The 136,102-nt window shown below is 33.0% G+C and overlaps 10 protein-coding genes, 2 long non-coding RNA genes and 2 pseudogenes across 15 annotated transcripts; 7 read left to right on the plus strand and 7 right to left on the minus strand.

Moving 5' to 3' along the window:
- Positions 1-3,894: 3,894 nt before the first annotated feature.
- Positions 3,895-5,009, minus strand: LOC148579180 (protein MAINTENANCE OF MERISTEMS-like). Its single transcript, XM_088489124.1, has 5 exons — positions 4,678-5,009; positions 4,509-4,566; positions 4,362-4,466; positions 4,124-4,252; positions 3,895-4,020 (listed from the first exon to the last, which is right to left on the minus strand). Exons 1-5 carry the CDS (start codon positions 5,007-5,009, stop codon positions 3,895-3,897), a joined length of 750 nt encoding a protein of 249 aa, XP_088345250.1.
- A 6,458-nt stretch (positions 5,010-11,467) lies between these two features.
- LOC107621576 (arabinogalactan O-methyltransferase 1-like) lies at positions 11,468-12,957 on the plus strand. Its single transcript, XM_016323609.3, has one exon. The coding sequence runs from the start codon at positions 11,845-11,847 to the stop codon at positions 12,715-12,717; it is 873 nt and encodes a 290-aa protein (XP_016179095.1). The 5' UTR covers positions 11,468-11,844; the 3' UTR covers positions 12,718-12,957.
- Positions 12,958-24,750: 11,793 nt separating this feature from the next.
- On the minus strand, positions 24,751-26,403 carry LOC148579181 (uncharacterized). Its single transcript, XR_015905402.1, has 2 exons — positions 26,262-26,403; positions 24,751-25,802 (listed from the first exon to the last, which is right to left on the minus strand). It is a non-coding gene; the product is annotated as an uncharacterized LOC148579181 (long non-coding RNA).
- Positions 26,404-37,041: 10,638 nt separating this feature from the next.
- On the minus strand, positions 37,042-40,391 carry LOC107624182 (uncharacterized). Its single transcript, XM_016326662.3, has 5 exons — positions 40,080-40,391; positions 39,861-39,964; positions 39,497-39,610; positions 37,748-37,831; positions 37,042-37,326 (listed from the first exon to the last, which is right to left on the minus strand). The coding sequence occupies exons 1-5, from the start codon at positions 40,306-40,308 to the stop codon at positions 37,270-37,272; spliced, it is 588 nt and encodes a 195-aa protein (XP_016182148.1). The 5' UTR covers positions 40,309-40,391; the 3' UTR covers positions 37,042-37,269.
- A 165-nt stretch (positions 40,392-40,556) lies between these two features.
- LOC107624013 (oxidoreductase, 2OG-Fe(II) oxygenase family protein) lies at positions 40,557-43,406 on the plus strand. 2 transcript variants are annotated; one of them, XM_016326446.3, is made up of 7 exons: positions 40,557-40,754; positions 40,876-41,027; positions 41,452-41,798; positions 42,349-42,487; positions 42,605-42,671; positions 42,776-42,897; positions 43,128-43,406. In XM_016326446.3, exons 1-7 carry the CDS (start codon positions 40,648-40,650, stop codon positions 43,265-43,267), a joined length of 1,074 nt encoding a protein of 357 aa, XP_016181932.1. In that variant the 5' UTR covers positions 40,557-40,647; the 3' UTR covers positions 43,268-43,406. The 2 variants fall into 2 exon arrangements, with proteins under 2 accessions (XP_016181932.1, XP_020969982.1); XM_021114323.2 differs by having other exon boundaries at positions 40,583-40,754; positions 43,107-43,240.
- A 9,933-nt stretch (positions 43,407-53,339) lies between these two features.
- Positions 53,340-57,123, plus strand: LOC107621670 (uncharacterized). 2 transcript variants are annotated; one of them, XR_015905404.1, is made up of 4 exons: positions 53,345-54,045; positions 54,138-54,206; positions 54,322-54,526; positions 56,845-57,123. It is a non-coding gene; the product is annotated as an uncharacterized LOC107621670 (long non-coding RNA). The 2 variants fall into 2 exon arrangements; XR_015905403.1 differs by lacking the exon at positions 56,845-57,123 and having other exon boundaries at positions 53,340-54,045; positions 54,322-56,263.
- A 5,386-nt stretch (positions 57,124-62,509) lies between these two features.
- Positions 62,510-66,815, plus strand: LOC107623151 (uncharacterized; the record flags this gene model as incomplete). Its single annotated transcript, XM_021114937.2, has 6 exons — positions 62,510-62,652; positions 62,957-63,072; positions 63,153-63,244; positions 63,603-63,663; positions 64,721-65,016; positions 65,596-66,815. Coding segments are annotated over 6 exons (777 nt in total), but the record flags the coding sequence as incomplete, so codon positions are not given.
- Positions 65,611-66,536, minus strand: LOC107623150 (dirigent protein 16). The gene has a single exon (XM_016325308.3). The coding sequence runs from the start codon at positions 66,534-66,536 to the stop codon at positions 65,772-65,774; it is 765 nt and encodes a 254-aa protein (XP_016180794.1). The 3' UTR covers positions 65,611-65,771.
- An 11,855-nt stretch (positions 66,816-78,670) lies between the features above and the next one.
- Positions 78,671-79,724, minus strand: LOC107621952 (dirigent protein 16-like; annotated as a pseudogene).
- An 18,544-nt stretch (positions 79,725-98,268) lies between these two features.
- On the plus strand, positions 98,269-99,269 carry LOC110262744 (uncharacterized). The gene is made up of 4 exons (XM_088501245.1): positions 98,269-98,312; positions 98,396-98,491; positions 98,615-98,680; positions 98,771-99,269. The coding sequence occupies exons 1-4, from the start codon at positions 98,269-98,271 to the stop codon at positions 99,267-99,269; spliced, it is 705 nt and encodes a 234-aa protein (XP_088357371.1).
- A 277-nt stretch (positions 99,270-99,546) lies between these two features.
- LOC148579182 (uncharacterized) lies at positions 99,547-100,569 on the plus strand. The gene is made up of 5 exons (XM_088489127.1): positions 99,547-99,609; positions 99,764-99,898; positions 100,034-100,146; positions 100,217-100,310; positions 100,396-100,569. The coding sequence occupies exons 1-5, from the start codon at positions 99,547-99,549 to the stop codon at positions 100,567-100,569; spliced, it is 579 nt and encodes a 192-aa protein (XP_088345253.1).
- A 7,316-nt stretch (positions 100,570-107,885) lies between these two features.
- On the plus strand, positions 107,886-110,899 carry LOC107620144 (pentatricopeptide repeat-containing protein At1g74600, chloroplastic-like). Its single transcript, XM_088506151.1, has one exon. It carries the CDS (start codon positions 108,020-108,022, stop codon positions 110,744-110,746), a length of 2,727 nt encoding a protein of 908 aa, XP_088362277.1. The 5' UTR covers positions 107,886-108,019; the 3' UTR covers positions 110,747-110,899.
- Positions 110,900-121,547: 10,648 nt separating this feature from the next.
- LOC148579183 (protein FAR1-RELATED SEQUENCE 1-like) lies at positions 121,548-122,462 on the minus strand (annotated as a pseudogene).
- A 3,633-nt stretch (positions 122,463-126,095) lies between these two features.
- On the minus strand, positions 126,096-129,837 carry LOC148579184 (beta-glucuronosyltransferase GlcAT14B-like). 2 transcript variants are annotated; one of them, XM_088506158.1, is made up of 5 exons: positions 129,091-129,835; positions 128,891-128,966; positions 128,102-128,217; positions 126,779-126,961; positions 126,096-126,702 (listed from the first exon to the last, which is right to left on the minus strand). In XM_088506158.1, exons 1-5 carry the CDS (start codon positions 129,764-129,766, stop codon positions 126,650-126,652), a joined length of 1,104 nt encoding a protein of 367 aa, XP_088362284.1. In that variant the 5' UTR covers positions 129,767-129,835; the 3' UTR covers positions 126,096-126,649. The 2 variants fall into 2 exon arrangements, with proteins under 2 accessions (XP_088362284.1, XP_088362280.1); XM_088506154.1 differs by having other exon boundaries at positions 126,096-126,961; positions 129,091-129,837.
- Positions 129,838-136,102: the final 6,265 nt, after the last annotated feature.

The raw sequence follows: 136,102 nt of genomic DNA on the forward strand, positions 1-136,102 counted from the left end.
TAAAATATTGGTTGATAAAATGCAACCAATCAAATAGGCTCAAAATCTCACAAGGTTGTGTGTTCGAGCTCTAAACCATGTTCCAAATTACAATCTTCAAACAAATTTAACATAAATTTTCAATTTAAATTGGTGAAATGCTATAAAAAGGGTCTTTGAAAAAGAACTTATCACTCCAACCAAGTAGTGGTGGAAGAACATGCACAAAATCAAACAAACATGCAATCAAACATGCGAATGCAACAACTAATTTAACAAGGAAAATTAAACATTGGTGTTGAAATAGGAAATAACTAAAGCAAAAATTTGTTTGTCACTAAAACAAACCCAATAAAAATAAACCGAAATATTCAAACCTCGGGTCGTCTCTCAAGGAATTGCAGGGAGGTGTAGTTATTATTGGTTATGGAAAAGTATCTTTTTGGGTTTTGAATAAGGAATGTAAATGATAAAAAATAGACTAACAATTAAGAAAAGTCTTAACAAGTATTGAGAATTGGAATTCATATCCTCATTATCATCATCAATTATGATAGTAGTTGTCTTTTGCTCCCACTTAGTCAACCTCTAACTATGAAGGAAAGTCAAGTAGATAAATCAATTTGATTCCTCAAGTCCTAGTCAACTCTCAAGGAAAGACTAGAGTTAGTGGAATTCAAATCAACTAGCAAGCCTCAAATACCAATCAATAAAAGACCTTTGATAATTCAAGAGTCTCCAATTAAGCAATCCAAATTAAGAATAGGAAAATCTAACTTAAAATCCTCCCAAGCATTTTATCAAACACTTGGAAGGCACAACATAAAAGAATAGAAAAACAATAAGAGATAATAAAATCCAAACAACCAATTGCAAGCATCAATAACACAAATTAAAGAAAGCAATTATAAATATGAAATATCTCAAATTGCATTAAATAAGAAATTGAATCTAACATGAAGTTCATAAACCTGGGAAAATAAACAAATCAACAAGAGAAATAAGTAAACCAAAGTACTAGAACAATTAAAGACTTAAAGTAGAAGAAACCTAAATTGAAGCAAGGTAGAATTCTGAAATTAAGAAAAGCTAAACCTAAAATCCTAAAACCTGAAGAGAGGAGAGAGCCTCTCTCTCTAGAAAACTACATCTAAAACCTAAAATTATTTGAATGATAGTTGTGTGAATGAATGAATTTGATTCTCCCACTCTGCAGCTTCTAATATGTGTTTTTCGGGCCGAAAACTGGGTCCAAACTCAGCCCAAAATCTCCCCCAGTGTCTTCTGCAGTTTCTGCACGTGGTGCATGTCACGCGTACACATCAGTCACGCATACGCGTCGTTGGTCTTCTTCGCGTGTCACGCGTACGCGTCAGGTACACGCACGCGTCGCCATGCAAACTCGCTTTTCACGCGTACGCGTCAGGTACGCGCATGCGTCGTTCCTCACTGGTCAGCTCTTTAGTTTCTTGTGTTCCTTCTATTTTTGCAAGCTTCCTTTCCATCCTTTAAGTCATTCCTGCCCTATAAAGCCTGAAAACACTGAACACACAGATTACGGCATCGAATGGTATAAAGAGGAATTAAAATACACAATTTAAAGGCGTAGGAAGCAAGTTTTCAGTCATAGAACAAAATTGGGAATGAATTATAAAATCATGCAAATTATATGAATAAGTGTGCAAAAACTTGATAAAAACTACTCAATTGAGCACAAGATAAATCATAAAATAGTGGTCAATTGAGCACAAGATAAACCATAAAATAGTGGTCTATCACATCGCATGGACAGAATCCTCTCCCAAGTAAACGAAATGTCGAGCACCAGTATTTTGAACCTCTCGACGTTCGAAACCTGGTGGGCTTTGTTGATGTTCTCCCTCATTGGGATTGGGGGTGGTTTTAGTCTCATGTCCATGATCCTTATTTCGCTATTCTTTGAAAAGAGTATTTGGAATTATTTGGTGAATAGTAGAGTTTACTTCTCAATTAGCTATGGTATCAATTTAGTAGAATTCCCACAGATGCCGCCAAATATTCATCTCTGTTGCAGAGATTATGAGCTAAGGAGTTCCAGAAATCCTAATTTGAATCGTGTTGGAATCAGATTGGAAGAGTAACTTACAAAGACAATCCGATACTTATTAAGTCAATAGTGTTTTTAGATAAAAGTAAGAAATGAATTGCCTGCTAAGTTTTTTTTTTTTAATTATATCTTCTTGATGTAAGTGTTTATAGTATTTACTATCTTTAATATACTGCCTTAATGCCATGATTTGATAACGTTATGAGTTAGTGATTTAGTGATATATCTATTAAATTTTACTGAGTTAATAACATAATAAATTCGTTTCGTCGATATAATGGAACAATTGTTCTTGTCCAGAATAGGCAAGTTTCTTCTCGAATCAATTTGTGAGATTGAAGAATTAATTCGAGGGCAAACGGCAAAGAAGAGTTTTTGATGTCTTATTTTACAATATTTTAGTCAAGCTCAATAAAAAACAATTTATGGAAACAAATAAATCTATTGATGAATCATGTCAATGAACTATAATTTAAATGACATAATTTTTTTATACTTACTTAGAGATTGTAGGTTTAAATCTCATTCCTATCTTTAGCAAAACAAAAAAAAAATATTGTGTCATGACTAATAGGCTTTATTATAAATAATATAATTCTACTAATAATTTTTATTTTAGATAGTAGAATAAAAAATAAAATAAAAAATATTTTAGTATTAATTATAATTATAATTTAAAAATATTTTTATAACTTTAAGAGTATGATTATTTTAAGATAAAGATGATATATAGAATAAATTACATATAAATTTAATAGTCCAATTAAATAATTTTTAGACTTTTTTATTTAAATAAATTATTTGGCTTTCTATATTACATGATTCTCCTAAGTGGTTTTTTTGAACGTGAATCCCCTAAACCATATAATATATAAATTGTCCTAGGCTCGTGTGTTTTAATCAATATATAAATCATTGTACCCTGAGACGATTTATGCATGAATTGCATAGTTGAAGAAGGCATAAATCGTCCCAGCCCCTGTGTGTTAGAAGAAACAAGTAAATTGTCCTAGGCTAAGATGGTTAGTGCCTTTTAACCTAAAACCCTCTACTCTGGCACGATTTACGTGCTGCTTCCTAACCTTCTACCCCCTAGCACGATTTACGTTCCAATCCAATCCCCACAATACCCTAGCATGATTTACGTGCAACTTTTTATTCCTCAATATCCTAGGACGAGTCATGTGTTTCTAAGATAAGGCACGTTAGTCTGGAACGATTTACGTGCATAAATACAATACCCGATACCATGAAAAGATTTATGTGTTGGAAGAGCCTATAAATACAGGAAGACGATCTGTGTCGAGCCATATTTCAGCTGAAGGTTGCGGGAAGATGGCTGAGAGTGTGTTTTTGTTAGTTCATCATCGGGGAAAGATCGATAAAAACACAAGTGAGGGTGTAACGTTCAGTAGCAAAAAACAGGTTGAAGTGTTCATAAATCCATCAACGAATTTAGATGATTTACGAAATAGCATATTACAGAAGTTAGGTAAGTACGGTCACAGCGATATGACCCCGAACTGGAGCATCTGCGGGATCCCAGCCTGGTGAGGGTCAACTAAATCTTGATCATTCGACAGAAATCTATGGGCTACTCTGTACCACCAATCAAGATACTCAACCGAGGGTCGTGGATCTGGTACCAGCTGAAACGTAAGCACGCTCTGATGCCTTTGATCCCAATACTCATGCCATGTGGCAAAGACCTCAGAAAACCAGCGGATAGGTCCTCGACCATCCTTTAATAACAGAAAATTAATGTTGATGGCTGGTTCAGGTACGTGTTGAACTCCTCTAAGCTGAGATAGGATTCGGTCAACCCGGTGTCACTCGATGGAGGAAAAGTAAATCAACGCAGTTGTCGACTTCCATAAATGCGTATGCTCAGGTCTGAGGATATCAGGATGGACAACTTGAATAACCTCTAGTGCCGAGTATGGCATCCAAATAAACTGCAACATGTAGGATCGTTATGTCAAAAGTTCGTATGTGATGAATACACCTAAACAAGAAAAACGTGAAACATGAACAAAAGTCATGGGAGGTTATACTTACATCATCTACTCTCAACTTGTCCAATCTGTGTCGGGTAGCAATGACCCGAGGACCCTTCTCATCTGATGATGGCATGTATCTACCCCACCTACAAGATTCATCGTCGGAGCCATTATACATATGGTAAAACTGATTCAAGCATTAATAGTAAACGTTATGTTTGCAGTTAAAGTATATCAAGCTAAATAATAAGTATTATACTCACCTCGATGCAAGCGGCCAGGGAATGACATCAAACCTTCTCGGCCTGAATTTGGGGAACCTCCAAAATATCCAGGACTGCAGCAATGCTAGTGGCCCAGCTAAGTTCTTTACATTCCGATTGGCAACTCTGCAGAGACACCTATATAACCAAGACAACGTGGCCAAACCCAGCTATACTTACCGAGTCCGTCGAGATCTGCAACATACGAGAGCCAGCGTAAGTGAACTCTGGCACCAGACTTGTTGCCAAAAAGCATTGTGGACAACAACATCATGATGTAACCACGCACATAGACCTGTACCATCGGCTTTGTAGCATCAATTGGCATGACTCTGAACCTATTTGAAACCAGCCATACGACACGGTGAACTCATCGATACAGTCCTCAGGAGGAAGTTCACCGAACAACTCTTCAAACCACTGCCACACAGGCTTTCCACCCTCCATCAACTGCTTAAAGTCACTGAGACAACTACTAACTGGAAATTCATCAACAGGGAGGCCGATCTGATATGCCACATCCTGTAAAGTAACAGTGCACTCCCCAAATGGCATGTGGAAAGTGTGAGTCTCTGGACGCCATCGCTCAACAAAGGCACTAATCAGTGGCTCATCCAGCTTAAACCAATAATCATTCAGCCTAGCAACATGCAGCAATCCAGCGCTATCTAGGTAAGGCATAATACGGTCATGCAATATCATCTTTTGTTGCTTACGGATACTCCGTACACACCGGATTGGCTAATAACAGAATAACAAGCACAGTCACAACTCAAACATCGCATAACAACCAAAAACATGTATCAGAAATTAACCTCACCCCTAAACCAAACAAGAACCATACCAATCCTAAGCATGTTAAGCTTAAGGTTTTACAAATTTTTAACACAACAAGCTTTTTTTTTCCCAAAAAAATCAAATTATTATAACTAAACACATCGACGTCATTGACTATATCAGTTGTAAACCAGATTAACCATTAACCTCTTCGTCGATAAAATATGCCACGTGCGCGATGCCGTTCAATCGGTACATTTCACCTTCGTTCCTCGCCATCTTGCACCGCCCCCCAACACCACCAAACCAACCTTCAACTGCCGCCGACCGAACCTTCCATCGCCGCCCTTATCACCTCAATCCTCCGCTGTGGGCCACCGTCAATGCCCTGCACCGGAGGCGACCACTTCCGCCGCCTAACCAACCCTCCACCGCCGCCGACTTTTCTCTACTACACCCTTCCTTCACTTTTTGGCCATGGCTCTCCTCTACTCAAGTAAGCTCCTCGCCGCTAATAGGGTCTCACGAATGAGACATTACTCGTGGAAAGGTCACTAGGGTTGGGGGGTAATCCATGATTCGTCCTAGGCTGTTGAGGGGTGTATATTTGCACGTAAATTGTGCTGGGTTGGAGGGGATTAGGGTTGCACGTAAATCGTGCTAAGATATTGTGGGGATTGAATTCGCACGTAAATCGTGCTAGGGGGTAGAGGGTTAGGAAGCAGCACGTAAATTATGTTAGGGTAGAGGATTTTAGGTTAAAAGGCATTAATCATCTTAGCCTAGAACGATTTACTTGTTTCTTCTAACACACAGGGAGTTGGGACGATTTATGCCTTCTTCAGCTATGCAATTGATGCATAAATCGCCCCAGGGTACAATGATTTATATATTGATTAAAATACACGAACCTAAAATGATTTATATATTATATGATTTAGGAGATTCACAAAAACAATTTAAGAGAATCACGTAATATAAAAAACCAAATAATTTATTTAAATAAAAAACCTAATTTTTATTAGTTAATAGAATTTACTATAAATAAGAAAAGTGTTAATATAATCAATCATATAAAAAATTATTTATTGGCATAATTATGCATATGAAATTATTTGTTTTATTTCTCTTTAATGTAAATGATATCAACTAATTGATTTGATTAGATATTTAAGTATCATACAATTTAATATTATGTATATCAATTAATTGAATATAATTGTTAGAGTATAATTAAGATCAATTAGCATTATTCAACATATCTGAATATTTATTATAGGATATTACGTCTTTATTATTTCGATTCTCTTATCACCTATAAATACTCTTCTATATTGTATCATTCTACACAACTTGAATACTCACAAATCTTTTTTCTATTGCTCCCTCTTCCCTTTCTAACATGGTATAAGAGCCATGGTATCCTCCTTGAAGAGGATTAAGTTGATTTTTTTCTGGTGAAATCACCGTACTTTTCATACTTTTCTTCCATGTCATTTTTTTCTTTCACTTTTGTCAATGTCTTGATGTATTTCTTATCTCACCGATTAGCTCATCTACTACTTACTCATTTTCATGGAGAAACCATTTATTTTTCGTCACCTTATGATAATTTATCATCTCTTCACACTTTGTCACTTTTCAACAATTTTTCGATAATTCATCATCTTTTTAACAGTTTTTCAATAGTTAGCCATTTTTACAACAGTTCCGTGTACGTTCTCTTTAAAAAAATATTTTTTTAACGTTCCATTCTACAAATGATGGGAAAGGAGGAGGGGGGATGGGAACAAACTAATAAAATAACCAAGCAAGATAAATATTAAGAACATCAAATAAAACTAAGAACACAAACAGCATTGACAACATTCACATGTATAAAGAGAATTAAGAGACTTCACATACTTCACAAATAATTATGTTTTAATTATGTTGTAAAATATAAATTGGAGCTATTTAAAATTAGTTTTTTTATTATTAATATTAACTTAAATTATAATAAGGTAAAAAATAAAAATAGTATATAATAATTTAATTTAATTATTTATACTACTAAAATTATTCTTTATTATATCTCATTTAATTTTATTCAATAGTGATATTTAATTGTCTATTTTAAATGAAAATTTGAATTGATTGAATTGATTTTTTTTTCAATTAGTAATATAATTATTGTCATATTTGCTTTGCTCAGTAATATTTTTTTAATTTATTTAATATGATTAATCATCTCTTTCTTATTTTATGCTAATTTAACTAATTAAAGTTAATAAATTTCAGTTATTTTAATTCTTGCAATTTTTTATTCTAATAATGTATTTTAATTAATGCATTAATACAATTTTAATATTTATATGTCATTAATAATAATAATAATAGCCAATGAGTTATAGCTCAAATGGCATAATCTCCCCATACTCAATTAAGAAGTTGCGAGTTCGAGTCTCCTATCTTTAAAAAAAAAAAAAAATAATAATAATAATAATAATAATAATAATAATAATAATAATAATAATAATAATCTCATTTTAAAGTGACGTTTTATTCCCAATATATATATATATAATATGTCTAATTGTAAAAAATTTACTATTTCTTTATACGATTAGATTATAAATTTATATTCAATTTATTTGATTACTTAATTAGAATTAATTATATTAAAAAATTAGATTAAGATTATGGTAGACTAATTATATTGTTATTAATTAATTATATTAAAAGATTAAAATTATGATGGATTATTATTATTTTATTATTTTTTATTTTTTATATTAATTCAGATATTTAGTTTCTTTTTATTCTATGTGTTTATTCCCATAAATCTTGCTAAATTAAATAAGATATTGTATATCTTCTTTTTATTTCTCTTTTATATACACATAAAATTTATTAAATTATTTTTCTTCCATCTAATCATTTTTTTTCTCTTCTATTTATATTTCTTTTCTTCAATATTTTATTGGTTCTTATTTTTCTAAATTTTACTTTAATTTATGTATTTGTTCTTGTTACACCTAACTTTTTTATTTATGTATAATATACATTTTTATATATGTTATAGAAATATGATTTGATTCCATTAACTTGCCAATTTTTTTGAAAAATTTAAAGCTAAAGCACAAAAATATATTTATAGATATTTTACTTTTTTTTTAACTAAAAAATGTAATACTTTTTGCCATATTTTTCGAAATCCTAAGTTAAATATGAATATTGATTTTTGAAATAGAATAAATATATTTTAAATTTTTTGCATCTAAAAATAATATTCTATCAATGTTAAAATTATTTAGTTAGATAAGTAATAGTGAATATAGAATTATTTAAGATGGATAGAATTAAGTACATCTTTTTATTGAAAATACAAATTTAAAAATATTATATTCAATTCTCAATAGTCAACCCCTCATTGAACCATTGTATGTTAAAAATTTTTTTGAAAAATAAAATAATTTTAGATATATAATTTTTTGTAAAAATTTAATTAATTCAATATATTTATTGTTGTTGATTAAAAAGTAAATTGAAATGATAATTTAATATTTCTATACTCTTAAAATATTATTTATTTATTTTTCTAGCATTCTTTATCCTCCAATGATCACATTAATATAATTTAATTTAATAAAATTATTTATCATCATTTGATTGAATAAAAATTCTATTTTATCTGAAAATTTTAGGATTTCTCAACCTCAAGATCATTCATGTTAAATCATTAAGAAATATAACTGAGAGCGCAGAAGCGTCCCTTCATTCTAGAGCATGATTGAGATTAGAGAGCTTGGCTCTTGTGATTCTTTTATCTTCGTCAACCAAAACCTTCTGTATCCCTGATAGGGCTGAATCACAACTCTACTGTGGAAAAAGAGTTATAGAGGCGAGTTTGATGTGTTGGAGACCAAAAATTCTGAAGTCATTATTTATATTTAAGTGTGACACTCATTAAACCCAAAAATTCAAATAATATCTATGGTTTTAATCTCATTTATCCAAATCAAAAGTAATAATCACTTATTTAATTTAACATTTATGACAATAAATAAGATCACCGTTATATAAGTCATTTAATGTGAAATTACTTAATTTGCGATTATAATTAATATATGTATTACCCATAAATATATTAAGAAATAATAATTTCCTAACAATCTTCCACTTGGGCTATACATATATATTTTTTTGAGATAATCACATCTTATAAATTTTATGCGTATATCTGAATGTTATTTCCCTGATTATTACTTTAATAATCTGGTCTGTCTCATATATTCGTTATGAAATTACCACAACTTTTATCACATTAGTATCGCAACGAAACCACGATGATCGCCATAATAAAATATTCAACCACATGGATCAAATTTGGAGAGAAAATTTAGAAATCACATGCAAAAATGATTTCATGCATGTCTAGCTATTTTCAATTGGTCCAACTTGAATAAAAATTTTATTTTATTCGGTGACAGACTCAGATGAAACTGCAACGGCAATGCCCGGGCTCATAGCGACAGCGACTAAGTAATGAGTCTGTGGAAGAAGAAGAGAAGAACTTAACAGACTCACAATGAGAGAAAGAGAGAGAGAGAGGAATTTACCTAGAGAAAGGTGGCGACGGACTCAACAGCGACGATAACAGGATAAGCAGCGATGGCGACATGAGCTGTGAAGGGGTAGGCAGCGACGAGCTCAGTAACGACAATGATGGAGCTATGAGATTTTTTGTGAAGAAGCTGACAAGAAGAAGACTCTGAGTGAGAATGACTGGTTTCTCTTGCATGGATATAGAGTATGGATTGAAGTTGTGAATCACTGAATTTGTGATGTGATGCAAATCCTAATTCCTAAAAATGTGTTTATATGTATATATCTGGAGCGGGTACACCATAAACCCGATCATGCCCTTCCTGAACAAAATCTGCCCCGACTCGGGTCAAGTTATTACCCTCTCCAACCGGGTATAGACGGGTCGGGTACCCACGTATTCGGGTACTCTTGCCAAGCCTAACTACATATTGATACTCCATTTATTAAAGGTTTACCACTAGTCAATAGATTGCTACACACACAAGGCGAGATTCTAACTCCTAATAGTTGTTTAAGCGGACGAGTGAGATGATCACTCAACAAACTCAAATTGATTAAGACAAATATTAATTATTTTTAATATTTTAATATTAAAAATCTGAGTGTTTGATTTTAATTATAACTTTGTAAAATATTTATAATAATAATTACTATATATATTTTATTTAATTTTTTAATAAAATTTTTTATATAATTTTATGTAGGGATAGATCCAGAAATATTATCATAGGGGCCAATAACATATATAATATTAAAATATTATGCAAAAAATTATATAATGTAAGATGTATTATAAAAATATATCGATAGAGAATATATTTTAAAGTAAAAAAAATATGTGTGTACTTTTTACTAACGAAGTGGTCGATTCTCTATATTATAAAATTCATCGATAATAGAATTTGTGTCAAATTTTTTAGCAGTTTTCTTTTCAATATAATTAAACGACAATTAGCAAAAAATTCATCTTTCATTTTGTTTCTGAGTTATTTTTCACAATATTCATAGCTGAAAGAAATCTCTCAGTTGTATTAGCAGTTAAAACAGAAAAAATTAATACCAAATGAATCAAGAAAGACGGTCACAAGAAAAAAAGAATTCACTTTATGAAATTTAAAAAATTTTATTTAAGTAAAAAGTATTAGTAATAATATATTTTTAAAATTTTCTTAATATTATTACTTACTTTTTAGATATTAGAAATCATTAATATTTAGGTTGGACTTGACTTTTATTTATACTAGATTAAATACTAAATAAATTTTTTAAAAAATTAAATCATACTTAATAACTTATTACTATTAACTTTTTTTAAAAAAATTAGGGAGTTCGAGACCTCCAATCACTTCTGATATGTCTGTCACTAATTTTATGTATTATCCCGTACTGAGTACGGAAACATACACTAGTTTACTATAAATAAGAAAAGTGTTAATATAATCAATCATATAAAAAATTATTTATTGGCATAATTATGTATATGAAATTATTTGTTTTATTTCTCTTTAATTTAACTGATATTTTCCAGATTTTCTCCGATTCGATTTGGGTCTTCCGTATTCTATATTTTACCCCTTACACATTACATGACTAGGTGACACTCATCAATATATTATATATCCATATATTCAAAATGAATCCATAAAAATATCACAACTTTCTCATGTGCACTTTCATAATGCTTATAAGTTAAGACCATAACATGATCTAAATGTTGATTGTTATTTTCACTGTCAAATTAATATTATGTTTTAATAATTAATTAATTTTTTTATTTTTTATAATTATTTTTGTCATGGCATAAATCTTTTTAATAGAAGTTTTTTATTTTGTTTATGTCCAAAATACTCTCTTACAATCTTACATATCTTTTTGCGTTGCCAAGTCCCTCCTTTCCAATCCCATCTGAACATTTGAGTTTTGACAAAATCAAACCACCCTCCCCACCTTCCCTCACCAAATTATTCCTCCACTTCCTCTTCCTGAACACACTAATTAACCTCTTTCCTTCTTTGTTTCACACAAACACGCCTTTACCACTTTGCTCCCACTCTACATTATTCACATCTTAATACATATGTAACCTTGAGAGGGAGAAAGAGGAATATCTTTTTATATAAAAAAAAAAACAAAATTAAATCTAGAAAGGATGAGAAATAACAGGAATTCTCTACCAGAGAGAAGGTGGTTCCTAGGCCTGGCCATAGTGGGCCTGGTCGGAGCTGCAGTCTTCATAGTCGTAATGATCCTAACCTCCGACTCCTCCTTAATATGCCCGACGGAACCAATCTACGGTGAAATGCCCAAAGCCCAGGCCCGAGTCCAGGAAGACTACAACCCAACGACGATCCAGCTGAAGGCCATACTCCACTACGCCACGTCACGCATTGTCCCGCAACAATCTCTTGCAGAGATCAAGATCAGCTTCGACGTCCTCAAATCAATGGGCCGGCCATGCAACTTCCTGGTCTTCGGTCTGGGTCACGACTCCCTCATGTGGGCCTCCCTGAACCCGGGCGGAACAACTCTCTTCCTGGAAGAGGATCCTAAATGGGTTCAAACCGTACTCAAGGATGCCCCGTCCCTGCGGGCCCACACTGTCCGGTATCGCACGCGCCTAAGGGACGCGGACCAACTGCTCTTGTCTTACCGCTCCGAGCCCACCTGCGGCCCGGCGGGGGCCCACTTACGTGACAATGTTGAGTGCGAGCTGGCTCTTCACAACCTCCCCGATCAGGTGTATGAGACGGAGTGGGATCTGGTGATGATCGACGCGCCTCGCGGATACTTCCCGGACGCGCCGGGGAGGATGGCGGCGGTGTACTCTGTGGCGGTCATGGCGAGAGGGAGAAAAGGATCCGGTGTGACGCACGTGTTCCTTCACGATGTTGATCGGAGGGTGGAGAAGGTTTATGCTGAGGAGTTTCTTTGTAGGAAGTATCTGGTGAGAGGTGTTGGCAGGCTTTGGCATTTCCAGATACCGCCTTCAAATGACTCTCATACTTCTCAACGTTTCTGTTAAAAAGTAAGATTAAATTTGTAATTCTTCTTTTTTTTTTTTTATAATTTCTTTCAATGTTTGCTTCAGAAACCACACAGCAACAGTTTAATTGGATAGATATAATGTAAAAGATTCATGGATTTTCACCAATTTGTTACTGTTTGAATTAGTGGAAAAGTGAGGGGAAAGAAAAGAAAAAGTGCGTGTATAATGCAAAATTAGACAACATGGACTATAATGAAAAGCATTTTTTGTTTTTAACGGGAGCTGATAGGAACTGATTTCACTCTCTGTTCCTATGCTACTCTTCCAAAATAAGATGGAACTAAAAGAGTGGATTTCACTGTGTGTTCCTATGCTACTCTTCTCAAATAAGATGGAACTAAGAGTGTAATAATTAGAAGAGCTTTAATTTAATTTAGTTTTAAAATTTTTAAATTGGAAAGCACAAAAATTTGAGTTAAAAGCAGTTTCACTATTCATCATTTCATTCTAGTAAAACATTTAACCATCAAAAGAAAAAAAAAAAAAAGAAATTGAAGAATCGGTTCATCACTTTTTTATTTATCTACTAATGCGTGTTATGGTGCTTCATGCATGGGGCCATTTGTTAAAAACAAATCTATCAGGGGCATTTTGTGAAACAAATCCTCTGAAAACTTTTTTGTCAAAACTAAATGTCTAAATCTGCAGGGGACAAATCCTGCAATATTGCTAATAAAATAAAAGATAAAAAAATAGGATTCGCTCCAAAATTTTACCTTTAGAAAAAAAAAAGTATAATTCATGCTACTAAATTCATTTCTTTTTAAATTTAAAAATAAAATCGAATTCGTCTGTAGAAATCTTTGCTTGCCTGCAAATTACCATATTACCCATTTTGCTATACAAATTGTTTACCCTTAGTTCATTAGATTACCGTTTTCATTCTTACTTGAACAATTACAGCCAATTATTTGAGGTATTTGCTCACATACAGAGTAAAAATATATAGAGTTACGGAAAGAAAGAAAAAAAAAAGAAAAAAAAAAATAATACACGTGAGTCCTTCTTCTTTTTATTTATTTATTTATTTATTTATTTATATAGTTATAATATGTATGCGAGTCCCCTCCATTATTTGATGACCTAGTGGAGGCCTGGAGCGGCGTATATAGGCTTTCTCCCCCTTCTTCCAATTTTAAATATATGATATTTTATCTTAAGATATATATAATATTAAAAAATTTCTAAAAATTCATATTTAATTTATTGATCTACAAGTTAAAAACGAAAGTTAAAATGTAATCTAAAAAGCATTTTTCATATATTAGTTGCACATATCCACGTAAATATATGGTCAGTATTAATTTATGTTGCCCTTGATTTTTTTATATTATTGCATATCTTAATATTTATATAATTATAAAATTGTATTAAAATTAATATTTATTTTATATTATATATATTTATTTATAGTACCTGCTCTTTTTTAACTTTTTTACATGGGTCCTGATTACAGCGTAGGAGGGGTAAATAGAAAAACTCATTGTAATTACATAGGATTGTGTTGAACTGAATTAGTTAAATTCATCAGTATAATAAAATGATGATATTTATGCTAAAGATATTTTTGTTGGTTTGGTTTTGGTAAAGTGGGGACAGAAGGAATCACCAGATTATGGGATGGCAACTGAATCTGTTACCCACCCCTTTAGAGGAGTGCAAATAATATCTATTTGGTCTTTTCTTTTGAGTGAGTAACATGTTTGTCTGTTTTAGCTGGCTAGCGTTCGCACTTGTTCTTCATCTTCATCATTCAATATTCATTACCCATGTGCTCTTAGTGGGTGTGGGGCAGCGGGGCAGGGATAGAATCGTAATTATAGTTATTTGCTAAATATTTTAATTTGTCTCTTGTCCTCCCATTAAAAAAGTTATGAATGATAGTAGTAGGTAATAACGACAGCGATGTTAAGTTTTCCTGAAAGAGCAGGCATAATTGCATACCTAAGCCTCTTTTTGATTCTGAGAACATATTAATACAAAATATTAAAAATAAAATATAAGAGATAGAAATATAAAAGTTAATATTTTTATATTTTATTTAATAATAAACTAAAATAAATTATAAAAATTTAATTTATTTTTATTTTTAATAAAAAATTGATAAAAAATATAATTTCAAAAAATTAATGAGAATCATAATAAGAAAATATGTTATATTTTTTGTTAGTATTTTTGTAATTTTTTTTATTAAAAAAGACACAAAATATATTAATTTAATATTTTTAGATACTATGTTTTTGTTTTTGTCTTATATGTAAAATATAATTTTGTGTATTTATATTTTTATTTCAGTATCTCATGCTTATAAATAAATACAGCATAAAAAACAACGCAACGAGATTACGTGAACACTCCAAAAAAAAGTGAAAAGAAAACTAACCCGTTTTAATTTAATTAATGTATGGCTACTTTTGTTTTTGGTTATTAGGGTTGACAGTGGGCGGGTAGGCGTCGATTTTGCTCTACTTGATTGTATCTCGCCTTTCTTTCACTTCTCTACCACCTGTGGGGACTCGTCCCGCTCATATTCGCCCATATCCACCCCTCTAAAAATTAAATAACACTTTAACTTTTACATATTCATATATAAATTAAGATAAAAACTTGAAATTTATACATAAATTAAAATAAAAACTTGAAATTTATACATAAATTAAAATATAAATATAAAATTCATACAATGTCAAATAACTTGAAATTTAAACAAAAACTAATGTCTGATAATTATAAATTTAACACCATAATCAAGAAATTGCAACATGAGTTTTCAATCTTTATTCTTTATCACTTTTCAACTCTTCATCATCGTTAAAAGTCTGAAAGTCAATATTTAAACCTGGAAATCAAAAGGTATAGCAATTAACAAATTAATTAGTATTAACATGCCAACATCATAAAAGAAAACCAAAGTCGATAACAATTTAAAATGAAAAATACAAAACTGCAATCAGACTGTTAGTCAAGAAATATTTTCGAAAGGATAAGCTAATTCGAAATGTTGGAGAGATGTTAAGAAGGGAGCATAAATCGAAAGGATACACGTACTAGTGTTAAATGGAAGTTATCTGACGTGTTCTCGATTTTGATACCTTAGTGAATCGGGAAAAGGATTCGAATAGAGGATCGAATGACGCTTTCGAAATTGAGGATTGAACGGTTACACGAAGAATGAAGTTGAGGGTTTTTCTCTGAGTTGGGAATTTATTGGTAATGTTCATTAGCAGAAGAGCGGGAATGGTTACCAAGGAATGCGCATACAAGGCAGCATTGTGTAATTAAGGATCGGTTATAGATTTGTGTTATAAATATTAGTAAGTTTTAGGAAATAAAAGTTGGAACTTTTCTTCAGAAATACACTCAAGCACACTCACATCCCCAACGAATTTCTGAGTCTGCATTCGAGTTCGATTTCTATAGGTTCCTTCCATTGCCTTTAAATTTCCATTTACATTTTCTATAAAACTTTACTTTTTCCGTTCAATTTATCTTTCAAGCAATGCTTAATTTCTTTGTCCAATTTACATTTCAGCATTTTTAATTTTTATGTCAAAAGTCTTTTGATTCAGTCGAAAGCATTTTACCGCTTTGTTTAAATTCAATGCAAACCATTTTAATTTCGGTCAATTTATTTTTCGAATCTTTCTTTTATACTTCTTTTATCTTTTTGGTATTTTTCGAACTTATTTCTCGTTTTAATATTCGTCTAATTCGAGAACCTTTGATGCACTTATAGAACTGGTACCTGCAAAAGAGTAGATTTCGCTCCCAGACTATTAGAATCTAACCACCATCGATTTGCTAAAAATCGACAAAACACAGACATATATAAACTATAATCACAAAGTCTCTGATTCTCAATCAACATAACAACATGCCAACATCATGAAAAAAATGAAACCAATGCCGACAACGATTTAAAATAAAAAAAAAAAGCTGCAATCAAACATATATAAATTGCAATCACAAAGTCTTTGATTTTCAATCAACAAAGTCCTGATTCTCAATCAACATAACAACATGGCAACATCATGAAAAAAATGAAACCAAAGCTGATAACAATTTAAAATGAAAAATAAAAATTGCAATCAGACATATATAAACTGCAATCACAAAGTCTGTGATTCTCAATCAACATAGCAACCTGCCAACATCATGTAAACAAAAACTAAAGCCGATAACGATTTAAAATGATAAATAAAAAACTAAAATTGGACATATATAAATTGCAATCACAAAGTCTTTGATTCTCGATCAACAAAATTCTGATTCTCAATCAATATAGCAACATGCCAATATCATGAAAAAAAAACAACCAAAGCCAATAATGATTTAAAATAAAAAATAAAAAAACTGCAATTGGACATATATAAATTGTAATCACAAGGTCTCTGATTCTTAATCAACAAAGCCCTGATTCTCAATCAACGTAGCAACATGCCAACATCATGGAAAAAAAACAAAACTGATAATGATTTAAAACAAAAAATAAAAGACTGCAATTAGACATATATAAACTGCAATCACAAAGTTTTTTAATTCTCAATCAACATATATAAATTGCAATCAGACCCACTACAGTGCACATATATAAAGAAAATTGCAGCACAATTTCACAACAATCATGAACTGCAGATTCAGTCATGCATAATGAGAGAGAGAGAGAGAGAGAGAGAGAGAGAGAGAGAGAGAGAGAGAGAGAGAGAGAGAGAGAGAGAGACGCGATCAAAGGAAAAGGGCTGCGGTGACGGTCTCATAGGAAGCTGCAACGGCAATGCTCAGGCTCACAGCGATGACGACCAAGTGCAAAACTGTGGAAGAAGAAGAGAAGAACTTAAAACGACGAAGTGTAGACTCACAGCGACGCGGTTAGAGAACGGATGGCGATGCGGTGATGGATGAAGCAGTCACTACGAGAAAGTCGTCGGATTTAGCAGCGGAATAAATCTGATGGTATAAACTTCACCGGTAACTGTCTACTGGTGAATTGTTTCGTCCGCCGCTAATTACCGACGAATTAGCAGCAGATATAAACTTTTAATTATAAAATTCTGGAGCTTGTTACTGTCAGATTTTCTCTCGATAAATCTGATGGTAATATATGATTTATTATTAATAATTAAATTAATAGTTACCGGTGAATTTAACTGACGGTAAATTCGACGATAAACTTAAATTTTGATTTTTCTTTTAAATTTTTTTAAAAATTCACCATATAATTTTAAATATTTAAATTTAATAATTTATAACCTAAAAAAATTTAAAGTTTTAAAAATTTTTATAATATTTTCTATAATTTTTAGTTGAAAGTTCACAAACAAAAATCTTGAATATAGAAGATGAACTAAACAAGTTTTTTTTTTTTATCTCTTTTCTTCTACTTTGAAACTTCTTCATTCATGAATAGAATCTACCACTTACATTGGAGCTAAACAATGACAAATCAAAAAGCTAAAGATCCAAAAAGTAATTCCTATATGATTTGCAATTCTAATTCAACAAATCACAAGATCATCAAATTGAATAAACTCCTACACCCTAAACAAATCACAAAATCATGAGAAAGCTGAAAACAAAAAGTAACAAAGCATAAAAAAAGACATAACTGTTCATTTGTACAGGCAGTACACAATCAAATGTCATGAGAAGAGAAAAACCAATTACTTTTCTTATAAAACATGCACACACCGATAACATAAATAAAAACCATTACTATGTTTTTCTCCTTGTTCTCAGATTCTACATGTAACAAAATTGCAAAACCAAATTTAGTGAAGTAATTTAACGTAACTCAGTATCACATAATGTCATCAAATACCGTTTGATAATGAAGTAAATCACCATTAGGGAATAAAAGCACAAAAACAAAAGAAAAAAAAGAGAGAAAAAACCAAAGTAAAATAAAAGCAAAAACTGACTTGTATTATATCATTCTCCATGATGTCGTTTCCTGCCATTCTACTATCAGTAATTACTGGAAATCAAGTGGATGAGTTGCAACTTGAATTAAAGGATCGCAAAACACTATGGAAACTATGAAATATGTCATTTTTACCTACAAAAAGAGTGCACAAACAGAACCATAACTTAACCAGACACTATAAACACCGACAACAACCATAATAGTTAATAAACTACAATGATATAAAAATCGTGTATTTCAACTAACAAGAAACACAAGCTACTTATGAAATGGCAAACACCCTCTTTTCCCCAATGATATGAGCTACTATTTTTCATCAACAACATAACTTACTAAGAGAGAAGATTCTCAGCTACTAACAAATCTTACTCCATTTTATCTTCAACTCAAATGACTATCTCATCGAAAACATATATAAAGAAAGAAAACAAAATAAGAAAAGAGAAATCAAACCTCGAGTAAGCCTGCCTCTTGAAGAGAAAAACGGCAGTGAAAAAAGATGTTGTGGCACCAATTGCTTGGTTAAACGACACAGGAAGGTACCTCAACGACACGTTCCCAAACACAACGGAGAAACAAAAAAAAGGCTCAAAGCAGAGATCTTGAAGAACTGAACAATTATTAGCAAAAAATTTAACAAATCAACAAGAACAATGACAACAACAATAACAATTACTAACAAATCAACAAGAACCATAACAACAATAACTATGAGAACTGAATAATTATTAGCAAAAAATTTAAGTAATCAAGAACAATAATAACAAATAAATTCAATAACTACAAGAACTAAACATCTTTGTAACAACAATATAACAATTAACAAGAAGAATCAGCAACAAGAAGAACAACTAACAGAGGCTGAAAAAGAACAATCAGCGACGAGATGCTGTTTGGAAAAAAGGGGATTAGGGCAAAAAAAGGGTTAGGGTTTTTTTATTAAAAAAATGAAAACATTATGGAATAGGGAGAGGGATGAGAGCAACCTACCTGATGATGGAGGAGAGACACAGCTCCAACAACAGAGGAAGCGGCAGCAGCAGCTCTTCCAATGGTGGTGGAGGCAGATGGAGCAACTCTGTTTGAGGCAATGAAACATGATCCAGATAATTTGATGTAGACTTTGGAGGAGAATGGAGGTCGGCAGCACTGGCAGAGGGTGGTCGCAGGTGCTGCCGGAGGATGTTGCAGGGGAGAGAGAAGAGAGAAGAGAATGAGGCAGAGAGAAGGGTGTTATCAAAAGTAAGGGGAGAGGCCTACACATTTTGAATTTAGATCAAGTTTACCGTCGGATAAATCTGACGGTAATGCATTACATATGACCAAAATACAGCATTCCATTATTTGAGATTTACCGACGAATAAATCCGATGGTAAATCCCACGGTAATTTCGATGCCAATTTTTCATGTTTTCCCTCCAATTATTACCGGAGAATTTACCACTGGAATTTCAAATCCGACAGTAACCTTTTTATCCGACGAATTTATTGCCATATCCGCCGGTAAAGATGCCGTAAACCTGCCGCTAACGTCCGACGATATTCAATGTTTTTCTTGTAGTAAGTGAAGAAGAAGAAGACTTTGGGTCTGAGGGTGAGGGTCTCTGGCTCGGGCTCAGTAGTGACAGACGGCGATGCAGTGACATTTGAAGTAGTGGAGATTAGTGACGGTGAGGGTAAGGGTGAAGGTGTGAGGGTGAGGGTCTGAGGACAGAGGCAGTGATCATTGAGGGAGAGGCTGTGTAATACAAACCCTAATCTTAAATGTAGTTTATAGATTTTTAAAATTTTAAATTTATTATATATATATATATATTGATGGTTTATCAGTGGCTAAGAGAAGGGGGGTTGAATCTTAGTCCCTTTTCGCTTGATAACACTTGTTGTCCTTTCAGAACACTTGAGGAGATATTTCTTGTTTTTTGTCTTGTGTCTAGTTAAGAGACTTTTTCTTTTTGTCTCGTAACCAGCCAAGAGATATTTTTCAGTTTTGTCTCCTACGTAGCAGAAAACAGAAATGGAGTAGAAGAGAGAGAAAATCACACCAAGATGTATCCTGGTTCAGCTGCTAAGTGCAATGCAGCTTACATCGAGTCTCCATCACAACAATGATGGAATTTCACTATAATCATCATGATTACATACATCAATTCTCCCTAGGAACTACCCTTCCTATCCGGGACAAGTCCAGAATCTAATCCCCAATCCTGAACTTGACTTGGTCACTACCAAACTTTCAACGGCTAAGTGCTAACCCAACTTACAAGGGGATTCCCACAGAATCATGAAACACAACATAGATGTACAAAGGACCTCTAAGGACATCTATGGCTTTTTCTTTTAATTTTGTGCACTCTGCATTTTTCCACTCTATGGCTTTTTCTTACAAACTTCATTGTTTGCCTTTTTCCATGAGACTCAAGACAGACAAAACTAAATAGAAAATTACAAAATAGAAAACATTGAAGGAGAAGAACTTTTGTTAGCTTGGGTAGCTATAGGAACACTGTGCTTTCACTCTTTTCCTTACTTCAAGCCTTGGCTGTTCTCCCTTATTTTTAGAAGGGGAACCCTCCAAGGTTGAAGCTCTTGAACCAAGCCAACTTCTTCTTCTTTATGCAAACCAGTTCGGCCAGAGAGAGAGGAGAGGAAACCGAATGCTATAACCAACATGCAATTACCTCTGTGTCTTTCCTTTACACCAAGCTTCATCAATCCGGGCCTTCCATCTTGACTTGCACTCCAAGAAGGATTCCTAGCCCTTGATGAGTTCTTGATGATGACAGCTTCTTCTGCTCTAACTTCTGCCTCTTCCCCCACGTAGCTATAGTAGCTACCTCCTGTGGTGATTGATCAAAAGTTGAGACAAGCCATCCCTCCAAGGATCTTCTTCCTCTGACCGAAGTGGATCTCCACCATTTTTGGTTATGGAGAGCTTGAAATTACTTCACCACATCTTACCTTTTGTGGTAAAGATCTTAGCCACTCCATACCTTAGATTTTTTTTTTCTTACCGCCATCATCATCACGGCTTCATGCTTGCTTCTAGCTTCTTCTTTTTACTTCTGATAGCTTGTGATAGCTTCCATGTTTTCTCTGTGAAGTGACCGAAAGCAAGAAGAGAGATGAGAGAGAAGAGAGAAGAAAAACTTTGGAAGTAATGAGTGTTATCAATTATAATCAATTAAAAATCAACTTCCCATGCTTTTGCCTTGCAACGTGCAAAGCTTCATTAAATGCCATCAAATCAATTTCAGAGTTTTATTTACCAAGGCATTTAAAGATATTTCATAAAATTTGAATTCCATCAAAAGAGGGAGAGAGGTAACCGAACAAAGCATGCATATTTCGCTTCTTTCTTTTCAATTCGGGCCAATCCCTTGTTGGTCTAGTACAGAATTTTAATTTGGGCTTTGTTAACCAAAATCTGGCCCAACTAATGAAATAATAATTCAGCCACAATCTTTAAATCATTTTTGTAACCAAGACTGAATTTCTTCAATATATTGGGCTTGCTAATTTTTCTTTCTTTCGGCCCAATAATGAGATCTGCAAGTAACAAAATTATTAATTAGCAAATATGAATTAAAATTCAATTTAATAATTTTGTAACTAATTAAGTTAATAATGTTTGATCATCATCAATTTAATTTTGAGTTTTCCAAACTCATCAATCTCCCCCTTGATGACAAACATTATTAAAAATTGAAATGAAAAGAGTAGAGTTTAGAATACTCCCTTTTGAAGATTTAGAATCCTCCCTCTTTTCAAATGTTACATAGCTCCCCCTAAATATATGGCACTTTACCAAGGGATGCAATACTTGTAACATATTTTATCAAGCCTATAGCCACCATGTTTTCAACATATGGTATTTTGAGATGTTGAATGGATTGATTTATGAGCAGAAATAACATGATAAACACAACTTGACTTGTTATCATATAAATGATTTTCTGCTCAATATCAATAAAAAATGTTTTGAGTACAGAGTACATAAAAACAAAAGACACATTTGATAATTCCCAAGAATTTGCTGCCAAATCATTTGATTAAATAAACAACATTTTCCAGCCATCATATCAGAGCAAAATAATTATAAGTTTACAGCAAGAAAAACATTTTTAATCAAACATAATCATATCAAATCAAAAAAAAATTATCCATCATTCATTCACATTTCAGAACATAAAGGGATTATCAACAACTAAGTTCCAAATACAGCAACCATTTCAACAAAACAGATCATAATTATTGGAACAAATAGTTTGTGTACAGGGGTGATCATGAATCACAAAAGATTTCAGCCCCTGTTTCTTTCAACTTTTCAATTTTTCCAGCTTTCCTCCCCCTTTTGTCATCAAAGGGGAACCTGCAAAAAGTGACAATGGAACACACACAAATATAACCAAAACCAAAATATCCAAGAGTTTAACAAAACAGAGGTCTAGAGTATCCAAACAGCCTACAAAGTACCAAAATGAACCAAACAGAACCAGAATTCAAATAAGTCAATCATCAGAAATGTTTTACTCAAATCCAGATTCATCATCCTTATCGGCAACCCCATATCTTCTTCGAGATTCTGAAGCATCATACCCCCTCTTTCTTGGCACTTTGTCCAAGCTTTTTTATTTTCGTATGCTTGCTTTCGAGCGGCCTTGTAAGATTGCACCATCAGTTTGGACATGTTAGAAAACTCAGTGAGAAACTCCTGCCAACCCTATTGGTTATGATCCGGTAGTCATAAACCGGCCCATTTATGCCTATCAATCAGAATTCAAATATAATAATAAACATGATTTATCTTCAACTAGAGAGAATCTCGTCCTTAATAACCCACTCAAAAGCAGACGAAGGTTGGTTACCAAAAGACCAGAAAAAGATCTCAACCATTCTGAAGAGTAACACTTTATAAATATAAAACTCTAACTATTTAAAAGGTATTACTATTCACTCTAAATTACATTATACTCATTTTTTACTCTTACTAACTTGAGTGTCGGAGTGCCTTTGCAAGTGTCTGCCACTCCCGTTCCTCTTGAAGTCGACGTATACCTCATCTGTCTGAGGCGAAGGCAAGCCCAACCTTGGACAGAACGAGCTATATACCATTCAAGGTCTACCACGCAAGAATATTTGGCACCCACCGTGGGACTGAGTTTACTTAAGTCCACTATCATTTTTTCGATCTGATTATTTATCCTTTTTTGCAGGTTATAATCAATGGCGAAAAAGCAAAGCAATTCACCTTCTCCTCCTCCCACTACAACCGAACTATTAGTTATCAATGAATTGTTGAAAGCAAAAATTTAGAAGATAACTGAACTTTTGAACCAAAACAGATGAGATGATTAGCAGGGCCAGAAGAGTCCTAGTCATAGTTATCAGAACCGAACCAACAATCAACCCGGCCAAATTACTAGATCATTGGGTCGCTGGTTCAACCGGTGCATCACAGGTTAAACCGGTTGACCCGGTCATAATTAAATAATTGTATAAAATTTAATTTTCTATATTAAATTAACTTTTTTTCTAATTCATTAATCAATTAGTATCTATTACATTATTCAAATATATGTTAAAAAATATTAATACTAATAGATGTCATATAATTATCAATAACAAAAATATGTTATGATTAATGAAAAGTTTTTGCTTATCTTTTTTAATTTATAGATATTTAACAAAGTTTAATGTTTATTTTAATAATTATATATCATTAAAAAATAATTAATTTAAGAAAGAGTAAATATAAAATAAAACATAAATTAAATTAATATGAATGCTATTTATTAGAATAAAGAGATAAAAAATATCTTAAATTTGCATGACCAAAAGAGTTAATACATAAAGTTATTAATTAGAATATGTCTAATAGTTAGTAATATATTTATAAAAAAGACAATATATTACAAAGAACAAACTTGGTCTAGTCAAGGTTCTGAAAATCGGACCGGTCATCAAACCGCTCTAGTCACTGGTTCACTGGTTCATTGGTCAATCGGTTTAACCGGTGGTCCAACCAGAAAAATCGTTTTAAAATAAAATAATAAATAAATTATAAAGGACCAAAGATGAGGACATTCCAAGAACTCCTATTAGATGCAATAGCATTCAACATTATCACATATTCTCACACACACAAATACAAACACAAATACAAAGCCTTACATCAAAGAACAACCACAGCAAGTGATTTGGAAAGAAAATGTAAACACCGAACAATCACAAGCATACACAACATGTGAATATTATTATAGCAAACATAATAACAAAATAGCTCTTCTAATGCATCTCCTAAAATATCCCAAATAAAAAAGGTACATGATCTGATCCACTTGATTCAGAAAGTTACATCTATTAGAAAAATTAAGAATCAACTAAAAGAAAAAGAAGAGGAAAGCCTGGTTGATTCAATTCAATTCGCTGAGAGAGTTGGGATTTTGATTCAGAAATCATGCCGATGGTGGATTCATTTTCAGAGGACATGATACTTCCTCCCAATATAAGCTCACTGCGCATAAGCACATTGAAGTGTCTCAAGAAGCTAAACTACAGAGGTTCCAATATCTGAATGCTCTTCATACACTTGAAATTCATTGCTGTGATGTCCTTTATTCCTTGCCTGATGAAGAACTTCCTTCCACCCTTAATCAACTTTGTGTCCAAGAATGCCCTTTGCTGACTCCAAGACTTTTAAACCAAATAGTGGGAAGGAGTGGTACAAGGTGGCTCGAATTCCACACATACAAATTAATCACCAAATACTCTATTTAGGGAACCAGTTCCAAAGCTAGGCACTCAGGTTAGAGGACTAAAAACACTATGTACAGGCAACATGTTATGCATTCTGATGAGGACAAAAGGGGTGAGTAGGAGAGATTTTGTCACAAAATCTGAGCATAATTAAGTCACAAAATTACATAACACAACAACAATTTGTTCAATATTGCAATTGTTTTTTCTAGGCATGTTTGTGTACAAGTGTTTCAAGTAATTGGTTTTTTTCTATGTAATCTAAAACACAAAAAACACAAAACACACAACCCTGAGCTGAATAATCAAATAATCATCTACAAATTTTACAAAAACACAAAGCAGCAATAGCACAGTAGAGCCAGAACCCAAATTCAGCCTACAGTATTCAACAATATCGTAAAACAGAGTAAGTTTCCAGCATTAATAAAATAACAAAACACTAAAACAGAGTAACAGTTACATAACATAGTAAGTTTCCAGCATATTAGGTGTTCTGGACTAAAACAGAGTAACAGTTACAAAAATAGCAAAACACTAAAACAAATTTCCAGCATTAGCAATCCATATATACATACAAAAACAACAAAACACTAAAACAGAGTAACAGTTTCCACTTTCCAGCATTAGCAACCAATCCATACATACAAATTTCGGAATTTCCACAGTAATCAGAACCATACATACAAAGAAGACCAAAGAACGAGAACGAAGACGGAAGACCGAAGAAGAAGAATTAAAGAACCAAACTTCAAGCCAAGACCCTAGAAGAATTGAAGAAATATGGAACAAAAATTGAAGAAGAAATTCAAAGAAGATGAAGATGAGGAGCACTCACCTGGGTTCAAGGAAGAAGCGGCGGTGCTGAGGACGGCGGCGACGATGAGGGCTAGGGTTCGGGGTTCCTTTACTTCAGAGGGATAGGGTTCCTTCGCTTCAGATGAATGAATGGCTGAATGGGAGGGGGGGTTCTGGTCTCTGGATCGGGTTTTCTTTTTTTTTTTTTTAAACAAGTTAAAAAACGGCGTCGTTTTGGGGGAACCGGCCGGTTATCGGTCCGGCCCAACCGGCCGGTTCTTGGCTGATTCGAAAGTTTTTTGCCAGTTTTCTCTCGAGCGGTTATAGAAGGAGGACCGAACCGCTTGCATTGCCAGTTTCCAGTTGAACCGGTTTGACCGATCGGTCCGGTCTGGTTTTCAGAACCATGGGTCTAGTGGTTGCAGGGTCCTTTATAACTTCAAGGACTCAAGTTTGAACCCAGCGCTTAGCATATCCTCCAATTTTTTGAAATTTGAGTGATGCGCGTGCTGACATCAGCGGGCCAACCGGTCCGGTTCGATCCTAGGTTTAGGCCGGGTTTGATTATATTTTCCAAGTTTGACCGGTTCGTATGCTTGCCCGATTAAAATGTCAATCCGGACCGGTCTAAGGTCCAGTTCACCGGTTTTCCGATCGAACCGGTTGGTCCGGCCAGATTTGATAACTATGGTCCTGGTAATGGTGACAGCGATGACGATCACACCTCAAAAATAATGACCGCGGTAGTAGTTACTCCAAGGTTATCAACAAAGAGAACAAGTCCTTACAAATTCTCTAGTAACATCATCTTATGGTATACAATTTTAGTTGCATATAATGCATACCCGACTTCCATGTTTTCATTTGAAATTCTAAATTAGCATAATTATACAAGCGTTTGATGTAACATTCCGATTCTCCACAGAGTTATTTTCAGAAATTCTGTGATGAGAAGTTCGATAAATATCTGAGAATCATCTCATCATAAAATAATAAGGCGGATTTAGACTTGATAAGTGAAAAGAAAAGATATACCGTGAGAGATAAAAATGTGTCTTAAGCCAAAAACCGTATCGATAACGATGAATTTAACCGTCGAGTTAAATTCATCTATGGAATCTTTACTACTAGCTTATCTTGACCGAATTAGCTTAGTAAAACATTCTAAATTTTATTCAGAATAAGATACTCTCTGCTGATGATTTCTCAGTTGCCGGTTGTTTAAACCGATACAATTTGAAAATGATAATCTTACGGTTTAATTATTGAACCATTTTCTTTCCTCTCTTTGGAAATTTGGCTAAACCTTCAAGAAAGCTATCTTCAATCTAAATTCATGAAGCCACTAGAAAGATTATCTAGAAGAAAAATAAAGAACCAAAATACCTAGCTTAATTAAAATCTAACCGAACTTAAATCGAACCAATTTTTCTTTAACTAAATCACTCTCTCTAGATTAGCCACTTAACCACAATTAACCACACTCTCTCTTCTCTTCTTGCTGGCTGAACCTCCTCCACATATTAGCCAAGAATGATGAATCATTAGAAAGCAATTAATGAAGGAACACATGCAATTAGACAAGTGTGCCTTCCCTTGATTATTGTCACCGAACCACACCTCTTTTTGACCACCCAACCCTTTATCATCAGATCATTCTTCATATAAGCCATGCTATTATTAAGTGAGAACAAAAAAAGAAGAAAAAATGAGAAGGGAGATAGAGAAAGAGAGGAGTCTGAGAGTTAGAGTAAACCGAGAAAGAGAAGAGAGTTCTTCCAATCTTCACCACCACTTTCACATTATTCCTTAAGCCTCTAGCTAAACACCTTCATCACTTTGGAAGTTAACCGATTCACCGGTTAACCTAATAGAATCCTCTCAAAATAGAATATGCATAACTTTTATTTTGGAAATAAGAATGCTCTGAAACTTAAACCAAATGAAACTTAAGTTAGATACGAATATGTGGACATAAAGTTTTCATAAATCTGAGTCCGTTTGTTATATTAATTATTAAATAGACAAGTCATAAAAATGAGTAAGAATATAAGTTGTCCCTAGAAAGGTTTACAGTTAAAAGGTGATGCAGATGTATGTTTAGTAATATGGTGATGCGGATGTATGCTTAGTTATGTGGTGATGCGGAGGTATGTGTATTTATAAGGTGATGCAATGGCATGATGAAAGAAAGAAAATAAGAAACCAAGAATCAATGAGATAATTAAAAACGGATAATTATTTATAAGAATCAATTGTTTGATTGAACCTGTGTGCCAAATTACTAATGTAGAAGTGCCCGCCTGACTGATAGCCTAAGATTGCTAATGCGAGAATGTCCACCTAACTGATAGCCTGAATGAAAAAGATAATTGAGAATTATTTGTTTGACTAGGCCTTTGTGCAAACTGCTAATGCGGAAGTGCCCGCCTGACTGATAGTCTAAGGTTGTTAATGCGGAAATGTTCGCCTAACTGATAACCCGTTTCTTACTGTGATGCACATAGAAATGTGAGCAACATTATTGTGATTTGGCCTAACTGACATGGTAACCGTGATGCCAAGGTATCCTAACTGACATGGGTTCGCCCATGATGATATCAATGTGCCTGACTGACACAGTAAAGAAACCATATTCGGACAACCGACGCATGAGCTCATGGCCTGCACTAGGAATAGGCATGCATCATAAATTGTTTGCACATTTGATTGTGATTATTTACTGTTCATTCTTTCTGTTATGTGCTATCTATTTCTTGTTAATTTTCTATTTTCTGATTCTTGTCTGTATTTTTAAAATTATATGATTTAAAATTTCTCCAAAGCTTAGAATAAGATAGTAAAACTAGGAATAACAGTCATAGAGAATAGCATAAAGAGCGGCATTAACCCCAAAGGAAGATGCCAAGAAAGAGTTATGTTAGAGCCCGCGATACGAAAGTAGCCGAGAGACTTAGCAAGCGAGTTGTTACGATAGATCCAGAACTCTAGATTTCACAAGAGAGATGTGTTTTTACGATGTCACCTTATTGGGAACCATATAGGTTCTCATCCCTTCCTTTTCCCTTTTACCCATAAATGGAGGATTTCGACTTGAGCCGCCACTGGAGTTCTATTCAAAGAGGTACCAGAGGAGCATGTGTTTTCGGACCCTACAGGAGATGCTTGAGACTAGTCTTGAGACGATGTTTGCTGACTTATGCTCCGAAGGTAGAAAGAATGTAAGATAGATGGTCTTTGTTCCTTAGATGTTTCTTTCCCCCACCTTTGTAGCATTTTTTAGGGATAGGACTTGATATTTTCTTTTCTTTTGTTAATTTGGGTACCAGCTTAGGGGTTTTCTATATGAACCAGGTATTTGGGAAGTTTTCAATTGTATATACGTCTCTCTCTCTCTCTCTCTATATATATATATATATATAAGTATGTCAAGTTTGTGTGAACTAACTTGAGATGTATATATGCATGAGAGTTTTCTGTAATCTTATTGCTAATTTAATTTTGTTGTTAGTTTGGTATTTATTTTATATTGTATATCTCTGATGATTTTTTGGTTGCTGCTAACGGGTTTATTGAGAAAAGCATATGATAAAAATAAGCTAACATACACAATTCCGTTAGTACGAAAGGCTCATATATAGTAAATATTATCGAGTCTAGAGTTTTATAGGATTACTAGGAAGTGACACCTGATGACTGGCAGTGATCCAGACCTGTCAGAAATTGGGTCGTTACATTTGATCAAATAACGAAGTTGATTTTATTATTTTTGATATATAATCAAGAATAAAATTACATATGATCCAAACAATTTAAGTCAAGTTACAATGAATTCCTCTCGTTATTTACGTTGTTATTGCTTGTAATTACTATTTTGTTCTTCAACTGCATTTTGATTCCTCACTACTAGTTCATGCTATCCTATTTGTATTTTTTTTTTATTTTCTCTTGGAATAAGAGGGTCTAGCTTTTGGTTTAACAAACGAATTCAAAATACGTATTTACAATGCTCAATACAAAGAGGAAAATTTTAAATTAACTTGGAAGAAAAGTAAAAGGCAAATAACCTCAACATATCACATTAATAACTCATTTTTATCACGATAAAACAATATGTACGTGTAATCTAGCTTACTCATGTCAATCTTTTATTTCAAATTTCAATATATCATAGCTTCTAATAAGGTTGACCTTCTTTAAATGCATCTAATGTATTGTTTTCACTATACATTTCTGTGTCAAGTCTTCTATATAAGATAACACAGTTATAACAGTACATGCCGACTAGAGGAAGCTGGGTAGTGCTATAGCATACACTTTACGACAAACCCACCAAATCAACCTCAGCAACAGTACCGCCATGTAGACTATAACTCGAAAAGTTTCAACCTCCTAATAGAACTCAACTCTAAATTAGATACATAAGACTAACTTATACAGATGATGAAAATAAGTTCAAGGACATCCGAGATACATCACACGAGCTAAGAAAATAGCTATAGTATGGAACTACAACATAACATTCAAAGCTCATCAGACAAAATGCATACATTTTGCGATAGTACCCTAATGAGTACATGGAATATCTTTTCTTTAAAGATGTATCATAGCTAAGTTCATAAGTTGAAACATGGTGATGTGCTCTTTTTCATTAATGAAATATCTTTACTCTTTTACTTTCAGTTTTTTCTATTATTCTCATTCATCACTATCTCCAATTGATTTATAAATCATCCAATACACAATCAATCAAAATTAATCATTCCGTCCACGAATATTCAAGAACCACATACATGTAATTCAATCCACCATACCCTTTGTTGAGATATACTTCCTTATAAAACGCTCATGTTACTGAGTTATTCGTAACCGATTTTTCTTATACCAAAACAAACTTACAATTTGAATGGTCAAATCCCAAAAAATGAATAATCCGTCAATCGATTTTAAGTCAACTGCTTAGGCTTACCCAAGGGATATCCTAATCCATAATTCAAACTCAGTGTTCTTCACCGAATTGTAATTCAACTCTCAAGCAAACCGCAACTTTTACTAAACTAGTGCTTCTTTATTATCTGATTGGCAATTTCAAATACTATCCACAAACAAATATTCTCCACAATCCAAACAAATATCTAAAGACATCTACTAGTCCAGTGATCGATTAGAAACAATATTCAAATCACAACAAATGACTTAATTAACTAATCAAAACTGAACTATACTCCAGTTTTCAAACATTTAAAAGGCCAAGCTATCTATCACCTTCCATTATATCTAATAACTGACCATTAAAATCGGTTACTCAAACCCAAATACGACTAACGCAAGTGATACTTTGCTACAATTATTCAAATTCAAAATCACTAACCGATGTATAAGATGGTTATTATGCAAATCACAAATAGCACAAATTTCACTATCTCTGTTCATCAATCCTAACGTCACCCAAGACATAGCTCTTGGTCTCATCAATAAAACAATCCTCAATTCACAAATTACAATTCAGCGATATTTACTCAATTATCCATTTCACAATGTTCAATCATCATCCCTAACCGATCCTACCATGATCACATAAACATACACATATCAAATCAACACAAAAGCACAATATATAATTTAAACAAGTTCATTCTTTAAAGTTGAGTAGTCAGTTCATCATCAGCAAAACATGACCATACCACATTGTCCAAACAAAAAACATATAATTCTTAAAACAAATAAACTATTATAGAGTAGCCATATCCTCATCTCCACCCTCCTATTCTATATCATCATCTACAAGTCCTCCGTTCAGAAGAATTCTGCACGGGTCCATAATGACAAAATCTACAGCAGGAGCAATAAACTTAGTTTGCTCCGCAACCCTATCCAATCCAGCCAAGAACATTTCCAACCATGGTTCACCTTGCTATCCTCAGTTAGAGAAAATCTCGCCCTTAACAACCCACTCAGAAACAGACTAAGGTTGGTTACTGAAAGATCAAGAAAAGATCTCCACCAGTCTGAAGAGTAATGATAAACCATTATTTTATGGTTTATCTTATACTCAATTGAGTAGATTTTATCAACTATTTACCCACTTATTCATACTATTTGCATGGTTTTACATTTTCCTTCCTAATTATGTGCTTTGATTGAAAACATGCTTCTTTGGCCTTAAGTTCCATATGTTTAAATCCTCTCTTATTACCATTAGATGACTTGATATGTGTGTGAAGTGATTTCAGAGATTACAGGGCAGGAATGACTCAGAGGATAGAAAGGAAGCATGCAAAAGTGGAAGGAATACAAGAAATTGGAGAAATTGCTAAGCTGTCCAGCCTGACCTCTTCGCACTCAAACAGCTATAACTTTAGCTACAAAGGTCCAAATGACACGGTTCCAGTTGCGTTGGAAAGCTAACGTCCGGGGCTTCGATTTGATATATAATATACCATAGTTTCCCTGACGCTAGGTGACGCGACCGCGTGCTTCATGCGGCCGCGTCACAGTGACGAAAATCAGCGTGTTTGAATTCGCAACCAGCGAATTTTGCGCTGTTTCTGACCCAGTTTGCGGCCCAGAAAACACAGATTAGAGGCTATAAAGTGGGGGAATGCATCCATTCAAAAAAGAGGCTTTCACATTCACAATTTTAGGAGTAGATGTAGTTTTTAGAGAGAGGGGTTCTCTCATCTCTCTTAGGATTAGGATTTAGGACTTCTCTTAGTTTTAGGAGTGATTCTCAATCCCAGGTTCAATGTTCTTTTATTTCTTTTCTCAATTTTGTTTATGACTCTCTATGTTTAGATTGATTTTCTATTTAATATATTTTGAGGTATTTCAGACTTATGATTGCTTTCTTTTATTTATATAAATAATTTGGATTTTTCCCTTTTGGCTTTGGTTGAGTCATTGGTAACTCTTGAGTTGTCAAACTCATTGTTGATTGAAAATTGGAATTCTTCAAGAATTACTTCGAGATCCAATAACTCTAACTTTTCCCAAGAAAAGACTGGGACTTGAGGATTCGAATTAATTCGTCCACTTAACTTACCTTCATAGTTAGAGGTTAACAAAGTGGGAGAAAAATCCATTCTCATCACAATTGATAAGGATAACCAAGATAGGACTTCCAGTTCTTCTACCTTGCTAAGAGTTTATTTTACAGTTATTATTATTTTATTTTACTTGTCATTCAACATACTTTTTACCTTGATCCAAAACCCCAATTTACAACTCATAACCAATAATAAGAACACCTCCCTGCAATTCCTTGAGAAGACGACCCGAGGTTTGAATACTTCAGTTATCAATTTATTTAGGGGTTTGTTACTTGTGACAACCACAACGTTTGTACGAAGGGATTTCTGTTGGTTTAGAGACTATATCTACAACGCGACTGTTTTTATAAAATTCTTTACTGGCAAAAATCCCAATGTCAAGTAACATTCTATAAATACAAAATCTTAACTACGTAAAAGGTACGCTATTCACTCTAAATTGTATTATACTCATTTTCTATTCTTACTAACTTGAGCGTCGGAGTACCTTTACAGGTGCCCACCATCCTCTTGAAGTCGACGCATACCTCATCCGTATCAGGCGAAGGCAAGCCCAACCTTGGACAGGATGAGTTTATACACCATCTGAGGCCTATCACGCAGGAACATGTTACATCATACATTTTCGAGCTCGAGACTTCTTATGGAGTAATGAGTATTGTCTAAAATAATTGAAAGTTGGAAAATGACCATCATGATTAATCATAAATTCACTTCAATTCGCATATGTTTAATTCTTAGTTCAGGAAACTTCAAAACCATGATATGAATAATATTCATACATATACAACGTATTGGAGAGGAATTTAGGGACCGAAAAAAAATTCGCACCTGCAAATACCCGCCGGGATTATCTGCAATAGAAAGGCTAACGAGGAGCCACAAAATCTCCACGAGGACGAAGACCCGCCCCTCGAATAAATGGGGATGGAGGCATACTTGAAATAGATTGTGAGTGGATTGGGCTTGGAAAAGAAGTAGGAGATTAGGCAAAGTGGTTGGAATATGGCTTCGCGTGAACTCTGAATGACGGTGGGGGATACCTGTAAAGGACTATTATGTTTAAGTTAGCAAGAGTTTTAGGCAGGCTTACGTGAATTAGGATTAAGAGATAGTTGAGTTTGATGGGATATTCATACAGGGAGGTCATGATTTGGCCACCATTCTTATGTCTCTCTACTTACAGTATTGGACAAAATTTCCCCTAATTTTCAGAGAGTTCCCCCACATTATAGTTGTGGATGAGCTGTGGGTTTATATATAAAATGGTGTCTAATAAGGTCTTAGTTGTCATGCAAATCGGGTCGGACACGGATCATAGAACCCATGTCCTACGTAGTTCAGGTAAATCGATGCTCCTATCAGAACTCACATGGTTGGGCCTCCTTGATTCTAAAGAGATTGGGTTAACAATTTCAGACCATGGTATCATATTGGACCATGGCTTAAATTGTATTTTTATACATACATTTATAGAAGTGTTTTTTGCTGTATTGATAGAATTGTTCTACTTATTATGTTAAAAAAATTATTATTATTATAAGTTGATAAAAATAATTGAAAAAAAATCACTTGATAATTCTCAGTGAGATACGTTTTTAGACATAATAATAATAATAATAATAATAATAATAATAATAATAATAATAATAATAATAATAATAATAAATATGAGAAAAATACTTATTGTTGTTTGATGGTTGCTTTTATATATTTTTTTTATATTTTTATTCATATTATTTTTTTTGGTTTTTTATATTATATTTGTTTAAGTGAATTAGTGAGCTAGTCACTAGATCATTCCATGTAGTTATTTTATTTGGATTATAATTATAAATGTGAATCAAATTTGGTTATATTATTTATAAAATTTGATTATAAATTAATTGTTGAGAATATGAATCTATTACCATGTTCTTAGGGCTGGAAGTAAGTCGAATTGAGTCAAGCTAGACCAAGCTCAACCTCGACTAAATAAAATTGAGCTTGACTCACGACTTGACTTATTAACAATCGATCATATTTCTTAAATTCAAGTTCGACTCACCGAAAGCTCACGAGCTGACTCGAGCTTACGAGCTGGCTCAAATAATAGGAACATAATCTATAATTCTATATCAATAAATTATAACATATATTTTTAAAATATTTTAAAAGATTAATTTTATGTATTATCTATCTATCAATAAATTATATATTTTTTTATTTATATCCTACATCAAAATTATATATAAAAAATAAATATAAAATTTTAAATAATTAAGATCAATAATATATATAATTATATGTTACTATTTCATATGCATATATATTATATTAAAAGTATAAATTAAATACATACATACATACAACATAAAATTAAGTCAGCTCACGAACTAATGAGTTGAGCTTATTCACACTCAAGCTTGACTCATTTAATTTATGAGCTCAATTCCAAACTCAAGTTTGGCTCACCAGCTCACGAGTTCAACTTATCGAACTATTAACGAATCGAGTTTAAATTAGCTTATGAACTAACTTGACTCATTTCAAACCCTACATGTTCTTATACCATAAATGATTGATAACTGATTTCTATTATTTATATACCATTACTATTTACATGTTATAATTTGAAAAAGCGAAAACTAATAATATGATACAAAGGTAATTAAATAAAATAAAAATCTTAAATGTTCAACCCTTAAATATCTATGAATTTTGGACACTTGTAATTTGCTTATGTTAGTTTAATAAAATAAAAAAAAAATACTGACAAATGCCTTAAGAATGCATGTTAAAATTATTTTAGAAAATTTCAAAACTTTTTCTTCATTAAATATACAATAAATACATTAAAATCTCCAAATATTTAAATTTTCAATTAGGGCTGGAAGTGAGCTGAGCTGAGCCGAGCTAGACCAAGCTCAAGCTCGGCTCACGAAAATTGAGCTTGGCTCACGGCTCGACTCATTAACAATTGAGCTTATTTCTTAAGCTCAAGCTCGGCTCACCAAAAGCTCACGAGCTGGCTCGAGCTCACGAGCTGGCTCAAATAAGAGAAACATAGATACATAATCTATAATTTTATATCAATAAATTATAACTTATATATTTTTAAAAATATTTGAAAAGATCAATTTTATATATTGTTTATCTATCAATAAATTATAAATTTATTATTTATGTCCTATATTAAAATTATATGTAAAAAATAAATATAAATATTAAATAATTAAGATTGTTATATATATATAATCGAGCCAGCTCACGAGCTAATGAGTTAAACTTATCCAAGCTCAAGCTCGGCTCATTTAATTTATGAGCTCAATTTCAGGCTCAAGCTTGGCTCACCAGCTCACGAGCTTAGCTTATCGAGCTGTTAACGAGTCGAGCTCGAACTAGCTCATGAGCTCGGCTTGACTCACTTCCAGCCCTATTTCCAATACAAACTTTATTAAAAAAAAAAAAAAAAAAACTCTGAACAACACACTTATTAGCAAATTCCTAGATCTATTTAAGCCAAATAAAAGTAATTTTACAAATGTTAATTAGTTTTCAATTTACAGTAACGTTTCTACTAGTAGTAGCCACTGGTCACAGTAAAGATAGTAAGAACAATGCCGTCGGCGGCTCACACTACTAAAAGTAGACACTGACACCTCATTGAGTCTGAATTTTTTCATATATCACTGTCCCTTTCCAATTCTTTCTTGCACATTATGAGGTAAACAATTCATTAATAAAAAAACCCAACTAGTTTGCAAAGAAGCAGCAATCAAGACTAGAAAATGAAACAAATGTCATATAATATTTTTATCTTATGACTAATGGTTAACAAATCATCATATACTAAGTTACAGATCCAGAAAAATGCACAAGAGATCCAATTTTCATCATGATTTACATCTGATTACAATGATACCATGGATCTACTAACAAAATCAGCCATGTGGTAGGAAGCAGGCCAGGCGCCATACATCCCTTGAAAACATTGCATTATATACAGAATATGACAGCTTACAAAAAATATTTCATTCTGTCATCTCTCCTCATGGCATTATATACAGCTTGGACCTGAAAATGCAACAAACAGATCAAGGTTTTTCCCTCTCTTTTTTCATTTTTAAAAGGGATAGGGATTTGTTGGGCATTGTGCCGGGTATGTCTGCGAGTCAGGATCTTCAAGAGAAGGGAATGACTTGAAGAGTAAAATGGATTTCACTTGTCAATTCATTTTCTTCCATCCCTTTATTTCGAAGATCCCAACTCGCAACTGCAAACTCGGACGTCTGTGATAACGGGAATGGGAAAGTGGGTACTGGGATTGGGGTAGGTGGAAACCAATTGCGGCTTGAGTTTGATACCACTGGCTAAAGCCTCAGTGGGAATCAAAGATTTACTTGATTGTTAGTATGGAGAAACAATTAAGGAATCCTTGAGTTAAAATAATTTAGAAAGTTTAATTCAAAAAGACTTGTCTAAAAAGGGGATATACCTGTTCACTAGAAACAACTTGGATAGGCCCGATATTTACGGATACATATTTGCCCCTAGCAGATAACTTCTGCTTCACTCGTCCCTGTCACAAATATGTTGAAATTCTTGAGGTGAACCTCAACCACAAGTGAAATTGTGTATGTAATGCATTGATGACATTTCACAATTAAATCATGAAATCTTCTAGACTACTGATGTAGTGAAAGTCTTGAAGCAAATCCATTCAAATGCTTAAGGTATAATACGCTACACAATTATGCTGTAAACACCTCAAGAGTCAGTCCATTTTGCAGGAACTTAGGTTTATATAAAAAGCAAGCAAATTCATCGCAAGCACGCCACAAACCAGTGACACATATCACATTATCAACTTTATTTTTTCAAAGATCTAATTCTCAGAATATTACTGTATTACGTATTTTAAACATAGCAGGTCGCAAATAATCATCCATTGGTAATCTAGTCCCAATTAACTTGAAATACAAGTAAGCTGTAAAAGAATTCAAGGCTAGCCTATAAATTTGCTTATCTTGAGACAGCAGAACCTCGGACATTAATTTGGAAGATGGAAAATTAGAGAGTCAAAAAATGTGTGGATTATTATTAGGGTTGCTATGCCAATGTGTTTGATAAACCAGACAGAATACAATCCACAATGCAACCCAGGGGAATATTCAAAAGATCCTCCAAGTTTTCTGCAATTCTGAGGCACAACCAAATGACACATTCAACATTTTTTCTCTTGCTATCTATAGAACTCCTACACAACGAACTAACTTTCTCAACCTCAACTCAAGTAACAAACAGCTACATGTCTAACCTGGGCCAAAGCTATTCATCCAGCTATTCCTATTGATGCCTTTCCTTACAGAGACACGAAAAAATATACCCCTCTACCATTACTCCCTCCCACTCCCACAGCTTTCACCTTCTGCTCAAGGTGACAGTCTGGGAAATGTTGCAGCAGCATCACAACAGAAGGAAACCTTCCATTGCACCAACAATTCAGCAAGACCCTCCTTATCTATCTGGGAAGGAGCTACAGAATTATGAACAACCATATATATAGATAATGGGCAATCTTGCTTAACAAAACCAAGGTAGCCTAGTGGTTGAGGCTTCAATCCCATAGAAAGAGCACTACAGCACTATTGTTTGAATCCTTCTCTTCCCAAACGTAAGTATTTTCACAGATGTCCCCATAAAATAAAATTGTCTTATCTTGTTTGGTAAGTATAAATAGAAAGAGAGGAAAAAAATTATATAGGGTTAGAACCACTAGGGTTAGAACCACCACTATCAAACTATGCAAATCAAACATCATTCACTGGACTTCTAAATTTACTAGCAAACATGTTGATTGTCTACTAAGAAAGTGAAGGAATGTATTATATAGCATTAGTACAGCGCTAGCTAGCAAAATCTCACAGCATTGAACACAAGTAGGACCGACAATTTACTGCATTGTGGGCATTGTGATTTTTTTTTTTCAATTTTTTTCTTTTCGGGGAATTTATTTCTTTCAGCTGATGATCTAACAGAAGGTATCGTTCACCTTGTAATGATAATTTATAAGCAACGAAAATAAAACTATGTTCTCCACCAATAATACACAGTTCAAGAATACATCAAGTTACACAAGTAAATAAATTGAAGCAAAAGGTTTAAAAAATTGAAGATAGATTAATGAATAAAACTAGAAATTTTTTTTTAACCTCCAAATTTTGAGAAATACAGTGCTGCTTACCTCAGGAATGGGCTGTTGGATTACAGATTCCACGGCAACAACCATTGATTGCACGAAGTCCTCCCCTCCGGTTCCTATTGCAGTAAATCCTCGAACAGTTGGGTACGAGTTCACCTGCGCCGCAGCAAATCATCACCCACAACACAAACATTTTGAAACTCTAACAAGTTTAATCACGTTGAGTTACATAATTATTCAGTCTCAAACCATTAGTTATGGCACTGGAACAAAAAAAAAATCTCTTTTCGCTACTGCATCATACCACAATTTGCAAACTACAAACCCAACTGACACACGGTTTTTGCATGATGATGAACACAACAAGCTATAAAATACAAAAAAAAAAAAATCCATTTTTTTTTACCTTCTGGTCCAAAGTGAGCCACTCATTCGTAGAATCATCAGTCACAGTGCCTCCAATAACCATGTTCGTAGTTTGACCAACCCTCCCTTCTGTCTTCGACACCTCTACAACCAAAACCAAACACAAAAATTTAATTTCAACTTTTATTTTAAAACAATAAAATAAAATTTTAGAGAAATAGAAAATTAAAAGAAAAAAAAAAAGAAATAGAGAGATTACCTGAAATGGCTTTTAGAACAGCTTCTTGAGGCGGACCCTGATCGTCCTGAGACGAAGACGACGACGTTTCGTTGTGAGAGCAACAAAGAGTTCTTCCTCTGTGAAACCGTTGAGCCCTAACGGTTCTGAATCGCAAAGTTCCTCTGTTCTTGGAATTGAAACCACGAAGATGTTCCAATTGGTAAGGTTCCACAAGTAAAGCTGAACGAAGCATAAACCTGCACGCCATTTTCTCTTTCTGTTGTTATATCTGTTCCTTTGTTTCTTCCTTCAGTTCCAATTTATACTTGCCTATCTTTCTGTTTGCCTTGGAAAAAAAAAAAGGAGACCAGGATTTTTGTGATAACTGATAAGAACCAAATTGTATGGTCGAGAATGCCCTTGTCAAGTTCACCGGCACTATGGAATAATGGAAATTTTCAAGGGTATTATCGGCTTTTCACATCTAGTTAAATAACAGTAATTACCTTACTTTTTGTCTTTTTAATTTTTCTGTAAATTTCGCTTTACGTTCAGAACCCTAACACTAACAATTTCTCGCAATTAGGATCCTTTTTTTTTTCCGCCGATGTACGGATCCGAGAATAACAGGGAAGATTCGGAGCGGACCGCTTTCAGAAGAGCGGAGAAGAATTACAAGCTCTACTACGATACCAATGCTTCCAAGAACAAAAAGTAACTTAATTATCTTATTTTATTTTATTTTTCTTTTGTGTTAGTTGAACGCAATTAGTTAGTTGCAGTGTTGGTTACACTGTTGTGTTGATAACTGGAACGTTTTCCTCTCTTGGCGCAGGAAGAAAAAACCCAAACCGGTGGACTTGACGGAAGTTCTTGACTTCCGTTCAATTTTAGAATGCCACGATCGAAACGGCGAGCTTCCTCCGTTTGTTAATGTCATTCACGACAAGTTCAGCTCCCCTGTGTTCTCCTTGCAAAATCGCCCAGGTATTCATTCATCAATTTTGTTTTTTTTTTTTTTTTTTTTTGGTTGGTGATGCGTAACTAACTTGAAAACTTCTTGCATCAGAATTTGTTACTAACTTGGTGGCTCAAATAACTAACTAACTAACTAACCATCCAACCAACCAATCATCTCAGCATAATGTGTGTTCAATTGGAAAATTATAAATGCAGTAATCCAAGTAAACTACTCCTTCCGTATACATTAAAGAAAATCAATGTATAGATACAACTTGCATCTAAAGTTCTGAATACATTGATTATGGACGTATCAATCTGTGCAAAGAGATATGTATTTTGAAATGGAGGGAATAATCGTGGCGCATTTGTAACTAACTCGATGACTTGTGTAAGTAAGAACTAAGCAATGAGCTAAACAGAATGTGGTAGTGATTGTTGTGTTTTGTAGGTTTTTATTTTATTCCTGGGGCGTTGAGCATAGAGAAACAATGCAGTTTGATAAGGGAGAGTTTGATTGATTTCCCACAGCCACCTAATAGAACAAATCACAATGCGATCTATGGTCCTATACACAATCTATTTGATGAAGCAAAAGAAGGGAAGGTTCTGGTAGAAGAGTACTCTCCCGATGGTTCACCTAAGCTAGGTCCTGATTGCGATTATCAAGATGGTAAGAGGTGGAAGTTCGTAACAGAAAAGGAAGAGCTATTAAGGAAGGGAAAATCTGTTCCTGCTTCTGCTTTGCTGCGGAAGCTGAGATGGAGCACCCTTGGCCTACAATTCAATTGGTCCAGAGTACGTTTTGATTCACAAATTACCAATAAAACTTATACGACTATGTAAGTGTTTCACAGCTGCATGTCTCTCCAGAACAGCTAGATCCTTAGTTATGGGAATTGATGTGCTAACTTATTTTGGGCTTGGAATACTATATATTCATACCTAGTAAGTGTAATGTAATATTTTGATTTTGATTTTGAGAAATAGTTATATGATAAATGGCCATGGTTGATCTGCTTCTTAGCATACATAGGTTTTTAACTACCAAGGAATTGATTTTCTGGTTGTGAATGAGAAAAGATAATTGGTTGTGAAGACTAGCTTGCGAGTTACTGACAGTGCCTCAATTCTTTTTTGGTGAAAGTTTGCTTAGAATAATATTATATTTGAGTTGCCAGTAGAAGCTGTTCTAACGAGTTACTTAGTTGTCAAACTATGTAGGCTATGTTTCTTATGGCTGCATCACCTGAATTTGTAATGAGTCTTTTTTGGGAATTATAATTTCAACTTGTGCACATCACATCTTATGTCCAGGAAAATCATCCAGTGATTATTTTGTGTGCAGCGGAACTATGATGTATCTCTCCCACATAACAAAATCCCTGAAGCTCTGTGTGATCTGGCCAAAGAATTGGCTAAACCTGCAATGCCTGCTGGTGTTGAATTCCAGCCTGAAGGTGCAATAGTGAATTACTTTGGTTTAGGTATGCTTATAGCAAAACTTAATTTATATTAGATATCAATGTATGATAACTCCTCCGGCTGCGGGTAGTAAAGCTTTATAATAGATTTTAAAATAGTTGATACCATATTTACTTCAGGTGACACACTGGGTGGCCACCTTGATGACATGGAAGCAGACTGGAGCAAGCCTATAGTTAGCTTAAGGTATTATATACCTGCTTCTTTTTCAAATTTTAGCTTTAGAAAACCCAACAGCAGGATTGAAATTGTTCTTGGATCATAATTAGTTTATTATCTTGTTGCCATAGTTTGGGCTGCAAAGCTATATTTCTTTTGGGTGGAAAAACTAGAGAGGATCCTCCTTTGGCAATGTTTCTTAGAAGTGGTGATGTTGTACTCATGGCCGGAGAAGCAAGGGAATGCTTTCATGGTAAGTTTTATTGCAAAAACATACTTAAGAGTGTTTGCTTTGTGTAAAAATGTGGTGAAAATATTCTTGAGTAGAATTATACGGAAAGCGTATCCATGAGAATTTCCGCTTATTTTCACTTTCAAACCAAACATACCCTTAGAAAAAATAACGTGGAAGATGAATTTGTATGATCATTTGAAGTTCTGGACTCAGAAGTTGGAAATCAGTTTGATTTTGATGTGTTGCAGGTGTTCCACGGATATTCACAGATGAAAAAAATGCTGAAATAGACCATCTTCAGGCACAACTTTCACATGAAGATGATCTTTGTTTCTTAAAATACATTCAAACTTCAAGGATCAATATCAACATCAGACAAGTTTTTTGAGTAGTGTATTTCTTTTCTTCCAAAGTGAAATTTTGGTTGATTAGCTGATGAAAAATGAAATGATGTATCATTGTATAATTTATTTTGACTATGGCTTAATTTTCATCTTTATTCTGACAATTAAGTCTTGTCCAGAAAACCACCCAGTCTCTGGAATTCTTTGTCTTAACCAGTTTCCTTAGACGAAGAAAATTAGACCAGGTTAGCGGGTCCAACAAAAAAAATATAGTCAGTGAAAATAAGTTATTCTTTTTCTTATGCTTTAACACTATTATAATCTTTTAAAAACGTAGTATTAATTTGACAAATAATAACAAAAAGAACATTTTCTTTATACATAACAGACGCTCTTGTGCATTTTGCGAATGACTTCATAATTGGATCCAATCTTTTTGGAAACATTTAAATAATTATTTAGATAATTGTTCTCACCAATTCTTCTCATGGGAAATTCTTTTCCATCTAGCTTGTTAATGATTATGGAGAATCTTTCAAACATATCATATGTTTTCTTCTTCTTTTATGAAGAATAGCTCGTATTCTCCCGTAAACATGTTAGGTCTAGTTTCTCGGATTTGTTTGTTACTTTATGTATGGGTTGAAGCTTGTCCCACATTTTTCTGGCAGTTTTGCATCTCGAGACCTGGACCTTTTCAAAGTTTTTGGTGCAATGCATCATGTTGATTATTTTGGCATTTATCTCGACATTCTTTTCTTCAATTATCTTCTGAATCTTCCTCTGAAACTATTAGTATATTGAACAAAGAACCTTATTATCTCCTTTTAATATAAGTAGTTATTTCCATTGGACTATATTTGGGTTAGTGTATAGGAGACTATGTTGGCTATAGATTTTTACTCCAACATGTTAAGCTTGATTCCTTGAACGTGAGTTCTTGATATCAGTCAGTTAAACCATGAGAAGAGGGGTTGAATTAAAATAGCTTTAAGACTTTTTCCCCTTTTAACCTTTAACATAGAATTATGCAGGAGATTTTTCTGTTTCCTCGCATAATGTGCATAAGGCTAACAAAATAGAGGAAACATAAAGAAGATTACACAATCATATATCTTGGTTTAACGTCGAAAGATAATAAGGTCTGCATCCAGTCTTTATTAAAAAATTATAAATTATGGTAGAATTTTTTATTAAATCAAAACTGATTATATACACCAATTTCAATGAAATTATGCCCAAGTTCACCAGTAGAAAACTACCAAGACTCTATTCCCTAGTTCCTTTCTCCAAAACTATTTTAATCTTACTCCTTAGTTTCTAATGAATGCAAAATCCAAGTTATACCTAATTGACCGACAAAAGCTGCCATTACTCTCTGTCCTAGTTCATTTACCCTAAACTATAAGAATCTTCCTTCTGAGTTTGAGTTGAAAAAACAAGTGTAAGCTTCTACTCGAGCCTAGACCTATTCGACAGTATAAAGCCTTTCTCTAAGCTTGAACCCCCTAAATAAATTTGATTGTATGAGCTCAATTTCTATGCTCAAACTACCAAACAAATTACAAAGAAACATAAATTTATTATAGCCTTTTCAAATATATCTCTCTTGCCTTTATCCTTCCATGGCTTTTATTGGTTCCTCACTTGATATCAATATTTTCTCTTTTCTATTATAGAAAGAGATAGACAACAATAAAGTAAAAGCACTCTACAACTAGCTAAGAATATTAAGACTATCTTCCTCATCAAAGGAACATAATGAAAATTCTATGTAATCATGATATGAGAAAAAGAGGATGCTCCACTGATGGAAGAATGATGCTAAAAACCTCTCCTTTTCTAATTTGAATTCTAAATTTTGTATTATTTGATAAAGTGTCATTGCTTGAATTCAAACTATACTGCTTATCCTTTTTGGCTTTTTTGCCAGTTTTGGTGCCAAATACAATAACTATCCTTTCTTATAATAGCTTTATATATTTCAGTTTGAGTTTTAATGATTAATAAAAACACAAATTTAAAAATTGTTAGTTTTGATCTAACTATTTACTTAAATGTTTCAAAAATTACTAAATCTTTTCCTACGCTATATAAGCAAATTAGAATAAACTGATACATGAGAAGGACTGTATCACAAATGCATAATCTCATAAAGCATTTCTGAACTATTAGTGAAATTGGTAAAATTACACGAGAAAGGAAGATTAAATCGTGATTCTAAACTTTTCTAAATCTAAAACAAGAACTTAAAGCATTTTAAATCTTAAGACTCGTATGCAGCGAAAAAATATTAGAACATACATTCAAAAGCTTGGTATAGGTTTTTTAAAGTAAATTTGAGATACCTAGATTTAAAGACACACTTTCTGAGAGTTAGAGTGACTTCAGAAAGGTTTTGAAAGATTTTTTGAGATATCTTAAGCAAAGCTAAAACCCACAAAATAAACTAAAGCTTTAAAACAAAGAGATAAGAGTTCAAAAGGTGCACACGCGTAATGTATACTCATTCAACCTAAACTCCCCATGGCTAGTTCTCAAGTAACATGAGAGTTCTACTATATGAATGAGTGTGCAAAAGATATTCTTTTTTTCAAGTCTTCTCGGGCTAAAATTTGACTCTTATTCATAATAACCTAAGAACTTTAGATATTCTCTTGAACTTCTCATAAAAGATTTAAGTTGGATGCCTCTACTAACTTAAGAACGTTAGACGTTCTTTTCTCAAACATTCTCAGATTTAGAAAGTTACTCAAATTAACTTTTTACTAACCTAAAAATCTTAGATATTCTTTTTTCAAGCTTTCTCGTGACTAAGCAATGACTCATATTGAAATATCCCACCAACTTAAAAATTTTAGATATTCAATTGACATTCTCAAATAACACTCAAGTTGGATACTCTACCAATCTAATAGATTTACATATTCTTTTCTTAAATTTTTTTAGAACTAGAAATCACTACTAGGTTAATTTATAGAAAGATATATAAAGTTCAAAGACTCACAATGATTACATAGGAATGTTAAGAAGTTCAAAAAGTTAAGAACACAAACTATCCTTAGATTTATAAGTATATAAGATATGAAATGTTGCTATTTTACCATTTTACCTTCAAATTTTTGTTAAAATACTTTTTTACCCTTTATTAAGTTAATTAACCATTTTTATATTTTATTTTATGTCCAAAATCTACTTAATATATTAAAATTGGGTTTTCCCCCAACTAATGAAGGTGAGGTGTCGATCTCTCGTGACTCCGTTTTCCCTCCAAAATGAACTTTCTTATTCTCTATTCTAAATTATTTTATAAAAAATATCTTTATTATAGTTATATTATAATTAATATTTAATGAATAATACATAATTATATTAATTTAGAAACATATCTTTATTATAATTATATCAAATCAATATTTAATGCATTATTAAACTACTTATCAATTATCAATTAAAAATACTTTTAATCATTTTAATAATAATAATAATAATAATAATAATAATAATAATAATAATAATTACCTGTGATATCATTTATTGAAAAAAATATAACATAAAAAATTATTTATTTAAAATATCATTTATTGTATATAATTCATAAAAAAATATATTTCACTTTTATTATTGATTAGAAGATAACCTATTTATATTTTGATTATTATTATTATTATTATTATTATTATTAATTTACAGAAAGATAAATTAATAATCATACTATTATTTATCAATATATTAATATTGATAATGATTACATACAAATTATTTAATATTTAATATTTTTATATTATTTATTTTTTATATATTTTGATATATTTATAAATATTTTTATTATTTTTATATGCTATATGTTTACCTCCACTATTTAAAGTTTCTGGATCCGTCACTACTTTTGAGCGTGTTTCTTAATTTATTTTTTATAATTCATTGAATACAATTTATTACAGTAAATTAATTATATCAACTAATTGATTTGATTAGATATTTAAATATCACACGATTTATTATAATTCATATCAATCAAATAATTGTAATTTATTATCTCAATTATTTAAATTCATTAATTTATAAGGTACATAATAGCATACATGATTTGTTACTTATAATGATTAAATACAATAAATGCAAATTAATTTAGTTAAAAAAATCATTGTCTCATATGTTTTCCTATTATTTTTTAATTTATTAAATCCAATCAATTATAATAAATTAATTATATCAACTAATTAATTCAATCAATTATACTAATTATTTGTATCAACTAACTGATTTGATTAATTCTTAAAAATATTTTTATTTAATTTGTTTTATTTATTTAAATACATGAATTATAACTGATTAGTTATTTAATTTTATTACGATAAATATCAAATTCTATTCTGAATAGAAAAATATAAAATTTTATTCCTTCCATTTTTATTTTACCACTATAAAAGACCATATATGCTAAAAGAAAATATCATTCATTTACCAATTACTTTTTCATTATGTAGCTTTTACAACAATTTTTTTCTTCCTATGAGGCATCATCGCAAGAAGTCAACTATCGTTGACACAAACCACCACACACTCTTCAACTCCCGTGCTCATCATTCAGAGCAATATATGATATATTATCCGTGAAGCATTTATCGACCATGGTGTTATCATGTATGCATAAATAAAAAAAATTTTGTAATTAAACTTAAGTCATTTACCTGTTTGTGTGGTATTTTTTTTTTTTTTTTGGTGACTTAAAAGAAAATAAACAAAAACTAAGAAAGAAAAAAAAACAAGAAACTGCTTAAGAAAGGTAATCCCGCTGAATACTACTCTCAAACTCCTTCCAAGGCAATGGAAGCTACACTTGGGGAGAAATAGTCCTCATTGCAGTCTTTGCCATGATGTCTGCTACTGTATTTGCATCTCTCAAGATCAACCGAAGATCAGCACGCCATTTCCAAGACATGATATCTCAAATTTTTAACACCAAAGGATCAATAAACCTAGAGCAATCTTGTAAATTATTGACAATAGTAAAAGCCTCCACACAGTCTGTCTCACATATAATGTCTCTTTGTCCCGAGTCCCATGCTAAAAGAAAGCCTCTCCAAATAGCAAACAACTCTCCTTGCAAAATGCTACGACTCTCAATTGTTCCCAGACAGCCTCGTTGCCACCTTCCCTTCCAATCTCTGCTAACACAAGCAAAACCAACTCGAGCACCACTGCCAGGATAGCTAGCATCACAATTAATCTTAAAGGTAGCCACTGAGGGGGGAATCCAAGAGCCACTAATGGTTGAGGGGATAGATAGTCGTTGCAACTCAAAAATATTTCGGAGCTCCTTTTCTAAGGACAAAGCCATACCAATCACCTTGTCTGTGGTCCAATGCTCGTGAGGATGAAAGATCTCGTTATTTCTCGAACACCAAATCCACCAGAGATCAGAAAAGAATCTAAAGGGGCGATGTTTGCTATTATGTAAGAACCAACTCATCAAATCTACTGGTTGATCGGAGATCCCTAAAGCTTGCCAAACAAGTTGGGCTTTTGGACAATCCCGAATACAATGTAAAACCGACTCCTGACTTGAGAAACATCGTGGAAATTATATCAACTAATTAATTTAATCAATTATTTTCTAATTTATTTTTTTGAATTCAATAAATCAAATAAAATCAATTATACTAATTATTTGTATCAACTAACTGATTTGATTAATTCTTAAAAATATTTTTATTTAATTTATTTTATTTATTTAAATACAGGAATTATAACTGATTAGTTATTTAATTTTATTACGATAAATATCAAATTCTATTATGAATATAAAAATATAAAATTTTATTCCTTCTATTTTTATTTTACCACTACAAAAGACCATATATGCTAGAAGAAAATATCATTCATTTACCAATTACTCTTTCATTAGGTAGCTTTTACAACAATTTTTTTCTTCCTATGAGGCGTCGTCGCAAGAAGTCAACTATCGTGGACAAAAACCACCACACACTCTTCAAATCCCGTGCTCATCATTCAGAGCAATATATGATATGTTATCCATGAATCATTTATAGACCATGGTGTTATCATGTATGCATAAATAAAAAAAATTCGTAATTAAGCTTAAGTCATTTACCTATTTGTGTGGTATATTATATTGTGAAATTATTTTCAATTTGTGTTGTGCAATGATATCATGGTTTAATTTAAGCTTTTGTTGTAGAACTGTGTTATGATTTTATCTCATCATTTTTTCTTAGATATCAAATTGATGTATTTTTATTTATTATTATTGAAACAAATGTGATATAAAATTTGTAAAAAAAAAATAAAACTCTCACACTCAATTTATTTTATTATAGTCTTTTATCTCTTCTATTTCTTTTTATTTTCTTCTTATTCATTTTATTTTTCTTTAAATATCATATAATTTATTATAATTTATACCAATTAATTAATTATAATTCATTATATCAGTTAGTTTAATTCATTAATTTATAATATGCATAATAAAATAGATTATTTGTTACTTATACGTTTATTCTTCTAAAATTTAAATCTGAATAATTATATTTTTATTTTTAGTTATGAACAAAATATCTATTTAATATACTAAAACTGGATTTTCCCCCAACTAATGAAGATGAGGTGTCGATCTCTCGTGACTCCATTTTTCCTTCAAAATGAACTTTCTTATTCTCTATTCTAAATTATTTTTTAAAGAATATCTTTATTATAATTATATTATAATTAATATTTAATGAATAATACATAATTATAATAATTTAGAAATATATCTTTATTATAATTATATCAAATCAATATTTAATGCATTATTAAACTACTTATCAATTATCAATTAAAAATACTTTTAATTATTTTAATAATAATAATAGTAATAATAATAATAGTAATAATAATAATAATAATAATAATAATAATATATGATAATGATAATTACCCGTGATATCATTTATTGAAAAAAATATAACATAAAAAAATATCATTTATTTAAAATATCATTTATTGTATATAATTCTTAAAAAAATATATTTCACTTTTATTATTGATTAGAAGATAACCTATTTATATTTTGATTAATTTTATTTATTATTATTATTATTATTATTATTATTATTATTATAATATTTAATTTACAAAAAGATAAATTAATAACCATATTATAATTTATCAATATATTAATATTGATAATGATTACATAAAAATTATTTAATATTTAATATTTTTCTATTATTTATTTTTTATATATTTTGATATATTTATAAATATTTTTTATTATTTTTATATGCTATATGTTTACCTCCACTATTTAAAATTTCTGGATCCGTCACTACTTTTGAGCATGTTTCTTAATTTATTTTTTATAATTCATTGAATACAATTTATTACAGTAAATTAATTATATCAACTAATTGATTTGATTAGATATTTAAATATCACACGATTTATTATAATTCATATCAATCAAATAATTGTAATTTATTATATCAATTATTTTAATTCATTAATTTATAAGGTACATAATAGTATAGATGATTTGTTACTTATAATGATTAAATACAATAAATACAGATTAATTTAGTTAAAAAAATCATTATCTCATATGTTTTCCTATTTATTTTTTTAATTTATTAAATCCAATCAATTATAATAAATTAATTATATCAACTAATTAGTTTAATCAATTATTTTCTAATTTATTTTTTTGAATTCAATAAATCAAATAAAATCAATTATACTAATTATTTGTATCAACTAACTGATTTGATTAATTCTTAAAAATATTTTTATATAATTTATTTTATTTATTCAAATACATGAATTATAACTGATTAGTTATTTAATTTTATTACGATAAATATCAAATTCTATTATGAATATAAAAATATAAAATTTTATTCCTTCTATTTTTATTTTACCACTACAAAAGATCATATATGCTAGAAGAAAATATCATTCATTTACCAATTACTCTTTCATTAGGTAGCTTTTACAACAATTTTTTTCTTCCTATGAGGCGTCGTCGCAAGAAGTCAACTATCGTGGACACAAACCACCACACACTCTTCAACTCCCGTGCTCATCATTCAGAGCAATATATGATATGTTATCCATGAATCATTTATAGACCATGGTGTTATCATGTATGCATAAATAAAAAAAATTTGTAATTAAGCTTAAGTCATTTACCTGTTTGTGTGGTATATTATATTGTGAAATTATTTTCAATTTGTGTTGTGCAATGATATCATGGTTTAATTTAAGCTTTTGTTTTAGAACTGTGTTATGATTTTATCTCATCATTTTTTCTTAGATATCAAATTGATGTATTTTTATTTCTTATTATTGAAACGGATGTGATATAAAATTTGTAAAAAAAAAATAAAACTCCCACACTCAATTTATTTTATTGTAGTCTTTTATCTCTTATATTTCTTTTTATTTTCTTCTTATTCATTTTATTTTTCTTTAAATATCATATAATTTATTATAATTTATACCAATTAATTAATTATAATTCATTATATCAGTTAGTTTAATTCATTAATTTATAATTTGCATAATAAAATAGATTATTTGTTACTTATACGTTTATTCTTCTAAAATTTAAATCTGAATAATTATATTTTTAGTTTTAGTTATGAAAAAATATCTATTTAATATACTAAAACTGGATTTTCCCCCAACTAATGAAGGTGAGGTGTCGATCTCTCGTGACTCCATTTTTCCTTCAAAATGAGCTTTTCTATTCTCTATTCTAAATTATTTTTTAAAGAATATCTTTATTATAATTATATTATAATTAATATTTAATGAATAATACATAATTATAATAATTTAGAAATATATCTTTATTATAATTATATCAAATCAATATTTAATGCATTATTAAACTACTTATCAATTATCAATTAAAAATATTTTTAATTATTTTAATAATAATAATAATAATAATAATAATAATAATAATAATAATAATAATAATAATAATAATAATAATAATAATATATGATAATGATAATTACCCGTGATATCATTTATTAGAAAAAAATATAACATAAAAAATATCATTTATTTAAAATATCATTTATTGTATATAATTCATAAAAAAATATATTTCACTTTTATTATTGATTAGAAGATAACCTATTTATATTTTGATTAATTTTATTATTATTATTATTATTATTATTATTATTATTATTATTATATTTAATTTACAAAAAGATAAATTAATAACCATATTATAATTTATCAATATATTAATATTGATAATGATTACATAAAAATTATTTAATATTTAATATTTTTATATTATTTATTTTTTATATATTTTGATATATTTATAAATATTTTTTATTATTTTTATATGCTATATGTTTACCTCCACTATTTAAAGTTTCTGGATCCGTCACTACTTTTGAGCGTGTTTCTTAATTTATTTTTTATAATTCATTGAATATAATTTATTACAGTAAATTAATTATATCAACTAATTGATTTGGTTAGATATTTAAATATCACACGATTTATTTCATATCAATCAAATAATTATAATTTATTATATCAATTATTTTAATTCATTAATTTATAAGGTACATAATAGCATATGTAAGACCCAGAAGTTTTAAAAAATTTTATTATGAGCCAATTTCAAATTTATTTATTTATTAGACATTTTATTTTCATAAATTATTTCATTGAAAATAATTAAATTAGGTTTTGATAATAAAAATATAAATTTTACTCAATTTCATTATAAATGAATAATTTTTTATACTTAAATTATAAAATTTAACAGTTATAAAAGAATAGAAATTTTATATGATTTAGTTTTAAATAATTGAGATTTTAGAATTTAATACTTTAATTTTATAACAAAGAAAATTAATTATATTATTTCTAATTTTAAATTAGAATACCTAATTAAATGCCAATTAGCAAATTGATAATTAAAATAATATTTTTTAAAAAAAGTAATTTTAAAGAATTAAATTATATTTTAAATTTATACATTATACCCATAATTTTATTAAAATTAGTTAAACTACCCAAAAATTCTCAAATTGAACCCACTAGCCCTAACCTAACCTAGCCACCTCCTTACCCACCGCCACACCCTCCTTTCCCCAACAACACCCACACACAACAGAACCCACATACCTCAACAGAAAAAAAAAAGAGAAAAAAAAATAAAAGAAAGAAGAGGGAGCACGAGAGGAAGGGAGAGCTGAGAGGATGAGGGGGAAAGGAAGGGGGCGGCGTCGGCGGGGCTGGAAGCCTCCGTCGCTGTCGAGTCATTGAGAAAGAGAGAGAGGCCGCGACTGGAAGAGGAGAGAGGAGCTACCTTACATCTTACTGTCGTCGTCGCCCTCATCCCGAATCGCCATCATCGCCGGTGCAAGGAGAGGAGCCGTCGTGCCGCCGCCGCTGTTGGGTCGCTGTGCTATCGTCAGAGAGCAGAGTGCGTACGCGAGGAAGGAGAAGCCCTGCCTTCGTGTCCGCCGCTGCCGCCTCTGAGTCCGTCACCGTCAAGCAGAGCCACAGGCAGAGGGGAGAGATCCGCGAGGAGGGAGGACCGCGAACCGTCCAGCCGCCGCGCACAGTCACCGCTGATGTCGCCGGCGCCATCCTCGTCAGATCCGCCACCTCCGAAGCTTCTGGCCGCGCCTTTGCTCCCGGAGAACGCCGCTGCCGCCCAAAAACTGCCACTGAAGCCTAGGTCTGCTTGTCACCGCGAGTTTCTCTGTGGTGCGCCGCCGTCGGACGCCGCCGTGACCACCACTGAACTCTACGCTGGCGTTAGTCACTGATAGAGGTATACATGCTACCTATACTTTGCTTTAGGTCCTTCGCCTCCTTAAACTCGTTCTACTTCTCTACTTTTACTCTATTTTCTGCTACAATTAGGTTGAATATTGATGCTAGTGTTGTCGCGGGACTGTTGAAGCTGTTACTAGTTCTGATTTTGTTATCCTGGTACTGGTCTGATCTTTCCCTTAGGTTTGGTCCATCTGTATGTTCTGTTTTATCACTGCTGTGGTTTTCATATTCTGATTTTAATTATAGTCCTTTCCTTGTCTTGAATCCCCAGGGTTGTAATTGCTATTAATTCCTATCCAATCTGAATCTTTTATTTTGCTGCAACCATGGCCACTGCGGTGAAGATTAACATTACCGCTATCGCTGTTTTGGTTGCTGCCATTGCCGTTCTAATTGCGTGAGAGTCGCATCTGCTGCCATGAACTAAAAAGAGAGAGAATTATCACGATAAATTTGTGCAAACTCGGTTAATCGAGGTAGGGTTTTTCTTAAAATCTAATTTATATTATAGAGTTGTGATAAATAGATATTAATGTGAGAGAACATATACCTGTGATTATAATTGTCTTCTAAATGTGGTTGTTTGCTGGACTGAATGACTGATTGCTTGACTGCTTGAGTAGTTTGTGATTGCTGAAAAGAAATTAGTTTGAAAGGTAATTTAGTTGATTATTATGAAAAATGGCTTTTCTTGGTTTTGAAGCTATTTTTGATGATGTAAAGGAATTGGCTTTGGAAATGGTTTAATTTTGAGTTAGTGACTTTATAAATGATTTAGTATTTGAGCTGGTTTGATTTTAAAAGAAATTTATTATGGACGCTGATTCACTTTGAAAATTATTTGATATTGGAACTAGCCGAATCTTGGAAAATGATTGAGGTTTTGGAAAGGTTTGAGAAATGTTTGGATGGGACCCGAAAAAGGTGGCAGAATCCGAATTTTAGAGGAGATGCTGGCGAAATTTTATAAAATTAGAAGTTTCATTTGAAGTAGTTATTTTAAAAGGTTTAATTTTAAGCATTATATGATTTAAAAATACTTCATTTATCAAAGAAAAAGTTATGTTTTAGATTGAGAATTGTTAGTGAACGAAACGGAAAGAAGGATGATGAAGATTGATTTGAAATATGATTTTTGAATGAATTTGGAAATGGATATGGATTGACGAATGATGATGATATTGAGAATGGCTTAGATATTGATAAATGATGAATGAATTATTTATATGGCTTATGAATTTGAAATATCTGGGAAACGAGGTTCCCTGGATTAAGTGCCGTGGCTTGCCACCACGTGTACCAGGTTGAAAACTCGATACTCTGTTGACTCTACGACGTAAGTGTGACCGGGCACTATATAAATTCCCGGGAATGTTACCCCCATTGAGCAATATTGATTATTTGAGAAAAAGCTATGCATAGACTCTTGGGGATGCACGTCGGGGGACAGTCTAAGGACAATTCAGACTTGTCGGGTTGGCTGGATAACCGACAGATGAGCCTCATCAGCCATAGGACAGGCATGCATCATATGCATTTGTATGTTTTGCTTGGGTTTGAACTTGTTTTGGTTTGCCTAATTGCTAAACTGTTCTTAACTGCTACTTGAACTATTTGCTGTAACTGCTACCTACCTGTGCTTTCCTTGTCTGTCTTGCCTGTGTTTGTCCTGGCGTGCTACATTTGAGAATGAACTTGGATGCTGAATTAATGATTGTGTTGTTTGATTGCGTGGTTGATTTCTGATTGAGATTTTTCTTATAAGAAAGGAAAGATTTCGGATTTCTGAAAGATTAAACATTGTTTCTTTAAAAAGGGTTTTGAACGATTTCCTATTGGTTTTAAAAGATTCATAAGGCAAAGATAATCACTAAGCTTGAAAACAGTTTTCTTATTGAATATCTTCTTATGACAACTTTGAAACTCCGTGGTGAGACCGTGTGGTTAGGTTCTCACCCCCTACAGCTTTACCTTTTCAAGAACCGGATGAAGAAGTGTTAAGAAGAGTTATACTGCGTTTAGTTGATATGTTGTATTAATTAGATTATTTTCTTCCCTCGTCTTTGTTATTACAAGTTTGTAAGAGGGATAGGAATTGTATGTTTTATATGTATATTATATTATGAGTTATTATGTAAGGAGTCTTGTATATGAATCTATGCCTGTTTGTATTTTTCTTAAGATAAAGTGTTTATTTCTGGTTTTCAAGGAAATCAGTGATACAGTGTCGAGTCACAGGCTCCTATTTTAGTATTTAGTATGTAAAGTAGTCGTAATACTCCTTGCTATCAGAGTAGCGCAGCCGGAAGCGTGACTTCTGATAGTGAGGGTGTTACAGCATAGATGATTTGTTACTTATAATGATTAAATACAATAAATACAGATTAATTTAGTTAAAAAAATTATTGTCTCATATGTTTTCCTATTTATTTTTTTAATTTATTAAATCCAATCAATTATAATAAATTAATTATATCAACTAATTAATTTAATTAATTATTTTCTAATTTAATTTTTTGAATTCAATAAATCAAATAAAATCAATTATACTAATTATTTGTATCAACTAACTGATTTAATTAATTCTTAAAAATATTTTTATTTAATTTATTTTATTTTTTTAAATACATGAATTATAACTGATTAGTTATTTAATTTTATTACGATAAATATCAAATTCTATTATGAATATAAAAATATAAAATTTTATTTCTTCTATTTTTATTTTACTAGTATAAAAGACCATATATGCTAGAAGAAAATATCATTCATTTACCAATTACTTTTTCATTAGGTAACTTTTACAACAATTTTTTTCTTCCTATGAGGCGTCGTCGCAAGAAGTCAACTATCGTGGACAAAAACCACCACACACTCTTCAACTCTCGTGCTCATCATTCAGAGCAATATATGATATGTTATCCATGAATCATTTATAGACCATGGTGTTATCATGTATGCATAAATAAAAAAAAAAATTCGTAATTAAGTTTAAGTCATTTACCTGTTTGTGTGGTATATTATATTGTGAAATTATTTTCAATTTGTGTTGTGCAATGATATCATGGTTTGATTTAAGCTTTTGTTTTAGAACTGTGTTATGATTTTATCTCATCATTTTTTCTTAGATATCAAATTGATGTATTTTTATTTATTATTATTGAAACGGATGTGATATAAAATTTGTAAAAAAAAAAAATAAAACTCTCACACTCAATTTATTTTATTGTAGTCTTTTATCTCTTCTATTTCTTTTTATTTTTTTCTTATTCATTTTATTTTTCTTTAAATATCATATAATTTATTATAATTTATACCAATTAATTAATTATAATTCATTATATCAGTTAGTTTAATTCATTAATTTATAATATGCATGATAAAATAGATTATTTGTTACTTATACGTTTATTTTTCTAAAATCTAAGTCTGAATAATTATATTTTTAGTTTTAGTTATGAACAAAATATTATTAATAATAAATGATAATTAACCACTCATACTTTTAATCAAAGTGTTTAGATGATTTTTATATTTATTAATATTAATTGTTGATTATTTTTTGTTAATAAATTGTATTATAATTTTATGTTAGTTCATAATTGATTAATGATTAATATTCATGAAGCTATGTTATTCTAAATTTTATATTTTATAAATATTTTATTTAAATGTATTTTAAACATAAAAATGTATTATTTTTAATAATATCATACTTTTACTTTTTTAATTATTCTAAATGAATATTTTATCAAATACTAATTAAAGTCATCCTTCCATTTGCTTTTACTAATTTATTATCTAACTATTATATAAAATTAAAATCGTATTAATGAATTTAATATTAAAGTTAATTTGGTTTTTTATTTAAAGTATTTTTTGATTTTTTTAGTCTAATCAACCAAAAATATTCAATTATAAATAGTCACTTCTATCTTATTTTATATTATTAACTAATTAAAATTACTAAAATTTAATAATACAATTCTGTTTTATATTTTTATATTTAGTTCAATTCATCTAAGCTATATAATAATCATTTTAATTTTTATATTTTATAATGTAATACTACATACATTAATAGTAAAATAACATAGTAAATTTTTATGTTTTAATATTAAATATAAAATTAATACGTACAAAAATTTTTAAACTTTTAAATCAATACAAATCATTGTAAATAATACTTATTTATTGCATAAACAAAGAAATACAGAATCTTAAGTTTAGCATATAAAAATTTAAGAACATGTTATATGTACAAATGTAATTGCATAGTATATATTATTTTTTTTTAATGGTGTAGACCAACAACTTTAATTTTATTTCACGGTCAAATTTAAAAAAAAAGTCGTAATTTTAAAGGTAGTCAGAAAAAATAAAAAAATTAATAAAAAAAATAGTTAACTTATATTATTCTATTAATTTATTTAATATATTAAATTATTTTTATTTATATTAAGATTAATTTTAAATATTTTAAAATAGAAAGTATAATTAATTATAATTTGCATCTTAAATTATGTTGAGTACATGATATTCTATTGAGCTGCTAAAAGTAAAAATGAGATAACAAATATAATTTTATCTCTTAATTCAGTATATTTATTTATATTTTATACTTTTTTTACGATTAATTTTGTACGGTGCTGGTATATTAAATAAAAATACCTGTTATAATAACAAAAAATAAAATAAAATTTCAATAATTTTATATTCTTTACTTTTTCTTAATTTTATTTTGGATTTTAATTTATTACTAAAAGGTAGTGAAATTCTATTAATACTAAAATAAAGTTGCAAAAAGGTCCATAGGGTAGAATAAGTAAAATAATGTGATACCCACATTACAACATCCAAATGAAACAACCTAAGATCTAAAATGTTTATCTTTCTCTTTCTCGCCGTCTATTATATTATCGATTCTATTATATAAAAATCAATTTTTTACATTTAATGATAGAGTCAACGTAGCATGTTTCTGAGAGTGTTTCTTAATTTATTTTGTTTAACTCATTAAATACAATTCATTATGATGCATTAATTATATCAACTAATTGATTTGATTAGATATTTAAGTATCACACAATTTAAAATTATGTATATTGATTTGATTTTTATGATATATAAATTTAAGGAATAAATTAAAATAATATAACTTATTACTTATTTAATTTGAATACAACAAATACAAAATTAATTTAGTCAAAAGTTTATTATTTTCTAATCTTCTATACATAAAAATGATAAAACAAAATTGTAAAAATAATCTTTTTATCGTTTTTGCTATTTTAATTTTATTTTCTTTGCTTTTTTTATGTGTAATTTTATTTTACATTAACTTTGTGTATTTAATAACAAAATATACTCATATTAATTCTATCATATAATAATATATTTTTCTCCTTTGTTAATCAAAGAATTTCAATAGTTATCAACTACATCTAATAGAATGACTGAGAAGTGAGAACCACGACAAGTTAAACCCAAATTCAAAATGCTGAAACGAAGGAAAGAAAACAGTGGATATATGATTAGAGAAAAATATATAATAACGAGAAATATACTAAAACTGGACTTTTCCTCCAACTAATAAAAGTGAGGTGTCAATTTCTCATGAATTCATTTTTCCTCTAAAATGAAATCACTATTTTCTCTTCTAAATTTATTTTAGAAAAATATCTTTATTATAATTATATTACAATTAACATTTAACGAATAATGTATGATTATACTAATTTAGAAAAATATCTTTATTATAATTATATAAAATCAATATTTAATACATTATCAACTAATAAAAGTGAAGTGTCAATTTCTCATGAATTCATTTTCCCTCCAAAATGAAAGCACTATTCTCTCTTCTAAATTTATTTTAGAAAAATATCTTTATTATAATTATATTACAATATTACAATTATATTACAAGTAGCATTTAATGAATAATGCATAATTATAGTAATTTAGAAAAATAAAATAAAGTCCAGTAATTTATCTTTCGACTGCACACATATGTAGAATAACTTTTAAGAAAGAGTCACGTATAGTAAATACGGTCGATGATTGTCAATCGATTGGTCATAGTATTTCAATCGATTGGATGATGAATAACATGTGGATTTTTAATTCAATCGATTGTTTATATCTTCCAATCTATTGAATGCTTCAAAATAACTTGAGGTTCACAATTCAATCGATTGAATGCGAAAACCATGCTGCCTTATAATTTTCAATCGATTGTTTTGTGATAAATTGTAATCCAATCGATTGGTTTTCAAGAAAACACGATTTCACGGCCCTGGGCGAATGTCACGGGTCAACTATAAATTTTTAATCCATTGGAATGGCCAAAAACTTTATTACGATCAATAAAAGATCTAATTTGTTATTGTTTTTGTTTTTTATTGTTAATAAACATAATAGTTGATTCATAAAATAATAATTTATAAAAGAAAAAATAGTTTTTATAATTAAATTAAATAAAATATACTGGGTTAATTTGTAATTAAAATTAGAAAATGACTGTTTAGTAATTATTAAAAAACTTAAAAAAACATGTTTTGTTATGAGACCATTTAATGGTCCAAACGTTCTGAGACCATCGAATCCTAAGCCTGGTCACATTGAGTATATATGTTTGATTTATTGAAAAAAGTAAATTACTAAAACTAATTAATAACTATTTTAGAGTTAATACATTTAATACTAAATTTAGAAAAAATAAACAACATTTTTATTAATCAAATTATTATAATTCAAATTAATCTTAACAAAAGAATTTAAAATTATAATTTCAATCTTATCACGTGCATGACTCGTGCTATTACATTTGTTATCATTTACCATTAAGTATTCTAAGGTTTTACTTTAGCCTTATTTAATGTCAAAACTTTACTAAATTAATCCTAAAATTTATTTTATGACCAAATTATCTGTAATACTTTTAATTAATACCAATTTACCCCTAGAGACCTAAAAAACTATTTTACCCTTGATTAATTTTCTTACTTGTTTAGTTACTATATTTTATACTTTTATTAATGCTTTTATTTAGGTCTAAAATTTTATTCTAATTATAATTTTGACTCAACTAATTTATATAATTACAATTTTACTTCTAAAACCTCTAAGATCATAATTTTAACCATAACACCCTTTTTACTTTACCACACTAGTTTCATAGGATTAAAATTATTTTTCTAACCTCTTTTTAAATTTTTTACACATTACTTTTCATGTTTTTAGTGACTAAAATTTTGAGAGGTGCAATTTTGTAATTTTATCCACTTTTAGTGATATTTAAGGCTCAAAATTTTAACCCCCAAGTGTTCTAAAATTTTTGATTGTTTCATACAAAATTCAAAGGCAAATAAACTTTATATTTTACTTAAACAACAAGCCAAATAGAGTTACATGATATAGTTTCTAAAATTACAAAACAAGCACAAATTCACTAGAAAATAGCTCTTATGAATACCAAATCAAGCACAAACATATTCTAACTAATCCTAACCCTTACCTCTTGTTTAATTCAACCCTTAAACACTTTAAACTTTATAAATTACTCAAACAAATGGAGGAAGACAATTAATAAATTTTTAGTGCTTTTTGGCCGAAATAGTGTCACAAAAAATTATGAACTTCAATCACTTTGAGCTTAAATTTTCTTGACTCCTTAGGTGTTTTTTATATGTGCTTCGAGAGGAATTTTTTAGACATGGAAGAGAGCAATAATTCACCTTAAAATTAGTTGAAAAAACCAAAAAGAAGAAGTGAAGAACAAGGACTTATCTTGCTAGAATTTTGGTGAAAGTACAAGAATTAGCAAAGAATGAACAAGAAATTGTGCTTAAATGGCTTGGATTCTTGAAGAACACTTGAAGAACAAGTGAAGAACAACTTGAATGTGGGTTGAGGATGTGGGCTGGAAGTGCAGAGAAAAAATGCAGAAAATTCTCTCTTTCTCTTTCTAAAACACAGTTATCTCTCTCTTTTTGCTTAATATTTTGTCAAATTTTTATTTAATAATCTATAAATAAAATGCTGAAGTTTGACTTAATTTAATGTGGTAAAAGGCTGGAAAATCAGAAGAGAATAGAGAACTTTCCGGTAGGTTTGAAGAAAACGTTGTCGTTTTGGGCAAATTTGGGCATTTGGCTTACTGAGCCTAATGTCTCTCACTCTCACTCTCACTCCTCTCGGCCTCCACCAGAAGTGCAGGACTCTAAATCCCCCTTCTCCAACCCTAGCCTCTCTTCGAGCCACTGCCGCCGCCTGTCCATCGAGCGACTGCCACCGTCCGTCTGTGTAAACCACTGCTCTCTCAAGCAGCAGAACTTTGAACCATATCATTCCCCCTTCTCTAACCGTAGCTGCTGCCACCACCGGTCCGTCGATCCACTGTCACCATCCATCCGTCGAGCTCGGTCACCGTTTGTCCATGTAGCCACTGCCCTTAAGCCTCCAACCCCTGCTCTCTTCTTCCGCGAGCTCTCGGTGCATCCCCTGCTCTCTTCATCTTCTCGCCGTCATCTTCATCTTCTCGCTATCGTCAGGTCGGCATCTTCCGTCAATCAAGGGTCTGTCGGCGTCATCTTCGAAGGTCAGTGAATGTCTTGATCACTTGTTCTTCACTTGTTCAGTTCTTCTTCATTTTTTTTACTTTTTTGTGCTCTGTTTCTGTGATTAGTTATGGTTTTGTGTGTTGTGATTTTATTGATTAATGAATGTCTTGTGATTAGCTCTAGTTCTTTACTGATTAATGATTAGCTCTGGTTCTTTACTGATTTTGTGTGTTATGTTTTACTGTTTTGTTTTGTAATTTAATTGTACCTAGATTGTGACTATGTTGATTATTTGATGGCAATTGTTGCACTTTTTTTTACTGAGTACTTGCTTGATCTTAGATTTAGTGAAACACCTTTTAGGAGAAGCCTTAAATCACCTTTAGTGAGGCTCATTTTATCTGTGATTCATGCGTACCTGTCAAGCCCTACAAGAAGAAGGGAAAAATCCCTGACAAGTAAGTTGATATCATCTCTTTTGTTGACCTATATCTAGCTATTCCTCAATTAATATTATTCATATTGATGTATCTGGGAGACAGCAGCAACAACAATCAGAGAGGGGTGGGGGACTTTTCACCATGTTTAAGTCCTAGATTTGACTCCAAAGAACATTATGATTTCATCTTGGTAATTAAGTTTCCCTACTTGGCATTTCTATTCCACTATGTTTAGTGGAAGGATCATTTATTCTTAGAAAGCTAATGTGTATGCATTTGCTTGTGTTAAGAGCCTCATCATGCTGTTTCTATTTTCTTTTCCACTGCATCTATTCTATGCAAGAGCAAGAATGTTATATAATCCGCATGATATCTTGCCTGTCTTTACCTGCTGTGCCTTTTTTTATCTTCCCATACGTGATTCTGTGATTTTAGGGTTTATGTTTTGTAATTTTTGACGCTGATTTCGATGTAACTTGGCTGATTGTAGGTTTAGTTTGACTGTTATAACACTGATTTGGCTGGTACTTGACTAATATCCCTTTCAGCAGAAGTTCTGTTGCAAAGTTATTTTGGTTGGAGCTTTTGTTCTGAGATATAGTCTAAATTGTGAGTTCCTTTATACATCGACGATTTTTCCTTTTTTTTTTCAATAGATAATACTCTTAGAATTATCAATGGTTTGCATTACGATAACTCTCAAATGACTATATCGAACCATTAACCACAGTCCAGTATATATTACTTGATGTTCTTTAAACAAATCTTCCATTAATCATATGTGATTATACATATAAATCAAGATACTAATTGTTACTATCAACAATCTTATCTCAGCTGTAATCTCAGAAAAGCAGGTGTCCATCACAGTTTCAGCCACCCCCGTTTCAATGTGGACACAAAAAGTAAATTGAGATGTCAACGTACTATAGACAAATCAATTACCAAATAGTTCTTTATGCACTATCATCTGTTAGCAGAGTTAGACAATCAATGAAATTAAAATGCTCAAATTTGAATTTAATGACTTCATGATTTTGTGGTTAAAATGAATGGTTTTTGTAGAAGGTTTCAAAGCTCTTGTTTAAACATCAAGATAGGCAAAGTTACCTGACCAATGCTTAATATCACCCAAATCTGAGTAGTTAATTATAATATTTTGTTAAAACTATTAATCAATTTGTATAAATGGGTTTGAACAGGTAGAAAATTAGACGGTAATGCATGCCTGAGAACTGTGCCTATGTTTCAGACAGCAGCTGGACTCTAAAATGTTTTGTAGCACAGGTAACATAAACAGGGTATTTAAAATAGGGTGCTGTCATAAGAGTAATTGTGTCATAGACTCATAGGTCAAATGGTTCTCCCCTTAATTGTTCCTTATTAATAACCTCCTATCCTTCTATATCCATTTGTTGACAGACTAACTCAGGCCATATATTTTAAGAGATTGCTAACACCCCATCCTTATTCATGGAACAACAAACCCAACCCAACCCAGCCACCAACATCAACCCGAAAGCCACCAACAACCACAATCAACCATCATCATGGGCCAAAAAGGCATGGCGCCTCCTCTCTGATGTTCGAGTTCAGTCCCCACTGATCCAGTGCATCACCAACTTTGTCTCTATGGATCTCATGGCCAACACCCTCTTGTCTGCAGGTGCGTCCCCTGCCATGCTTCACTCCCTCGAGGAGCTCAATGACTTCACACCTTGCTGCCAGGCACTCTGCATCAATGTTGGCACGCTCACGCCTTCCTGGCTTCCCTCCATGAAGTCTGCTGCACAACTCTGCTCCCAACTGGACATACCGTGGGTGCTCGACCCTGTTGCCATCTCCGCCTCTGGTTTTCGTTTGAAGGCTTGCATGGAGCTTGTGGAGTTGAAACCTGCTGTCATAAGAGGGAATGGTTCTGAGATCATTGCTCTCTCCATGGCTTTCACTCAACCCTCCAAGGTAAGAAATGGTCTACTCTTTTTCGTTCCAATTAGAAGTGAAAACTGAAAAGGTTTCTTGGTTGTTAAGCATAATTGTCTCTCTTAATTGTTTCCTTTTTTAATAACATAATTTAATTTAGTTCAATTCAATGATGTTATGTGTAGACCACAATATCAGTCAATATCATCTACTTGCTATAATGCTATTAGAATACAAACTGACTCCATAGTCCCATTAATACCGAGTGAAAAAGGAGTACCCTATGTATTTGAGTAGAGGTGGTAGTGTTCATGGAGTATGTGATAATTTCCTCAAAAGAATATCCTGATGTTAATTGTATCACTGAGGATATAAGGCAGTGAAAGTAAAGTAACCTTTGTGAGAATACACTGAATTACGGGGAACCTTTTTGAATAAAGTAGGAAATAGTGCCTCTGTTTTCAGGGTATAAGAAAGGGTAAAGAAAATGATTCCACATGGTTTTATGTTTTAAATTGCTATCTGCAACCACAGTTTAAATTGCCTCTGTTTTGTTTTGTAATTTAATTGTACCTAGATTGTGATTATGTTGATTATTGTGACTATGTTCTTTCCAAGTCAGAGGTTGCCAAATTGAAAAAGAAGAAAAGAAAACAAATCACCATATGGTTCTTGGGGTTACAATGAAGATTTCTGATACATTCTGCAACAAACTGACAAAATACAAGACCAATCTTACAGTCATCTACAATCAAACAGCACCCAGTTGTTCTTATATTCTTGACATCATAGTTTTAGTAGTTCAAATGGACAGTGATCCTTAGCAATGTCTCTGCTCCATCAGTGGAAACCTGTCCTGGGGGGATAAGAGCTCTGAGCTCTGCAAAACCGCTTGCATTCTTGAACTTCCCTGTGCCCCCGATCACTGATAACTGCGACATGGCGCTCCCTATCTTGTACAGGCCATAGAAGTTAAGGCTGTCTCCATACTCCCCTCCTTCGAACAAGGCGGTAAATGTCATCATTTGTCTACTCCCATCTGCCGAACTCGCCACGTACACTCCTTGAGCTTTCCCAACTATTTGTGACCCCAGCTCTGGTTGAGCCGTTAAAACATCATCAATTACAGTGATTGTGCCGAAACCAAGTCCCAAACCATCAGGTCCTAACTGCAACTGGGCATTATTCTGGTTGTTATTGTTGCCTGAGTCTCCTGCAAAGCTCGTACCAGCCAAGCCGGTTCCAAGTGGGATCCCGAATACTCCGTTGACAGTTGGAAGAGCACCATTGGCATTGGGGACAGCAGTCTGACCTTGCGGGATGTTGAATCCTATTGGCATCGCAAAAGGCACTTGCCCGCTGTAAATGTTGCCCAGCAAGCCGGTAACCGGCCTAGCTGTTGGGCTGCTTCCTCCTTGAATGTCATGCATGTACAACTCAATCATTGCTTCTTTTCCTGTGGCTGCAATCGGGTCAATTGCGGATACACCAATCACTTCCCATTGAGCAACGGTCATTAACATTGCCATTGAAGCTGTAAATAATGATCTTATCAACATCTTGTTTCCAAGTATTTCAGATGTAGATTTTGCTACTTCTTCTATTTAGTAGAGAGTCCTTTTTTGTTGAGTGCAATTGAATACAAAACCTTGGTATTATATAGTAGAGAATGCATGGGTGAGTTTTGGAGTGGTTGTGAGAAAGGGGATTTCATGAAGTGGTTGAATTTAGTAAGAACGTTGATTAGTTGAAATGAGCCACATCCTTATCTAGTGGCATTTTTGAGGTGTTTATGAAAGAATATTTGTGATGAAATGAAATCAGGTTCTTCGTGAAAATGCATAGCGAAAAAAAAGTAATTTGATTTAACCACTCAATCCCTTAATGTTTTTCTATTTCTAGATGTTCTACGATTCAGAAAATGGATTTAGATGGTGAGGTACAACTAAACCAAAGTCTAGAGTGACACTATCATCGTTGAAAATCTAAAGAGAAAAGTACGATAATGGTATTTTCAATTAAGAGCAATATCACATTATTAATAAAATTTATTATTTTTTGTTAATACTTGATCAATAACCAAGAGATATTTTTGTACTAATTCAAAATTTTAAATCTTAAAGCATAAATTTTAATAATATAAAAATAAAATATCTAAAATATTAACTAATATTAATAAAAAGTATTTACTTTCTGACATCTCTCTTTCAATTATTGAAATTACAATATTAGTATAGTATTTTCATGTGAACGGTTAATGTTTCCAAATTATATTAAATTTTATTTTATTTAAATTTTCTTTGAATTACTCAAAACTTGTTATTCTTTTGAAATAATCCTATTTACTAAGGATATAATTAAAAATAATGTAATTATGTTTTTGTAATAAAAATTTAATTTGGCCTCTCAAATTCCATATTTGTCTCCATTAAAATCTTCAAATTTTAATTGACTTAAAATGGTACTTAGAACTTAACTCTATAATAATTCATTTTGGTCATTTAGTTTGGAATAAACACCCAATTCGGTCTCTATCTTTTTTTTTTATAGATATTGCGACCTTTGTCCAAAAAAAAAAAAGGACAAATCGGTCCCTGTCCCATACTTTCGTGAGACGTCGCGGTCTTTCCGTCATCTGTCCCGACCAAAACAGGCAAAAATTCTACGTGTCAGTTAACGTTGTTGATGTGGAGGTTAACACTTTGTTAAGTTTCACGTTGGCCATTAGAAAATGGATAAAGATCGATCTGTCCCACTTTAGAAACCTAAAACTATGTCTTTTTTAGGTTTCACTCCACGTTCCATTAGGGAATGGACAGGGGTCGATCTGTCCCGCTTTAGAAACCAAAAACTACATTGTTTTTGGTCTTCACTGAAATAGAATAGTTTGAAAGTGATTTCATGCAGCTAATCTCTCACTCTTCTCCCAACCCAAATACAAACCCTAGGAGACCATGATTGGTAGTGGAGAGCGTTGTTCATCATCAAATCGACGAAGTGGAGACAATTCAGGCTGGAGCTTGAATTCTAGTGGGAGTGTTGGAGCTCCGAGGAAGAAAAAATAGGTTGCCCCAATTTGTTATTGTGGTTCTCATGCAATTTTGTTCATGTCAGGGACGGTGAAGAATCCAGACAGATTATTCTTTCGCTGCCCATACTTCAAGGTAGTTGTTTAGGATTTAGCTAATTTTTTGTTTTCAATTTCTATTCCATAGATGCTAACAACTGTTAAACATTTTTGTAGACTGAAAAAATGGCATTGCAACTTCTTTGCATGATTAGATGATTATGTTTCTTTATGTGGTGAGGATGCTAACAAGGCAGTCTCAGTTGGGGCATCAAAGCAGAAGCATAATCGATTGGAAGGCCATGGTTATGTGGTGGATAACAAAGTTAATGAGTTGGAGGAAAGATTAATTAGTTTGAAAGATCAGTTAGATAAGTGTAGATTGAAAATGGGTAAAAGTAAATGTATTAGGTATGGGTTTAATTTGTTAGCATTTTTTGGTGGGGTTGTAATTGCAAGCTTGTTCAGAGCAAGTGTGTAGGATTTTGATAGCTGAATTTTGTTATTTTCTAGAGTTGAATTTTGAACAACACTTTTGATGATGAATGAAATAAGAATTATTGTGGTGAATTTGTAAAATTTGAACTATGACGATGAATATGTTAAATTTCATCCTTGTATTGATAAATAATAGCATATATGTCATGAAATAAACTTAACAAATATGCATGCTAGCTAAGCAATAGATGTGTAGCAGTAAGTATCTAAACTCAAAGAAAGATGCATGTTCATATATTGATAATAAAGGAGCAATCCAGTTGTTGAAATAACTTAACACATAATATGTCCATTCAAAATATGGGCAGCAACATGGCCTTGAGTCAGATAACCAAAATATAGGGATCTCAACCAAAAGCTCTAAACCTAAAATCAGTAGTATTAAGTAGCAAAATATAGTAGTTTTTGAACCAAAACATGTGTCCTAAAGGCTTGTAGCCAAGATACAAATTAGCAACGAAAGATAGTCCAATTTCATGTCTTCTTAGGTGGCCTAAGTCCTGGGCGCCTGAAGCCGGAAGTGGGCACAAATTTGAAATGCCTTGAAGCAGTTCCCGAGCTTGCAGCAACTGTTGTTTCTGCTGATATTGCACCATCTCCACTTGTTGGATTTGTTGGAGGAGATATTGGGCCATGAGTAGAATTTGCCGAAGTATGGGACCTCAGAGCTGGACCTTGTCCTGGTTGAGATTTGAACCATAGTGTTAGCCTTGGTGCTAGTGGGGGTGTGGGCATGAAACTTGGCATGTTGGCAGTTGGGTTAGATTGATCTGTTGTAGGTGCTTGACTCAATTGCACATACTAGGTTGGTGGAGGTGGGGGCCTGACAATAGGGTTCTTTAACTTTCGGGTTGGATTGGATTGAGTTGTGAATGCTACATCAGATGGACCTTCTTGAATGTTGCTGGAATTTGTAGCATGCTGGACCTACAAAGAATTTTTTATGATGTCTTAGAAAATTTATGAAGTTAAAGTAACTAGCTTTAAAGTTATATAGGATAACTTTACCTCCTCTGATTGTGGGGCATTCTGTGACAAAGGAATCTCTTGTGGTTGACTTTCTAGACCTACACCAAAAACCAAAATAATGCTTAGATTTTTAGAAAATTATTATCCCACAGTCACATTGTTTATTATTTCTCTTCTTCTTGGACCACACACACAATGTACATGCCAAAGCATATTAGAATTATTGAAAATGACAACACATATTTGAAAAGATAAGGGAAGGATCACACTAACCTGGCACGTCGCAAACTCCGTGCAATCTCCGTCCAAGCTGCAACCAAGCTCTGTCAACCATACTATCCAACCACCATCAACAATAATATGTGGAGGTCAGTCAGCAACCTTGTCAGCAATAATGTCAACACGTTGCTCCAACTTCGAGAGGTCAACGATCACTTCAAGGGGAGGACTCTTGCTCTAATAGGGTTTTCTAGTAATTACCGGAGCAACACTGGGGGCTTATATGGAAACCCCAATCGAAACACATCTTAGACCCAAAAAATGACATAGTTTTAGGTTTCTAAAGTGGGACAGATCGACCCCTGTCCATTTCCTAATGGCCAACGTGGAACTTAATAGAGTGTTAACCTTCACATCAGCAACATTAATTGACGCGTAAGCAATTTTCATCTGTTTTGGTCAGGAGAGATGACGGAAGGACCGCGACGTCTCACGAAAGTATGGGACAGGGACCGATTTGTCCCTTTTTTTTGGACAAAGGTCGCGATGTCCATCGAAAAAAAGGACAAGGACCGGTTGGGTGTTCACTCTTTAGTTTTCAATTGACATAATCTAGTTTCTAATTCTGGAACTCAATTTAGTGCTTTGGTCCCTATAACATAAATGACCAAATAATGTGGTGTGAATAAAACCAAAAATATTATTTCTTTCCTTTTTCTCCTCATTTTTATCCCTCCTCCTACACCCTCGACTCTCCTTAATTGTTCTTAGACCTTCCACGACATGACTATATATATACAAATCAGAAATATTTGGTAACTAAAAAAAATCAGACAAAAACAACCATAAATTGCCTTATTTAGCATGCATTAATTGTTGCGATAATTAATGAATGCTAAATAAGGCAAATTTTGACTTTTTTTTTGTCTCCCTAACATTACCGTATACAAATATTCTCCATATACAAGTGATTTGTCCATACAAATCCATACAAGTTATTTTAACTTAATTCAGCTCATGCGCCTCTTAATATAACTAATTTTTCAATTTACGCGCGAATATATAACTTCTTTTTTCGAAAGGATTTCGTTTCCTTTTCGAAATTTCGTCAGCGTTTTTTGCGTTCTCTACATTTTTTCTTCCTTCATTTTTGTGCATTCTCTCTGTGTTCTCTTTCGTCATTTTCGTGCATTCTCTCTGCATTCTCCTTCTTTGTTTTTCTCAATTTTGTTTGTTATCTGCCTTCGTTTTTTAAATCAAGCTCTGAAATTATTTTAAAGATAATGAATGATTCAAGCTCAGATTGTCAACTGAGCCAGCGCAAAGTGGATTATTATTTTGAATCCAATGAAGTGCCTGAGGTGTGGTTCAATTCCCGTTAATGTTTTCCTTAGTAGTTTATGATTATGTAGGTGAATAATGTTGTGAACCTTAGTTGTGAAAATTTCTGTTCATTGTTGATTGTTGAATTGAATGTAATGTAGTAGTTCTGATGAATCTGTTCCATTTTAAATAAGATTTTTCGGCGTAAATCAGAAATATTTTGGTGTATTAGGGTAACTTTTCAGTGTATCTACAGATTCTGACTTTTTCAATTGAACGAGGGTGAATTGTATTGTTGTTTTGAATCGAATCAAGTAGTGAGGTGTGGTTTGAATCTAGATAATATAGTTTGTTTGTAGTTTATGATTCTATAGTTTTTGTTTGATGATGAGTTCTGAATTTGATTTTATTATTCTTGATGATGCACTTTGGTGTAGGATAGCTTTTAACACGGTGTATTGTGTGCTATTTTCAGTGTATTTTGTAGCTTTTCTGTTATATTGATGAGCAGCTTGTTTCGAAGGTTGGGATGACTTTTAACAAGCTTGAAGACGCTATAAATTCGAGAAAGATTATTCAAAAGTTGCTGGTTTTTCTACAAGAATTCAGAGCACAAACAAGAAGGAAAATGAAATTAAGAACCAATTGATTACATGTAGTAGAGAGAAAAAATAAAAATCGAAAATATCTCCAACCGAGAAGAAAAATCCTTCAGCCGGATTAAATTGTCCTGCAAGAAGTTATATACACATACTGAAGGACATTGGTGTTTGGATAATTTCGAAGGCCGTGTTGCATCATTCACATCCCTGCTGTCCAAATCAAGCAGAGATGCTTAAACAGCACAGGATGGTGGCCTTGTCCCACTTGTCCGTGGTTGTGGTGTGATGTGGGGATGATGGTTCGTTTCGCCCACAGTGAGGACGGTGGCTTATTTCCACTCACAGAGTAACGAAATTGATTATTCAATAAAGGAATGGGGTTAGGATTGGTTAAGATTATGATTTTCATAAATTTGGTGATGATAGCGAGTTTGTGATTGATAATGATTATTGATTGGCAAGGTTATGGGTTTTGTCCCACTTGCGTTATTAATATTGTGGGGATGGTGATTTGTCCACCCACGGTGAGGAGAGTGGCTTTGCCCACTCACGAATAGACAAGTTGAGGATAAAAAATTCTCTCTCTTGTTGTGGTGTGGATGTGAGGAAGGTAGAAAGACACTCTCTTTCGTATTGTTTTTCTACATTTTTCTCTGGTTGCAAGGTGAAAATGCACACTCCTTCAAATGTGAAAAGACACACTCCTTCCTAATTCCTCGCGGAGAAGGTAGAAAGACACTCTCCTTCGTTTATATTCCTCCTGGGGATGCTCAATAATGAGACAATGTCTGGGTTAGCTATCGGATGTGTCAGATTTTAACATTTTTAACCGACAAGTGGGCTCATGGCCAGTAGGACAGGTATGCATCATGTGCATTTGTTTGCTATTATTTAAGTATAAATATTTGTTTTGATTTGTCTAACTGTATATTCCTATTTAATTGCTAATTGAAATACTTGCCATACTTGCTCTTTACTTGTGTTTGTCTTGTATTGCTATCTTTGTAATTGAAATTACTGAATTGAATATGATTAAGACTAGAGGCAATTATGGAGCTGAGACTTAGTGACTTAACCCTATTAGGATTAGTTAAACCCTAGGCTGGAACTTTTGTGAAGTTGGGGATTAGGATTGCTTAGTGGGTTCATGCTTCTTTATATAGTGTTTATTTGGAACTATTATCCTACTGAAAACTTTTGAGTTCTCACTTGTCGTGGATTTTTTTTTTCAGATGCAGGGTGTGATGCATCTCGCTGAGTGTGCAGGATTCCGTTGGCACAACGAAGGAGACTCTTTTGAAGTTTATTTTAGTTTATTTAAAACTTTCTCAACTTTTGAAAATTTTATTGTATTTTTCTCTTAGAGGTTTTTATTTGGAGAAACGGGATTTTTATTTTGTATACTTTTTGGTTTTATAATATTCTAGCTAGTCTTTTCTTCATGGGTCGAGACTAGTAACTTTTATGTATCCTATTCCAGAACTTGTGTGTTGCTCCTGTCTACAACACATCTTACGTTAACATATCGTATTTGAATAATGGCTATTGATTTTGTTTAATTTTTTTTTACAGGATCTTAGTTATATTATTATTCTTCAGATATTAGTATATTATGTATCTATTTTTTTTAGCTGTCGTAATACCTCATCACCTTTGATTTACGACTTAAGAGTAAATCTCTGTGAAATAGGGTGTTACGGTTAATATTTTGTTTTCTTTTTCAGATGTATTTTTGTCAAGAGGAAGTATAGGGAGCTAATGGAGTATCTGTACAATGTGTACAATGGGGTTTAGGGATGTTCGATTCAGTAGGATATCAGATGTTTATTATCCCTGGTACCTGGATGGTTATTCTGGATAGTATGGGTGTATTGTGTTTGAAAAATTAGTAGTATTTTACCCTGGATGTTCATTTTTTAACTCATATTAGGTCAAATAAATAGTCCATTGTACACATTGTACAAATATTCCATTAACTCTCTAGCGGGATTCTTTTATCAATTGTGTCGATTTCTACAATGTTATGTATGATTTATAAAATATTTTATTGGATAGATGAAAAGGAAGTAGGAGTAGATGAGTTGTTAATGGAGATTAACAATGATGTTGGAATTTTTTATTTGAAGTAATTGGTGAAATACAGATGAAAATGAGATAGGAGAATTTGAGTTGTGTGAAAGCTTTTTTATTTAATGTAATTGATAGACAGAAGAAGTTTTTTTTAACAATAAATCCCTCTCATTGAGGATAGTATTATAACTTAAATTTGGACATAAAACTCTATTACTTGACATTATATATTGTTATAAATCATCATTATTATTATTATTATTATTATTATTATTATTATTATTATTATTATTATTATTATTATAAATGATATTTTAAAATTTAAGTAATTTATTAAATACTTAATATTTATTATACCATATATTTAATAATTTATTAAAAAAATATTAATATAATAAATAAAAATTAATTTAAAAAAATATTAAATCAAAATTTTTTAGGAGAAATTAGTCCCTTAATAAATAGTCTTCTGACTAATTTAACGTTAAAATAACATTGTTTTGTTTGAGTGAATAGAGATAAATATGTCCTCATTAATTTGAATTTAAAGATAAATAAGTCTTTATCTTTTTTAATAATTTACGTTCAAATTTAACTTCCAACTCTCCAAATAAAGATACCAAATCAACAACTACTATTAAGATAAAATTCACAAAAAAATTGCATTGTCTCACAAAAATTAAGAACAGAAACTAAAATAATTTTTTGTTTTTCCATTAGGGATCACATTATTTTTCGAGAATAAAAACAGGGCCGAGTTGGTAATTTATTACTCACTTATGATGCAACGAACTCTGTCTATACCAACACAAATCAAAAGAATGTAATTCAAGCGGCACGGTTTCACTAATTTGGTAGTGTCACCTTTTGCCAAAAAAATTCAAATCATAGTGACCAATTTATGGATGATAATATCTTCACGATTGTTAGAGAATTTATTAGTTGAGATTTTATAAAATCTAGATACATAGAATTCAACCAGGATTATCGGGAAAAAAATAGTATCTATTACACTGTCTAGTAAATTATGTGTTTGTTATAAAATTTTAAACCTCGACATACTATAAAGGGTTATAGATTGAGTAGAAAAACACTAGGAAAAAATTGTCTAAATGATGAACATTTGGGAGAGATCTAATTGTTAAAAAAAGTATTTAATACCAAAACTATTGAAGAGAATTAATTTTGTTTAGTTTAAGAAGAACGACAAATCTTTTTTAAAAAACATAAATATATTTTAAAATTATTTTTTTATTTATTTCTTTTTATAAATATATTTTTTAATTATCTATTATATTCAAATTTTTATTAATATATTTTTATCTATAATAAAAAGCTATTACTATAAACCACCAATTCACCGTTAGTAAATAATTCCTTTGTTTTATTGCACTCGCAAAATCCAACATAGCAAAAACATAAGAATATAATAATAATAATAATAATAATAATAAGAAAAACTATATTTTTTATTTTTATTATTTTTTTTAAACTGAAAACACACTTGTAAACTATAACTCACTTTATTATGAACATAAAATATATTATTATTATTATTATTATTATTATTATTATTATTATTATTATTATTATTATTATTATTTTGCTGTTATAATTATTTATATATATTTTTAAGTTGATTTTGTCGTTTCTTTTTTTAAGAAGTTAATTATGTTATTAGATAGTGTGAATTTTATCTTCATTATTAGCTTTGTAAAATTAAATTTTATTATAGGATTTAACAATGACAATCGGTATAAAAACCTTACAGAATCGATACATTATATATAATTGAATTGAGTTCTTTTCATAGTTTTTAAAAAATAATGCAAATAAAAATAAAAAATATATATTCTCTCTTTCTTCCTCTCTTAGTTCTTATTTTGCTATTATTGTGTTGGGCTTGGGAGAGTGAATAGTGAAGGTATAAAGTAAAATGACAAAGTTAGAAAATAAAGTAAGACTTAAAAATTGATTTGATGGAGAAAAACATAGTTCATTAGAAAAGAAAGAAGAAGAAAAAAGATGAAAGAAATCAAATAAAGAAAAATGTCTTTAGGAGAGAAATAAATGAAAAAATAAAAAAAATGTCTTTAATAAAAAAAAGAGAAATGTATGTTATATAATTATCATAATTTATTGTTTTTGTCATCATTTTTAGTTATCAATTATTTAATTTTTTTAATTTAATAATCTAACAATATACTTTAGTTTATATTTTTAAATATTAATGGCTAATTTAATAATAAAAAAATAAATTTTAATGACTCTTTAATATTTTATCAAAAATTTATTTCTTCTTTTTAAATATTTTATTAATTAATTTCTTTAATAATTTTGATAAAAATAAATCTCTATTAATAATTAAATCTTCTTAAGATAACGGGATAAGTATTGTTTTGGTTCCTTACGTTGAGAGTCGGAATCGAACCCGTTCCTGGTGTATATTTTGATTTAAAATCATCCTTAAAGTCGTATTTAAATTTAAAATTGTCCTTTCTAATAATTTTTTTAATTTATTCCTAAACTACCCCTATAATAAAAAAATTATAAAATTTAAAAAAAATAAAAAAAATGCGTTGGGGGGAGGGGGAGAAGAAAAGGGTATTCGAGGGGGGGGGGGGAAGGGGGAAGCGGGGAAGGAGAAGGGGGAAGGGGAAGGGGGAGGGGGGGACGGCGCCGGCGGCGAAGAGAGGGAGGATGGGAAGTGGAAGAAGCCGGAGAAGAAGAGGAAGAAAATGAAGGGGACGCGGGTTCGGGGTGGGGGGAAGGGGAAAGGACGCGGGGTGGAGGTGGGGGTGGGGGGAAGGAGAGATCAGAGGGGGAGGGGGAAGGGGAAAGGGGGGAGGGGGACGACGGCGACGGCGGCCTGCCGTCTCCGTAGTCGTGGCCATTGCCGTTGGGGATCGCAAGGGAGAGAGGAGACGCGAGCCACTGCCGCCTCGCCGCCTCGCCACCTCGCAACCTCGCCGCCTCCGCCTCGTCGCCTCTGCCTCGCCGCCTCGCCATTCTGCTTTCTTGCTTTCTATTTTCTTGCTTTCTGTTTTTGCTTCTTGGTTTGGTGTTGTTGCTGTTGTTTGGTGTTCTTTGTGGTGGTGGTGGTGGTGGTGGTGTTGGTGGTGTTGGTGTTGGTGTTGGTGTTGGTGGTGGCCTTGCTTTCTATTTCTGCTTCTTGGTTTGGTATGGTTTGGTGTTGTTTGGTGTTGTTGCTGTTGTTTGGTGTTCTTGGTGGTGGTGGTGGTTGTGGTGGTGCTGCTGGTTGTGGTGCTGGTTGTGGTGGTGGTGTTGGTGTTGGTGGTGGTAGTGGTGGTGGAGGAGGTAATTGTGCTGGTAGTGGTGAGGGTATTTTTGTCCAAAAAAATTAAAAGGACGATTTTAATACGAAAAAAACGTTAAGTATGATTCTAAATCGGAAATTACATTGGGGACGGTTTCGATTCTGACCCTCAACGTGAGGGACCAAAACAATACTTATCCCTAAGATAACAAAGTTATATATTATCGGCTCTGCTAGTTAGATAACGAAAATTATGAACAACGTGAACAATGGGCTGTATTCTTGACTCATAGAAAGGCAAAAAAAAAAAAAAAGGTCCATCACAAATTACCCTTCTAAAAATTCTACTTTCACCTTTTATATTTTAATCATTCACCTTCTAACCCTTTTACCGCCACATATCCCTTCCCAAACTCTCATTACGCTGTCGATCCCTCCCTCCCTAGCCAGCCTCAGTGACGTCGAGCTTCTTCTCCATCAAGAACGTTAGTTTAGAATAAAAATAACCATCCACATACCTAGTAAAATAAATATCCAGCAAATATCATTGTATCTATTTAAATCCAATCCAGATATTTATTTCTCCTGCAAACAAGATGTTTATTTTTCATACAAATAGGATATTTGTTCTTAATGTGAATCACATCCGAAAAAGGAGAAGAAGAGGAAGAAGAGAAAGAAGAGGAGCAGGAGAACCACGGCGGCAGAGGGAGGATGGCGACAAGACAGCAGCAGCGCCGCCCACGAATAGCGAAGCAACAGCAACGGCACCCATGGAACGTGAGATAGTCGCAGTGGCACATGGGAAATGCGCACGACGGCATCACTCGTGCGGCAGCAGCCGGCAGCGGCAACCTGAATGACGACGCCAAGCGGGGCTGGTGGTCGACGCAGTGACGGCGTCAAGAGCTCGACGACGACAATGATAACCGTTGATGGAGAGATCGATGCTGGTAAAGAAGCTGGTGGAATGCAAAACGGCAGTACTAAGAGGAGATGGAAGAGAAGCTGGTGCGGCGGCGGGGGTGGGGGCGGCAGTGTTCTTCTACATCTAAACGACTATCTCCGACAACGACGGTGGAATATGGTTGTGGACCTGAGAGGGATTGGCGCGGACGTTGAAATTACGATTATGGTAGAATTTGGAATAACCGTATGTAGTGTGAATGTGTTTAATTGCTAATTCTAATATTTTAAATTTTAAAATTTGATAATAATTATTTAATTAATTAAAAATTTAAATTTTAAGTCAATTTTATTTTTTTTAGATAGTTGTTTACATTGTTCACTATATATATTGTTCCTCTATACTTTTCCTTATATTATAGGCTTGGAACATGTCCAAACCTCATTTTAGAATAATGACTATGTCAAGTTTTATCTATTATAAATAGATGCATATATTTACTCTTCGTTTTTGCTTGTTAATATATTATTGAGTGACATCTTATTCTTAGAGAAAGGCCTACATACAAGTTTTAATTAAAGATAGCAAAAAGGTTAAAAGCCAAGAATGTATGTTTATTGATCGTTAATTCAATCTCAGAAGAAACAACTCAAATAATACAATCTGCATTCGAATTTGACAAAAACACATGACTAAATCTTACTATCATCATCAATAAATAACAAAATGCCAACTTTGCCCTTTATTCCACATGAGTTTTGTTAGTATTTCAAATGGACAGTGATCCTCAGCAATGTCTCAGCACCATTAGTGGCAATCTGCCCTGGTGGTATGAGACTCCTAACCTCCGCAAAGCCCTTAGCATTCTTGAACTTCCCAGTCCCACTGATCACCGATAACTTCGACATGGCGCTCCCAATCTTGAACAGTCCGTACAAGTTTAAGCTGTCACCGTACTCCCCTCCTTCAAACAGTGCTGTGAATGCCATCATTTGCCGGCTCCCATCTGCTGAACTTGCAACATAAACCCCCTGAGCCTTCCCAACTATCTGCGATCCCAACTCTGGTTGCACCGTCAAAACGTCATCGATCACAGTTATTGTGCCGAAACCAAGTCCCAACCCATCAGGTCCTAACTGTAACTGTCCGATAACGTTTGGAAGACTCAAATAAATTTAAACAATCTAAAATTATCTTATTTAGCATTTAATAAATACTGTTCCATTAGAATAATTATGTAATTTTAGATGTAATAAGCATAGCTACGTAACTAGTGTATTAATTCATCTACGTACCGGAGTAAATTTTTTTCACCTAATACTTTACATATAGCGTATTGCGCATATTCATTTCCGGATCAAAACTTGCTGCGTTTATATTATAAGCATGAAATTATAGATATTAAGTTAAATAAATTAACTTAGTTATTATCTCTCTAACATTACCATTTGCCGCAAAGGTGGTGCCAGCCAAGCCGGTGCCGAGGGAGTACCAAAAACGCCATTAACAGTGGGAAGAGCACCGTTGGCGTTGGGAATGGGAGTCCCACCTTATGGGGTTTTGAATCCTATTGGGGTTGCAAAAGGAACTTGGCCACTGTAAATGTTCCCAAGTAACCCAGTAACTGGTCTAGCTGTTGGGTTGCTTCCACCAAGAATGTCATGCATGAACAACTCGAGGATTGGTTCTTTTCCTGTGGCTTGAACAGGGTTAACTGCAGCCGTGGCATTTGGCATTTGGCATTCTTGCCATGATTGTTAAAGAAATAAGCATCATTACAAGGGATAATAGTGTAGATAATGCTCCCATGGACATATTGCCTTGGATGAAGAGGCTCTGATCTATAATTCTATATAGATGTTTTCTATGTTATTGAAGAATGGATTATGTTGGACTGGATGATTGAAATAAAATTCGATTCCTTAGCTTGGAGTTATATAGTATGGAAATAAAGACATAAGAGTGCATGGGCCGAAAGTAGTTGACTTGTGAGACATGGGATCGGTGTAATGAAGTTGTTTTGAAATTAATATTAAATTAAGTAGTAGATTAGTTGTAGCTTGACCAAATTGAACGAGACTCAATTTTCAGGAATAGTGAACTCTATCATCAACTTTTCTTTTCTTTTAAATGCTGATATCATATAGTTAAATATTGAGGAATAAAATTATATATTTATATGTCTGAAAAGTGTTTTAGAATATCTCTATATGACTTCAAGATTACAAATTCAAATCATAAAAATAATTACTAATATAATTATTAGATTAGACGGTATATTTTATATCTTTGAACTACAATTTTTTTTCTCAAATTCTGATTCAACATAGGATACTTGTGAAATAAAAAAATTCTTAAAAAAACTTTACATATTTTTTTGAAAATTAAAGTAATTGTAGGGGTCATCTCTAACTCTTTCCTTTATTACTTCATGGACCTTACAGAAGGGAAATCTTGTTGCTATTTGAATTTGAGTATTGGCGCTGACCTGCACTAAATAAAATCCTATCAACTACTAGCCACTACTTGTGTTTTCATCATATTATTTTAACTAATGCATTATTTGGATTTAAATGATTCAAAATGGCATAACTTAGATTTTGGAAGGATTAAGTGAGTCAAACAGAGGCCAATCCTAGGTTTAAATAATATCGCATTAGTGTTGATATTAACGATGCTATATATTTGTAGAACTTTTTAGAATTTTCATGATCTAGTTCTATAAAAATAAATATCTAAATATTATGATAGAGAAGTTTAGAAGTTAACTAAATAAATCAAGTACTAGAAATATTTAAAATTTGAAATTATCTAGAATCAACTTATAGAGCTTATAAATAGGCCATCATAGAATTTATTGTAATTAACTAATAAACATATCAAATTCCACTAGCATTTGTACTCTCTTTTTAACTCAATAAAAAAATATAACTATTAAATTTCTCAAACCATTTATTTAAACTACTTATTCACCAAAACTATCCTTACTACAATATTCAAGTCCATAATACACTAAACTAATATCAAACTATTTCATAAAACTAACAGTAGCATCAGAGCTACATTCGATCATCTATTGGGCGTAAAATCTTTCTTTCTAACTTATCAACTATACATATCTACCACATTATAACCCACTCAAAAAATAAAATTTTTTCCATAACATGACTATCTCAACCATCAATATTCCCATGTCCATATTGTCAGAAGATAATTATGAAAATTGGCATTCTCAAATAAAAACCTTTCTACAATTACAAGACTTGTGGAATGTTGTTCACGAAGAGTTTATCATGCTAGAAAATCAAGCAACATTTTCTGCTGTAGAAAAGAAAAAATTTAAAGAAGAGCAACAAAGAAATTATATTGCTCTATGTTTTCTCTAACAAGCTGTAACATTAAGGATGATTTTGTTTAAGAGATAATTTTAAAAATAATTTTAATATTAAGGATGATTTTAAAAAAAAATTAGAAATAATTTTAATTTTCACACTAAACCATATGAATCAAAACAGTACTTATTCCAAACAAATCCATAATGAACAGAAAATATGCATCTACTTATATATCTTTTCATTTGTCTCTTCACTGCATAAGTCTATACTTATAGTTTTTTATCTAGGGCTTTCTTGTACATCTATAGTTTAGATTGCATTCTTGTAAATTTGAGGATAATATATGTTGAATTGATAACATCTTTTGAAATAACTCAAAACCAAGATAGCATTTTGAGCTAAGTTATTAAGTTTACAGACTTCTCAACACTATTACTGTGTAAACATTATGGGTCTTTGTATTTTACAAAATATTTTCTGTAACTTAATCCTATAATGATATTTATTCTTAAGAAGACTTAAGAAAAAAATTTCTAACATTTTTAGATCACTACAAGAAAAACACCCATTCAGGTACACTTGAAAAGTGTAGCCAAAAGTGAAAAAAAATGATGCCTTAGACTACGGCTACGCTTTTTGGACTACGGCTACGCTTTTTGGGGTGATTCCTATTCGGCCGTTGCCTATTCTCAAAGGCTACGCTTTTCTGCACCAAGGGCTACGTTTTTGGCGTTTGAGAATATGGTGCGCTTTTCAAGTGATGCTGTCCAGGAGCAAAGGCTACGCTTTTCAGTTTCCATTTTTACCAGAATAGGCTACGCTTTTCAACGCTATTGCATCACCTGTAAAGCGTAGCCACATTGTATACCATGGCTACTTTTATAAGTATAGCCTTAGGTCCCTCGTTTTTTTTTTTTTTTTTTTTGTATACTATAGCTACTGTATATAAGTGTAGCCTTAAGTCTCTCATTGTTTTTTTTTATTTTCTATATATATATATATATTCTAATAATCTTTTTTTTAAAACCTAATATTTAGTAATATGATTATATATAATCTTATTTTTTTAATTAAATTAATCAAAAATTATAAAATAAAAATAAATACATAATAATACCATACAATATTCTTTAAATAATAAAAATTATCCTTTAACAAAATATATTTATAATGAACTAAAAATATTGGGATGATCATAAATGAGTATTCATACATCTCACACTAAATTAAGCATACCCATATCAAAATATACATTAGACCACTTAGAATTTACTACTAATAAACTATAAAAACCAAAATACTGTATCCTACATAAGTATCTTCTAATAAAAGTTATTAATCTTCTGATAGAAGAGAAAAAAATAAATTGATGTCAAATAGAGCACCTAACATCTGCGACTGAATTGAACACATATTGAAGCAAATTCTTAGCTTCTCCCATTGAGCGCAACTGATTCCGGCGTCCTCTATTCGTAAAGGCCCGCTCTCGTTTTTTGCCTCGAAAAGCTGAGAAGTCATTGCCACAAGTGAATTAGATGATATGCTTAACATGCCTTTAAAGAAAAGAGTGCACGTGTCAGCGATCATTAGTGACATAGTAGTAAAATTAACCTACCAACTTGACTCATAGTGATATCTTTCAAGAACTAAATTGAAAGTATTGAATTTTTAATCAGTTTAATGAACCATATCGACTTATGTGTGATTTTTGATAATCCAATTTAAATATTATCTCGTGAATCAAGTCACGTAAGACCAAATAGGTTAATTGACACTACTTACCAATATCTTCAATGATAGTTTTTCATCACTTAGAATAGGCAATTTGCTTCCGAAAACTAGCTTTGATACATCAGGTGCCTTTGATGACCTGCATTATTATCCAACAACTCATATATTTGTCACTTTCTCCTAATAAAAGAAGAAACAAATATGAATGATGATGATTCATTAGTTAATAGTTTTTAGGAATAAGCTACGCTTTTCAAATATAGCCTAAAAAAAGTGTGGCTGAATGGGTATTTTTCTTGTAGTGGATGTTGAAACTAAAGCAAGTGCCAACTTCTCCAGTTTTAGATATCGAAGCTCGACATGCTAAAGAAATATACTGGTGTTGAATGCGATTTACCTCTCTAACTAAAACGAAACTAGCAACATAATTATTGACAGATAAATATAGATATAGAAGCCTCCCAACCACTAGACGATGCAGGAGGATATATAGTAGGTGTAGATAATATGTCTATTAACTCAGCAAAAGCATGCTTGCAATCCGGATTCCAACAGAATTCTTTTTGCTTATTTGAAGTCTAGAAAACTTATCTAGGCAATGCGTGAGCCGATGTAAAAGTGGGACAAAGATGCTAGTTGTCCAGTTAACTATTGTCAGACATCCTTCAAGGGCGGAGGACTTTTTATGTTTAGCATATATAGCATGCCACATGTTAGGATTTGCTTTAATGCCTCGGTTGGTCAACATAAAACTTAGGAACTTTTCTCCCTAGTCCCTTATGCATACTTCTTTGTCGAATATGATACTCTCTTAACTATGCAAATATTTTTAATTAAAAGGTCAATAACATGACTACTCCCCCATCATTGTTTTGGTGACTATGTCCTCAACATAAACCTCAATGTTGCGGCCGATTTGATTAGCAAAGACTTAGCTTTATGAGACGTTGATAAGTTATTAATTGCATTTGTAAGAATAGATGACATAACTTTATAACAAAAATGATCGTGTTTAGTAATAAATCTAAATTAATCTTAGTCATCATGGTGCATTAAAATTTGATTATATCTGTTTTGTCAATTTTTAGCAAATCGATAGTGGTTCGATTATAATGGTCTGGGAGCGAAATTTACTTCTTTTTTTGCAGGTACCAGTTCTATAAGTGCATCAAAGGTTCTCGAATTAGACGAGTATTAAAATAGAAAATAAGTTCGAAAAAATGCCAAAAAGGATAAAAGAAGCGTAAAAGAAAAGATTCGAAAAGTAAATTGACTGAAATCGAAATAGTTTGGATTGAATTTAAACAAAGCAGTAAAATGCCTTCGACTGAATCAAAGGACTTTTGACATAGAAATTAAAGACACTAAAATGTAAATTGGACAAAGAAATTAAACATTGCTTGAAAGATAAATTGGACAGGAAAAGTAAAGTTTTACAGAAAGTGTAAATGGAAATTAAAGACAATGGAAGGAACCCTACAGAAATCGAACTCGAATGCAGACTCAGAAATTCGTTGGGGATGTGAGTGTGCTTGAGTGTATTTTTGAAGAAAAGTTCCAACCCCTATTTCTTAGAACTTGCTAGTATTTATTATCTACTTTCTATAACCGACCATTAATTGCATGGTGCTGCCTTGTATGTGCATTCTTTGGTAACCGTTTTCTCTTTTGCTAATGAACGTTACCAATAAATTCCCAACTCAGAGAAAAGCTTTCAACTTCCTTCTTTGTATAACCGCTCGATTTCCCATTTCGAAAGCGCCATTCGATCCTCTATTCGAATTATCTTCCCGATTCACCAAGGTATCAAAATCAAGTACACGTCAGACAACTTCCATTTAACACTGGTACATGTGTCTTCGATTTCTGCTCCCTTCTTAATATCTCTCCAACATTTCGAGTTAGCTTATTCTTTCGAAAGAATATCTTGATCAACAAATTGCCCCCTAGGATTAAAGAAAAGCAAGATCGGGCAATTTCATCTCTAATTGAAGCGATCTCTTCAGATTAACTTGAAAATCTAGACTTTATCTTTAGTAATGATAGGGTTTGATAGTTTTCTAATTAATTTGGGATGTTCATCAATATGACATGTCCTTAATAGAACCGATCTTCTTCTCGATTCTTAACAACCTAGTCCCTCCTGAAATAAGATAGTAGTGGTTTTAGCTTGTAGTTCTCGTGATGACATGCTATTATGTTATGTAGGTTTTATCTATTTGATAGGACTAATAAGAAATTTTACACTAAGCCATATTTATGGGTCAACGTATGTGAGGGATCAACCTTAAGTGAATACATTGGTTTCTTTCTTGTAAGGAGGTAGGAAAGGATCCAGAGTTGCCTAAGGCTTTGAGAGCCAGGATGCTTGTTTTTGAAGATGAAGTAAACATGGTCATAGGCCAATATCTCGGTGCTGTTGAAAATATGGATGAACACTTTACCCTAGTTGGTCGCCTTGACTAAACTTTCTTATACCCCTTAAGTAAGAGGAGGAATAGGAATAGACATTCTCTGAATAGTAACACGATAAGGCCAAAGATCTACCCAAAGTGGGAAATTAACAATTTGATTCTTATAAAGGCTACAATCTTCAGTCCACCTCTTGACATGGAGGACATAATTTTTGAACAACCATGGAGATCTACATTCAATCCTTATGACATCTAGGTCTTTAGAGTAAAGGAACTGGAATCTATTGCTACCCTTATCACTCACATGAAAAACTTCAAGTTTACTCTATATGGCCCGTAGAGCATTCTCCATAGTTCCTATAGAGAAAGGTTTGTTAGCAAAGAGTTTGCCAATGAGACCATTAGCACAAGCGTTAACCCCCTTTGAGATATTCCCTTTCTCCAATAGCACCACCTCCTCCTTACTATTATTCTCATTACAGTCATTATGTTCTTCTGTTTCAGCCATACTAGTGAGAATTCAAATACTGTAGACTCTCCTTTTATAAACGGGAGTTTACATAAAATTGATTTTACAAATTTGATTTTGATGAAAAGTAAGTTTGTGTTGACGTGATTTATGTTTGGCAATCTTTATATTAAAATGGATTATAATAAAATAAATATTGTTTAAATTATACTACTTAAAATTACTTTTAGATGAAAAATTACTAAAAGAGACATCAACTTAAATAATTTTTTTATATTATTCTATCATTTTAATTTAGATATTTAAATAGATCTTGCTAATTAATTTTATAATAAAATTAATATTTACTTACTAAATTAAAGTAATATATAAGAATTAGTAAAATATATTTTATACTAAAAATAAAAAATATATGAATAAACTAATAGTTTAATATGTTAATGTAAATAAATATTAAATTAAAAGATAAAACACTAATAAAATACATAAAAAATAATATCTTATGCAAAATTAGTACATAACAATACCATTATTTCTACTGCATGTAATTAATAATTTGATCCTTAATTGAGTCTCGAATACGATCTATTTCTACAAAAGAGCTAATAGTTAAAGTTTATCAGAATTTTCATCAACATGACTATTATCTTCCACATCAAGAATATTTGCATGTGTCATATTGATTAAATTCAGTATCTGTTTCAAAGTGTCTTCTAATAAAATTATGAATAGCTATAGTTACACACACTATGTGCACTTGAATTTCAATTTTGAACTTAGGTATGTATCGCATGATAGCAAATCTTTTATTTTACACTCTAAAAGTCCTTTCTATTGTGCATCTTAAGCTTTAGTGATAATAATTAAACACTTCTTATGATTTATAAATCCAGAAAAATGGCTAAAATATGCAAGATGATAGTGCTCACTTTTAGATGAACCAATATATCCCTTTGGTATTGGATAACCGGTATCTACCAAATAATATTTACGTAATGAACAATAAAATTAGTTACATATCATATGATAACCAAGTAAATATAGCTTATTTGTAAGAATATGATAAAAATTAATCTGGAGGAGGATATGAAAAATTTATGGTAGGAATTGTAATAGCATTGTCAAATATACAAGCATCATGCACAGTGTCTTTCCATCCAAGTAAAGCAAAAATAAAGCACATGTCCAATCACATATAACTATTATATTTTGTGTTAGATATTCTTTTCTTCTAATAAATTTGGATCGATCACTTGAGCTAATTGCACATGAGATATGAGTACCATCAATTACTCATATAGCATTTTTAAAAAAATGGCAATACAGTTGGTCGTTTTTATTTTGCTATGAATATTCTGAAACTTAGGATCCAATAGCTTAATATATTTTATAAACAATCTCAAGCAAGAAACCAATATCTCATGAAAATGTCTATTTACTATCTCTTTAGAATATTAAAATCTTTCTTTGTATCATCTTATTATCCAATCCATGACCAACCATATTTAAGAACATTACAACCATTTTCTGAACTCCCATCCGCCTTGTGTATTTTAATCCATGTTCAACTAATTCAGCACAAAATTAAAAAAAAAAATATATTTTTCCATCCAAAATATTTCATAACAACGAATGCCATTGTCACATAGAATTTTTTGTACCCATAAATAATTCGTTTGTTCACTAGTCCTGCATGGTTCTTTGCATAAATAATTGACTGCATATTGACCAATCAACGCAATAACATTTTTAATCTCATGTGTATCTTTTTCTATAATGAAAAGTAATTTTGATTCTTCATTTTGTTCTTTTTCATAATCTTCAAACAAATACTCCATGTTCATTCCAAATTAATTAACAAAAATTTAGTCCTAGATAGAGATATAAATAAATTATTATGAACATAACAATACCAAGATAAGAAATAAATTATATATAATAAGAACAATAATTAAGTACCACAAGCAATTTATTATAAAATAACACATAAGCAACACAAAAATTTTCTATTGGCTAATCCTAACATAACAAGAAATTCATGGTCCAATTAAAATAAAGTACAATAATAACTTAATTAATTTTGCATGAATGGTAGTAGATTATAAGCTGCATATTTGAGCCAATCCAACAATCCTTACACAATATCATTTTAAGGATACAAACATTTTTCTAGCAAGCTTAAATATCATTAGTTGACAACAACGATTATAAAAATCGAGATCACTAGTGATAGTTTCTATCTTCTGAATCTCAGCCATTACTTCTCCAATAGATACACCAGGTACTAAAAATGTGGACATAATAGTTGAGTATGATTCAGATGCAGAAACAATTCTACTTATTGCATCGCTTTGAGGGAGGGGTTTTAAAATTTTTCTTCTTCTTTTCTGTTGTTTCACAAACCACAGCTCTCTTTTCTTTTTTCGTACTCTTTTGATTATTATTATTTTTTAAAAGAACTAAGATTTACTTGTTGAAATTAAGTACTAATTCTTATACTAGCATCTATACCTTCTTCACTATCTCCAGAACCTTCTTCTATATTAACATGACCTTCCTCAAAGTATGGTCGATATCCATCACCATATTCTTCTATGCCACTAGGTAAAATTCTAGATGAGGGAGCTCAAGCAAATTTGTCATCGGCCATAACATTTTTGAATAATATAGTTAACTCATCTTTAAAAGAAAGTCTTTTATTTTTGAATTTTTTATATAAGAGATTTTTCTGTATATGTACAGCTAATCAACACAACACTCGTTATAAAAAATAAACTTAAATTTTTTTTCCTTAATAATAAATTACTATGTACCAATTGTTTTCTCTTCCACCATTCATTTGGTGCATCAATAGTGTGTTTAGTATAATCTCATTTTAAATCCAATTTTTTGCCAAAAAATTTATACTATACTGACCATTTTGTCTTAATATTGTTCCACTTATTTTTTAATTGAGTTTTATCATATTGTTTTGTAGTAAATGAAAGAAAAAATAGAATTCATATAAATAAGAAATAATAAGAATACCATAAAAAATTAATAATATACCTAAGAAATCAGAACATTAAAAAATAATATAAAAAAGTCAATAATAAAAAAAAGCAAAAAATCAAACTAAACAAAGACAAATAAAAGTAAAAAAGACTTCCTAAAAAATAGACATAAAGAATAGTATACTAAATGAAAAAAAAGTTCATATGAACTAAGAAATAATAAGAACTCCAAAAAACAATAATATACATGAAAAATCATAATAATAAAAATAATATATATATATATATATATAAATAAATAAAATAAATACAATAAAAATAAAAATAAAAATATGAATGAAAGTATTACAAATTTTATAATGTCAAACAAAAAGAAAATATTTTTTATTTTTTTAGTATTATTTAATTTATTATTATTTTAGACAATAAATTTTTATTATTTATGATTTTATTGTTACTTATGATTAGTTTTTTTTATTTATTTTATCCTTTTGATAAGATCATAATTCATATTATACAAAATTTTGATAATAAACATAGTATATAAGAATTATAATTACAAATTTTACAGAGCCAAATTAAAAATAAAAAAATTCATACAAAACAAAGATAAAATACAACAAAGAACAAAAAAAACTCATACAAATAAGAAAGAATAAAAATTCTATAAAACCAACAACATACATCATATGAACAAAATAAACAATAAAAGATAAATAAAATTCATATGAATAAAATCAAATAACAAAAAAGCTTTCATACAAAACATAAATGTAGTGCAGTAAAAAATAAAAAAAAAGAATTCATATGAATAAAAAATAATAAAAATATCATAAAATTAATAAAATACCTGAGAGATTAGAGTGTTAGAATAAATAATTTTATTAACCCAGATCATCCATATTAAATCATCAAAAATATATCATATCATAATGCGGAAGCATACCTGAATTCATAAACATGAATCATACGATCGGAAGAGTTTAGATCTTGTGGTTCTTTCGATCTTCCTCAACTAGAGCCTTCTGTATTCTTAGGAGGCTGAACTGCAACTCTTTTGATGGGGAAAGAGTAACAAAGGCGGCTTTGGCGTATATTGGAGACCGAAACCCTGAAAGTCTATTTATATTTGAGCATGGCACCCATTAAACCCTTAAACCCAAATAAAATAGTATCTAAAGCCCAAAAGATAATATATCTAAAATCCAAAAAGATAATTATCTAAGGAACAAAAGATAATATCCGATTTTATTCTCATTTAATTCCAAATCAAAAGTAATAATGACTTATTCAATTAGCATTTAAAACAATAAATGAGATCATCATTATATAAGTCATTTAATTTGAAATAGCATAATTTGTGATTATAATTAATATATGTATTACCCACAAATAAGTTAGGAAATCAAATAATTTCCTAACAATCTCCCACTTGGGCTATACATGTATTATTTCTTGACATAATCACATCTTTATAAACTTTATGCGCGCATCTGAATGCTATTTCTCTCATTACTTTAACAATCTGGTCCGTCTCATACATTAGATATGGAACTACCGCAGCTTTTATCACATTAAATGCCGTGACTAAACCACGCCAATCACCATCCTAATATACTCAACAACATAGATCAAATTTGGATGAGTAATATGAAAATTACATGCCAAGTGATCTCATGTATGTCTATTTTCAGCTGGTCCAACTTTATTGAGATCAAACACAATACAAATATTGCAAAATGAACATTTCACATAACATGAAATAAACCATCAACTTAATTCTGCAGAAAAATAACTCAATATCTGTCATAGGACATATAACATAAACTCCCACTAAACCAAGGCATCACAAATATTGACACCTATCCGAGTAGTGTGCTCATGAAAGACTTTAGGGATCAATCCCTTGGTTAATGGGTCTGCTAGCATATACTCTGTTCCTATATGTTCTATGAAAATCTGTTTTTCTTAAATTTTCTCCTTGACAACTAAGAACTTGATGTCTATATGCTTCGATTTTGTCAAGCTCTTATTGTTGTTGGAGTGTAATACTGCTGACTTATTGTCACAGAATATCTTTAACGGCCTTTCAATGTCTTCTACTATATGAAACTCAGTGACAAAGTTTCGCAACCATATGCCATGAAATCGGAATCAGAGTACCTAATGATCTCCAAATTTTCTGATCTCCGATAAATAAGCATGTAATCCTTTGTTCTCTTTAAATAACGCATTACGCGTTTAACAACTATCCAATGATCCATGTCCGGATTGCTCAAGTATCTACCCAACACTCCCACTATAAATGATATATCGAGATGTGTGCAGACTTGAGCATACATTAAATTCCCTAGTGCTAATGCATAAGGTTTATCATGCATTGCTGTCTTCTCAAAATCATTTTGGGGCATTGCTTGAGACTAAACTTGTCTCCTTTAGCTACGGGTGTGTCCATTGGTCTATAACTTTTCATGCCATATCTACTTAAAATCTTTTCGATATAGTTCTTTTATGATAATCCAAGAATACCTTGAGAGCGATCTCTTAGTATCTCGATTCCTAAAACAAAAGAGACATCACCAAGATCTTTCATTTCGAATTTGTTCGATAGATTAGTTTCATGCAACAAGCCTATATTGCTACTGGCAAGTAGAATGTCATCAACATGTAAGACCAAAAGGATGTATTTACTCCCACTGAACTTGCAGTATACACACTCGTCTATCATATTCACCTTAAAACCGTGAAGTAATGACTTGATGAACTTGTGATACCATTGACGGAAAGCTTGTTTGAGACCATAGATGGATTTTCTCCTTTCTCTATTGGATCTCCTTAATGACACTTCTTGAGGTTGTTGAGCTTGCTGTATGGGTTGGGGTTGAGGAGGATTCTCATTATTTTCCTGTACTGTAGCAGTATCTTGAGCAATAACAATATTCTCATTGTTCTCTTGTACTGTAGCTGGATTTACAGCAGGATTCTCATTGTGCTCTTGTACTATAACTGTATCTTGAACAATAATAGGCACAAGGTCCTGATCATTGTCAGTTTATAGAATCCTCATCAAAAGCAACATTCCTAATATTTCCTTCCCCCCAAACTCAACATCCTCAAGAAATCTCGCATTTCCTGTCTCAAAATAGACCTTGATGCAGGATTGTAAAACTTGTACTCCCGTGAACACTCAGCGTAACCAACGAAGTAGCAACTAATTGTCCTTGGGTCCAATTTTCTTTCATGCGGCCTATAAAGTCGCGCCTTAGCTGGACATCCCCAAATATGCAAATACTTTATATTGAGCCTTTTCCCAGTCCAAATTTCATATGGGGTTTTGTTAGCTGCTTTGCTTGGCACCCTATTAAGGATGTACACTACGGTCTTTAAGGCTTCTCCCTAGAGTAATTTAGGCAAGGAAGAATGACTAATCATACTTCTCACCATATCTTTAAGAGTTTGGTTCCTTCGCTCTACAACACCATTCATGCTAGGTTTGCCTGGCATGGTGTATTGCAGAACAATACCACACTCCTCTAGAAAAAGAGAAAAAGGTCCGGGACGTTGCTCACCTGAACGATCATATCTTTCGTAGTATTTACCGCTACGATCAGATTTGACAGCTTTAATTTTCTTTCCAAGTTGAAGTTCAACTTCAGCTTTGAAAGACTTGAAAACATCCAAGGCTTGAGACTTTTCATGAATTAAATATAGATACACATAACGAGAGTAATCATCTATGAACGTAATAAAGTACCATTGTCCATTCCAAGAGACAGTAGGAAATGGGCCACATATATCGGTATGTATCAGTTCTAAGACATCTTTAGCTCTCTCGGCACCTAATTTCCTTTTGTTTGTCCTTTTCCCCTTTATGCACTCAATGCAGACTTCAAAGTCCGCCAAATTTAGGGGTCTAAGAATTCCATCCGACACGAGCCTCTGAATTCTCTGTTTAGAGATGTGACCTAGGCGCTTGTGCCATAATGATGCCGAATTCTCATTTAGTTTTTGTTTTGTACCTGTTTGCAGTATTTCATTATTATAGAAATTTAATTCAAGCCTATATAGATTATCCACCAAATGACCAGAGCAAATATTATTCGAATTATAGAAGAGACTGACTTTATTGTCTCCGAACGAACAAAAATAACCTAATTTGTCCAAACGAGAAACAGAAACTAAATTTCATCTAAATGACGGTACATAAAATGTCTCTAATAAATCCAAGTAAAATTCACTCGTGGAACATAATCTAAAGGTTCCTATAGCTTCGACTGCAACTATATTGCCGTCTGCCACATAGATGTATCTTTCAGCATCACTTGGCGGTCGGTTCCACATGCAACCCCTTCTTTACACGCCAGGTGGCATATTTGGTACAATCCTTCTTCATGTGTCCCACCTTCTTACAGAAGAAACAGGTTGAAACTTGATCCTGTTTCTTAGCTTTTTTCTGCTGAGAAGGCACATCCGCAGTAGTATCACGCTTTCTTTTATACTGAGAAGATGAAGCCATGTGAGCACTTTCAGTCTTATCTTGCTGTAGCCTCTCTTCTTCTTGCACACAGTGAGATATAAGCTCATTTAAGGACCAAGTGTCCTTTAGAGTGTTATAACTCACTTTGAATTGCCCAAAGTGTGCAGGAAGGGAAATCAAAATGAAATGCACGAGTAAATCTTCAGACAACTCTAACTTTAGTGCTTTCAATTTTGAAGCAAGATGTGACATTTCCATAATGTACTCCCTTATGTTCCCTTTACATTCATACCTCATGGAGACAAGTTTGCTCAAAAGACTACTTGCCTCCGCCTTTTCATTCTTAGTAAAGAATTTTTCAACATTCTTTAGGAACTGTTTGGCATCTTTATCCTCAGTAATTGAGCCCCGAAACGCCTCAGGATTGAGCGTTTCATGATCATAATGCGCGTTCGATTGGATCTCTCCCACTTCTCTATTTTAACCTCGTTGAGGTTTTCCGGAGTGGAAGTGGGTTTCTCCTCTCGAAGAGCTATATCTAGATGCATACAACCGAGGACAATCTCCACGGTATCTTTCCAAACTTTAAAATTTGAACCATTCAGCATAGGAATACTGCTAATTTGCGCAGAAACATTGGTAGCTAAAGCCATAGTTTCTGTATTAGAACAAAAGAACATGTAAATATTAATTAATTAATGGGTAAAAAATCCATATTGAGATATCCAGTACAACATTAATTTTCAATCTTTGGATAGAAAAATTAACTGTAAGTGATACTCTCATTGCAGTAATCAAATATTGTCAAAATTCCTGTCACACATTAAGTCTTTCTTTGGACCGACTTAATGCGCACATGGAAATTTAAACTTCGCAACCTATTTATTACCGCATATATTTTCTATTAATTGGCCAGACAATAACCTTTCTTTGGGCCGATTATTGATCGCATAATTAATAGAAAATAAACAAAAGTGTGCAATGCTTATTATTTGGCCAAACAATAAACTTCCTTTGGGCCGATTATTGTTCGCATAAATAATAAGCATTACTTTATTTTTAATTTGTTACCCAAACATCTATTTATTTTCAATATGTGTACGTAATTCGGCCAAATATAGACCTTCCTTTGGGCCGACCAATGTTCGCATGAATTACATAACACCATATTCCTAATGTTTTAAATAAATCAATTTTCACAAAAGAGGCTATTTTGGCAGCATAATGTTCAATCAATTTATTTTAAAACCAAATCTTTATAAAATTAGTGGGTACAATAATCCAAATTGTTACTAGTTTCTTTATGTAACAATTAAATAATATTTTTTATTATTCAAATATTATTAATATGTATACATAACTTGGCCAAATATAAATTTCCTTTTGGATCAATTAATATTCGCATAAGTTATATGGGCTGGGCTACACATACAAGCTTACAAGCTTACAAGTTGGCCCAGCCCAAACACAAGTCACGCGCATCAACACAGATTACATGGAGCGTCACTTCACGCGCTCAACACAAATGGTTACGTATGGGAAACTCTTCCACTTCTTCCACTTCTCAAAACGCTTCGAAAACAAGGAAACCCTTCCATTTTCGAGCGAAAATCAAAGTTCAAAATATACAAATCGTTGTTCGAAACCTCCATCAAAACACCATCAAACTCTCCGTGAAGAATCTGAAGAGAAAACAAAGCAACAATACTCAACGTAAGTTCATTAAGATTCCTGTATATTTTACTTTTCTTCTACGTCGTTCTTCTAGGGTTTACTATTATTCTTGCTTCTTTGTTACACTGTTCTAAGTTCTACGTCGTTCTTCTAAGTTCTACGTCGTTCTTCTAAGTTCTACGTCGTTCTACGTTCTTGTTCTAAGTTCTCCTGCTATTGTTGTTGATTTTTGGGGGTTTATTCCGTAGATTGGGGGTGTATACTGCTTGAACTTGTAATGTGGCTTGATATTGAAGCATGTTTGACTGATATCTGACTGATATATATGGATGTATCTGAATAATATCTATGGGTGTATCTCACTGTTATCAATGGGTGTATCTGATTCTTACATATGGGTGTATCTTACTGTTATCAATGGGTGTATCTGACTCATATATGCGTGTATCTTACTGATATCTCAATTAATTTGATATTGAAGCATGTTTGAGTGATACCTGACTGATATGTATGGATTTATCTGAATCATATCTATGGGTGTATCTCACTGTTATCAATGAGTGTATCTGAATCATATCTATGGGTGTATCTTACTGTTATTAATGGGTGTATCTGACTGATATATATGGGTGTATCTTACTGATGTCTTTGGGTGTATTTTTTGTTTCAGAGAAAATGGCAGCAAGAAACCAAACAAAAGACCTTAAGTGTGCCACACATCTCTTGAGTGATAAGTTCAGAAACATGACTGAGGAGAAGAAGGCAATTGTGAGGGATCTCGGATTCGGTGGAATGATGCACATCCCACCACTAAGGGTGGATCACCAACTCTTAAGGGAACTGGCAAACAACTTCAAATTTGGGGAGAACAGACTGAAGACAGGATATGGTTCTTTCCAAATAACACCAAAAACAATAGGTGATGCGCTTGGCATCAATGCAACAGGTAACTAGCTCAAAATTATAGGTGTATATTAAGTTGATGCTTGGGTGTATTTAAGGTTGATGCTTGAGTGTATTTGAACCGACTTTGATACTTTGTTGTTTTCCTTTTTGTAGAAAATCTGTTTCCTGAGAAAGTTGAGTATAAGAAACTTTCTGATGATGACAAAATAATTTTTAGAAGATTCCAGGGAAAGACCCTCAAAAGTCTTACCGATGAAATGATGGAAATCGGCGTTGGCAACGAAGAGGAACGCCTGATGTTCAAGAGGATATTCATCCTCTACATACAGATGGCGTTCCTTTTGCCAACGACGATAAACAAAATATCACCCGTGCACCTGGTCCCAATTTTTAAGATGGACGGCATATCGGAGAGAAACTAGGGGGGCATGTTTTGGCCTTTATGATCAAGGGCATCACAGACTACCAGGAGAAGAAGAAGAAGGCAATTGATGGCTGCCTCTTTGCCCTGATGATAATATACTTTCATCTTTCAGAAAACAAAGGCAAGAAGAGGGCTGAAAAACCACCAAAGCCTTGGATTGCCAACTGGACTAAGGAGCAGTTGGTGGAAAGAATGACTGCAGAAAGAGAGGAAATTTTGGTAAGTAAACATAATATGTTGCTTGTATTTTATTTACCTGAATGCTGCTAGCTAAAATATCTAATGTTTCAGGGGATTGTGAAGATGGCGGAGACAAGAGCAAGAGAAAAAATGAAAAAAAAAAGAAAAAAAACAAGAAATCAAAAAAAACAAAAAAAAGGAAAGCGAGTCCAACATCGTCTTCGGAGACAGAAACAGCTACTGACAGTGACACTTCTACCTCTGAGTCTGAGACTCAAGAAGACTCAGAGGATTTAGGAAGAAAACACCCCAGCAAAAAGGGGAAAAAGTAAGTACCATACTTGGGTGTAATTTCTTTTTCGAGTTGGGTGTATTTTGTTGATCACGTTGGGTGTGTGTAGTTTATTAAGCTGGGTGTGTTCGTTTGCTGCTTTGGGTGTATATTGTATATTCAGTTGGGTGTATCTTGTGAATTCATTTGGGTGTATTTTTAGTATGTTCTAAATAATGATTGTTTGCCTTCCAGAATGGACTCCAGAAAAAGAAAGCAGAGGCAAGAGGAGTCAGATTCTGATTCAGAATCTGAATCTGAACCAAGTGATGAGTAATGTCCTGAAATTATTACTCCTTTCTTTTGGCTTCATTATAAAGATTTCGTGTATTAACTGAAGTGTCTATTATTAACTTATAGGAGCGAAGAATCATCACCTGCAGAGAAGGAGAAGAAAAAGAAAAAAACAAAAACAACACCAAAAAAGTAAGCACTTCTTCGCATAATATTTTGTGATAAAATTAATTTTTTATTTCTGATTGGTACTCTTTTTTTTTCCACCCAGAACACAACCAAAAAAGAAAAAAGTTATTATGGAGGATTCACCTCCTAAAGAAGATCAATACTTTGACGGGTACAGTACCTCGTAAGCTATATTACCGTCTATCATCGTAATTATTTTTGTTAACATCTTCTTTTATGAATGTAGTGAGACATATGAAATATCAAGTGACGAACTAGATGAATGGCTAAGGGAAAATGTTGATAAATCTGCTGCAGAGGGGTATGTCTTGCTGGGCTGTGTATTTCAGATTTTGGTGTGTTTTGTTTGCTAATAATTGTTTCTTGTTTCGCAGGGAGAACCGAGCTGACCTGCGATCGACAGAAGGTCGCTATGTGTCGTCTGAAACGTAAGAAACTTTATTATTTAATAAAATCTTGTTATCATGATTTGGGTGTATTTTGTGGAACCATTTGGGTGTATTTTGTGGATCAAGTTGGGTGTATGTTGTTTAATAAGTTGGGATATTAAGTTTGTTGTGTTGGGTGTATATTGTCCATTCGGTTGGTTGTATCTTGTGCATTCATTTGGGTGTATTTTATACCTGTATCTTATTTTGTCTGAATAACATGAGATCTGTTTTAGAATACCGGCTGTGAACTTGTGAAGTGATGGTCCTTCCTCTCAAGGGCGCACAGAACAGAGTAGTGTAAACCAGCCGTCACAGAGCATGTAATTTCTCTTTCAAATAACCGTTACTTTTGTTCTTCTATTACCCTTCTACTTCTAATTCTGTATATATTTTTTTTAGAAAAAAAAGCCCTTTATTATTTTATTCAAGAAAAAAAAGGCAGGAAAAAAAAGCAAAATCTGCAAGTATGTAAGTTCTCAAAAAAACAAAGCATGTCTTCTTTTTGAATTGTTCGGGTGTATTTCTTGAATTTCTTTGGGTGTATTTTAGGTTGAGTCCGGCTGATTCGAATATGATGGTTGTGAGGGAACAGACACTGTCGGATGCGCTTGCAGTGTGAGTTTTCCAAGAATATTTCAACCTTATAAGCTTATTATTTTCAAAAGCGTTGTTAACCTTTCATTTTTCTTCTTGTTTAGAGTCCCGATTCAGGTTTTTGTGCCGGCATCCCAAACAACCACTGAGACAGATTTTGAACCAACCCCTATGCTACAGATTGAAGGGACTACAGAAACGTAAGAAATAGTATTGAGTGTATATTTGTTTAGAGTTTGGGTGTATATTTGCTAACAGTTTGGGTGTATATTGTTCCTGATTAGTTTTTTTTACGCCATGATTAATTTTTTGTAACTGTGCAGCACTCCTGAAAACCCTAAACAACTTCAAGAGACCATACCCACGCTTCCCTCAGCTCCAACTAAAATGTAAGTTCATCAGACTAAAATCAATCTTTGCTTATCATCCGTATATTCTTATTCTTATTCTTATTCTTATTCTTATACATGATGACGCAGTCATCCAGACGCAGAAGACGCTGCTGCCCTGTTGATGATGGCACGGACAGCATCCTATGTTCCTAAAACAGATCCAGGGGTGCCATCATTCAGCCTTGGATTGACTGATTCAAGCCAGGAGGGGGCGTCAACGCAGGAGACAGAAAGGGCAAAATCTCCAGAATCTGCAAATTTGATAGAACAATTGGACGATTTGGTCCAAAAAATAGCAAGCAGTGCGGCGAAGGGAAAAAACAAAAGTCCACAAATTCAGAGGGAGACTGGGGGAGAAAGTTCTGCAAAGTTTCAAACTCCTGGGAGATTATATCAGATTACGGATGATATGAAACAAAAGTGCTACATCTGGGGGACGAGACTGAAGGAAGATGCAGATGGCAATACTAACGAGTATGAGGAAATGTGCACTCTGATTGGCCAAGGAGAATACATTTTGATGAGAATGCACCTTGTATCCCTCCAGGCAAAAAGTGATATAGAATCTCAGGTAATATTAGAATAACATTAATGTTTTTACACCAAAGTCAATTGCAATGCTTATTAATGTAAAATTGATTTCGGCATATATTTCTAGATTGTATCTGCCATCTGCCTCATCCTCAACCAGAAAAATGAAAAGAGGTTTCAAGAACAAATATACTGTCTCCCCCCCGATATTGTGGTAAGTGTTACTTCTACGAACTTTGGGTGTATTTTCTATATTGATTTGGGTGTATTTTTTACGTTCAATTGGGTGTAAGTTTAGTATTTCATTTCTTGTTTTGCAATTCTTGCAGAGCATGGCACTTTCAGATCACCCAAAGGGGGAATTCATATCATCGAAAACGAAAAAGGAATTCAGGGTGGAAGCCTACCCGAGTTTCATTCCCTTCATAGATAGAAAAAAAATTAACTTCGCATCCATATGTAAGTTTTCGTTTGCTAAATTTGTTAGTACGCTTATTTACTTATATGCCAAATAAAATAACGCACTGTTGAAATGTGGGAATCCTTCAGATTTTTGCTCCTGTTTGCCACTTGGGGCATTGGTGGTTATGGCTGATAAATACAACAAAGCGGAAATGTCATATACTTGACCCGCTACACAAAAAAGCTCCAAGCGATGAGAGAAAGCAGGTTAATAAATTCACTGTAAGTTGCCTCTATATTCTTTACTTTAATATTTAGGTCTATTTCGTTAGTTGTGTTGGGTGTATATTGTCCATTCAGTTGGGTGTATCTTGTGCATTTATTCGGGTGTATTACTGATTTGTTTTGCTATTTAAGGGATATGTATTTTCAAGATTGATAACATATGCCGGCGGGGAACCTCTGCAGAAAGGGGAGAACAAGAAGAAAATTAAATCATCATATGTTAAAATATCAGGTCAAAAAACAAGGTATAAATTTTTGAGTCTGAACATTAAACTTTCGTAAATGAGATTTGTAATTTATTTTCTTCGTTTTCAGCTATGACTGCGCTATCGACGTTATGAAGTGGATGGAGTTAATTGAGCCGGAAAACATCAAAAAGGGAAAGTATGAATGGGATAATTGGCCACAGGTAACTGTCTTTAGAACTATATAACTCTGTATTACTTTACTGAATTAATATTGCTGTTTAAACAGAATATACTTTTTAATTGTAGGAAGAGGTGGACCACTATAGAGTGGAGTATGCTTCCCGGATACTATTCAGTGAGATGAATAAAGAAAGAGATCGGGCAATTAGGGAGAGTAGTGTTATAAGGCTGTCGAAGCCATCCTCTGTATTATTGAGTCCGTTTTGTCAGATAAATTCTGCTGATATAGAAACTGCGTAATCCAACTGCTGGGTAGTTTGTAAATTGAACAAATGCTGTAAAAATTTGCCATTTATCAACAACTTCTATTCCATGTATATTTTTTTGCATAGTTAAACTATCTGTGCTGTTAAACTGTCTGTGCTGTATTCAAAACCTGTATTACAGGTGGTAAAATATGAAGGAAAAAATCAAGGCATATATAAACGCAAATTATAAACTGTTACACCCAACGCAGGTCTAATAATACACCCAAGATTGCATAAAATATACACCCAAACTGTCTGTGCTGTATTCAAAATGTATGAATTACATGTACTAAAATATGAAGAAAAACATAAAATCAAATATACACCCAAAACCTGCGAATTTTTAGAACTTTTGTTCTATATGAATCTATATATGTGTCTATATGTAAATTGTCAATGAACAAAAATACACCCAAAAGAACAGTGCTTTTACACCCATATTCTATAAAACTATACACCCAAAGAGTTATCCCCTGCTGCTGGTACCCTGAACTGATAATTCATAACGTGTCCTTGATATTGGCTGGAATTTGAATGCGCCGCTGATGCAGCATCAAACAGGTTTATCTGAATATAACACTCACACATTAACTAACCTATTAACGAGAAAAATAAACTCAATCGCCACAAATTTAAAGAACATTACTTTTACCTCGCTTAAAACTTTCGTCTTCTTCTTCTTTGTGGCATTTGCGATCTGTTTCTCCAGCTTTGAACCTAGCCTGTTTTTTGGACGTCCTCTTGTTCGAATCCTTGGCGGGCTTTGAAGCTCGTTAACGGATTCCAAGTTGGCGTCTTCGTGGGATAAAGAAGATGTCCCCTTCCTTTTGGCTTTTAATGCTTCCATCTCGGCCATGACGTTATCGTACGCACGGTGCAGAATTGCAGTCAGCTCCTCCGATTCGGAGGCAAATTCGCAAATATTTTGCGAACGAAAAACCAATTGGTCGAACCTCTTGCTTCTTGGCTCCATTAGTGGCTCGTCGTGGCTGCTCTTGATGTGTGTGTCGCCTCTTTACCTTCTTGCTCCATCATTCCAGTATGTATCTAGGTGACACTTGGCTTACTTGTTCGAAGCTTAACACGCTTAGTGCGTGACGGCACAGTATCCCTCTCGACTCGAATAATAAGCATTGGCATTTTACCTCGGCTGCAACTGAGTCGTAAGTAACCACGAACTTGTTGAATATTGAGCTGAAAACTTGTTCTCCGACATCGTATACTGAATAGCCTAGAGCGGAATTCTTTAATCGGGTGATGCAATTCGCCTTTCCTCTGAATTGCGCTTGGACTTCCCTAAACTTTGCATGAGTGTACGCCTCTTGAAACTGAGCTTCAATGGAGGATTTGGTTGCACACGGTATGACCGTATGAAAATCTGCAGCATCTAATTCTCTCTCTGCTTGCTCCCTGCTTCCGAGGCAATTATCGTATTGTTTGACGAACTGAATAAGTGAGCTGTTCCGGGTGATATACTTGTTAAAAAATGAATGCATGCTCTCGCTCCTTTGTGTGCTTCTCATCCCTGCCCAGAAGTGGTGATCCAGATAGATAGGAACCTATATGTGACGGTCTTCGTACAGATCTGCATAATACACCCAAACACAGACTGTAAATACACCCGAGAGAACATGCAATATACACCTCTGCTGCAGATTTTAAAAAGACATTACCTGAAAGCCACTTGTTGTCCGCAAGACCAAAATTCAGCAGAAAATCATTCCAATTCCTATCGAATGAGTCTTTGCTATGAGAGTTCCAAACAACTTGGCTCATTTCTTGTTCGATATCGGCATGTCCCTTGTACCCGTTTAATTTGCTTGGAATCTTCTTCATGATGTGCCAAATACACCAACGGTGAATTGTTGTTGGCATACAGGCCTCTAAAGCCCTTTTCATTGATGCGCACTGATCGGTGAGAAACCCTTTCGGAGCGTTTCCTCCCATGCAACGAAGCCAGCATTGAAATAACCATTTAAATGATTCAATTTCTTCGTTCTTCATCAAAGAGCATCCGAGAAGTGTTGACTGACCATGGTGATTCACCCCGACAAAAGAACCACAGACCAAATTATACCTGAAACAAATTACCATGGTCCAGAATGCAAAATCATTAGTTACACCTTAACAAATGCTTCGCATACACCCAATGAAACAGCCAATATACACCTCTGATGCGAATTCGTAAAAATAAATTAATTTAGCATCATAAACAGGGGCAGTTTGTTACCTGTTTGTATTGTAGGTGGTGTCGAATGAAATGACGTCTCCGAAATACTCAAAGGCGGCTCTGCTTCTTGCATCGGCCCAAAAAGCCAGCTTAATCGATTGATCCTCTTCGAGTTGGAGCTCAAAAAAGAAATTATGATTCTTCTCTTTCATTCTTAACAAATATTTCCCGAATTCCTTTGCATCTTCTTGTTCGGAAACATTCCGCACTTCCCTTGTAATGTAATTCTTCACGTCCTTTTCGATAAAATTTAACTCGCGATGACCCCCGGCAGCCGCAATAAATGATTGGTATGTTTTGCTTGGTCTGATACTGGTCTCCTCGTTATTCTCTATTGTACGACGAATGGACATGCTTAGTTCCCTGTGCTGTTTGAGCATCTCTGCTTTGCTTGGACAGCAGGGGTGTGAATGATCGAGCACAACCTTTGAAATAATCCAAGCACCGACATTCTTCAATGTGTGTATATAAATTCTTGCAGGACAGTTTAAACCGGCTGTAGGATTGGTCTTCTCGGTCGGAGATATTTTAGATTTCCATTTTCCCTCTCTGCTACATGTAATCAGTTGATTCTTAATCTCGTTTCCCTTCCTATTTGTGCACCAAACTCTTGTAGAGAAACCTGCAGCCTTGGCGTAGTTCCTGTAAAATTTTCCAGCATCTTCAAGGGTGGTAAAGGTCATTCCAACCTTCGGAACAAGCTCGTCATCAACAACCGAGAGAGGCTGCACAATACACCGTGTCAGAAACTGTGAATACACCCATAGATATGATTCAAATACACCCAATCATGCCTAATATGATACAGCCGAACTGCAACAACTCAACTACACAATGACCTTTAAAGCCATAAACTGTAAATACACAAGCTGCAGAATACACCATGTCAAAAACTAAAAACACACCCAATCATGTCTGATATAATACACCTGAACAACAACAACTCAATTAAAAATAACAAAACCAGTAGTGTAGATACACCCACACTTCTAGCAAAAATACACCCAAAAAAAGACCTGATCTACACCCGAGCGTCTGCTATAAATTCCAGGTAATTAATCACAACTAATACATTGAATCGACAGATTCATGTTAACGTGTTAGTTTAACAGTCAATGTTCAGCAATTTTTCAACTACACAATGCTATACAAATTACTGAAAGAAAATTCATTATGTAAATCAAACCTCAGGAACTTCGTTAGATTCAAATTTATAATCCACTTCGCCTGGATTCAGCTGAGAATCTGAGGTGGAATGATCCATTATCTTCAAAACGAGTTCAAACTTTGATTTCAGAAAATAACAAATCAAAATAGAAAACGAAGCTCGAGTTGCAGAGAGAGAAAAAAGTAACGTAAACGAAGAACATACCAGTGAGAAAGGGAGAGGAAAAGAACGATGGAGAAGAACGAGGGAAGACGCGCGAGAAGAAGAACAACCAAATCTCAAAATAACGAAAACGAAGAAGGAAACAAATATTTTAAATTTGGTAGTTAGATATACGCGGGATCTTATATAGCGCGTGTAATCAACGTATGTGGAGCAGCGCGTATTTTCGTTTTATTGTTTAATGAGCTTGTAAAGCATACAAGCCCTAATAGCTTGTATGCAGAGCTTTTCCGAAATTATATATACATAATAATCCTTATATCCTTTACTCAATTAATAGAATAAATCAATTATCATATCAAAAAAAAAAAATAGATACAGTAAAATATATATATGCGCGGGCAATAATATATATATACACGCAATCATATTAAACCCACACCAAAAGGTTTAATAAAGCCATACATGTATGCACAGTAACACACCCATAGTAAACGTATGTGTATAAAGAATTACAATACGGAATATTTGCATTAAAAAAAATAATCCTGTGTTCGTGCCTCAGTACCATATATATATATAACGCACGCATACATATATATATCTCTCGATAGAAAGAATGATACAAAAAAAACTGATATTTTTTATGACTAAATTATGGATAGCTCTGATACTACTTGTTAGAATAAATAATTTTATTAACTCAGATCATCCATATTAAATCATCAAAAATATATCATATCATAATGCGGAAGCGTACCTGAATTCATAAACATGAATCATACGATCGGAAGAGTTTAGATCTTGTGGTTCTTTCGATCTTCCTCAACCAGAGCCTTCTGTATTCTTAGGAGGCTGAACTGCAACTCTTTTGATGGGGAAAGAGTAACAAAGGCGGCTTTGGCATATATTGGGGACCGAAACCCTGAAAGTCTATTTATATTTGAACATGGCACCCATTAAACCCTTAAGCCCAAATAAAATAGTATCTAAAACCCAAAAGATAATATATCTAAAATCCAAAAAGATAATTATCTAAGGAACAAAAGATAATATCCGGTTTTATTCTCATTTAATTCCAAATCAAAAGTAATAATGACTTATTCAATTAGCATTTAAAACAATAAATGAGATCATCATTATATAAGTCATTTAATTTGAAATAACATAATTTGTTATTATAATTAATATATGTATTGCCCACAAATAAGTTAGGAAATCAAATAATTTCCTAACATAGAGTACTAAAAAAAATAAAAAGATCAATAATATTTGTTATATGAATAAAAAATATAATAAAAATAAGTAAAAAATTATATAAACAAAGCCAAATAAAAATAAAAAAGATTTCATAAAAAATATATATAAAAAAAATAGTATAGTAAATGATAAAAAAATTCATATAAACTAAGAAGTGATAAGAATAATAAAAATATAACATGCATGAAAAATCAGAATGCTAAAAAATAATATAAAAAATATTTATCATATAAATAAAAGAAATATAATAAAAATATAAAAATTAAAATATGAAAGAGAGTACTAAAATAAAAAATAAAATAAAATATTTACTTTAGTAATGATTGAAACAAATTTTTAAGTTATTGATGAAAAGAAGGACTACAAAAAAAACTGTTGTAAAAGTAGATTGTTAATAAGATTGGGCACCGGATTCGATGGTCCCAGAACGTTTGGACCATTAAATGGTCTCAGAACAAAATATATTTTTTAAGTTTTTTTAATAACTGCTAAATAGTCTTTATCTAATTTTAGTTACAAATTAATCCCATATATTTTATTTAATCATAAAAACTATTTTTTATTTTATAAATTATTATTTTATCATTAATCTATTATGTTTATTAACAATAACATTGATCGTAATAAACTTTTTGGCTATTCCAATCGATTAAAAGATTATATTTGATCTGTGACGTTCATCCAGGACTGTGAAATCGTGTTTCTTTGAAAATCAATCGATTGGATTATCAAAACAATCGATTGAATTTCAAGTTTCTCATAACTCAGTCGATTGGACTACAGGTTGTTATCACAAAACAATCGATTGAAAATTGCAAGGCAGCATGGTTTTCGCAAAAATCAATTGATTGGTCATATTACCCAATCGATTGAACGATGACTAAAATGTGGATTTTTTATAATTCAATCGATTATTTATACTACCCAATAGATTGAATGCTTCAAAACAACCTGAGATCTCACAATTCAATCGATTGGTTGTGTTACCCAATCGATTGAATTCATCAAAACAATATGGATTTGCCGAATTCAATCGATTAATTGTGCTACCCAATCGATTAAAGTGTGTACTACGCCTATTTCAATTTTGTTATCGTTTTTATAAATTATTATCTTATTATTCATTTATCTTATCTTTCAAATTCTATCTTCAATTTTTAAGGTTTTATTTTTATTTAGACACTCTAATCTTAACTTTTCTTCAGTGCTACTCTTTCACATTCATTTGAAGAAAGAATAAGATTACAGTATCTAAATCAAAATAAAATCTTAAAAATTGAAGATAGAATTTTAAAGATAAGATAGATGAATAATAAGACAATAAGTTATAAAAACGATAACAAAATTGAAATAGGCGTAGTACACACTTCAATCGATTGGGTAGCACAACCAATCGATTGTGTAACACAATCAATCGATTGAATTGTGAGACCTCAGGTTGTTTTGAAGCATTTAATCGATTGGGTAGTATAAGCAATCGATTGAATTATTAAAAACCCACATTTTAGTCATCGTTCAATCGATTGGGTAATATGACCAATCGATTGATTTTTGCGAAAACCATGCTGCCTTGCAATTTTCAATCGATTGTTTTGTGATAATAACCTGCAGTCCAATCGATTGAGTTATGGGAAACCTGAAATTCAATCGATTGTTTTGATAATCCAATCAATTGATTTTCAAAGAAACACGATTTCACAGCCCTGGACGAACATCACGGATCAAATATAATCTTTTAATCGATTGGAATTGCCAAAAAGTTTATTACGATCAATGGAAGATCTAATTCGTTATTGTTTTTGTTTTTTATTGTTAATAAACATAATAGATTAATGATAAAATAATAATTTATAAAATAAAAAATAGTTTTTATGATTTAATAAAATATATGGGATTAATTTGTAATTAAAATTAGATAAGGACTATTTAGCAGTTATTAAAAAAATTTAAAAAACATGCTTTGTTCTAAGACTATTTAATAGTCCAAACGTTTTGAGACCATCAAATCCTTTGTCATAAGATTAATAGGAAAGAAATAAATTTCTCACATAATTTTTTAGTAGTAACAAAACCACCGCCAACATAAATTCAGAAATTACAACTTTTAACTTACTATTTTTAGAAGTGAAATCACCTCTACTTTTAAAAGATAAAAAAAATTGTCAAACATAAAAATAAAGCAGTCAAAATATGTTTTAATTCAAACTTGTTTCTTTTTTCCCTAAGACAAAACCAAACAAGCCTTAAAACTTTAGTTTTGACCTAGAGCGCTTAAATATTTAAATAAAAATACTTTATTAAATATTAAATTGTAAAAAACAAATTAAGTACATATTTGTTATTGTATTCTTATTAAATTTAAAAAAAAAATTAAGTATCGTAGATTGTCGAAAAACATGTTTAATATTTAAAAGTACCTGATTTAAAAAAAATATTTTTTCAAAAAAGAAATTGATCTACAGTTCTAAACAAACATTATCTCAAAAAGCTTTGCAACTTTGGAAAACCAGAACAATATGCAAGTCTTTTTGTTTTGCTTTGTCGCAATTCCTCTTCGTCTGCACATTAGCACGAATTTTCAATGCAAATCAAATAATGCATTCAGTACACTCAATTTTCTAGATGAGAGTGGTAATGATGGTAGCATTATCTGCCCCTCGTATGATTCTTATGAATTCTCTACTTACTCAAAGCTTCCACAAAACAAGCTCACGACTTGCTTGCCAATTCACCACTTCGCTCGGTTTCATTGAAAGCCCATTTGTTCGTTATGTTAAACATGAAGACAATTATAATTTTTCAAGTCCTTTTGAGTCCCTACCTGCTTACAAGAATTCAGGTCAGCACACTGCTTGGAACTCAAAATTCATGCATGCCCATTTGATTAAAACTTGTGATTTGCAGTCTGATATCTTCGCTGTGAATTCTTTGCTTGATTTTCACTGCAAATCTGCTGACATGGTTGTTGCCCGCAAGCTGTTTGATTCAATTCCTATTCCAAATGATGTTTCGTGGAACATCATGATATCTGGTTATAGGCATAATTCAATGTTTGAGAATTCGTGGGAGATGTTTAGTAGGATGCATTCGGTTGGTGCCGATCCTAATGAGTTTAGCTATTGGAGTGTTCTTTCGGCTTGTGATGCTCTGCAAGGTCCTTTATTTGGTGAGCAAGTTTTTTCACTTGTTTTGAAAAATGGGTTCCTTTCCAGTGGTTTTGTTCAGACTCAAATGTTACAAACGTTTTCCAAATTCCATGGCTTTAAGGAGGCTCTTAGGTTTTTTAATTATCTTTCATGCACTAATGTGGCATGTTGGAATACTATTATTTCTGGGGCAGTTAAAACTGGAGAAAGCTGCGTTGCTTTGAATTTGTTTCGCCAAATGTTGCGAGCATATCTGATGCCAAATAGTTATACATTTCCAAGCGTCTTAACAGCATGTTGTATCCTTAAAGATATGCAGATGGGTAAAGTTGTTCATGGTTGTGTTGTCAAATGTTGTGCAACTGATATCTTTGTCAAGACTGCTATTGTTGATTTTTATGCCAAATTTAGGTGTATGGATGAAGCTTTTAGAGAATTCTCACATATGTCAGTCCATAATGTGGTTTCTTGGACTGCAATAATTTCTGGGTTTGTGCAAGACAATGATATTTTTTCTGCATTAAAGCTTTTCAAAGATATGAGGCAAATAGGGCAGGAGATAAATAGCTATACCCTTACGAGTGTGCTTTCTGCATGTGCAAAACCTGGGATGATTGATCTGGCAGTCCAAATTCATTCCCTGATATTAAAATTAGGGTTCTATTTGTACCTTAATGTTGGGGCTGCTTTGATCAACATGTATGCAAAAATGGGAGAAGTTGAACTATCAGAATTAGCCTTCAATGAGATGGAAAATAAGAAGGATCAGAGCACATGGGCAGCCATCCTGTCATCTTTTGCACAGAACCAAAAGTCTAGGAGGGTGGTTGAGTTATTCCGGGTAATGTTAAGAGAAGGAGTGAAACCTAATGAGTATTGTATTAGTAGTGTGTTAAGTATTATTAGCTGCTTAACTTTAGTGACACAGATGCATAGTTACACTTTAAGGTCTGGGTTCGTGACTGAAGCTTCGGTCGGCTGTTCCCTTTTCACAATATATTCAAAGTGTGGCAATTTGGAGGAGTCTTATAAAGTTTTTCTGCAAGTTCCGGTAAAAGACAATGTCTCGTGGACCTCCATGATTTCTGGTTTGGCAGAGCATGGATATGCAGAGCAAGCTCTTCAGCTGTTTAGAGATATGATATATCAAAAAATTCTCCCCGATCATGTGGTCTTAATACCAACTCTATCTGCTTGTTCCACTCTTCAGTCCTTGCAGATGGGTAAAGAAATTCATGGTTATGCTTTTCGTTTAGGAATAGGAAAAAACTCAGCCTTTTGTGGAGCATTGGTAAATATGTATTCAAAGTGTGGAAGCTTGAATTTGGCAAGGACAGTGTTTGATATGCTACCCGAAAAGGATGCATTTGCATGCTCTTCGATGGTTGCAGGATATGCCCAAAGGGGCCTAATTGAAAAGGCATTTTTGTTATTCCGTGAGATGCTCTTCGCTGATGTATCAGTGGACTCTTCCGTAATTTCATCCATTCTCGGAGCTGCTGCAATTTCGTATCAATCAGAAATCGGAACTCAATTGCATGCCTACGTCCAAAAATTGGGTTTACAAGCAAATGTTTATATTGGAAGTTCGCTAATGACAATGTATTCAAAATGTGGAAGTATTTTAGAATGCCAAAAGGCGTTTGATGATGCTGAGAAGCCAGATGTAATAGGTTGGACATCCATGATTGTGAGCTATGCTTATCATGGTAAAGGCGTAGAGGCCTTAGAAGCTTATGAACTAATGAGAAAAGATGGAGTAAAACCTGATGCAGTAACATTTGTTGGGATTCTATCAGCTTGTAGCCATAGTGGGCTGGTTGAGGAAGCCTTCTTCTATCTTAATTCAATGCTCAAAGACTACGGCATTACACCTGGTCATCGACATTACACTTGTATTGTCGATGTGCTAGGCCGATCCGGCAGAGTCCGAGAGGCTGAAAGTTTCATAAATGAGATGCCTATTGAAGCTGATGCTTTAATATGGGAAACTCTGCTTGCTGCTTGCAAAGTCCATGGTGATTTTGAGCTTGGAAAGGTAGCAGCCAAAAAGGTTATGGAGTTCATATCAAGTGATGCTGGAGCTTATGTTTGTCTCTCTAATATTTGCGCAGATGTAGGACAGTGGGAAGAAGTGGCCAAGATTAGGAGCTCGTTGAATTGGACTGGGATGAAGAAAGAGTCTGGTTGGAGCCTCATGTGAAGTGTAATAGTGACATAATTTTGTTCCAGTATCTCTAGAAAAGGATAAAGAAGTCCAAGGATAAAGAAGTCTTTGACTTTTTGTTTCGTAAATATTTTTGTCGTTGACGATTTAAAAATACTTTTAAATCCCTGATCTCTTTAAAAATTGGACATATGAGTCCCTCCGTTTATATGAGTCCGTCAGACCCAACAAAAAAATCTGATGTGGCTCCCGTTGTGCTGACCTAGTCGTTACGGATGCACACGTAGAGAGAACCTTTTCAAAACGGGACAAATAAGACCACCTTGGTAGCTTTGCGACTCACTTCAAACTTCTTATGTTTGTTGTCACCTATCAACTATGCACACCACTCGAGAAAAGGTGATAGAGGCCAATCACAATATTTTCTTTACTGGAAGAACTAAAATAGCAAATGAGAAAGAAAAAAAATGAGCAAATTGATACAAAATTATAAATGAGCTTTTCAACTTAGACAAAACCAATAGAACTCAATTTTCTGATATCATTTGATTTAGATTCAAAAGTAGTTTTCTTTTTTTTTTTTTTTATATCAAACCATCTGTGGACAAAATAAATATATACCGTATCTTCCAAGTATCTCTCAGAGTTTGATTCTTACGAATCAAGTGTTGTTCATACCATACTGATCTTAAAAAATGCTTTATTTTTTCTTTCATCACTTTTGTAGCTTGCATTATTTGTGTGTCATGTTCTTGATGCTTATATCGTGAAGATCTACGTAATATTTTGTTATTAATGTTATTTTATCTTTGCAAGGAAGACTCTGGATTCGTTCCCCTATTAGTGTATGGGTTATTTGGTTCTTCTCGACAACTTGCGATTGGTCTAGTCGCATTGGTTTCTCTCTTATGCTCCAATGTGCTAAGTAGCATAGCTAATCCATCCAGTAAATTATACACAGCTGGCAATACTATTGGCTCTTATGGTTAGGATAATGGAGTGCATAATGAGAATCTTGAGGTATTTTTTTATTCTCATTTTGTGAATATAGGTTTAGTATTTTACCAAGGCTCTGAATGCATGCATGGGCATTCCCTCCATGGATGTATCAGTAACGGTTAAGTTAGCACAACGGGAGTCACATCAAATGTTTGTGTTGGGTCTGACGAACCCATATGCCATATGAATAGAGCGACTCATATGTCCAACTTTTAAAGAGGTTAAGAATTTAAAAGTATTTTCAAATTGTAAAGACAAAAATATCCGCAGAACAAAAAATTAGGAATCTATTTATTTATTTTTAAATTAGATTCCTTGCACAAAGGTATTCACGATTCATTGTATAGAACCAACATCTAATCAATAATTTAAGATTTATTTTAAAGTTTTTTAAATTTTAAAAATTATCTAAAAAAATTTTTTTTTAGTTAATGAAATACGAGGCATTTTTCAGCCACATACCTAAAAGGTACTCACACCAGTACTAGTATGATTGTAATTCTCAAAAAAATTATTCTCAATAATCATTTCTGCAATCCTAAACAATAAAAGTAAACTACCATTTACAAATCTATCTAGAAAAAAAATAAAAGAATTTGTACCTATAAAAAATATGCTTCAATCAATAAAATTACTCAAGTCTAGAATTATCTAAATTTATTAAATTAATACTCCTAACCAAAATTCTAAAAATCAAGCTAATAAAATTAAAGATTCAATGATTTAATCAAGGTTTAACTAGAATTGAATCGAATATAATAAAATACGGGCCTCCTACACATCCATGTAACCATTTAACCAAGTTGGCACAAACCCAAAACAACTAACGCGCTTCCAATCTCATTAAAAAAACGTGACTTCCACGCGCCCCATACAAACGAAACGACTACTTCATTCGCGCTTCATTATGAAAAAACGTTCCTTCTTCTTCAACACACACGAAACCACTTCGTTTCTTCGAATCTCTCTCAACATCACTCAAACTTCAATCACATTCTCTACGGAAGCCACTACTAGTAAGGAAACGGAAGAAGATTTTGCAAACAACAACCAGAAACGAACGAAAATAGCAACAAAGACTACGAAAGGTATGAGAAAACTACTGTTCATTTGAAATCATGCAATGTCGCGTTTCTCCTAGTTGCATTTAGTTTTACTGGATTGATTTGCTTCGTTTAGTAGATGGAACTATTGTGCATGCATTTTTACAGTATAACTAGGGCTTGGAATGAAATTTGTTGTTATTTTCGTTCAATTCAGTGAATAGTGTAACTAGGGCTTTAAGATATACGTGCTTGTTTTTACTGGTATGGATAGTTTAATTAGAGCTTTGAAATTGATTGTTACTATCTTCAGTACTTCTTTTGCATGGAGGAATACTATTCTTGTTGATTAAAAGTTGATCATTCTTACTGGTTCTTCGCATGAATGAGTTTTGGTTTGGTGACCTTTGTGATGTTGGTTATGTGCATGAATGAGTTTCGGTTCGGTGGCTCGTGGTATATTAATTGACTTGATTAAGATATACATGCTTGTGCTTATTGGTGTATTGAGTGAAGTATTGACCAAACTTTTTTCTTACAGCAAAACAGAACAAGACAATGGCAACAATGAAGGAGAAGCCACACTATAACGTAAGCACATTAAATATATTTATCCGCTTTCATTCGAATAATATCTATTTCTGTTATAAATATATCCTCACATTCTGTTTCATAACTTGTAGAAAACTCATTATTGCAGATGCCAAACAAAGGCAATGGCAACAGTGTACAGGGATATGACTCAAGAAAAAAAAGATATAGTGGAAGAAATGGGATTTGGTGCCCTGGCACATGTCCCAAAAATGAATGTCTCTCATGCCCTGTTGAGAGAATTGATTGATCACTTTGATGAAGAGAAAGGATGCCTGAAAACTCTCCAAGGCAGAATATACATAACTCCTCGAAAAGTAGCAGCTGCCCTCGGCATAACCAACGGAGGTAATACACTTTCCACTTACTGCTTATTTTCAGTTCATTGGTTTATAAAAAATTAAACTGAGCCTTTTTTACTGATTTGTGCTACTAAAATATTGAAGGGAATCATTTTGATGATAAGGTTGATTACAACAATCTAAATCCAGAAGACAAGGAATGTGCTGGATATGAGCGTAGAAGGGGAGGAGAACTGGAAAAAATTCAAGAGGACTTTTGTTGTCTTCATCCAAAAGTGCTTCTTGCTTCCCACAACGGTAAGTGTGGCCTCCCCAATCCATAAGCCACCGATCTTTCATGTCGACAACATTCGGGAATGGGATTGGGCAAAGCATGTGCTCAACTTCTTGATGAAAGGAGTTGAAAACAAGAGAAAGGGGAGGAAACAGTCTGTTGATGGCTGTATTTTTGTGTTGATGTTGATATACTTTCACGAAACTAAGTTCCTTCACCCGTTCGCACCTGATGCTCCCCCAGCACCTTGGGTGGCTCATTGGACAAAGCAAATGATGCTTGAACGGATTTCTAAAGAAGCAACAGAACCATTGGTAAACATTCTACTAAAATTTCCCCTACAATTTGTTTTCAAATGCTTTTAAAATACTCTACTAACTAAATAAACTTCTGTTTTAGGTTATAATTAATTTATTTGTCATACTGGTAATTGTTCACCATATGAACCTTTTTCGGTTCGGTGAGCTCGCATTTTGCTTCAGCTGATTGTTACTGTATTCAATTGAGTCCTTGCGCATACAAAAATATTTCTTTGATCATTAAATAATTATCATGTTTTATGGCTTTTTATTCAGTACATTAGTATCATTCGATAAACTGGGTTACTCATGTTGATTAAATAGTTGTTATTGTATTTCTCATTAAATAATTGAGTTCTTGTTTCTGTTTTAGGGACTTCTGTACAAAAAAGAAAAAAATTAATGAAAATTAGAAACAAGGAAGTTGGATAAAAAAGAAAAAAGAAAGAAAATTGTCGATCTGGATTCTTCTTCGGAAGAAGAAAGATTTTCCGAATCTGAATCTCAATCTGAATCCGACAAACGACCACCGGCAAAGAGAGCAAGACAAAAGAAGGTGCTTGTTGAGAAGGATTCACAATCAACAAGTGAAATTGAAAGCATTCCCACGGATTCAAAAAGCAAAAGTGAATCCGAAAACTAGTAAGTTTAATGTTCATATTGATTTCATTTAACTTGTATCTTAAATTTGTTCTTATACACTTGTTCTTATGTATTGCAGAGAAGAAGAAATCGAAAAAACTAGAACAAAGAAAAGAAAACAACCACCGAAGGTGGTTAAAAAACAAACCAAAAAAAGGAAGCCTGTGCCAACAGATTCAGAGAGCACAAGCAAATCTGAAGGCCAGTAAGTATTGTTCAGCAAATGAATTCCTTTCGGTTCGGTGGTCTTCTAATTTTCGGTTCTTCCTTTTAATTGTTTTCGGTTCGGTGGTGTCTGTCAATTTGGTTAAATTGATTGTTATTTTCTTGTTCTCGCTTATATTTTTCTCAGTTATAAATTTGATGTGTTTGTTTGTCTTGCAGAGAAAAAGAAACTGAGAAAACACCCATAATAAAAAGAAAACAACCTTAAAGGGTGGCAAAAAAACAAACCCAATCTGACAAGGAGTAAGTTTCTCGAATCTTATTGATACTTTCATTTTAGGTGTATTGATACTTATTTTATGAACTTTCAGAACTGAACAAGCAAAAGACAACACTGCAGAAAGAAGAAGGAAAGCGTTGGAGACGATAAGAGAAAAGAGATAAAAAAATGATGGAGCTCAATCAACACACATTGCTCCGGATCAGTTTGCCTCAACAGAGGCACGAAATGAATCCTCTGAGACGTAAGATTCAATTTCTTATACCAAGTTCTTTTCCTTTCTTTGCTTACTTTTGATAGAACCTTTTGTAATTCCTCTAGATTCAATTAATAATATTTATTTATCTTGGTTAGACTGCCAACTGTAAATCTAAAAAGTGGACCACTCTTGCAGACTTAGGGAAGCTGCGCACCGTCTGTAAATGCCCAAGACAATACCAGGTTTGTTGCACTCTTTACTTTCGATTCGGTGCTTTCCAAAAAATGAATTTGATATGTTTCTAGACATCTGCTTTTAATCCTGGTTTCTAATTTTAATTTGTATATTTTCTTTTTAGGAAAAATACCCCAGAATCCACGGTAAAATATTTTAGAAAAAAGAAAATTCATCCAAGAAAGACTTTTAAAAGTCCACCAGTGTAAGTTAAAAATATTTATGTTACTCTATCAGATTTAGGTAATTAAATTTTGTTTAATTAATCTCACAGAAAACGTGTTTAAACGTCAATAGCGCTACACCCAATTCTGATCTACAAATCATTCAGGTTCAACAAGAAACTCATTTTGAACCTTTGAAGATGTGAGCTTTTCAATGTCCATATTCCCGTTTCTTAGAACAAACTCTAATTATTCAATATTAACTTCTTCCTTGTTTACATTCCTTAGAAATCCTCTTGCGTTGTCTCTTCCAAGTTCTCTTCAGGAAGAGTTGATCAATGATGACTTTATCTGTGTCCCTCCAGAGAGTCAAACACAACAAACCTCTGATAAAGAGTAAGTTTATAAATATTTGTTCACCACATGAATCTTGTTCGATTCTGTGGGCTTGGTAATTTTAAATCATTACTGATATATTTGTTGTTTAATGCAGCAGCTCTACACAACAACAACAACAACAACAACAACAACAACCTGAATTGTAAGTTTTACCATTATTCATCACATTGCTTAATTTAGATTATTGGATTTGGTTATTTTAAATCACTTGATAGATAGTGTGTTCAGGATTTAGGGTTATTTTAAATCACTTCAACATCTATCAATGCAGCAGCCCTCTGGAACTACAACACCAGCCCAGCAAAGAAGCAATAGTGCAGCAATTAGAAGTAGAAGTAGATGTTAATGTGTAAGTTTCACTGCTTATACAAATCTCAATAATTTCAGTTTACTACATGTTTTAATTGTAAGTTTTATCTCTTCTGTTTCTTACAGCTGCCCTCCGGAACCTAAAAAACAGGCTGTCGAAATATTTCACCGAGAAAAACAGAGCCAAAACCTGCATTCTCTCTTACGAGTTATGTTATTGAAGAATTATTGAAAGATGAATATTTCTATAAAATTTCTGATGATGAGTAAGTTGACCATAAAAGTTCTTTTTATTAATTTAAATGAGTTATTTTTGAACTGTTATCTGTTTAATATAGCAGCCCTAAAAGTTCTTTTTATTAATTTAAATGAGTTATTTTTGAACTGTTATCTGTTTAATGCAGCAGCCCTGTCGAACAAGAATAGCAACCGAGCCAAAGGGAAGATGATATGCCTTCCTTTAACCTTGGGATAAGTCTACCAGCATCTCAACCAACTGATCCCTCTGAGCCGCCTGTTTCACAACTTGAAGTCCTGGCAGAGGCGGTGGTAGATGCTGGAGTGACGGCAGCATTAAAGTTTGCTGAAGCAACAACTTCCGAGCCACCGTTTCCGGTAGGGGTGTTCGCGGTGCGGTTTGGTTCGGTTTTTGAGGGAAAAGTCATGCGATCCGATCATCTAATTAAACTACGGTTTGATTTGGTTCGGTTTTTTTGTCAAGGCCATCCGAACCAAACCAAACCAATGAAATCGGTTTAGTTTGGTTCGGTTTGTTCGGTTTTTTCAATCAAATCAAAAAAAATTCTACCATACTATTATGCAAAGTCATAACATTGAAATTGACAAACAGAAATACACAATAGCTAACAAAGTCTTGATACTCACACCAATTACATTTAGTTCTAGGATACTGTGGATTACTAGTTTCATCTTTAGTAAAGTGATCCCATGTTCAAGACCTAGGTCTACAAGATTTTCTCTTACCTTCATCGGTCTCAGTTTCAGCGGAGTCATCAATGGGAGCTTCTTCAACAGCCCGCCTTTTCCCTTGGCCTCTACTAGCAAGCTTCCTTGTGTTTCAATGAGGAGTTGGGACAGGAGGCAATGCAGTCGGAGATCTGATACTTGTTGATTCATTCGGAAGAGGAACTGGCGGCAATCCAGATTCACCCATATTCTCATTTGAACTGACGTCAAACTACATAAATAAATACAATAAATCAAGGCCAGAAACACAACAACAAATAAATTAAAAACCAGCAATAAACTGCATAGTAAATCATTAACCAGCAATCCAGCAATACCAATTACCAAGTTATCAACATTCAAGAATAAATCAATAACCAGCATCCAGCAATAAACTGAACAATAAATCTATAACCAGCAATCCAACAATATCAAATTATCAACAATAAACTGAACAATACACTGATCTCAATAAACTGAACAATAATTCAATAACCAGTAATACCAAATTACCAACAATAAACTGAACAATAATATGAACAATAAAATGAACAATAAACTGATTTCAATAAGCTGAACAATAAACACTTAAACAGCAACCAGCAAGGCAGCAAGCCAGCAAAAATACCAACAATAAAATAATTCATCAAATCAACAATGCACCAGTAAATAAACAGCAAGTAGCAACAAATCAACAGTGTACCAGTAAACATCAAATGGTTCAAATTACCTGAATCGGTGGCTCGGGCTCCATATTGACTTGGGAGGAAGGGTGAGTGGGAGACTGGGAGGTGTTGGGAGTGGGTTGAACTGATGATCGTGGCCAGAGAACCCAGAAACAATGCTGGGTGGTGGCGTCTCAACGGCGACGGTGTGGTGCTGTGCTGCCCTGTTGAGTCAATGGGTGGTGGCGTGTTGCTGGCCTTCTGGGTCAGTGGGTGGCGTGCTGGCCTGATGTGCGACAGCTTCGTGTTGGGATCTCTGCTCTGTCCGCATCTCCGTGAAGAGGAAGGCTTCGGTGTTGGGATTCGGAGGAGCGAGAGCGACTGAGTAGTGAGAGATTGGGGACATTTGGGTGCGCAGGTGTGGAGAATTGGAGAAGAGAGAGCGACTGAGTAGTGAGTAGTGAGTACTGAGCTAGGTTAGGGATTGGGGATTTGGGGGTTAGGGTCAGGGATGCTCACACTTGCGCAGCAGCTTTCATTCGTTTGGGGGGGTGGGGTTAGTCATTTTTAGGCTTTTTTTTCCTAACCGGTTCGGTTAAGTTTGGTTCGGTTAGGGTTTTCATGGTCAAAACCGAAAATTGAACCGAACCGCAAAAAAAATAGAAAAACAGGTTTTTTCGATTTTCGGTTAATTCGGTTTTCGGTTATTTTGATTCAGTTCGTCGGTTTAGTTCGGTCCGGATCAGTTTTGAACACCCCTACTTGTCAGCTGCTGCAGTTTTAAAAACTCCAGAAAAAAAAATAAAAATCTCAAAAGAGTTTATCAAAAAGTGTTATCATTGGATGACACATGTAAAAAGGACAAAAAACAGTAGCAATGAATATGATGCAATATTCGTCTTGAAACATGAGGCGCTTTATGAGGGGTTAAGAGAATATTTCATGTCTCTAATACCCAGAGAATAAGTGCATGCCTCGGTAAATTCTTTCCAAATTGCTTTAACAATAATAACTTTTCTAAACACTCTTATACAGTATATCTCATAACTTTTCTTCGTGTAGGTTGTCAGTATACATATCATTATTCTCAACCAAATCAAAGTTTGGCGGTATCAAGAACAAATATATATTGTGCCACTAGATATTGTGGTAAGCTAAATTTTTTATTCATTGCTGATTCCTGTTCAGTTCAGTCAGAATGTTAATATTGGTTCACCTGATTCTTATGTGTTCTGTTGAGTTCTTTTGCATGAAGAAAACTTTTTTCTTCATGAATGAATATTTTTCACGTCATATTCAGCATATGAATTGTGTTCGGTTTGGTGAAAATTTGATTTAACTGATCTTCGTTTTGCAGAATTTTATGTTGGGAACACATGGCGTGGAGTACATTGATAAAACGACAAACAAGGCATACCGGTTTGATATTGAGTAGTATGCCCACCACCGCCAGTTTCTTGACAAAGAAAAACTTGCTTCGCATCCATTTGTAAGTTGTACTTTCTAAAAATTCTTCAATAATTCTCTCATCTGTTATTTGTTTCCACTGAAATATTCTATCATTTATCCACAATTCAGCTATTTGTGCCAATTTGCAACGGAGCTCATTGGTGGTTGTGGATTGCTGATGTCAAGAAAAAGAAATTCTATGTGCTTGACCCTATCAATAAGCCAAAAAAACATATACCTGAATCAAGAGTGATGCTGAACAAATTTGTTGTAAGTTATTTTTCTTGTAAATTATTCAAATAATTTAGTACATGAAATGAGTTCGATTCATTGTTGATGCTTTTTTTTTTGTGTCCCTTTCAGGGATTAATAATTTCTCAGATGAGGGTTTACGCTGGGGCGGAACCCTTAATGGAAGATGGGCTGGGAAAAGAAGCAGAGTATATCCAACTGAATGGTCAACGTACAGAGTAATAAGAATCTTTCTCTTCTATAGTCCTATATTTAATATATTTTATTTTGTATACTATTAATCGCATTATACTGAATTCTTGCTTAGCTATGATTGTGGAATATACGTCATGAAATGGCTTGAAACAATCGATCCACAAAAGATCAAGAGCGGGAAGAGATATAAATATAGAGCTTGGACACAAATAAGTACTTTCTAAATTAATAAACTTCTTTCTTTTCTTATTTCAGTTGAGTTCATTTGTTATGTAACTAATTCCTTTCAATTGAAATGTAGGAAGAGATTGATGACTTCAGGTACCAATATGGTCCAAATCTTCTGTTGCATGAAATGAACAAAATCAGAAAGCAAGTGATTTGGGAATCTGAAGCAATAAGACTGCCAAAGCCTTCTGCTGCCCTCTCTAGCCCGTATTGTAAATTCACATATGAGGATTTAGATAGTAAATAGGATATACTATGATTCACTGGTTGTATTTGACAATATTTTGTTTAACTTGTTTAAAAAAGCAATGTACATATGTGAATATTAATGTAAATGCTAATCTATGCATCTAATCTTAATATCAATAATTTTTTCAATGTATTCAAGTACTCATCTGAGATGTTAATTTATAAATCTCTTGGAACTGTCTGGCTGCTGTTTTATTTCAGGTTCTCAGTGATTGCAATCAGTGTATTTACAAATACATTAGAAACACCAAGAAACACAGTGAACCGAAATTAATACACTAGTCGAACCGAAAGTTTCAAAGACATTGAACTCTAAACCCATAAAACTCTAAAACCCTAAACCCCTAAACCTCTAAAACCCTAAAACCCTAAAGCCTAACACTAAACCCTAAACCCTAAAATCCTAAACCCTAAACCCTAATCTATAATCCCTAAACCCTAAACTCTAAACCTTAAAACCCTAAAGCCTAACACTAAACCCTAAACCCCTGAACCCTAAATCCTAAACCCTAAACAATGAACCCTGATTCCCGTTTCTCAAAACAAATTCTAATTATTCAACTTAGAAATTAATACACCGAATCAAAAAACTGCATATATCAATATAGAATTTCACAAAAAAAGTGACTATTCATGAAACAGTAACAACAGTCAGAAATTACCCCTGCTATAACCATGGTGAACCAAAATTTGCTCATGGGTGAAAAAAAATTTACATTAATAAAAACTAAAATTTGTACAATCCTCTCTTGGATAATTCATATCTGGTGCATTGTAAAGAGTGGAGCTTGACTGAATCGATGATGCAGAGTCTAAAAGGTTCAACTACAAAAGACATAATTAATTATATATTAGCAAAATGAACAATTGAATTTTTAACTAATCAAAAGCAAGTCAATTTTACCTCGCTTGGAGCTGTCTCTTTCTTTTTCTTCATGGCATTTGAGATCTTTTTTTCCAGGTTTGATCCAAGTCTGTTCTTGGGCCGACCTCTTGTTTTGACACGTGGTGGGCTTTGAAGGTCATTCACATTGCTTAATGTCGCTTCTTCGTGTGTTAACAAACTTTTTCCTTTGCTTCTCTCTTGATATTCTTCCATCTCCACCATGACCTTGTCAAATGAGGTGTAGAATTCTGGTCAACTCTTCAGACTCGGATGCAAATTCACATATATTGTGCGACCAAAACACCAATTCATCAAATCTCTTACTTCTCAGCTCCAATAGAGGTTCATCTTGGCTGCTCTTGATGTGTGTATGCCTCCTCTTTATGTTCTTGCTCCAGCGATCCAATATGTATTTCGGTGCCACGTTATCCACTCGCTCAAAGTTTAGAACGCTTAGCGAATGGCGGCACAATATGCCCCTAGACTCAAACAGCAAGCAATGGCACTTCACATCTCATGATACTGCGTCGTAGGTGACGACAAACTTGTGGAATGTGGAGTTGGAAACCTGTTCTATGACTTCATATGTTGTGAAACCTAGGGTGGAATACATTAATCTTGTGATACAGTTCACTTTACCTCTAAATTGAGCTTGAACTTCCCTGAACTTCTCATGGGTATATACATGCTGAAACTGTGCCTCTATTGCTGATTTTGTTGCACACGGTATCAGGGTGTGAAAATCTGCATCATCAAATTCTCTCTCTGCTTGCTAGGCAATTGTCGTATTGCTTCACAAATTGTCTCAAGGAGCTATTCCGTGTGATGAACTTGTTGAAAAATGAATGCATACTCTCGCTCCTTTGTGTGCTTCTCATTCCAGCCTAGAAGTGGTGATCCAAGTAAACTGGAATCCATATATGCCGATCCTTGTATAGCTCTGCAAAACAAACCAAACCCATAAGGTATTGTGAACCGAAAACAGTGCATGCTTTGGGAAAAAAAGATATGAGCATGAAAATAATTCGAATTGAAACCTCAATTACCTAAAAGCCACTTGTTGCCTCCGAGGCCATACTTTGTAAGGAAATCATTCCAGTTTCTGTCAAATGCGTCTTTTGTGTACGAGTTCTAAACAACATGGCTCATCTCTTGTTCAATATCAATGTGTCCCTTGTAGCCGTTTAATTTGCTTGGGATCTTCTTCATAATGTGCCAGATGCACCAGCGGTGAATTGATGTGCATTGATCGGTAAGAATACCTTTTGGTGCCTTTCCTCCCATACAACGTAGCCAACACTCAAATAGCCATTTGAATGATTGGATGTCCTCATTTTTCATCAGCGCGCATCTGAGAAGTGTCGACTGGCCGTGGTGATTCACGCCCACAAAAGAACCTAAAACCAAATTGTACCTGCATAAATAACAAGCAGACCGTGGTGAACCGAAATATATACATGCACTGAACATCAAAATATATTTGAATGAACCGATTACCTGTTTGTGTTATAGGTGGTGTCAAATGAAACCACATCTCCGAAATACTCAAATGCAGCCCTGCTTCTTGCATCGGCCCAGAATGCATGTTTAATGCAGTGATCGCCTTCAAGGTTGAGCTCAAAGAAGAAATTTTGGTTCTTCTCTTTTATTCTTACTAGGTACTTCCCAAATTCTTTGGCATCATCTTCTTCGGAAATATTCCATACTTCCTTTATGATGTAATTCCTCACATCTTTTTCAATAAAACCTAGTTCACGGTGGCTGCTAGCTACTGCCACAAATTATTGGTAAGTTTTGCTCAGTCTGATTCTGGCTTCCTCGTAGATTTCGATGGTGCGACGCACAAACATGCTAAGCTCCTTGTGTTGTTTGAGCATCTCAGCCTGGTCTGGACAGCAAGGATGCGAGTGATTCAGAACAACTTTGGACATTGTCCAAACACCGACGTCCTTCATTATGTGTACATAAATCCTGGCTGGACAGTTTAACCCAGCTGAGGGGTTTGCCTTCAGAGTTGGAGATATCTTGGATTTCCACCTCCCCTCTCTGGTGCATACAATTAGTTGATTCTTAATCTTGTCTCCGTCCCGAGTCTTTTTCCTTATTTTTGTAAAAAAACTGGCAAGTTTGGAATAATGTTTGTAGAACTTTGCAGCTTCTTATAGTGTCTCAAAAATCATCCCCACATTTGGGACAAATCTTTCATCCACAACACAGCTGGTCTGCACGGTGAACCGAAAACTTCATTAACGGTGAAACAATTCTATAATACTTACCGAACCGAAAGGTTACTAACAGTAAACGAAAGATAATCCATTATACAAAACCAAATTCAAAACAACTCTGTCTACAATTTAGATAGTATCAATTCAATTCAGATTCAGATCACCTCCGTACATTCAATTCAATTCAAATAAAATTAGCAATTGCATTCCATTAAATTCGATTCAAAATTCAATAATCCAAACCTCATTAAATTGATGCATTTCCAAAGAATAATCGCACTCATTCAACTGATTTGAAGTTGATTCATTGATTGTTTCAATTCAAAACTCCATATCAAAGAAAAAACAAAGAAGAAGAAGAAGAACGACGAAGCTAATTACGTCAAAGTCAATCCAGATCCATAATGCAGAGAACAAGGAATTTTATTAGGTTGAAGAACGAAAACGCGACAAGAGAACAAAGTTTACGTTGAGAAAGGTTTACGTTCAGAAAAGTTTATCATGAAGAAAAGGTTTACATTATATACGTTATATGAGGCGCGTGTATAACAAACGACTGTGGGGTAAGGGATAGCGCGTGTGAAGGAAGTTGCTTGGATAACATCCATGTATTTTTTACATGGATGTAGAGCTTTTTCGAATATAATAAAATATTTATGTATAAAATATATAATTTAAAAATATATTACTTTTTGTGATTTATTATTTAAATCGGTTAACTACTAAAAAGTAGCAGAAGTTGGATTGGTTAACGGATTTGACAAATTTTTTCGTTTTTTGAGCAGTTCTTTCTTTCCCAAGCGAGTTTTACCTTGAACCAGACCCGTTTGATGTCAATTCCTAATTAATTGGTTCGAATCAGTTGTTTCAATCTCATTCTCAGAGCCATGTTAGTGACCTAAATTATGCTACCTTAATTCTCAATTCTTCACCACCACTACCACCCCCACCCCAACCCCAATCCTTGCCACCACCATTCAAATCCTTTCTCATCCAAATCTCATCCCCAGCTTTCGCCACTGTCACCGCCTCCTTTTCACCCTCCTTCAAATCACATATCTCACTCTTCTCCTTTGCTTCTAACCCAAATTTCAATTACGTTGCTTCATTTTCCTTTCATTCCATTTTCACACTCTAAGGTAGCGTTTGGTGGAGAGATAGAGACGGAAAGACTGAGATTGAGAGACAGAGACTAAGAGATAGAGATTGAAATAAATCTCAGTATTCTGTTTGGTGTAAAATGGGAGACAGAAATTGAAACAATAATAAAACTCTAATTTAATTTGCACAGAATTAATTAATTAAAATGAGGGTATTTTAGGTATAAAATGTCATTAAAGTTTCAGTCTCCATCCTTAAAAATTTTAGTCCCCTGTGTCCCTACTTTTTGGAGGTACTGAAATACTGAAATTTTAGAGACAGAGACAGAAATTTTAGTACCAGTCTCTGAACCAACAAACATAATACTGAGTCTCAGTCTCTGTCTCATTACCTCAAAACAAACGCTACCTAAATCTTCCAATTTCATTTTTTGATTTGCTTCATCGCTTTGTATTCATATCAAGATGCGACAATTATTAGAGTGTTGGCTCCTAGGGTTGGCTTTGATAATATTGTACTTCATCTCGCGAGATCTTCTTGTCGACCATTTTTGTTTCTTACTCGTTTGATTTATTTGTCTTTGTGAAAATTATCATTGTTGTCGTTGTTTTGGTTGCTAGTGCTATTGCGGTTATCGTACGGTTTTGGTGTGGACACAGGTCTAGCAGATTACTATATGCTTCCAAGGATGAGATCTAGCGAAGGAGAGGTTGTGGAAGGGACTGAAAAAACTAATAGCAGTAGCAACAGCAATAACGACAGTGGCGTATGTGGTGGTGTTGTTGCCACCTCTTTTCACAAGAGTTGAGTTGGTTGGGGGGGGGGGTAACTGTCTACTCGTTCTCTAATACTGCCAAGGATTCGACGGTTAACGACCAGAACAGAAACAACGACGACAACAGTAACATAAATGTTGAAGTGGACCTTAACTAATTTGGTGGTAAAGGAAAGGAGGCTGCAGTGGTGGTAGTGGTGACAATGGTAGCGGTGGTGGTAGTCGCTAGAGATGAGAGTTGGAAGATTTTGGATGATGGTGGCAAAGGATTCGGAATTAGAGTGGCGGTGATGGTGAAGAGTTAGAATTTGGTGGGGTAGGTTAGATTCAAAAAGTTAGTCTAAGAATTTTGAATAATTACAAGTTCAGGTATTTTTGTTAACTGAAGGCTATCTTTCATAGGTACAAAATTAATTTCATTTTTTAAGATATATTTATCAACATTCTAAATATTTATAATATTTATAAATAGAAATGATAGTTTACTTATCATATGATAAAACTAGGGACCAAAGTCCCGAGAAAAAAGGAAATTAGAATTCATATGATTTAACAAATCTGAACATTTCTAAGCCAAACACATGCATATTAACAACCAAATTAAATTACAAAAAATGCCACCGAGTTAGCAAAGGAAACTTTTAGTCAATGGAATCAGCAATCTCACCTAACTTGTATAAAGGACGACCCAAAAGATATTCATACCGTGACTTTGGCACAAGATTTACAATAGATAGGACCACCACCAAGCAACTGGTTCTTCGATCTTACCAACTTTTAAACTCTCTCAAGCTGTGTTTCTCTTCTGTTACCGACCTACAGTGAGTAAAATGGTTCTAGAGTCGGTCCATTCAAACACACTGATGCGATCGAAAAGTGCCATTTGAAAGCAATTTGACTATCGCTTTCTCAATTCGTTGAGAACCTGAGCCAGGTCTCAAAATATTAGCATCTCCCCATGTTAAGCATGTGCTGTTTCCAGACTCACCTAAGCACCATCCACCAGGAACAACTGATCCAGGACTCCGTCTCAGAAGGTTTTGGTCAATTAGATCAAGCACAGGATCATCTGGTTGAAATTTCCGAGCGAAGGCAGCTCCACTGCAAATCATGTCATCAAAATCACTGGAATTAAGTGGTCGAGGATCACTTATGTGATGATGGTTGTCATACATACCATATAATAAGTTCTGATTTATGACTGTCCTGTTGAACTGACGTGAATTACAAAGAACAGAAGGGAAATAGTTGGACAGGGACCAGGGTGTGTTTGCAAAATACATCAGCAGTAGCCGTGGGAGGTTGTCTGCTCCCAAGATGCAGAACTCCAGAAAACGAGTCAGGATAGAAAAAGAGGAACCTACACAAAAAGGAGTTAGTACAATTAACACAACTATCTCCGAAGAAAAAAGAATATTGCTAGATGAAATTATATATATGATAATAATTCTTTTTTAAAAAAATGGTACAAAAAATATCAAGTAATTTAAGCAATTATGAGAAAACCACGGAAGAGAAGGCAAAAACAAAGGATTTGGCTCCTCTAAAGTGAGGGATTAACCTTGAGGATACAGCCCAAAAATAGCCCATAAATTGATAAGAAATTGAAGTAAAGTTTAGATAAGGACAAGAGCAACAAAAATGGATCAGTTAAAATGTCAAGTATTTATAAGTAGTAGCTAATTTATAGTTTAAAATCTATACTCTAATATAATTGGCTGAAGATAAAGTTTTTTTTTATTGGAACAGAGTTTCGACCCGCAATGTTGTATGGATCAGAATTCTAGGCAGTGAACTGCAATCACAGCCAAAAGGAAGAATATCACAGATGAGGATGCTGCAGTAGATAAGATTACTCATATAAATAAGTTAAGAGAAGTAACTTATGATGGTTGGGGCAAGGAAGATGACCTAAACATGCCAGGATTATGTAAGATAAAACAGACAATCACCCTTCAAAGATAGTACATCAAACTGAAAAAGACATAAACAGACACTAGTTAATAGTAAGGTACACGGGGCACCAAGATAACTTCAGTATGTGACTTGCTTATGGTTTTCATTTCCAATTTTCATCTCTAACCAGATTCTACTGCTCATCTTGCTAAGCTCACATTCTCCGTACACTATTTCAGTTCATAAATGGAAACCATGTGATTCCAAAGCTTCCTTCAGAACTCTAATTTATCCTATATTCCACCTCTACTGTATCTGAAAGCAAAATTCCATAATTTCATTGCACCAGATACACCTTACTGGAAATGAAATCACTATTTTAGCATAAGCTTTAGCTTTAGGTGCATTCAGAAAAACTGATGCTGCAGTTTGTGAAGATAGCAACATCAAGCACGATTTAAGTGAAAATTATGTCAATTGTTTAACAACAATCACAATCATATCTTTTTCTATTGATGTTGAAGTTTATAGCCTCTATTACCAATAAAATGAAAAGCTAAAAGTACATGCAGACTCAGAGCAAAGGCATTCAACAAAATCATACCTGTAAAAACGCGGAAAGCACTAGGGAGATCTCTCTTCTGAGTGGCATAAAACATGTCAGTCCCTTCAGCAAGATACAGGCCTGGATCAACAATAATGGGTCTCAACCTCCTCGACCTACAGCATTAAAAGCTATGAAAAATAAGTATCACGACTATAGTTCATTCAGCATCAAACACTTGAGAATTGCAATTCCCTCTCCAAAACACTACAAACAATAAAAAAGACTTAATTTCCACACACTAGCAAATATAAAATAACTTCATAATGTAAGCTAGTTTTGGGATCATGGTGAGAAACTATTAACCATGATAAATACCTACCTTCTAAATTTCAATTAACAGAAGGAGAACTTTGAAACAACAATTGAGTTGTCTTTATATAATCTCGAAGACATGGATTGAAGGCAGTTAGCCAAGTTAGATGGCCTGCATTATAATCCATTTGGCTATGGTCCTTTTCCGGACTCTCCATAATCCAGGATGCTTCGTACCAGGCTTCCCTTATACTTCTATTGAGTATCTGTATCTATACTATATATAATGAGGATTTTGAAAGTGTTGATGTCTAACTTTTTTTCCTAAAATACCTTTCATTATATATAATTTACAAAAAAGAATTATTATTTCCAAGATTTGAATTCCAGTAGTCAAATTATAAACTCAACTAATCCAACATTTATTATTTTTATACATATTTAATACATAAAAGAGTGAATCAATAGGCACTACACTAGTGAGTATAATGCAATTTTAAAACAATAAACGCATAAAACTGAACATTAGCTAACTCTTTCCAGCCAATATAGCTTGAATGATTCACAAAGTTCATATCTTTAGGCAGGAATGACATGATGTGAAGAAGATCTGACAATACACAAAAAATAAAAAAATAAAAATCAATGCACCAATTCATATAAACAAATACATACATAACCGAACCCAAAAAAAGAGCCACAAATGCAGCAAATAAAAATACACCATACCATACCATCTTGGGTAGCAAGCGGGTAAGCATCAGCACTAAGGCTAACAAACCAATCCCACTTCAAGTTCAACCGAATTAGTATCGACGCTGCGTGAACCGCAAGCGAAACGGGCGAGGATCCTTTCTGGTACGCGAAATCGGGTTTCCCCATAACATGAACATTCTGTGCGGCTTTGAAAATAGGGTTCGACTGGACAGTGAGAGCCACGCGCTCGCGGTCCGCATGGGAAGCGGAAGGGTCGAGATGGAGGAGGTACTGGTTGAGGGGATGGTAGGTGGCGTGGAGGAGTCGGATGATCCGACCCGAATCGGAACGTGACCCGGAAATGAGGTAGGCGATGGAGGGAGGGGGAGGGTTGGCCTTGGTAGAGTCGTAGATGATGCGGTGGTTGTGGGCCTGGTGGGCCGGGAAGAGGAAAGGGTCGGGCCCGGAATGTGGGCCCGTGGAGGATGAGGAAGTGCAGAGGGAGAAGATGAAGGTGATGGAGAGGAGTGAGATGGCTAGGAAAGTGTAGAGGAGGAGGGTGGGCTTGTTGTTGGGTTTAGGGTCTCTGAGTGAGAAGAGGGTGGAGAAAATGGGTTTTGAGGTGAGGATTGAAGACCACTGATGTTGTTGTGGTGGTGGTTGTGATTGTGGTGGCGTTGGTGCTGCTGCTGCTGTTGAACCCGAATTTTGCATTTCTTTGGGTCTCTTCTTTTTTCTTTCTTTGTGAAGTTTGACGGGAAGCTGGAAAACGGTGGTTCGAAGTTTCCAAGTTTGGTTTTTCTGGTTTCTTAGGTAACGTTTGTTTGCAGAAACTGTAACTGAGATTTGGGGACAAAAATTCAGTATTATATTTATTGAGTTAGAGATTAATACTTAAATTTGTGTTTTTGTCTAAAAGATTTTAGTATTCCAGTATTTTCAAAAAGTAAGGATGCTAGAGACTGAGATTTTTAAAGACAAAAACAGAAACTTTAATAATATTTTGTACCTAAAATACTCCTATCCTAATTAACTAATGTCAACTTTACCCTTTCTTCAAATCAGATTAGGGCTTCAGTGTGAGCAGCCCCTCACTCCATCTTCTCATTTGTTCTTCGAAGTCTAGGTTGCAGCCTCTGCATTGCCAGTGTCAGGACAACCACCACGTTGCCGCCGTCGTAACCACCGCAAAGTAAGTGAGTCGCCGTCGAAGTTCGTCTTCCTAGGCCACGAGTTCTCATGTCTTCATTTTCTCCTTCACAGGACAACGTTCGAGGAACCCAGTTGAAAGAGTCTCCGCTGTTGCTGTCGAGTTCAACAACTTCCTTGCCGTCGTCATAGGTTGTGTAACCTAGGTTAGTTATGGCCAAATTTCTTTAACTGATTTTGTTCGTTTTTTTATGTCGCAACTTACGTTCTGTGGATTTGGTTCTTTGTTCTACTAGATGCATAGAAAGAATATTTCTTTTTCTCTCTTCAATGCGATTCGGTTCTTTGTTCTAATGTATAGATGCGGAGATAGCTTCTATGGATTTGGTTCTATGTTCTCATGTCTTATTTCATTAATTTTGTTTGTGCTGTGCTTCTTATGAATTGGTCTTGGTCATACTTGATTTTTTTGGAATTCATGTTTATGCAGCTTTTGATTTTGAACTTTTCATGCTCTTTTTACATAATTTACGTCTGTTTAATGTGAAATTGTATAAATTATTTTGTAAATGTATGATTGTTGTGGCTATAACCAGCTCACTCACGGTGATTTCTAAAATTGCTATGGATGAAAATTTTGTTAGCTTAGTTGTAATTTAAAGAGTAGTGGCACTCCAGTAATATACTTTGATATTCAACTATAGCTAATAAATTTTATACAACTGCACCAAGCACTTTATTTGAAATTGGGTTGCACTTTGTTAGGGGAACATGTTAATCAGCATCAGTTTTGCAAATTTAACATATTTTAGGAGTTGGCTAAGTTACTGTTATCTTTACTAAACCCCTCTCTTATCAAATGAAGTAGAATTTTTATTTTAGCTTAAAGGGTAAAAGGTACGATAGTCTTGAGTCTATTGAATCTTCAAAATTAATGATTATTAAGTTCATTTGAATTATTTAATCTCCACAAGTCTAATTAACTTTTTTTCTTTTTAGTTGCGTGACTTGTTAAGATTTTGTTAGTTAGTATAAGCCCAACTATTTTTTCAGAATCTGCACAAGTCTAATAGCCTTTTCACGTTTTCTTGGTTAACTTCTTACGATGAATAATCTCAACGACATTAATATAATTTGTATGATAATCATGGATGGTTCGAAGTAATAACTCTTAACACAATCTAAACCACAACAGTTTTTGGAAGACTTTGATTTGCTTAAAATATCTGAAAAAGTCACTTTCAGTATATGAAATGAGAGAGAAAAATCGATATTTTCATTTAATGTGTGTTTCTATTGTATTTCCTGTTTTGATTTCCAATTGAAAATAAATTAAAATTGAGAAGTAAATAGTGTTAACGGTCTTTTGGTTCCAGTTTCTTGATCTTGTTTTTGGTTCTAAGAAGATATAGCAGATTTTGCATCAAGAAGTGTTAGATTTATTTGAATGTTTATGCGTTTTTTAATGTAATGACTTTGCTAGGAAAAAATGGAGTAGTCGAAAATTATTAAGCGATGCGTGTATTTTTATGAAGAGATGAGATCCAAGCATGAAGATTTGATGTTGTTTTTTGTGCTTACGCTATTTGTTTACTTTAGGGATAGAACTAGTGGCTAACTATCGTTTGGCGGAAGAATGAATAGTAGAATTAGACGTGAGACTTTAGAGCGTATTGTTGGTGAGGGTGATAGGAATTGTATTTGGGAGTTGAGAATGAACATAAATGCCTTTGCTAATTTGTGTGAGTTGCTCCAAATTCAAGAAGAACTTACTGAAGGGAACATATGTGATCAGATAGAAGAAGAGCATGAAGAAGAATGTGATGCTGGTTCCTTGGGGTATATGAATGATAGTACCAACATTTTATTTTTTATTTGAAAAGAATATAGTGAGAGCACTGGTGAAGTAAAAAAGACTAGAGTGAGAAAGAGAAGAAGAGATGTTGAACCTGTACTCATTTTAATTTTAATAATGAAATATACTGAAATATTTTCTCAAACTAGTTATTACAATTTGTCATTTGCCTATTTGAATTCAAAAGTCAAATTACAACTTAAACAACAATACTATGAGCAAGACAACACAGACTATAGAAAACAACAAGTTAAAGGAACGCTAACAATTTCAGATATACAACATCAGTATGAAGATTTTCAACTCATTCGATCGTCGTCAAATTAGAATTCAGTTGACAAGAGCGATCATCTCCAATGTCAAAATGTTGGATACTTGGACCTGCCCGTCTAAACCATCCACATCGTCTTACAGGACAGGCGTAATACTTTCTACCCGGGGTTGGCAATGCTATTTGAGACTTGTAATGGAGCTCTTAAACCATACTCACAAAAACATTCCCTCGTTACATTCCCGCTACCGTACGAACCATTTATAGATCTTCTACTTGTGGAAACCATTGTTAACTAGGCTGCTATACATGTAACAGTAAGCAAAATTCATTTACCAAGTTATCAAGAAATAATAACACAACACAAGAATGAATCAACAAGTCTAAATAAAATTATTTAATGAAGTTAATCATAACAAATTTTCCAATTCAAGATATTTCCTACATGTTTGAAGATGAAACTACACCAGTTAAGGCATGTGATGATTTGGTATACAATGTTGACATTAGTGGTAAGGCAGTTCAGTTTTGATGTCTTGTCGATATTTGCATCTTGTTACATTGTTCTTTTTGCTTTAGAAATTGTTGTTATAAACTATCATGGTTTGATTCAAGGAAATATTGGATTTCAGTTTCGGATGATGTACAAAAAGAAGTAGAGGAGGGGAGGGAGACGTCTTCTCAAGTCAAGGGGCGGCGGATGCTACAATTCGATGGCCAGGAGAGGGATCATTCTCTTTCCAAGGAAGAGATGTCTTTGTCATATTTAAAATCTAATGTTGGTATTTCTAGCTCTTCCAATAAATTTTTACACTCCTAATATGTTAGACAATAGTAAAAATACATTTCCAATTCAAGATAACACACCAGTGTGTACTAATTTTGATAAGGAAAAAGAGTGATAATAAGAACATAATTATGATAAATAGTTCTCAAATCATCTTCTTTCTTTTTCTATACAGTAATCATCATAAATAAATTTATAAATATAACAATTACAAATTCACAAATCAGCAATTAACAAGCACAAGTAAGGTAAAAAAAATTTATATAATGCGCAAACCATGAAATCAACACTCAGCAATCACAAATTCTCAAATCTTAAAAAAAGATGACACATAAATCAGAAATATAAAACAACTGAGGGCAAATAAGAATTCGTATATAACAACTTCAGAAATCTTCAACAATTGATGAAGCACAAATCAGCAATTTAAGCAAATCAGGGCAAATCTCAAATCAGGTAATGAGGGATTTACACATTCTCATCCATATGAGGACAAATCAGAAAATGAGGGTTTCACAAATCAGAAAATGAGGGAATAAAAAATCTCTCTATGAAATTATCAACTTTGAACTTCACAAAATTAACAAACAAATAAACTAAATTGACAGAAGATACCAGGTCGGTTGACAGAAAAACAGTGGAGACCAGAGGCACAGCTCTGAGACGGTGGCGACGCAAACCCACGGGCGCGCAAACGGCAGCAATGTCACAAACCTAGGGGAGCAACTGGCGCCACGAGATGAATCAATGGAGAATTGGAAAGTCGTCGTTGTCGTTCGGACCCTTGGAGGTGCTATCGGCGGCGGGTCAGACTCCAGGATTCGTTCACGGGAGAGGAGAGAAGAAAGGGTAGAGGAGAGGAGAAAGGGGATTAGGGTTGCATGCTGAGGAAAATGAAATTGGATTTGGGGGTTAGGGCATTTTTGTAATTTTAAATATTTAGTCTCTACTTTTATTTCAAACCAAACAGGATACTGAGACATAAATCAGTCTTGTACACTTCCACACCAAACACAATACTAATACTTATTTTTGTCTCTGTCTCTTGTCTCTGTCTCTCTGTCTCTGTCTTTTGGTCTCTGTCTTGCAAACGAACGCTACCTAGAAAACAGAGAAGAACAAAGATGGGTCACGGCGTAGAAAGGAGGACAGCGGAACAGCAGATGGCGGAACAAAGCGGCGGCGTGACCACGATCCAAAGAGGCGCACCGGCGGCAGCAAGAGCAGAAGCAACGGAGGAATGACCAGAGACGCAACGCGCTTGTGGTGGTGGTGGCAGCTATGAAACTGTGGTGCCAGCTGCATGCTCCGGTGCCAGCTGCAATGGAGACAATAAGCGCCAGTGGAAGGTAACGATTCTGGTTTCAATGGTAGAAGAAACTAGAAAGAGAAAGGAGAAGACCATGAGGTTGTGTGTGTGAAGTGTGAACTGGACTCAGCTTAAGAAATGTCCTCAAATTATTTAAATATTGACAAAAATATACTCGAATTTTACTATCGACAAAAATACTTTCAAATAATTTAAAAATACAATAAAAATATTCAACAGTAAATATATATTTTCAAAAACAAAAATGCTATTTGTACACTAAAATTAGCCACTAAAACTAGCCAATAATTTAATTTATTTTTAATGTGTATTTATATTCCAACATATATTTTATACTTGTGGGTGACTTTAGTGGCTGATTTTGGTGTACATATAACATTACTCTTTCAAAAAATACCTTAAAAATTAAATTTTGATGCAATTTTTTACTATGATTATAAAAATAAGATATTATTATACTTAAAATTTGGTGATTTTTTGTTAAGTATATATTTTTTTATAATTTTTTTTGTTAACAACCAATAATACTTTTAAAAAATCACAAAACAATATATACTTAACGAAAAATCACCAAATTTTAAGAATAATAATATCTTATTTTTCTAATCATACTTGCAAAAAATTACATCAAAATTCAATCTCTAATATATTTTTTGAGAAATACATATTTAATATTTAATGTTAGTTTTTTTTTGCAAGATTATCTAACATTAAATATGTATTTCTCAAAAAATACATTAGAGATTTTTGATACAATTTTTTGTAAGCATGATTGAAAAAATGAGATATCATTATCCTTACAATTTGGTGATTTTTCGTTAAGTATATATATTTTTTTTGTAATTTTTTTGTTAACAACTAATAATACTTTTAAAAAATCATAAAAAAAATATATACTTAGAAAAAAATCACCAAATTTTAAAAATAATAATATTTTATTTTTTTAATTATGATTGTAAAAAATTACATCAAAATTCAATTTTAAGACATTTTTTGAAAATATATATTTATTATTGGACATTTTTGTCGCGTTTTTAAATTATTTAAAGATATTTTTGTCAATAATAAAATTCAGATGTATTTTTGTCAGCATTTAAATAACTCGGAGGCATTTTTGATAGTTAATCTTTTTTTTTAATTTTGCATCTAAATTTCAATCCGGATCTAGGATTTAAATGATTTGGATTAAAAAACCAAAATGGATATAATTTGGTTTGGACTTTTTTTTCATTTAATATTGGTTTTTTTGGGTTTAAAATCTAAAATCTGAATTTTTTTGCATAACCCTACTAATAGTCTAGTCTAATTCTATCTTAACCACCTAAATTCACTGAAAAAAGTTAAATCTAAGTTCATTCCAATAACTAACTAAAAATTATCCTAAGCAACCTACAATTAACTATCAGGGGATTAAATAACAAAGAAATAAAAGATGATTGTATAATTAACCTGGAACGATGAAATAAGAACAGAGGAAGAAGAGAAGATGAAGAAGGGTGCTGTGATATCGTTGGAGTTAGAGACAGCAAAAGTGGTCGACGGAATGTCGTCAGGACTGATGATGGAGGCAGAGAAAAAAAAAAATAACGGATGCTACGGGTTCTGTATTCTGAGAGTGAGGGCGATAAGGCTGAAACTGAGGTAAGTGATGTAAGAGG

The sequence above is a fragment of the Arachis ipaensis genome, chromosome B10, assembly GCF_059453495.1.
Source record: "Arachis ipaensis isolate K30076 ecotype BB chromosome B10, ASM5945349v1, whole genome shotgun sequence".
Classification (NCBI taxonomy): Eukaryota; Viridiplantae; Streptophyta; class Magnoliopsida; order Fabales; family Fabaceae; genus Arachis; species Arachis ipaensis.

What these genes read in the sequence shown, in the direction of transcription:
- LOC148579180 (XM_088489124.1), bottom strand. Translation starts at nt 5,009, where the DNA reads ATGCCTTACCTAGATAGCGCTGGATTGCTGCATGTTGCTAGGCTGAAT. An exon ending in TTCACCGTGTCGTATGGCTG is followed by an intron (nt 4,567 to 4,677) that starts GTTTCAAATAGG and finishes TTTGGCAACAAG; the next exon opens with TCTGGTGCCAGAGTTCACTT. An exon ending in TGCAGATCTCGACGGACTCG is followed by an intron (nt 4,467 to 4,508) that starts GTAAGTATAGCT and finishes TTGGTTATATAG; the next exon opens with GTGTCTCTGCAGAGTTGCCA.
- LOC107624182 (XM_016326662.3), bottom strand. Translation starts at nt 40,308, where the DNA reads ATGGCGTGCAGGTTTATGCTTCGTTCAGCTTTACTTGTGGAACCTTAC. An exon ending in TGTTCTAAAAGCCATTTCAG is followed by an intron (nt 39,965 to 40,079) that starts GTAATCTCTCTA and finishes TTTTGGTTGTAG; the next exon opens with AGGTGTCGAAGACAGAAGGG. An exon ending in AAGTTGTTTCTAGTGAACAG is followed by an intron (nt 37,327 to 37,747) that starts GTATATCCCCTT and finishes TTGCATTTTCAG; the next exon opens with GTCCAAGCTGTATATAATGC.
- LOC107620144 (XM_088506151.1), top strand. Translation starts at nt 108,020, where the DNA reads ATGAGAGTGGTAATGATGGTAGCATTATCTGCCCCTCGTATGATTCTT.
- LOC148579184 (XM_088506154.1), bottom strand. Translation starts at nt 129,766, where the DNA reads ATGCAAAATTCGGGTTCAACAGCAGCAGCAGCACCAACGCCACCACAA. An exon ending in CCCGCTTGCTACCCAAGATG is followed by an intron (nt 128,967 to 129,090) that starts GTATGGTATGGT and finishes GTGTATTGTCAG; the next exon opens with ATCTTCTTCACATCATGTCA. An exon ending in AGCTATATTGGCTGGAAAGA is followed by an intron (nt 128,218 to 128,890) that starts GTTAGCTAATGT and finishes TTAATGCTGTAG; the next exon opens with GTCGAGGAGGTTGAGACCCA.
- LOC110262744 (XM_088501245.1), top strand. Translation starts at nt 98,269, where the DNA reads ATGATGGTTGTGAGGGAACAGACACTGTCGGATGCGCTTGCAGT. An exon ending in ATTGAAGGGACTACAGAAAC is followed by an intron (nt 98,492 to 98,614) that starts GTAAGAAATAGT and finishes GTAACTGTGCAG; the next exon opens with CACTCCTGAAAACCCTAAAC. An exon ending in CCCTCAGCTCCAACTAAAAT is followed by an intron (nt 98,681 to 98,770) that starts GTAAGTTCATCA and finishes ATGATGACGCAG; the next exon opens with TCATCCAGACGCAGAAGACG.
- LOC107624013 (XM_016326446.3), top strand. Translation starts at nt 40,648, where the DNA reads ATGTACGGATCCGAGAATAACAGGGAAGATTCGGAGCGGACCGCTTTC. An exon ending in AAGCCTATAGTTAGCTTAAG is followed by an intron (nt 42,672 to 42,775) that starts GTATTATATACC and finishes TTGTTGCCATAG; the next exon opens with TTTGGGCTGCAAAGCTATAT. An exon ending in AGCAAGGGAATGCTTTCATG is followed by an intron (nt 42,898 to 43,127) that starts GTAAGTTTTATT and finishes GATGTGTTGCAG; the next exon opens with GTGTTCCACGGATATTCACA.
- LOC107623150 (XM_016325308.3), bottom strand. Translation starts at nt 66,536, where the DNA reads ATGTTGATAAGATCATTATTTACAGCTTCAATGGCAATGTTAATGACC.
- LOC148579182 (XM_088489127.1), top strand. Translation starts at nt 99,547, where the DNA reads ATGGCACTTTCAGATCACCCAAAGGGGGAATTCATATCATCGAAAACG. An exon ending in ATATCAGGTCAAAAAACAAG is followed by an intron (nt 100,147 to 100,216) that starts GTATAAATTTTT and finishes CTTCGTTTTCAG; the next exon opens with CTATGACTGCGCTATCGACG. An exon ending in AATGGGATAATTGGCCACAG is followed by an intron (nt 100,311 to 100,395) that starts GTAACTGTCTTT and finishes TTTTAATTGTAG; the next exon opens with GAAGAGGTGGACCACTATAG.
- LOC107621576 (XM_016323609.3), top strand. Translation starts at nt 11,845, where the DNA reads ATGAGAAATAACAGGAATTCTCTACCAGAGAGAAGGTGGTTCCTAGGC.